General features: G+C 45.6%; 2 protein-coding genes and 1 long non-coding RNA gene across 5 annotated transcripts in view; 2 read left to right on the top strand and 1 right to left on the bottom strand.

Moving 5' to 3' along the window:
* The first annotated feature begins 9639 nt into the window (after positions 1 to 9639).
* On the top strand, positions 9640 to 68024 carry LOC111158124 (testis expressed 2). 3 transcript variants are annotated; one of them, XM_022519992.1, is made up of 11 exons: positions 9640 to 11280; positions 28370 to 28570; positions 29523 to 29862; positions 31332 to 31579; positions 42076 to 42222; positions 46886 to 46985; positions 55280 to 55412; positions 60479 to 60598; positions 62519 to 62728; positions 64674 to 64794; positions 66366 to 68024. In XM_022519992.1, the coding sequence occupies exons 1-11, from the start codon at positions 9640 to 9642 to the stop codon at positions 66486 to 66488; spliced, it is 3384 nt and encodes a 1127-aa protein (XP_022375700.1). In that variant the 3' UTR covers positions 66489 to 68024. The 3 variants fall into 3 exon arrangements, 2 of the variants coding, with proteins under 2 accessions (XP_022375700.1, XP_022375699.1); XM_022519991.1 differs by having other exon boundaries at positions 60473 to 60598; positions 66366 to 66488; XR_002641337.1 differs by lacking the exon at positions 55280 to 55412 and having other exon boundaries at positions 60473 to 60598; positions 66366 to 66434.
* An 871-nt stretch (positions 68025 to 68895) lies between these two features.
* Positions 68896 to 69420, bottom strand: LOC111158125. Its single transcript, XR_002641338.1, has 2 exons — positions 69355 to 69420; positions 68896 to 69144 (listed from the first exon to the last, which is right to left on the bottom strand). It is a non-coding gene; the product is annotated as an uncharacterized LOC111158125 (long non-coding RNA).
* Positions 69421 to 101593: 32173 nt separating this feature from the next.
* LOC111158091 (endoplasmic reticulum to nucleus signaling 1) overlaps positions 101594 to 142470 on the top strand; it is a 63724-nt gene continuing 22847 nt past the window's right edge. The window contains exons 1-8 of the mRNA XM_022519927.1: positions 101594 to 101647; positions 107694 to 107814; positions 125691 to 125724; positions 126701 to 126773; positions 130534 to 130606; positions 138875 to 138997; positions 140455 to 140556; positions 141399 to 141660. Of these exons, the coding sequence (XP_022375635.1) occupies positions 101594 to 101647; positions 107694 to 107814; positions 125691 to 125724; positions 126701 to 126773; positions 130534 to 130606; positions 138875 to 138997; positions 140455 to 140556; positions 141399 to 141660 (842 nt within the window). The remainder of the gene's footprint in view (positions 101648 to 107693; positions 107815 to 125690; positions 125725 to 126700; positions 126774 to 130533; positions 130607 to 138874; positions 138998 to 140454; positions 140557 to 141398; positions 141661 to 142470) is intronic.

Here is a 142470-nt window from a genome sequence, read left to right on the forward strand (position 1 = left end):
GAGCGACAAGCTTAGGCTCGATCTTACAGCCTTGAGATCATGACCTGAGCTGAAATCAAGAGTCGGATGCTTAACCGACTAAGCCACCCAGGTGCCCCTGGAATGAACATTATTGAGGAATGTACTGCAAAATTGGTTTCTGAAAAGTTCTTACCAATTTTGTTCCAACCATTAGTGCAATAGTGGGTTTATATCAATGTGCCCTTGACAGCCTCATACATTATATTTTAATGATGGGATGTTGGCATTTGATGACCCAAATTGTTTCACTGATTTGTTTCCCAGCTGATATTTTTAGTAAGTTGAACTTTTTTTGTTTGTGTATTGGCCATTTGAACTTTTGGGTGAATTGCCTGTTTATGTTATCTATTGATGATGTGTCAGGAATTATCTATTGATGATACCTTCCTAAACTTGATCATTTAAGACTTAAGAAAGACTATCAGGAAGTCCTTATAAGGGGAAGTTTCACTCTCAGGTAGAATGCATTTTTCTTACAAGGATGAATTGGTTAAACCTGATTTCTTAACCACTTGGGATTGATTTGACTTTAAAATTTAAGGAATGAGGGGCGCTTGGGTGGCTCAGTCGGTTAAGCATCTGCTTTTGGCTCAGGTTATGATCCTGGGGTCCTGGGATCGAGCCCCTTGGCAGGCTCCCTGCTCAGTGGGGAGTCTGCTTCTCCCTCTGCCTCTGCCCCCTCCCTGCTCTTGCTCTCATGCTCTCAAATAAATAAAATCTTAAAATAATAATAATAATAATAATAAAAATAAAATTTAAGGAATGATTGATGAAAGGTTCATGGCATTTCTTTCTACTACTTTTGCAACTTACTGCAAGCCTCTAATTATTTCAAAATAAACTTTTAAAAAGTTCAGGTTATGGTAAAAGTCAGGGTCCCTCCTGTTAGTACTTGTTGAAGGCCTTGATCATTCTGACTGGTAGAGCTGGTGGGTGTGGGAGGCAGCAACATTTGATAACAGATCCAACGCCAAACAAGGGCAAGGAACACTGCCTTGTTTTTGTTTTTTGTAACTTGAAAATAATTTCAAAATTTAAAATGGTTGCAAAAATAAAAACTGAATAAGGAGCACTATGTACTCTTTCCCAGATTTGCCTTTTGTTAACATTTGACCCCATGAACATCAGCAGTTGAAACAGTTGAACCGTGTTTACGTGGTGACCACAGCCACTAACCACTCTTCTTCTTACCCTCCTTCCAGATTTCTAACACTGGTCTCCTGGGTTCCAGGCAGGAACTCACCTGAGCAAAAACATCTACACCCAGTTTTCAGATTTCTTAAGAACCTACAGGGGTTCTGTTTCCTAAGATTTAAATATAAATCCAAACACTTTAAAAGCTTTGAACAGTTGATTCCCTGCCCCTCAACTTGGATATTAACCTTCCTCCCCTGCCCCCCGGCAGAGCCCCTCAGCTGTAGCTAACCCAGCTGTTTAGCCGCCTTCTTGTTTCCGACTTGTTCCCATCTTAGGGGCTAAGGTTTACACATCTGCAATTTTCTTTTCATGTCTAGGCCATAGACCTGACTTTTCTGCTTAAAAAAAATTCATTCCCAGACTTCTTTACTTGATTAGCACCAACTGATCTGGGCCTACCTGTTCTAAGTTTCTGTTTTACTTGAGGGTCTTTTTGCTTGCACGTAGAGGTCCTCCACGATTCCATCTGTTGTCTCCTTGAGTTCCCCTCCGTGGAGAGCACCGGCGTTATCCTCTTTCGGCCTCCATAGGCCTTGTGCGGTTGTGCTGGAGGCGTCACCTGGTTTTGAAGGAGTTATTATGAGCTGAACTTGGATTCCATTATTCGAACCAGCTAGCAGTCTATAAAGCAAAATTCTAACTGTTGCTGCATTTGAACACCGTTTTCCTCTCAGGTGGGCCTTCTCTGTGGCAGGTGAAAAGGTGCATGCATTGGCGAAGAAGGTGGACCAATAAGCCTGTGGTCGAGGCACAGGACCCTGCTGGGTTGGAAGAGACTTTGGGGTGTGCGTCTTAGAACCTGAAAACTAATGGGAAAGGCATTCTGAGTTTCTGACAGTCAGAGTGCCTTGGGAAGGCTGCCTGCGCTGAAAGTACTTTCTTTCCTCTTTCATTTCTTTTTTTAATCCACTGAGCCACCCAGGTGCCCCTCATTTCTTATTTTAGATGAAACTTAAGGCCAGAGCTAGTTCATTATCTGTAATGTCAATATTGATTTTTGTTTGCGAGGTGGAGTATTAACAGATTAGAATGGCTGGCCATTCTCAGCTGCTTTATTGAATTTCAGCGAATCAAGAGACAGCTATTCGGATGCACTTGAAATTTTTAGACTAAGTCAGACCTTCCTGTGATGGTTGGTTTGACTAGATTCAGCTGTTTTCTCTGCACCATCAAGGCAGAAAAATAGTCTTAAGGCCTCTTCCCTACTTTTTATAAAACCAAATCCTATTTTTAAAAAAGCACAGATAAGAGGTATTAAGCCATCCTCTGCCACACAATGCAGCTTGCCTCTTTTCCCCTTCCAGGAGAAGTTTTTGAATTAAAATTATTGACTGACACAGCCCGTGTTAGCAGACAGTACTCACACATCATACGTCCAAGTGCAGGCTTGTTCAGAGGCAGCAAATACCCAACAGGCTGGTTCTTACAAAGACAAAGCATTTTAATAATGATCTTGAAGGATTAGTGATGCTCCTGAAAAATGAGGCGTATTCCAGATAGGCTTGCTTCCTAAGATCTGCTCTATTACTGTGCACATGGTATCTGGAGACTAGTTGAGTTTTTAGTCAAAATTGTTCTTTTCGGGACCCCTGGGTGTCTCAGTCGGTTAAGCGTCTGCCTTCGGCTCAGGTTATGATCCCAGGGTCTGGGGATTGAGCCCCACACTGGGCTCCCTGCTCAGCAGGGAGTCTGCTTCTCCCTCTCCCTCTGCTGATCCCCTTGCTTGTGCTCTCTCTCTCTCAAATAAATAAATAAAATCTTTAAAAAAAATTTGTTCTTTTCCCTCCTTGCTTCCCTCCTCCTCTTTTTCCCTCCTCCAGTGCTTTCTCTAATTTAGTATATGATTTAGAAATTAATAGTAATGATAATAATAATGGTCACATCATTTTTTTTAGAAGATTTATTATTTTAGAGAGAGAGAGAGAGAGTGTGTGCTCGCGCGTGCGCATGTGAATGGTGGGGAGGGACACAGGGAGAGAGAGAGAGAATCCCAAGCAGACTCCTTGCTGACCTTGGGGCCTTATGGGGCTCAGTCTCAGGACCCTGAGATCATGACCTGAGCCGAAATCCAGAGTTGGACTCTCAACTGACTGAGCCACCCAGGCACCCCTCGCTATTTATTTTAATGTGGAAGGACCAAGTAGATGAATTGCTGGTGAGTGAGTGACCTGGAAGGAACTGTTTTCTCTTTTTATGGCCTTGTAGGATGCCAGGATTAAATTGTTTCAAAGACAGCTAGAGGTAAGAAGGACAATTTTTATTAGAAAATTAGCTCCCCCTCACCCCGAAAAAAAAAAATCACCAGAGTTCAGGAAGGTTATTATAACTGAGTTAATAAAGCCAACATTGAGTCTTGAAATAGCTTTTCATTTTTCATTATATAGTCTGATTTATTGTTGATTGGTTTTTCATGGCCTAATTAATGATGACAACCTTTTTGAGTGACTAGAAATAAAATAAATTTCATGGATGTTTCACATCCTAACCTTGACTGTACTGTTTGAGAGTCTCATGGACTTCACGATAGGGAGGGCAGTTGGCTCCTGGCTTCCTGTTTAAGGTCTTTGTTTTTTATGAGTTCAGGTTAGATGGGAGCTGAGCCATTGATTTATTCCTTGTTTTAGACTGGATAGAATCGAATCCAGCATAAATGCTGGGGAGAGAAGCCCTCCTTTGAGGCTTTCTCAGTCTTATTTATTTATTTATTTAGAGAGTGAGTACAAGCCCGTGCCTAAGGAGGGGGAGAGGCAGACAGAGAGGGAGAGAGAATCTTAAGCAGGCTCCTCTCTCAGTGCGGGCGGAGCCCTATCTGGGGCTCGGTCTCACAACCCTGAGATCATGACCTGAGCCAAAATCAAGTGTCAGATGCTTAATGGACTGAGGCACCCAGGCGCCCCTTATTTATTTATAGAGAGAGGAGGCTTTCTCAGTCTTAATGAGAACAGTGGCCATCTTTACAAGGCATAGGAACTTTAAAGGAGAATTGCAGTCAGGATCTTAGGAAAGACCGGTCAAACAGAACAGTTTGAAATGTCCTTTTTCCCTGAAACATAGCCAACCAAGGCTAAGGTTCAGGGAGCATTGGGCTCTAAATAGCTTTTTTTTTTTTTTTTTCTTTTACTTCCTAGAAGTATGGGAGCATAAATACAATTGCATTTGTTACCTTAGAATGTAACCACATGGCAAAGGCTAAAGAACAGTATGAACTTTGTGAGTAGAATTGTTTTCATTGGCATGATAAGGAGTTCCAAGTATTTTAGTATTTCATTGTAAAGTTTTGAATGAATATTTTTAAAAATATTTTTTAGTTCGAATTTATGCCAAAACATACACAGCGTAAAATTTACTGTCTTCACTGTTTTTGGGTGAGTGATGTTAAGTATATCCCTCTTGTTATGCAAGCAAGCTCCAGAACTTTTTTTATCATACGAAACTGAAAACCTGTACCCCCTAAACAGCAACTCCCCATTTCCCTCTCCCCCAGCCCCCAGTAACTGCCATTCTGTGTTCTTTTTATTGGAATTTCTCTACTCGAGGTACCTCAGGTAAGTGGAATCATTCGGTATTTGTCTTTCTGTGACTGGTGTACTTTGCTTAGTGTGATGTCCTCAAAGTTCTCAGAGCTAAGGGGGCCCGTTGGTCTGTCGTTCACTTGCTGCTGAGTGGATGTAGCCCTCTCGGGTTCTAGGTCATTGTGGTAAGGTCTTCAGTTAGTGCTCTACCTCGGTCAGCCCCGAACTTCGATTTCTGCTCAGGAGATCGTGAAAATGAAAGCTCCATTTTGCCAGGAATCATCCAGTGCTCTAAGGGCTAGCCTGGCTTCTCCAGAGCTCTTCTCTGGGTTCCCGTTGGCCTTAGCCTCAGTCTAGTTTTTCCTTTCCCAATTGTTAAAGCTTGAGTGCTTCTAGAAGATTTTTTTTTTCTTTTTAATAGCAAATTCAGTGTTAATTGTTTGCGGCAGAATGGTGAGCCTGATGATAGGACTCGCCTTCCTAGACACCAGACCTCTAGCTTCAGTTTATCAATGTTGCCTCTGCTACCCACCTCCGTTCTGGGGCTGGATGTGGTTAATCTTTAGCCCCATTTTGCTCACAACCAAATCAGACTTTTGTTCAAAATCACCTCTGGCAGGAAATCCTCCTCTGTGGCAACATGAGCTAGAGGCCCTCCTCTCGCAGGACTCAGGAGCCAGGGTCAGATCCCAGGGTCCTGTGATCTGCTGATGGCTTTGGAAGAAGGAGACCTGTTGGGAAAGAAATTTCCTTTCTGGCCTTTCACTTCCTGAGGGCTTGATAAGGTTGTCTCCTTTTCTGGAGCCCGGTTATGATTGAGTTGGGAGTAGAGGGCAGGAGCTAGTTATTTTTTAGGATCCTGGATTGTCAGGTGGATGATCAGATGACTTTTAATTTCTCTGCACAGCTGGTCACAAGCTGGTGGCTGCGAACTGAGCTTCTAGCTCCTGGGAGAGCTGTCGCTAAACGTCGGTGAAGGAGCGCAGAGGGCGGGTACCAAGTCCAGGACAAAGCAGTCATAAAGAACATGCGTGACATGCCGGAGGAGGCAGCCTGCTGTGGTGAAAAGGGCATCAGGACATCAGTGTCAAAAACCCGTGTCTAACTGTCTCTCCCTTCCCCCTTCTGAGTCAGTGCCGTGGCCTTGGACAAACCACGTTATCTTCCTGGGCAGCAGTCAGGTGCTCTTTCCTCTTGACCTTGGTCGTCCTGCAGGGCTGTGACTGAGAGGGTCTGTTTTGCGGGCCCCAGCAGCCAGCCTTTGGGAGGACCGAGCGGAGGCAGTGACCACTTGAAGGGTTGTCCGGAACCCAAACCATTGTCTTTGGTTCCACGACATTCCATTACCCAGCAGTGTTGGTCCTAGAAACAGCTTTTTTTCAGTCTCATCTCCTCATTTTGCAGATGAGCAAACAGGGTCCCAAGATTTTCTCGTGTTTAAATAGTAGTAGTGCTGCTGTGGACTCACAGGGCTTTTTTTATCCCTATTTTATCAGGTGAAACTGAAAAGAACTGATAAAACACAAACAGATCAAAATAAGCATTGAAAAAACCCCAAACTGGTGAAGTAGAGCAAAGGCTTTGGTCAGCAGGAATGTGGGGGAGTTTACACTGGGTCCCGGAGGCTACCACCTGAGCCCTGGAGAAAGACACTGGGGCGGTAAGCCAGATTGCCTGCCCTTAGCGCGCTTCCTGGCAGCCAGCTCTGCATGGGGTCCAGCTTGGGCCCTATTGGCTGACATAGGCCGTGAGATGGTCTGATCAGAGATGAGCAGAGGCGCTTTCAAGTGGCAAGTCAGGGGACCTGATTGTGTGGAGGAGGACTGGGCAAGTAGGCCCCTGGGGGTGGGCCTTCCTGGGCAAGTGCTTGCTCATGGTACCACAGGCTTCTGGATACACTGTTTTTTCCCTTTGGCTGCTGCCTGGCCCTGCCTTTGCCTGTGGATTCCCAGGTCATCCCACCCTCGACTACACACAGGCCTCTCTCCACTTGCCTTGCTCCCAGAGGACTGACTGACACTGGTCAGCACCCAAGTCATGCTCTGTCTTTACCTCTGTGCCCACAGTCATTTTAACATGTAGCTGTTGCTACCCGGGATGCAGACTCAGAGCAGCAGAGCCTTACAGGTCATCCTTTATGTTATTAAAGCAATTTAAAGATTTTATTTATTTATTTGAGAGAGAGAGAGAATGAGCAGGAGGAGGAGAGGGAGAGAGAATTTCAAGCAGACCCTTCACTGAGTGGGGAGCCCAACACAGAGTTCGATCTCACAACCCTGAGATCACAACCTGAGTCGAAGTGTGGGATGCTTAACCGACTGAGCCACCCAGGTGCCCCATTATTAAAGCAATTTCAGTGAAGCTTATTTTTCAGCCTACTGAGAATTATCAAGTATCAAACTTTTCAAATTACCTCTATAATTTTCTTCTTAAATTACTCTTATAAAACTAAGTGACAGTTAAATGAAAAAAACGTGTGTTGGGCTTGGTATTTTTCTCCTTACTAAGCTTACAAACTTGTTGGTTTAAAGATAACCGGAGAGGATTGTCCTGGACCTGAGGCCGTGTGTTTTCAACTTGCTATCAGCTCCTGGATTTATTTTATTTTATTTTTTTAAAGATTTTATTTATTTATTAGAGAGAAAGAGAGAAAGAGAGAGCGCATGAAAGGAGAGAGGTCAGTGGGAGAAGCAGACTCCCTGCCAAGCAGGGAGCCCAACGTGGGACTCGATCCTGGGACTCCAGGATCATGACCTGAGCCGAAGGCAGTCACTTAACCAACTGAGCCACCCAGGCGCCCCCAGCTCCTGGATTTAAATTGCTTTCTCTGTCCATAAGGATCATTCCCTTTTCCTGAATCTGTTGGGGATAGGAGAACCTGAGGGTCATGGTCATGGTAAGCATGGACAAAACTCTGTTGGAAAGTTTCTATGAATGTAATTTCTCTTAAGCATTGATGCTAAAAATGTGTAGTTTCAGATGTGTCCGTGTTGTGACTGTGCTCTTGAATGGTCATTCTTGTCATCATTGGGGTATTTTCTGTTCTCATGACACAGGATCACTTCCCCCCCACCCCCCCGCCACGGATTTACTTTTTCTCTCGTTGGTAGTATCAGGTGCCTGCATTTTGCACATGAATATTTGACAGAAGACTCAAATATAGGAGTTCTTCAAACTAAAGAAATACAACACGCAACGTGACGTTGATCGTCTATCCTAGATTATCTGTCAAAGTGTGTTATGTTGGGTTGTATGCAACCGTCTATAATCATGTAGGACTTTAGATTTGGAAAGAACTCTTGATCCTCCATTTTACAGATGAAGATTCTGAGAACCGGAGAAGTTGTGGCTTGTTCCGGGTCCCACAGTGTCAGCTGCAAAAGGAGCAGGTCCCAGGAGCCCTATTTGCGTGCCCGCATGTATATACCAGCAGCCCCCAGGGCTGCCCTTCTGCTCCCCATGATGCCGCTCTTGTGCTGCTGGTCTCCCACTGCTCCCCAGCGCCCACCCACCCTCCTGGAGGTAAAGGCCCATCTGGCAGGACACATCAAGCCCAGGCTCATCTTTACACCTTTTCGCTTCTTTCTGATCATGCTCCTTCCACCACAACCTGCCCATCCATTCATAATTTTAATTTATTAAAATTTTAAGTAGGTTCCGTGCCCCGTGTGGGGCCTGAACTCACAGCCCTGAGATTAAGAGTCACATCGTGATTAAGTCAGTAGATTAAACTCTACTGATGGAGGCAGCCAGGCGCCCCATACTCATCAGAAAAGGCTGAGCAGGTGTCCTACTTCCCACACTGCTCTTACCGTCCTCAGAACATGTGAGGTTCATTCCTCAAGTGTGTTTTAGCTCCTTTGATATGGTCTCTTTCCAGATTGTGGTGTTAATTTGCATTTTGTAGGATCTGTCATGGTGCGTGGTGTCCAGGAAATGGGCCTTTAGCGAATAGGGGGAGAGGTAATGTACTAGATAGCACAGGGTCGGCTTGGTGTCTTCTGTTGTGCCGCACAGCTTTTCATGTGTCTTTCTTCTTCCCAGCTGGCTGCTGAGCTCCAGAAGGGCAGAAAGCATAGCTCCCATGTCTCTCACCGTAGCTCTTAACAGAGTTCTTGGTTGGTGGTAGATTATAGCATTGAGTCTTAACTTTTCTGCTCTCTGAACCTTGGGTTCAGTTTAAAATATGTTTCCTTTATCCTGAAACCCCAGAATATGACCTTGTCTTCATGGCTACCCAAGTACTCTGCCATTTGGGGAACAAAGAAGCCAACAGTTGATCGCAATCCATTTAGAGATTTCCCTTTCCACCCTTGGAGACTTGGCTGCTACTTTGCCGTGACAAGATAGTATGAGTCCTGGTGGGAGAAGCAAGCCAAATAATTGTTAGGATTGCTGGGAAAATAGCAATGGAAGCAATAATCCTCCTGGGTTGGCTTTTTATAGCTAGAAAACAGTGGTGACATTTTTGTTCCAGGATCCTCAAAATCCCCAGGCTGCTTCTTTCTAGCCTGTTGGCTTTCTGAAATGACTCTGGTAACATCTATTGTGCAGGTATTTTAAGGGTTGAGATATGGAAAGGCTGGTAGAAATGAGCCAGTTAAGAGGGAGGAAACAATTACTCAGCTGTTGTGAAGTCTGACAGATCGCAGGGCCTCTGTAATACCGGTTTGTAGCTTGCTCATAAAAGAGAATGCCTAACTGGGATTTATCTGGTGAAAATTAAACCATCAAACACGCTCGAGTGAAAAACAGTGGCCATCTGCCAAGTAAAATCATAATCACCATTTGGAAGGGAGCTTCATCTGCGTTCCCGTGTGCACACGACAGCCCCTCCTTGGAGAAACGGTTCCCTGACTTCTGGTTTCCTTGCTGTTTCCACAGAGCCTGAGCCCTCGTGAAGCCGGCGATGACAAGTCTGAACGGTCACCATGCCGAGAAGACCGTTGACATGCCAAAACCATCCGCCCCCAGAGTGCACGTGCAGAGGTCCGTGTCCCGAGACACTATCGCCATTCACTTCTCGGCGTCCGGCGAGGAGGAGGAGGAAGAGGAGGAGGAGTTCAGGGAGTACCTTGAGGAGGGGCTGGACGACCAAAACATTGTGACGGCGCTCGAAGCCAAGGAAGACCTCTACTTTGAATCCCAGGGTGGCCATGACTCCACTGGCCCTGCCGGCCAGCTCATCGTGGCAGATGGCCTGTGTGTGTCCCCTGCCATTCTGCCCATCTCCGAGAACACGGTAAAGCTGTTGGAGGCCCCTCCTCCGGCAGTGCAAGTATTAAGCACAGTGCCATCGGCTCTGTCCCCAGGGTCATCTTCGTCGGGGCCCTTAGCTAGCTCTCCCAGTGTGTCTTCCCTTTCCGAGCAGAAAATCAGCTCTTCCTCTCCGTTGTCCTCTCCTTCCAAGTCTCCTAGCCTGTCCTCCAGTGCCTCGTCCTCCACCCTGTCCAGTACCAGACCCTTCTTGAGCCTTGTGAAGTCCCTGTCAACCGAGGTGGAGCCAAAAGAATCCCCACAGCCCTCGAGGCACAGGCACTTGATGAAGACTTTAGTGAAGTCTCTGTCCACAGACACCTCCCGGCAGGAGTCAGACGCCGTGTCCTATAAGCCCCCTGACTCCAAGCTCAACCTGCACCTGTTCAAGCAGTTCACACAGCCCCGAAACACAGGCGGAGACTCCAAAACCGCCCCCTCTTCCCCGTTGACTTCTCCCTCCGATACGCGCTCCTTTTTCAAAGTGCCCGAGATGGAGGCTAAAATCGAGGACACGAAGCGACGCCTTTCAGAAGTCATATATGAGCCTTTTCAGCTCCTCAGTAAAATTATAGGGGAAGAAAGTGGCAGCCACAGGCCCAAAGCCTTATCTTCAAGTGCTTCGGAACTCTCCAATCTGTCCAGCCTGAACGGTCACCTGGAAAGCAGTAACAACTACAGCATCAAGGAGGAGGACGGTGACTCAGAGGGGGACGGCTGTGGCAGTGACCCCAGCGCCCCCGCGAGTGACTACCCCAGAGCCTCCGATGAGCCCCCAAGAGAGGCGGAGCCCAAGAGTAGTTCCCAGGGGGGCGGCCTGAAGGACTTAGGCCTGAAGACGAGCTCGCTAGTTCTTGAGAAATGTTCCTTGTCTGCCTTAGTGAGCAAAGAAGATGAGGAGTTCTGCGAGCTGTACACGGAGGACTTCGATTTGGAAGTGGAGGCCGAGAGCACAGTCGACAAGCTCCCGGAGAGCCCTCTCAAGCCCGCGGTGCTGGCAGAGGATGGTCCGGCCCTTGACATTGAGTACGAGGCCCAGTCGGCCTTGCAGCACCCGGAATTACCCGTGAAGACACTGGGCTTCTTTATCATGTGCATGTATGGGTACCTCGTCCTCCCTCTGCCCCATTACGTGAGCGGACTCCTCCTGGGAATTGGTCTTGGGTTCATGACTGCGGTTTGCATGATTTGGTTTTTTACACCACCAAGTGCTCATGAATATCACAGGTTACATAAAAACCGACAACACTGGAACACAAGGTCTCTGGATATCCAAGAACCGGAAATCCTAAAGGTGAGTCCCTGCTGCGGCCAAGTGCACATTCTCCCTTCCGGACGGCCGGAGTTTAGATCCAGCTTCATTTTCCTAGTCGATGGTCATGGGTTTTCACACAAGCTGTGTGTCTTAGGCTTTGGGGTCTCTCTTCGTTCTCCGGGCACGCGAGAGACTTCTCTGGTAAACCTCATTCTAGGTCCGGTGCTAGCAGCTCAGCGAGCTTCTCAAAGATCTCTGCCGCGCTGGAGAGCAGCATTTGCATGCGATTCGTATTTTGGTCTCTCTCGAAATTTCCGGGGATTTGCGACTTGCTGAGGATTTGTTACAGCTGAGTCTACCAGGATTGCATATTCCTGACACCCTGGAGAAGGGTTCAGCACTCCTGGAATGCCAGCAAAGGAAAGGAGGAAGAGAGGCAAGTCAATGTCCGTGGTTGGCCGCTACGGGCACACCTCTTGCCTTCGTGCTCAGTGAGATGTGGGCTTGAGAAGGGACCTCGCTCTCCAGGCTGTGACGGTTTCGGGATCTGGGCCCCCCGACAGGTGCTTGGGTGATCCGTTAGGGTGCGGGAAGAAAATAGTAGAACCTCCATTCACATTTGTTTTTGTATATTTAAAAAGCTGCTGTGTTCTTGTATGTTTCAAAATATACAAGATATAAACGTACAGGTGTAGCTTACATAGCTTGTAAGTCATAGGCTCATATACACTTTTATATATATATATATATTTTTTAATTGTGGTAAGATACAAATGGCATACAATTTACCATCTTAACCATTGTATGGTGTACAGTTCAGTGGCATTAAGTACATCCACATTCTTATGGCCTCATCACCACCGTCTATCCCCGTAGCTCTTTTCATCTTGTACCACAGAAGCTCTCTACGTATTAAATGGTAACTCCTCATTTCTTCCCTCCCTCCAGACCTTAGCAACCATAGTTCCACTTGGTCCTTTAGATTGAGTATGTCATATAAGTAGAATCAGACAGTATTTGTCCCTTGGGGCCTGGCTTATTTTACTTAGCATAATCACAATTAGTCAGAATTTGCTTTTCTTTTAAGACCAAATACCATTCGGTCGTGTGCATGTACTCCCATTTTCCTTATCCATTCATCCAGCAGTGGACACCTGGATTGTTTCCACGTTTTAGTTATGCTGAATAATGCTGTGACCGTGGGTGTATAGATGGCTCTTTGAGCTCTTGTTTTCAGTTCTTTTGGGTACACACCCCAAAGTGGGACTGTTGGATCTGATGGTAATTCTGTTTCAGATTTTTCGAGGAGCTGCCGTACTGTTTTTCACAGCGGCTGTACCATTTCACCTTCCTACCAGCAGAGCGCGGGGTTCTAATTTCTCCATAGCCTTGCCAGTGCTTTTTTGGGGGGTTTGTTTGTTTGCATTATTTTGGTAGTTCAAAGCTGGTTTCATTTCTCTGTTAATAGGTTTTTTTCTCCCCTCTGTTTAAATAAGAATGCTTAAAAAATGGCAGCCTGTCTTTCTACCGCAAAAAACAAACAAACCAAAAAACAAAAACAAAAAAGCAAAACAAGGGGAGGAAGAAAGCTAAGGGTCCAAAACATTGTTTTCTAGTTTCATAAACTTTTTATCTTATTCAAAATAAATACACAGACAATATTTTAAAAACATAGGAAACCCAAAGAAAAAATTTATTTTTTTATCACACTAGTGGGAAGGGATTAACAATTTTGTTATTTATCCTGGTTTTGTTCTTTTTTTAAATTTCTGCAAGTATATATACACCACACGCGTGCATACTCACTCTTTTTGTTTTGACTTAATGAATCATGTATTTGTTTTTTTCTTTTTCTTTCTCATGGCAATATGAGACTTCCTTTTTAAGAGAAGCTGGTGCTGAGTCTTGAGGATGTGACACACATCAGCTTAGTATTAATATATGAAGTGGAGTAGGAGGGACTCATTATGGTTGCTGTGTTTTTCATAGGGTGATGCTGTGACTACCTGAGTTACATGCCCTCGAAGTCAGTTACTGTAACTTTAGCAAAGAAAATGGTACTTCTATATTCCTCCAGTGCCTAACGATGGTGACATTCACTTTAAACTGGTTCGAGCACTTGACTTGTTTAGGGGGGCTTCGTTATTGTTGAGGAAAAGTTATATTTTAGCAGGAAATCTTCTGTTTGGTATACAGGGCTGTTTTTAGAGGCGTGGTTAAATACTTAATTTTAAAAAAGTAACACTACTACAGATTAGAAGGGTAGGTTGTGTATTGTAAGGCAAAGATTTCAAATGCAAATGTTCTTTGGGCTTAATTTTACTGAGTTGGAGATCATACTCTTGGGAACCATTTAAAAAGTATGACACTCTAAAACATTTAGCAGTGTTGACATTAAATTTGGGACTCAGATGGTGCAATAAGAAAAGGAAAGGGTAGTGGGGTCTTACTTCAAGCATCTATTTTCTTACATTTTCTCATTGGACATTGTGCTTTATTTTTTGTAAGAGGTAGGATAACACTAGCTATTACAACAAATGAGAAGTTGTTTCTTGCCTGTGGAAGAGTCCTGTTTGGATATTCCTGGTGGGTGGGTGGCCATCCCTAGGTATTGATTCAGGGGCCCAAGCTCCTTCCATCTTGTGGCTCAGCTAACTTTCTTAAAAGGCCAGATAGTAAATATTTTATGCTTGTGGGTCATATAGTTTCTGTTGCAATCACTTAACTCTTCTTTTTTAAAATCACTTACCTCTTTATTGTAGCAGGAAAACAGCCACAGACAGTGTGTAAATAAATGGGTGTGGCCCTGTTCCAATAAAACTTTATAGAAACAGGCCTCAGGCTCAGTTTGTTGATCCCTGCCTAGGGTACTAGGGTTTTAGAGTTCTTTAAATCCAGCTGGCAGAAGGAGAATGAAAAAGCAAAAGAAGGCATGCCTTCTTATAATGCCTAGACCTAGAAGTGACACACAGCACTTCTACTCACATTCCATTGTGAGCTAGTCACATAGATCCTCCGAAATGTCGGGGGTCATGGGGAATCTGGGACTTGGCTCGGCAGCTTCTTCCCAGCAACAGCTATAGACTATAGAAAGGAGTACCCAAGTTTGAGGGACAGCTAGCCTTCTCTGCCTCACTTTCATAGTACTTGTGAGAGCCCTAGTTATATGTATGTTTATTGCCCATCTCCTCCAGTTCACAATGGGCTTCCTGAATGCACAGGCCACATCCATCGTTTTCATCGTTGTGTCCTCAGCATGTAGCACATATTGGGCACTTGATAGGTAATTACTGGATGAATAGGTGGGTAGATGGTTGGATGATGAATGAGTAAATGAATGAATGAGGCTTTATCAGGAAATGTAGGTGGTGAGGCAGTATTGGCCTTGTCATCTCCTAATGAAGTTGCCTTTTTTTTTTTAAAGATTTTTAAAATTTATTTGACAGAGAGATCACAAGTAGGAAGAGAGGCAGGCAGAGAGAGAGGAGGAAGCAGGCTCTCCGCTGAGCAGGGAGCCCAATGCGGGGCTTGATCCCAGGACCCTGGGATCATGACCTGAGCCGAAGGCAGAGGCTTAATCCACTGAGTCACCCAGGCGCTCCTTGAGTTGCTTTTTAAAAGAAATCCTTGATTTTTTTTTTTTTAATTTTTAAGGATTTTATTTATTTATTTACAACAGAGAGATACAGAGGGAGAGAACATGAGCAGGGGGAGAGGCAGAAGCAGAGGGAGAAGCAGACTCCCTGCTGAGCCAGGAGCCTGATGTGGGGCTCGGTCCCAGGACCCCAGGATCATGACCTGAGCCAAAGGCCAATGCTTAACCATCTGAGCCACCCAGGTGCCCAGAAATCCCTGATACTTAAAGAAAAAAAATTTAGTTGGATTGACAGGGGTGGTCTTTTAAGAAGACAAAAAATAATTACCAAAAAGTACAGATTATGAAGAGGTTTTTCTTTTCCCACAGCAGTGGAAAAGCCAAGATGGTCCATCTTTCACAGGATTTGGAACTTGATTTTTACTACGTAGAAACCTCTGGCAGCAAGTCTGCTCTTTCTTACCTACACTCCTCCAGCGCTGGCCTCCTGAATTCAAAGGGGGAGAGGACTGCTGGTGTCTGCCAAGTTGAGCATTAGAGAAATGGCGATGGTGGCAAGTTCTAGATTTCCGCTAGATCTATGACTTTAAAAGTGATGCAGGGAAAAAAATAAAATAAAATAAAATAAAACAAATAAAAGTGATGCAGGCGATGGGCCTTGGTTTCTTTATAAAGCAGATCTGTGAACCTGTTCCTAGGGCCGAAAAAGCCCCTTTTTGAAAATAGGCTTGAATTAGGGGAATTAGCTGTTGCAAATTATTTTCAATGGATCTGCTACTATTCCCTTGGTTTTTACAGAGGATGTAATGGTGCAAGTTTTGAGGGCAGGCATGGAAACTTAAAAAAAAAATTTGCAGACATGGGCTGTAAAACCTGCCTATGATAAAGATCTCTAGCATAGAGGCCCAGCATTGACAGTGATCCTCCAAGTTCGTGCCCTAAGTAGACTGTATCTTCGGGCCCCATGAACAAGACAGGCAGGAGGGTTAGTGCTCCAGGAGTATTTTAAGAGACTGTGTTTTTAAGCCTCTGACTCATGGAGGTTCTCACCTATGGGCCCAGGACTGAGAGTCTAAGTCCTAAATTGGCTCCATAAACAATTCAGAAAGCACTGCAGTTTCTCTTCAGCGAGACTTCACATGAAAGGGAGGAGAAAAGTAAAGTAAAGCTCTTTTGTACTTTCTCCCGGTGATTTTACTCTTCCATCCACACTGTGGATATTTGTATTTAAAAATGACCCTGCTACAGGGGGTGCCTAGGTGGCTCAGTCGGTTAAGCATCTTCCTTCAGGTCAGGTCATGATCCTGGGGTCCTGGGATTGAGCCCCACATCGGGCTCCCTGCTCAGTAGGGAGTCTGCTTCTCCCTCTGCCTCTGACCTCCCCCCTGTCCGTGCTCTCACTCACTTTCTCTGTCTCTCTCAAATGAATAAATAAAAAAATCTTAAAAAAAAAAATGACACTGCCACAGTGGTGAGTATATGGGATGAAGAGTCACAAAGACTGGCTAGCAGCCAAGAAGTAGCTGTTCTCAAGGACTGATATGTGCCTGATCCGGCCTCATGACCCTTCACCATGTCTCACTCAACCCTGCCAGTCAGCAGCTCTCTCATCTGGGACGGAAGCAGTCAAAACCTCTGTAAGGCCAAACAGTTGTCACCAAGTCCGTAGAACGACTCTTAGAACCTCCTTGAAAGCCTGCTTGTTCTTAATGTTGGGAATTCATACATTGTTATTTCATACAGTCATGCTGCTGATGAGAAGCAGCAAATAGGAGAAAGGCGGCTACACAGGCACCAAGTGACAAGTCGAACACGTGAGAGGAAGGGGGGCCACCAAAATGCTAGGACACACGGATGTGACTCAAAGCTTGGCAGTCTGGGTATGTTAGCTCAAGGTGGAGACTCGTGTGCTGCAGAGTCCCAAAGGCTTCATTTTGAGCAACAACCCCTGTGTAGGAACCTTCTGGGGGTTTTATTTTGGGTGACTGGCTAGATACTGTGAGCTGGGGACCCTGGGAAGGAGTGGGGTTGGGCACGGGGAGAAAGATATTCAGAGTCAGCACTGCATTTGGAATGTGTGGTTTTGCTGAGCATTCTTAAGCAATTTTGGTGAGACTTCTCTGAGAATGTACTGTCACAGGAAGCCGGGGTGGCTCTGTCGGTGAAGTGTCTGCCTCTGGGTCAGGTCATAATCTCAGGGTCCTGGGATCGAGTCCTGCATTGGGTTCCTTGGTCAGCAGGGAGCCTGCTTCTCTCTCTGCCTGCTGCTCCTCCTGCTTGTGCACGCACATGCTCTCTCTCTCACAAATGAATAAATAAAATCTTAAAAAAAAAAAAGAATGTACTTGTCACTTGACCAGGAGTGTACCTAATTCAGTGCCATTCCTGTACACTGAGGTTTCCACGTGTCTGTAATGATAAGCTTCCTGAAGATTTCATAAGGTTCTTTGATGTATGTTTGAGTGTATGGCTCATGCAGTTTTGAATTATAGTCATGGGTAAATTCTTTATCTCTGACTTACAAACCATTCGTGGAACACAACCGTAGAATGTTGGTTTCTAGAGTGATGATCTGTCGCTCTCTCTCTCTCTCTTTTTTAAAAATTTTTCTAAAATTATTTTAACATAAACATCAAAACAACTTGGCTCTTTTTAAAATATGTGGCTCACAGGGCGCCTGGGTGGCTCAATCGGTTAAGCATCTGACTTTGGCTTGGGGTCATGAATCCAGGGCCCTGAGATCAAGCCCCGCATCAGGCTCCTTTCTCGGTAAGGAGACTGCTGCTGCTCCTCTCTCTGCCATTCCCTCTCCTCCCCCGGCTTGTGCTCTCTGGCTCTCTCTATCTCTCCATAAAATAAATAAAATCTTAAAAAAAAAAAAAGAGGGACGCCTGGGTGGCTCAGTTGGTTAAGCGGCTGCCTTCGGCTCAGGTCATGATCCCAGCGTCCTGGGATCGAGTCCCACATCGGGCTCCTTGCTCGGCGGAGAGCCTGCTTCTCCCTCTGCCTCTGCCTGCCATTCTGTCTGCCTGTGCTCGCTCTCTCCCCTCTCTCTCTGACAAATAAATAAAATCTTAAAAAAAAAAAAAAAAAGATACGGCCCATAAGGTCAACTAAAATTGCATTTCCACCATCGCAAAACTAATAGAAATAAATTTTGGAGAATGGTTTTTTTTTTCCCCCTTAGGTTATATCACATTTAGGTTTTTAGTAAGGAGGATAGATTTTTTTTTTTTTTAAATCATTGCAGTCCCTAAATACAGGCTTTGGTATTGACATATAAGTATAATTTTGTAGGGAGAACTTTATAGATTTTGAGAAGAAATTCAAGCTTGTAAATTTAATCTCAATTTCATGCAATTCTTTCTTTCAAGAAATTAGAGTGTTCAGATATTAAGGAGAGAACAGCTCCATTACAACCAGAAGAGACTTGGGTTGCTTTTGTTGGTGTCTATAACTCCTAATTTAGTGAGTACAAGAAATAAAAGAGCATTTCTTTCTACATTATTCTGAACTGAAAATATCCTGCTCCCATAATGGGTCACTTGAGTTTTTATGGATGGCTTTTATAAACATGGCTATTTCCCAGTGTCCCTTGTCACTTGAGAAATACCAGGTTTCAGTGCAGGCAGCCCTCACTTAAAAGCAGCTACGCATGTTTTAAAGTTGGTTGGAAATCTAACTGTGTAGAAAATGCTTTCTGAATTCCATTGGAATAGTGTGGTTAAGGATGTCAGGTGACTCCAGAATGATTTTTTTCTTGAGCTTGTATTTTCTAACTTTTTATTGTAGAAAATGTCTAGTATACACAGAAGAGAATGGTGTAATGAAACCCCATGTACCCAATGCCCAGTCTCAACTTCAACAATTACCAACATTTTGCCAATTTCTCACTCAACTCATTAGCTTACAGCATGGCTAAATGGTAATTCTGGTTTACTTATATATGACTAAGTTTATAGCATCATTTCCTTGAGAAAATATCTTCTGGATTCTGGCTAGGTATTCCAGGACCATGCTTTTTAGTTTTGTTGCAGGTTTCATCTATGGGGTAAGGAGAGAAGCTGTGGGCATGGTGGATCTGAGAGAGTGGGTCTGTGTGATCTAAAATTTTAGAGGCTCCTAATTTATTGGCTTGCTAATCTCTTGTCTTATAATTTCAAAAGTTGTTGATAATGATTTAATGTTTATCATGTGTTAGTGTAAATCAGACCTTGATTATTTCAGTGGTTCATCTGAGATTGTGTTATTTTTCTGTCAAATTTGAATGCTCAGGAGTGCCTGGGTGGCTGAGTTGGTTAAGCGTCCAACTCATGACATGGGCTCAGGTTGTGATCTCAGAGTCATGAGATCAAGCCCCATGTTGGGCCCTGCACTGGGTTTGGAGTCTGCTTGAGATTCTATCGCCCTCTCCCTCTGTCCCTCCCCTTCCTCTTTCTCTAAAAAACATTTTTTTTTTTTGAATGCTCATTTTCTCTTCTACTATTTGCCAGTACATTCTAAAAAGTGTTCTTTGAGTAGATGCTGCCCTGAAGGTTGGGAAAAGCTGAGATAAGGGCCATTTTGCCAGGCAGAGTCTGTGGCTTTAGCTTGGACTCCACAGCTTCTAGTGACGTGGCCGTGAAGGTGACCTTGGAGTGGGCTGTTGGAGGATGTGGATGGTATTGATGTTGGTGCTTCTCTCCCCTAATAGACTTTTTTTTTCCCCTTCTTGATGGTTTCTTTGAGTAGCATCTATTTTGAATGTTGACTATTTGCTTGAGGCTGTCATTCATACTATGAAGTCTATATATCTGTTGGTTTTTTTGTCTTTTATGGGTAAAATCAAATTTGTATCTAACATTCTGTAAATTTAAGTAGACTGTTCCTGCCATAGTCTCTAAGTCCATGATCTGTGAGATCGTGTTTTAACTGATGACTTCCAGTTCTAAACCATTAATGCATCAAAAAGGGTCAAAACCTGCAAAGAGAAGACTCTTGCTTATGCTTATGCTTTAGTTCTGGGGACAAAAGAAAAGTCTTCAACCCTTTTTATCGGCTTCACAGAGGATTTCCAGCAGCCAGGGCCTCGGGCTGTGGCTCTGTCCTTATGTTTAGGATTTGTTCCTCTCCCGATAGGCTGGGTGAAGGAATGATGCAGGGGAGCTGAATGACAGGCAGCCTCAAATGCCAGCCCAGCCATGTGACAGCAGGATGTCAGCCCACGCGACACCCAAGATAGAGAGAGAAAGCCCCATCGCTTCCTCGGGCGCATCGCTCTGGTCAGCACCGCATCAAGCTGACCAAGAGAGAGCGTTGGTCTTGACCTCCTGACTAGCACTGTAACTGAAAGTGAACACATAGTAGTTCTCCCAGACTTCATTCTTTTGCAAAAGGTTAATTGCCGCCTTTAATCTTTCTGAGTGTTAAATGAGTCCCTTTATAGATTGTGGTTTGTACTTTCAGCCAGATACGGCTTCTAAATCCAGTGGAGAATTGAATAGAAACCCCTGACCTTTTACAGACAGGATCACAGGACCAGTCTGTGGGCCAGACAGCTGTGGGCCAGCTGACTGTGGTCATTGTCCCCCAGTGCGTGCAACTGTCTCCATTTTAACAGTTCCAGCCTCCGAAAGAAACGAGGCTTGTCTGAGCTGCTTTAGTGTGGGTTGGGAGCACCTCTGAGGTTTTTAGTTGAGCTGTTGAAATGGAATGAGTTGCTAACTGTATACTAAGCCTCTTTATACTCCCTCCTATGTCTCATAACAAAGTAAAACTGGAGAAATCCTTTTTTGTTTTTAAAGATTTTATTTATTTATTTGACAGAGATCACAAGTAGGCGGAGAGGCAGGAAGAGTGGGGGAAGCAGGCTCCTTGCCAAGCAGAGAGCCTGAAGTGGGACTCGATCCCAGGACCCTGAGATCATGACCTGAGCCGAAGGCAGAGGCTTAACCCACTGAGCCACCCAGGCACCCCAAACTGGAGAAATATCTTACTTGTTAAGAAGTGGAGGGTTAAGAATTGTAGAACAGCTAAGCAATAGACAGCTGGGTACTATATGGGGAACTGGGGGAAGGCCTTGAAGTTGCTGCACTGCTCGCTAGATTTGACATTTGACTGCTTAGGTCTGGAAGTTCCATTTGCAGCTTTATCTAAGGAGTTGGTCAAACTGCAGGAAGAATTTGGCCAGTTGAAGGTATCAAAAGCCAGCGGGGTTTGCATTGGGAGATCACTTTCTGCAAGGGTAGCCTGCGCGGTTTGGGGACAGTAAGGCGCATTAGGGGACAGAAGCAGGAGAATCATGCCTGGCCACCTCTTGCCTGGAGCCTTCCAATGGCCATCAGCATCCTGGATGCCTGACTGATGCAGGTCAAGTAGCAGCCTTGTGACTCAAGGTTTCCTATCAAAGCTCATAATGTTCTGGAAGGAGCCCTGCATGGGAATCAAGAAACCTGACCACCAGTCACAGCACCTACCTCTCTGTGTTATAGAGAAGTAGCTAATTCAGTTTCTGTCCTGAAAAGCTTGAACACCTTTTACTCTTAAGATTCTTCCTGAGGTTACTTATTCTCTGGTTCTATTTTGTGCAATTATAACTTGGTTCTCTCCTTGGGAGCAGTGACCAAGCCTTCTGCTTCAAAATAACCTCTGCCGGCCTCTGCGCTCTCCACTCCTTCTGTGCTTCTCTCCACTTCTGCGAGTAGAACAATACTTCCAGGCTGTGAAGGGCACACCAGCTTGTCCTGCTCACTCGTGCTCGATGTACAGATCCCCTGTAACCCTCACGGGGGCCGTCTAAATCAGGACACATTCAGGTACTCAGTCAGTGAACCTGTGCTACGACTCTGATTGTCTTCCCGCGTTTGTATGCAAAGTAGACCAGGCAGTTAACAGATACAGTGATAGGAGGAAGGCAGTAGACAACAGGTGATCAGAGAGGTTCCCTGGGAAAAGTGTCACCTTCGCCATGACCTGCGGGATGGCTAGCCAGACAGAAGGTGGGCAGTGCTATGGAGGGAAGGTAGGAGCCTGGGCCTCGAAGTCAGGTAAATTTGGCTTAAGTCCTGGATTTGCCACTCGCTGGGCCACGTTTTTTTGTTTTTGTTTTTGTTTTTGTTTTTTTAACCTCTTTAGGCAAGTCACTTAACCCCGCTCACCATCTTGCTCACTTAGATCTTAAGTAATCTGCAGAAGGAGCTAGTGCAGCTGAAGTGCCTGGATTATAATGTGAGCTCAGATGTCAGCTATTATTACAAACCTTAATATCTTAAAATCTCATGGGTAAGATTTGTTCCTTTACTGTATATGCAGATTGTACCTCACTTAAAGTACTGATAGTGTGGAGGAATTCATTACAGCTGGAGCAAGAGGGTGAGGTGGGGACGGGGGAGGCACGAAGCTGGGTTAGACCCCCTCACAGGCAAGAAGACCAAGCATCTAAGGATAAGTACCACCCAACTTGGCAGTTAGCAGGTGGTGAAGCCAGGATTGGAACACAGGTGTGTCAGGCCCGGCAGTTCTGCTAATGTTTGTGGGCAGGTTGCAATGCATGGGTTTTGACCAGCAGTCTGTCATGTATGGCCAAGGGTCCGGTCTCACTGAAGCTAACAAATGATTGTTGGCAATAGACATGCAGTTGAAATCCTGATTCGTGAGTTGTATTTATCTGTTGGCAGCTTTGGGCTTTAGCCTCGGATAGCTCCTGAACACAAAGAAAAGCAAATGGTAGTGTAGGGAACAGGCACTGTGAAGATAAAAAGGAAAGAGGAGCCACAGGGCCCTTTGTGTTGGAACGCAGCCAGTGGTGATTGCGAAAGGAGCAGGTGATGGGGAGGAGGCTCAAGCCAGCCCTGAACCAGAAGAAGGCAGCTTGGAGCCTCCTGGACCTTTCCTGAGGAAAGGCATCTCCTAGATTCTCTTCTTAGGCCTACTCCTGCCTCTACCCAGTGTCCCCTGGTCGGGCAGGTGTGGGGTTATGTTCCCGAACTGGTTAGGACTTGAAACTCTCTTTTCTCCTCCACATGCCTCTAAATCAGGTTGTTCTAGTATTTCTGCAACTTGGCAAATGGTAGACGGTGATCTGTTTGTTTTCTGTCAGAGCAGTGAGCAAAGACGACCACGTATCATCTTGGAACTGTGGCCATGGTGGTGGGGGGTCACAGGCTGCAGCCCAGCAAGAACTCCGGAGGGCTGGCTCTCTGAGTTGGGTAGGAACTCAGGCTGCTGGGTCAGGAGCAAATCCCCAAAGCACTGAAGTGTTTGCCCTTGTTAACCAGATACAGGAATAGTAGCTGTGCAGCAGTTTGTTAAATGAGTACGGAGTGATGGCTTTTCACCAGGTAATCGTGTAAACAGATGAGCTGAAGCAGTGTGACCTAACACATGTGCCTCTGTAGCCTGTCTTCTTTTCTGCTAAAAAACAGAAGAATAAGCTAAAAACTTAATGTAAGTTTGTTTGCAAATTGAGTGTCTTAATGACCTTATAGAACTGTAACAGTTTTCAAAAACTTTAGCCTTTTACTTAGATTACTTTTACTCTTATTCCTTAGTTTTTAAGATTGCATGTTAGCTTTTCTTTAAAGTTTATTTTTTTTAGTAATCTCTATACCCAATATGGAGCTCAAAGTCACGACCCCAATCAAGAGTCACATTCTCTTCTGACTGAGCCTGCCAGGTGCCCCACATGTTAGCTTTTTAAAGTGGTTTTGAATTTCTGAGATTGAATGTTGCATCTGGAGATTACTTAGACCATCTTCTCTCATGTAAGTTGGTAGAGCACCTAGTAAAACACAGCATAAAACTGCTTATGTTGGAAGTGTCAGCAAGAGGGGCACCTGGCTGGCTCAGTCAGCAGCGTTTATGACTCTTGATCTCGGGGTCATGACTTTGAGTTCCATATTGGACGGACATAGAGATGACCTAATGTAAAATAAAATTTAGAATCCTGGAAGTGTCAGCAGAGAAGAGAGGGGAATTTTGATCATCCTGCTTGAGCTAGGTGTCTAGGTTCGAAAAGGCAAAACCCACGAGTCGGCTGTGTGCTAATATAGTAGCCACTGACCACGTGGGGCCATTGAGCGCTTGAAGTGCAGCTAGTTTGAACCAAGCCGTGCTCTAAGTGTGAAATATGTGCTGGATTTTGAAGACTTAGTACAAAACAAAGAATGTAAAATATAATCAATAATGTTAATGTTATGTGTTTACATGATAATATTTGGATACACAGTTGACCGCTGAACAGTGTGGGAGATGGGGCACCGACCCCCTGTGCAATTGAAAATCCTTGTATAACTTTCGACTCCCCCAAAACTTAACTACTAATAGCCTATGGTTGACCAGGAAGCCTTACCACTAACAGAGGTGATTAACACGTATTTTGTGCAGTATATGTATTGTATACCATATTCTTAAAATAAGCTAAAGAAAATATTAAGAATGTCATAAGGAAGATAAAGTAAATGTACAGTAGTATACTGTATGTACTGAAAAAATTCTGTGCATAAGTGGACCTGCACAGTTCAAACCCATGTTGTTCAAGGGTTGACTGTATTGAGTTAAATAACATAGTTTAAATTAATTTCACCTGCTTTTTTTTTTTATTATGGTTACTAGACAATTTAAAATTATGTATTTTCATGGTGCGTATTTATGGTTCATGTTATATTTCCATTGGACAGTGCTTCCCTGCACAGTTCTGCATTTTCTGACTTATTAGGAAAGGCAAAATGAAAGCAATTGGAGAGAAACAGCCTTTTATTCCCAAATGTCTCGTATTCATAGATCAGTTAACCTGTGCAGTCTTAGAGTTTCAAAAGGGGAGACTCTCTACAGCTCACATTACTTTATTTCTCAGAGACTCTCCTGTTATTTGAGAATAACTTCATAATATGCCTAACTTTTTTTGTTTCCTGCCTTTCTAGTCTGGTGATGATGACAACTATAATGCTGGGTATTTCGTCCAAAATTCCAGTGCCGTGTTACTTCTATTGACTTTTTTACATGTCCATATACTTAGCGAAATAAACCTCCCCGATTTCACATAGCTAGAAACAAATGAAAAATCTTTTATATGGAGATATTATTGTAGAAATGTTTGACATATATCAAATTATGATTATCATAACTCAAGAATCAGAGGAAAAAAAGGTTTAACATCTCAGGTAAGATGTAATTATGGACCCCAGAGAGGCTATCTCACATGCCGTGTATCCTCAAAAACCTCTATTCTAGGCAGGAGATGTACACTCAGAGTGGAATAATTCAAGAAGAGCCATCCCCGGTGGGGACTGTATGGCTAAATGGCTTGTAAGTGACACTGATAGAAGTGGCTATTTTAATCTCATTGTCATTCCCTGGCCCTAAGAAATTCTTCAGCACCAGCCCTTTCATCCTTCCCTCCACGGATTCTTCTTTGTTTTAGTAGCTCTGCAAGTAAATACAGCCTGACCTTTGAGCATGGCTCTGAAGCAGGCCAGAAAAATCAGATCTGCTTCAAGTTCTTTATTAATCTAGTTGCCTTTAGAACTTTCGGCCTAGTATAAACCCATTTAGGTAAGAAAGTACTTTCTGCAACCAAAGTGGATAAAAAGAAAACTGGATTATATGCCAGGAGATCTTTAGCAAAAATGTTGTTTGAAACATTTTAGACAAACACTTTTTAAAAAGACAAATATATTTATAGAAAATGCATATTTTTTATAGTATACATGGAACATTCACCAGATATACCATATACTGGGCCATAAAAACTTAACGAATTTAAAAGAACTGAAATTATAAAAAGCATGTTCTCTGACCATCATGAAATGGAACTAAAAATCAGTAACAAAAAGATATCTGGAAAATTCCCACACACTTGGAAATTAAATAGCATACTTCTCATAAGCCTGTTGGTCCAAAGATAGTCACAGGGGAAAGTAGAAAACATTTTAATCAAATGATATTGAAAATACAACATATGAAAAATTGCAGCTGATGCAGTGCTTAGAGGGAAAGTAATAGCATTAAGTGTTTATTTTAGAAGTACAAATTACCAATATTAGGACTAAAAGAATATTACTAGACTCTACAGATTTAAAAAGCATAATAGGGAAATATTACAAACAACATTATGCCCACAAGTTGGGCAACCTATATAAAATAAACAAATTCTTTATAAGACACAAGCTACCAAAGCTCACTCAAGAAGAAATAGATAGCCTAATTTCCAGTAGAAATTAAATAAATTGAATTCATAGTTTCAAACCTTTCTATAAAGAAAACTCCCGGCCCAGATGGCTTCCTTGGCAAATTTACTTAACCTTTTAGGAAGAAATATTTTATACAAACTCTTCCAGAGCATAGGAGAAGGAACACTTCCCAACTCATTTTATGAGGCTAGCTAATATTGAAAGATATTGCAAGAAAACTGTAGACCAATTTCCCTTATGAATTTAGGGGGACAAATGAACATAGTATTAGCAAGCCAAATTCTGCAATGTAAAAAAGGATAATATTAGTACTGTGCTGATAAAATGGCTCTCTGGATCAAAGGGAAGCCCTGTTTGTACTTTTCACTGATTTCCATGATATAAAAACTTCCACCAAAAAACAAACAAAAAAACAAACAAAACTCCCACCGTGGCCAGCTGTAAGCTACCAATGTGAGGTCCCTGACAACGGAATCAGGAAGAAGCATGTAGAATTAGCTCTCATGAGCTGGTGGAACCCGGCTTCAGCACATCATGACCAATACCTAATTTTCCCAAGAATGCAAGACTGGTTCAACATTCAAAAATCAATGAATATACTTTACCATAATAACAGACTAAGGAAAAAGACAAAAAACTATGAACCAAAGAATGTCCTTAGCTCTATATTTAGCGAAATAAACCTTCCCAAACTGATGCTCCAACTGTACAGTCCACTGCAGGCCCCACTGTCTTGCTTGTCCCTCTTTTCATTTCATTGCTCAGATCATTGAAACATCTAGATTACACCCTCTCCCTGTCGCCACGCTCTTGGTCATTCAACACTTTAATAGATGCAGCAACGCATTGGGAGGAGGGAGAGCTACTCCTAACTCATGCAAAATGGAAAAAAAAAAAAATATATATATATATATAAAACTATGTAATTGTCTCATAAATTGCACAGGTCAAAACTTAAGTGTGAGACCCAAGTACTCACTGTGGAAATGGCCATTCTTTGAAAAGAAGGACATTCCCAATTGCATTGTGATTTTTGGTACCTCTCTGCTCGGTTCAAAAACATTTCTAAAATGAGGGGAGTAGAGGGGTGCCTGGGTGGCTCCTCAGTTGATTGAGTGTCAGACTCTTGATTTCTGCTCAGGCCATGATCTCAGGGTCGTGAGATTGACCTCATTCAGTGGGGAGTCTGCTTGAGAGTCTCTCTCTCCCTTTCCTTCTGCCCCCCGCTACCATGTGCACATGCTCTCTCTCTCTCTCAAATAAATAAATCTTTTTAAAAAGGAGAAGAAAATGAAGAGTATGGAAGAGAATCAATTAAAATTCCCTAGAGAGCTTCTTTTAAAAAGATCTGGGCCACTGTATCATCTGAAAAAGGACAGTGGGACAGGTAGAGTATTAAATGATGAATATTGATCATCCCTCTGAGAGGAGCTTTACCATAATTTTATGGTGTGTCAGTCCTTACACTTTCATACGTGTGCTGTATGTGAAGATCAGTGTATACGTTCATTTATGTTGACTGGGGTTGGGGGGAGACGTGGGGCACAATTTTACTTATTTAAGTTACTATATCTCTTTGGATTGTGACATACTATTGATCATATCTATAATTTTTTTTAAGACTTTATTTATTTGACAGAGAGAGAGGGAACACAAGCAGGGGGAGTGGGAGAGGGAGAAGCAGGCTTCCCGCCGAGCAGGGAGCCCGATGTGGGGCTCGATCCCAGGACCCTGGGATCCTGACCTGAGTCGAAGGCAGACGCTTAACGACTGAGCCACCCAGGCGCCCCTGATCATATCTGTAATTCTTAATGCCTAATTTCTGATCATCTGCCTTACTGTGTGATTTCAGTGAGCTAGAAATAGAGTGGAAGGTCTCAGTCCTGGAATGTTAGCATTAGTTAGTATGATCTGTGAAATTCCAAAGATGGTTTGCAGGTGAGTGAGAAGAGGATGAGTTTGGCTAATTTAAGAAGATCAGACTGGGTAGTAGTGTTCACCCCGAGAGGAGGTTAGGCTGAAAGACTTGCTCTATTTACATGAATAAAACTTTTGAGTTTCCTGATTCGCTTGTTACCTTTTAAAAAAAGAAAGAAAAGAACCTTTTATTTAGAGAAATGGGCATTATCATTCGTCCCCCATATCCACATTTTTAGTTATCAGAAACCTAGCAGTTTACAGCTCTACACTGATTATCCTTCAAATTTTGCACCTGTCTGAGTAACTCCCAGTCACCAATGAATCGATGTTTGCGTCGCAGTCAGGTTTGGTTTCAGTGGCCCATCGACTTCAGTGATCTTCATTTTTGTATCAAATAGGATTTCTGTTTACTCTAATTTTACTAATGGAAGTTTTTCTCCATCAGGGATGGATGAATGAGATTTACAACTATGATCCAGAAACTTACCATGCAACTTTGACACATTCAGTCTTTGTTCGACTTGAGGGTGGGACCTTAAGACTTTCAAAGCCCAATAAAAATATATCCAGGAGGGCAAGCTACAATGAAACAAAGCCAGAGGTTACCTACATCAGCCAGAAAATCTACGACCTTTCAGACAGCAAGGTGAGCCTGGCCAATTTGAGAAACCGAAATGAAAACAGCATTTGGAATCTTGTTTTACTGCATTTTTCCTCCTCAAAAGGGCATGTGTGTGTAGTATGTGTGTGTGTAATTTCATGCAAATCACCCAAGCATCTTTTTCAATGTAGATTCTATTTCAGCAACTCTGAGTGGGGGCCTGAGAGTGCATTTTTATGAGCTCCCAAGTGATACCCTTGCTGCTGGTGGTCCATGGACCACACTTTGAGGACCGAAGGCATAACACAGTCATCTGACTGAGTTAACTTTTAAGTTTTTCAGTCCAACAAAAAGCCAAGTGTGGTGGTACTAGGGTAATAATGAGTGAGGACTCTGTATATGTGAAAATTATGGAGATGCAAAATAACTACATTTGGTAAGTGTTACATACTACTGTTGTTGAGAAATGTAAATTGTCTGTTATTCCAAAAAGCTGTAGGTTTTCTCTTGTTATAACTCATGTGAATGATCTTTAAATTTACCTCAAATGACAGAAGTACTTAAAATAGTTTTTGTATAAATTCACTCTTAACTTGAGAATGATAGACTTGAGAATGATAAACTTGAGCTTCATCTAGATCTAGTTTGATAAACTTTTTTTTTTTTTTTTCAAATGTATGGTTGGTCCAGGTCATGAAACTTAGTTGATGATCACCTCCTAAATAATTTTTGTGCCACCATTACCTGAAAATTATAGATGCTTGTAACTCTTGCAGAATTGTTAAACATCTACTTCTGGAATGAGTTCGAAGAATAACAAGTCACTTCTAAAACTCTATCCCAGTTTCTATACTCACGTTGTAGACAGGTGGTAGCTTACACTCATTGTCTTAGTCAAAAAGGCTATAAAGTTTGCATTTGTGTTCTGCGTAGTATTAATGCACAGTGTGGCCAGTTCTTAATTTTGTATGTCAACCATCATTTCCCTTTCCCATAGATTTATCTTGTACCCAAAAGTTTGGCTCGAAAACGAATTTGGAATAAAAAGTACCCCATTGGTATTGAGCTTGGTCGACAAGATGACTTTATGTCTAAGGCCCAGACTGATAAAGAACCTTCTGAAGAAAAGCCTCCAGCTGAGCGAGAGCTGGGAAGCGAGGACCCCAAGAAGCCACCCCATCCTCAGGAGGGAACCCGATCTGGCCAGCGAGACCAGATACTCTATCTCTTTGGGAGAACTGGCCGAGAGAAGGAGGAGTGGTTCAGGCGGTTTGTTCTGGCGTCTAAACTGAAGTCGGAAATCAAGAAGGCCCCTGGTGTCTCTGCAAGTAAACCAGGTAATGACATGTGTGGTAGATGCTCCGGTGATTTTAAAGGGTCCATAGGAGAACGGACAGAGATTTCCAGGTAGGAAGGAAGGAAGCCCACCCCGAACCGATGACCCTGTGCCACCTGAGGAGTGTTCTCAGGACCCATTCACCTTTTAGGCCGATCGTTGTAACCCTTTATACTGGATCATTTAACCCGTGAGGGAACAGCTTGCAGATGTATGGGGTTTTTTGCCATCACTGTTTCCTTAGGGTTATATTTATTTGCACATACTGTGACTCCTCTGAGAGAAACATCAGGAGAACCCTGGTGAGGATAAGCAGGCGGGTGAGTCAGGACAGCATATCAGGCTAGTGTTCTCAAGCTCCTGGCCCCGAACAAGGTTCTCCAAGCCCCAGATCACCACAGAAATGCAGAGTCCTCTGGTCTCCTGACTCCCAAAATTTGTACTGATGAATGAGCCTCTGCTCATTTCCTGTCCCTTCTGCCCCATGTAGCCCACTTGGGCCTTCACTGAACCAGATATCCAGTGTTCCCCTGTCATCGCTTTTTGCATATGTTCCTCCCTCTACCTAGAATGTTCTTCCCCCACCTGCACCAGGAAAATGCCAGCTGTTTCTCTGAGAGGCAGCCCGGAGGACACAACCTGTGGAAGTCAGTCCTGGGGCTCTCTTGGGCAGAGAGAGCACCTCCTCCTTTCGGCCCTGAAAGCCCTTCAGTCACGCTTCAGTTACAATGGTTGTTTTACAGAGCTGTGATTTATTTGCCTAGGTGCCCAAATTCAAGGGCAGGGATTATGTCTCATTCTTCTTTTCATGTGGAATTGGCCCAGAGAAAGTGCTTGATAAAAATGTTTTTTGAATGAAAGATGACAGGTCTGGAATTGCTGTGAGCTGTGGGTGAACAGTTAGCTTTCTGCCTGCTTTCCATTTGTCTGGGGGTGTGGCAGCTCCGTATTTGACCCTAAGTGATCACCAGGAAAAAAAAAAAGGTACTTACCACACGAACTTCATGGCTTTCAGTTCCTCTGAATTGTCTTAGAGAAGACTAAAAACTATTCTAAAAAAAGAGCTATTATTAGAAGGGAAGGTATTTTTCAGGATAGGAAGTACCTTTATAATATAACCTTATTTTCTCTTTCTTTTTTTTTTTTTAATTTTTTTTTAAAAAGATTTTTATTTATTTATTTGACAGACAGAGATCACAAGTAGGCAGAGAGGCAGGCAGAGAGAGAGGAGGAAGCAGGCTCCCCGTCGAGCAGAGAGCCCAATGCGGGGCTTGATCCCAGGACGCTGGGACCATGACGCGAGCCGAAGGCGGAAGCTTTAACCCACTGAGCCACCCAGGAGCCCCTATAACCTTATTTTCTTAAACAATCGTTTGTCAGCATTTTCGTTGGTTGTCGACTTAGCCTGCTGAAGTTTGTTCGGTGTTCCATTGACTTTGCGTCCTAACAGCTGGCCCCTTTCCGCTGTAGGGGTCCTGCCCTCGCACAGCAGGCACAGCAGCCCCTCGGGGCACCTGACCCACAGCCGCAGCAGCAGCAAAGGCAGCGTGGAGGAGATCATGTCCCAGCCGAAGCAGAAGGAGCTGGTGGGCGGCGTGCGGCAGAAGATGCTTCTGGACTACAATGTGTACATGGCCAGGTGTGTCCCCCAAGAAAACCGAAGCCCCCAAAGGAGCCCAGTGCAGAGTGCGGAGAGCAGCCCCACGACTGGGAAGAAGGTAAAGCTGGCTGCCTGGGCTGCGGCTTTTCTGCTTTTCTACTCAAACTTGTTTCTGCCTACAGAAGCACTTCGAGTGCTTCCTGTGTACCAGGCCCTGCCTTAGGCACTGGGGACACAGTAATGAACAAAACAGACAAGGGGCCTTGCCCTCAGGGAGCTTGTGCTCTCAACAGGGAGACAGAAAGAAACAAAACAGCTGGTGGTGGCAAGGATTAAAGCCAAGTAAGAGAGGGTGAAAGGTGGCCAGACTGCTGTTTTAGAGTGGTGGTCAAGGAGGACCTCCTTGAGGAGGTGACGTTTGCACAGAGATTTGACCAAAGTGAGGAAGTGAGCCGTAGGGGGTGTGGGGGTGTGAGAGGAGCCTTCCAGGTGAGGGGACCAGCAAGTGCCAAGGCCCCAAGGCAGGGATGTGGTTGGAGTATACAAGGAACCATGATGAGGCCGGTGTGGTGACAGTGAGCGGGGGACAGAGATCGGGGCCTCATGGGTCAGTTCTGAGGAAGAGGGGAAGCACTGGGAGGGTTTTGAGCAGGGAGTCACGTTGATCTATTTAAGTCTAAAAGTGACTGTCTATGGAGAGTGGGCAGGAGGAAGAGGGGGTGGGGGGCGCTTCCGGCCGTGGGCGATGGGGCTGTGATGAGGGTCAGCAGCAGGTGGTGAGAACGGCTCGGGATCTGTGTCGGAGGGGAGCGGCTGGATCTGCTGGTGAATTATGTGTGGGGCGGGAGAGAGCCAGAGGGGCCAGAGAGCACTCCTAACCTTTGACCTGAGCAAGTGGGCAGTCAGTGGGAAAGTTCTCAGAATCATTAGTAATAGAGGCCTGATTCCCGAGTTACCTTTGTATTCTCCAATTCTCAGACTCATTAGCAATGCCCAGGGCTTTTGAAGATTTGCCACGAGCCTTCTTCCCACAGCGTAACCAGCTGGCCGTGGACTCAGCATCATCTGCAGTGAGATAACTAAGCTGCCATGTGCCAGCCTCCGTGAGGCCCTGTAACAGAATGCCCCTGCCCCCTTCAGCAGCCTTGCAGACGAGATGCTCTTCTCTCCACTCTGTCAGTGGAGAAGCAGGTTCACACGGGTTGAGTAGCTTAATTTCACAGTTGCCAAGTGGTGGCATGTGTAAAGCCAGATGACACTCGCAGGCCCCCAGCTGCCACCACAGACATTTTGGTGGGCATTCGGAAGCTGTGCTGGCCGTCAGGCTGCCTGCCGCTACCGCACTCGTCCTCTTAGCACCCGGCCAGCCCATGCATACAAAGCCAGTTCCCTACTGGAGTGTCTGGCCTCTTCCAGTGGCCGTACCTCTGCTCTTAATGGGAAGCCCTGGGTTTCTTCCTTGTGCTATTAACCCGTTGTGGGCTTTGATTCATTCCGTTGATCCTCTCCAGTGGGGAGGAGGTCCCGAACCCTCATCCAGCAGACTTGGTCAGGCCCAAAGAGACCCTCTGGCTCTGCTGGCCCCTCCCCCACTGCCTCCACCTTCTGACCTAAGTTACCAACTAGGGTGGGAAGTAGGCCTTCCTCTAGGCTGGAGTTGGGTAATACCAAACTATTCTGGGAATGTCCTGTTTACCACCCGTGAACCCCCCTACCCCTAACCCCTTTTCTCCCTGGGTTGTCAGCTGTCTGGACTCTCATCACATTGAGGGAAGTCAGGAGGAGCTGTGTAGACCAGTGTATTTCATGAAATGCTTGCTCTTTAAAAGAGTTCCTTAAGTTAAAAATATGAAAACAAAACCATGTTTTAGAACATCATGTCCTCAGTGTGTGTTGCATGTGCTTGTCGTGTCAACGCTGGAGTTTCTGGAAGCCCCAGGAGGCGCTCGGAGGCCCCAGTGGCCCATAACCCAGCCCCTCGACCCAGCATTCCTGTCACCCCGGGGGCTTCTCTAGTGCAAACGTCCTTTCTGAGTCCTTGGCATTTACCTCTTTAAGCACCAAAACATGTTTTTCCTTTTCTAAGTCTGATGAAAATCTTTAAAAACCACATTGCATTTCCTGACCCCCTTAGGCAGAGTAGACAGAGAGGATTTAATCTTGATAATTTAAGGACTTAACAAAACAAACAGAAATTCAGGCTGTCGGTCATGCAGGCCTGCTTGAGGTCAGAGGCCTTTCACCCCAGGCTGCAGATTCTGCATAGTTTCTCTCCGTTGTCAGCTGGCTGCTGTTGCTATATGTCCTTCTAGTTGCTTCTCCTTGAGTGCTTATCCCCCTCCCCCACCCCTACCCTAAACGTAACCATTCTAGTCTGTGTGGGCTAGGAAACCAGAAAGCCAGAACCCTGTGCTTCGAAAGGGGGCTTCGGAAGAAGGTGCCTGAGGTCTGGTGCTGGGCTCCTTCATCCACGTGGCCTGAAGCATGTGTAGGCCGTGTCCTGGCTCTCAGGGGTGGTCTGCTTCTTGAGACGGTCTTGACTAAGGTACGGGCATTTATTGTAGTTTACTATTACTGCATAACAGCCCCAGAAGTGGTGGCCTAAAACCCTACCAGCTACTCATTTTGCTTACCCGTTTGTAACTTGACCAGGCTTGGCAGTAAAGGCTTCTGTCTGCTCCATACAGTGTCAGCTGAGGTGGCTCCGTGGGGTGGGGTTGGGGGGGCTGGAGGAGCTGCTCCCACGATGCCTCACTCCCGTGGCCGGCACACAGATAGATGCTGGTTGCTGGCTGGGAGCTCACTTCTCCATGTGGCCTGGGCTTCCTTCGGCAAAGTCTCCCTCGAGAAAGGGCCAGGCGGCCACCGTAGCACCTTTTATGACCTAGTCTCGGAAGTAAAGTGACGTCACTTCCGTCAGGCTCTATTGGAGCAGTCAGCATACCTTCCCAGGTTCGGGGAGGGGCAGAGGTTCTCCTTGCTGAAAAAGTAGCAAATTCTTGGAAGAGCATTTGGGGTGGGAAATATCGTGGCACTGTTTTTGGAATGGAATATCTGCTACAGTTTCCTCCGCTACTTTGATTACTCTTCACGCTTTAAGGCAGTTTTTAATTAATTTTATTTCTTATTAACTTTGCTGTTTGAACACACGAGGACATTCTCCCTCCATTTTTAACTTGTTATGTTTTGTGCATGTGAAACATTAATGTGGTTGCAGAGATCAAAGCTGGACAAAGACGTTCTCAGAAAAGGGCTGTCTCTCCCGCCCTATTTCTTCTATTCTTCCATGCCATTCCCACTCACGCCTCTGAAGTAAGCCAGTCTCCTTAGTCTCTGGTTTATCCTTTCTGCCTTTATTTTCCCTTCTGCCTCAGTCAAATGATAGCATATTATGGATCCTCTTTTGAACATTACTTTTTTCGCTTCCTAGTACATTCTGGAAATCACTCCACATCAGTTCATAGAGGCCTCTCCCTCCTCTTGTTTTTAAACAGCTGCCAAACTTGCTCCATTGTACAGATGTTTCATAGTATAGTAATTCTCCTTTCATATGGACATATAGGTTTCCAGTATTTTGCAATTACAAATAATGCTGCAGTGAATAATTTGTGAACTTGTATTTTTGTGCCATTGGCAGTATATCTTCAAGGTTAGGTATTTGTTAGGTATTATCACATTCCCTTCTGTAAGGGTTGCACCAGTGTTCATTCCCACCAGTAGTAAGAGTGTCTGTTTCCCCACAGGGTCACCAAATGTGGACCCTTTGGATGTGGTCAGTAGTGTTCATCCTTCCTGCCAAAGACTAGGCCAGGTTATTTCTTAGAGTCCATATCACCTCTGATATCATAAGTCCAAGAGAAACTCAAAGGGCTCAGAGACACAAATGAACCTCTGACATCTCTTCAAGTGACACTGTCCCACCGTCAGTGTCGGCCACCAGCCAGAGCTCCCCCAGAGGGAGCTTGGGACACAGCTCTAGCCTTTGTCTCAGCTTCTCCTCTCCCCTCTCTCCCCCTGCTGCTGCCTCTTGTAGGCCATGGTCAAAGCATCGCTTACCCTGAGGGCTCCAAGTCTAATGGCAACTTCTGCCCACTGGGCCTCCTTTCTCGCATGTCACCCAGTGCTAAACTAGGTTTGGACGAGAATGGGGCTACTGGTGCACAGGAGCCAAACGGATGTTAAAAACACCCAGGATGTAATTAGTAAATGCAGATGAGGTTTGTGTTAAACAATGCTGAAGTAATTTTGGTGATTATTCTTACTTATAATAATTAAAAACATATTCAGGGGATTCTGCATATTGAAAGCACTTTTGGAGCTCAAAATTGGAATTATAAAATCAATATTTTGGAGGAAGGGCCTGATTCTCCAGATGTTTAGTGCTCAGTGACCAGTCACTGAGCCCTGACTTGCCCTTGTGCCTGCTTTGTCCCACCGCCACGGGCTGTGCAAGCCTCCGAATCACCAAACCCCTATGGTATTGGCACCATTTTCTCACCCTTCAGAATAGTTGAGAGACCGTGAGGCTGGCGGAAGAGACCAGAGCTTTATTGTCTTGTCAAGGTAGTCTTCTTGGTTAGAAGAGGAGATTTTAATAGTAATTTAGAAAATAAGAAAATAAGGAGACTCTCTTTTGAAACTATAAGTTTCAAACATATATGTTCGAAAGTTTAAAACACTCTAAGTTTCAAACACTATATGTTAACTAATTGAATTTAAATAAAATAAATTTTTTTTAAAAGAGGAGACTCTCTTTTTAAAAATGTCTAAAGGTGGCATAGTATTACCCCTAGTGTGGTCACCTCAGGAAGGGAGACCGCACAGGCTGCCTGCAGATTTGCTCAGGAGTATGAGGCCAGGGAGGTTGCTAGTTCCGAAGTGGCCTGGCTAGGAGAGAGGACCATCGGTGGGGCTGGGCTGTGTCTGTGCCCCAGGCAGGTGCAAGACCCTGATACTCAGATTGTGCCACACACTTCCCATGCTCTTTATCCAGCGAAGATCCTAAATGTTTAGAGATTATGTAGGCTTCCCAGGTTTGGAGAGTTCTGTCTTCATTATTTCTAGTTGTACTAATTATCTTGTTAGCCATAAACTGGATCATGAGATATTACTCCCTGTTTGCTGTTATCAGAACATGAGAACCCTAAGAAAGCAAATAGGAATCAAATAGAAACCAGGAAATCTTAATGGGCGGAGTGGTTTTCCAAGGCTTCCCCTTTCCTGAGCAAAGTCACCTTTTCAAACATTTAAAAGTAGACTTGGAAAGTGCTCCTCGTACAGTGAGTAAAAAATATGAAGCCATAGAGCCAATTTAAGCTAACATTTTAGAAAGGATCCAGAATAGAGTGCCAAGGCAATTCAAGGAGCAGGGAGTGGGAGGGAGAGAATAGTCTTCAACAAGTGGTGCTGGAACAACTGGTATCCACATGGCAAAAGAATGAAGTTGGACCCCTACCTCATACTATACACAAAAATTAACTCAAAAGGATCATAGACCTCAGTGTAGGAGCTAAAACTATAAAACTCTTAGAAGAAAATGTAGGTTTGAGCTTAGGTAAAGCTTTCTTAGTTAAGACACCCAAAAGTACATGCAACCAAAAAAATTAAAAAAAGATAAAATAGGGGAGCCTGGGTGGCTCAGTGGGTTAAAGCCTCTGCCTTCGGCTCAGGTCGTGGTCCCAGGGTCCTGGGATCGAGCCCCACGTCGGGCTCTCTGCTCGGCAGGGAGCCTGCTTCTCCCTCTCTCTCTCTCTCTGCCTGCCTCTCTGCCTACTTGTGATCTCTCTCTGTCAAATAAATGAATAAAATCTTAAAAAAAAAAAAGATAAAATAGATTTCATCAAAATGAAAAACTTTTGTACTACATACAATACCATTAAGATAGTGAAAAGACAACCCGCAAAATGGGAGAAAATTTCTGCAAATCATTTATCTTATATACTAGTACTTAGAATAAACAAAGGATTCTTAAAACTGAATAACAAAAAGGTAAATGACCCAATTAAGAAATGGGCAAAGGGGAGCACCTGTGTGGCTCAGTCCGTTAAGTGTCTGCCTTCAGCTCTAGTCACGATCCCAGGACCCTAGGATCAAGCCCGTCATTGGGCTCCCTGCTTAGCGGGGAGCCTGCTTCCCTCCCTCTGAGCGCCACTCCCCCTGCTTATGCACGCACTCTCTCTCTCTCCCTCTGTGTCAAATAAATAAATAAAATCTTAAAAAAAAAAAAAAAAAAAGAAATGGACAAAGGATTTGAACAGACATTTCTCCAAAGAAGACCTACAGATGGTCAGTCCATAAGCCTAGAAAAGATACTCAGTCGTTACTCATCCAGGAAATGCAATCAAAACTGTAATGAGATACCACTTCACAACTACTAGGATGGCTAGAATAAAAGAGGTAATAGCAAGTATTAGGATGTGGAGAAAGCTTTGTGTGTTGGTGGTGGGAAGGCAGAATGATGCCGCTGCCGTGGAGAACAGTTTGGTTGTTCCTCAAAGTAAACACAGCTATACGATCTAGCAGCTCCCCCTGTAGGTGTCCGGCCAAGAGAAGTGAAAACCTACTTCTGCCCAAAAATTTGTACACAAATGTTCATGGCGGCATTATTCATACAGTAGTCAAAAGTGGAAGCTACTGAAACGTCCGTCATGAGTGGATAAAGTGTGGTATATCCACACGATAGAATGTTATTCTGCGATGAAAAGGAATAGTGTGCCAACACCTGCTACAGCACGGCTAAATCTTGAGAACATTATGCTTATGAGAGAAGTCAGTCCCAAAAGAATACATATGGTATGATTCCATTTTTTTAAAAAGATTTTATTTATTTATTTGACAGAGAGAGAGATCACAAGTAGGCAGAGAGGCAGGCAGAGAGAGGGAGAAGCAGGCTCCATGCTGAGCAGAAAGCCTGATTCGGGGCTCGATCCCAGGACCCTGAGATCATGACCTGAGCTGAAGGCAGAGGCCCACTGAGCCACCCAGGCGCCCTGTATGATTCCATTTATATGAAATGTCTAGAATAGGTGCATTTTCAGAGATAAATTAGTTTGCCTGGGGCTGGTAGGCACCTGGTGGTGGGGGTGGTGGGGACGGTGGTGGCAGGGACGGAGTTGGGGAAGAATGGCAGGTAACTGCTAAGGGATACAAGGTTTCTTTGGGGGGGGTAATTCAAATGTTCTAAAGTTGATGATGGCGGCTTCACAACTCTGTGAATATGATAAAAACCATAGATTATACTCTTTAAATGGGTGAATTGTGTGTTATATGAACTATATTTCCATAAAGCTGTAAAAAAAATACAAAACTATGTTAATGTGATCCAATTTTATTTTTTTTCAAGTTCTGTATGTATACATTGAAAAAAGACTGATGTAAATAGAGGAAAATGTTTTATGTATTATATTTGGATAGTGGGATTATGGGTATTTCTTGCAATAAATATGTACTGTTTTTATAATTGGGGAAACAGGTAACAGACCTGGGGGAAGGGTCTTCCGTTGTGCCTTCTCCTGGACCCAGCAGTCCTTTTGTGGAACCCTGGTACCACATTTGTTGCAGGAAAGATTACACCAAAAAATTAAGTAAATTTGTACTTTCCTCTGGAGGTTAGCTTTTCCTAAACTATATCCCAAGAGCTACTCAGACAGTCATAATAGTCTCCTTCAGCTTCAGGCTGTCAGACTCTCTACACCTTTTTTTGGAAGTCATTTTGAGAAAGGTACCCTATCTAAACGGATCTATATAGTTGAAATGATGAAATGAATATTCTTCTCACATTCCTTCCTGCAGGCAAATGGCAGTGTTAGGAAACACAGGCATATTTATTCTTTAAGCTCTCAAATTTTTATGACACTCATTGGAAGTGAGTTCTTTCTAGTAGCCCAGTGAATCCAGATTTTATTCATAAAGCTGCTTTGATGCATTGTCAGTGTTCTGCTGCTCTTGGGTTTTTCTTTGTTCCCAACGAGTCTGTGGAGAGAAGCCTGTAGAAGGAACTGTTGAAAAGAAAAAACAACCTGCTTGTCAGTTATTTCAGAAATGTGTTTCCACATCATATGTCTTTGGCTTGGACATAAATTGTGAAATAGCCTTTGTTTCTTGCTATTTTGTGCTCAGCCTGCTTGCTGTGAATATCTGGGTTTGTAAAGAAAGGTTAATAGAGGGTAGACTCTTGAGAGGGGAAAGTGACCGATTTTCTTGGGTTACCTCCAGATCAAAGCAAGACACACGCTGCTTTGTGTGGCCACAGCTTGGCACTACTGAACTACCTGGGGGAGGAGAGCATTGTCCTTGGATGGGTGTTTACTCAGAAGATTGTGTAGACCATCAGATGTGACTCAAAGACTATAACCTCAGAAACGCTAGACCACATCCCCTCGGAGGGTGGGGCGCAGATGTTCAGGCAGAGAGAAAAGTGAGTCTGAGAAACACGTACTGCCTGTGGCATGACCAAGTGCCCAATGATCCCAGACATCTGCTCTTGCATCCGGGACCTGGTGGTAGAAGCGTTTGGGTGAGGGGCGCCTGGCGGGCTGCATCGGGGGGAAGCATGTGACTCTTGATCTCAGGGTTGTGACTTTGAGCTGCACGTTGGGTGTAGACATTGCTTAAAAATAAAATCTTAAAAGTCTTGGTTAATATCAAAAGATAGTACAGCACTAGGGAGCACAGAGGTGCTGTATAGCCATTGAAATGAGTGAGGGAGAGCCATGTCTTCTGAAATGGAATGACCAACATGTATTGTTTTTTAAACCGGAGTTTAATTTTTTTTTTAAAGAGACTCCCCAACATTCATAAGGGAGACCTGTGAAAATACCTGAACTTGAAGGACTCCTAGAACATAAAATATCTCCTCTTACACGGGGTAACGTTAGATTAAAAGCCACAGGCAAACTCCCAGACCCCCAAAGGGAGAGACGGCGCATGCTCTGAGAAGACTAGTGGACAGGTGGGTGCTGGGCAGTCCAGGAGCCTCGGTGCAAGCTCAGCGACCACTTCCGACCCCCAAACTCCAGGCTTCAGAAAAATCACACACGGGAGTGTGCCATAGACCTTTGGGGTACTCGGAAGTCATCAAATCTCCGAGGGTCAAGTCCATGAGCACCAGGCCACCTGGGTACAGTTCCCCTGGCCTGGGCACATGGCTGCCCACCAGAGATCGCGCAGGCATGAGCACACGCTTACAAAGTGTGGAGATGACAAGGGTGTCTGATATGTGTTACAGCTGCAGGCAGCCCATGAGGGCAGGGTAGATGCATTTGTACGAACCACAGAAGGAAGAGAAAGGGTAAACAGTTCGTTGATTTCTGCTTTTCTGGGTTTGTTGGGTTTTTTGGTTTTTTGGGGTTGTTTTTTTTTTTGGGGTCCTTGCTTTCCAAGGCTAATTGTTTCTGTGAGGACTAAGTCTAATTAGAGACCTCAGCATAAGGAAAGGTCTGTCACACCAGGTGCCTATCCCACCGCCACCTCCTTCCTCCCTCAGGACAGAGCAGGTGGAGATCAGGGAGAAGGAGGCTCTGAGTCAGGCTGTGCTGATGAACCAGGGGCCTCAGGCAGGACACTGCATGGTTCCAAGTCCCATTTCCTCATCCCTAAAATAGAAGTCACGGTTCCGTCTTTCTGGGGGTATCATAAGATGGAAACCAGCAGCCTGGGAAGCGGTGTTCTCGCAGGGCCTGGCACGGGGTCAGCGGCGGCAGCAGTGACCCACGGTGGCGGTCAGCAAGCATTCCCCGAGCCGCCAGCTGGCTTGCCCCACCCTCAGCGGCCATCACTGCCCACTCCTGTCTCCTGCTTCACCCCTTGGGGCCCTCTCCAGGCAAGAATCCCTCATCTGATGAGTAACCTGGGAAATCAGAGACTAACGTAGGTTTGCTCACACTGGCCGTGCTAGATGTTTAAGACAGATTGTCCCCGGTGGAGGGGAGGCCCCGGGGGATGTCACCGGGCTGGGACTGGGGAGAACAGCTACAGGAATTTTCACAGAATTCCTGTGAACAGGTTCTCTCTAATCCGAGGCTGCAGTTCTCAGCCTCACCTGTTCATTGCATCTGTGAGAGCGCTTCTGGGAATTTTGATACCCACTTAAATGAGTGTCTCTGGGTGTAGGGCCCAGGCACCTGTATTTTTGAGTAGCCCCTGCCCCTTGCCCCGGAGGGCTGTGAGTTCACAGCCGACCGTAAGAGTCCTGGCCACAGGAGACTTTGGGGCTGCCCCGGGAGGACCAGCCTGACACTTGATGTCCAGGGACTGTCAGCTGGAAGAAAGAGAGGCAGACTTTTGATCAGAGGTGCCATGAATCAGAAGTGGGTACCACGCTCATTTGGGAGGCAGGGCAATCTGATTGAGCTAATCGTGTGAAATACTAGCTCCATCACAGGACGATTGGCAAGAAAAGAAAACAAAGAGGAGTTTTTATCTGGGGTGATGGCTTTTGTTTCTCCCTTTTTCTATCACTGACATAACATGAGACTGGTAATTTGTAGGGAAGGAATACAACTGCCGTGGGCGCCCCTCTCTGTGGGGAGGGACCTTCAGTGACTTTGTAAAAATAAGCACCTGTCTTGTTCTCCAGTTGCTTTCCAGCTAATTTTGGTTCCTTTCTTCTGCCAGTTGCCAGAGGCCTCGCCCTCTGAGGAGGAAGAACGGGAAGCCTGGGTGAATGCCTTGCTGGGAAGAATGTTTTGGGACTTCTTAGGAGAGAAATATTGGTCTGATCTGGTGTCTAAGAAAATCCAAATGAAACTCAGCAAAATAAAGGTATCGTTTTCCACATAAGAGGTTTCCGGTTCCTCACATGTCTTGATTTAGAAGTTTTGTATCATTATATCCTAAGTGAAAAATAACTTGGTTTAAAGCATATAACATGAGAACAATAACATACCTGAGCTGTGACCTTGGCCGTATGACTCACCGTACCTGGGGACTCAGTGAGTGTTCCTGTTTACTTTTTCCTTGGTGTTGCCCTCGTTGTTAGCCGGTTGTTAGCCATTCTCGGTGATAATCCAGAAACTGGTTTGGGACAATGTGAGCTCTTGTAGCTGGTTTGTCATGTAAACCTCTATTATCTTGAAATGAGTAAGGAACTTAAAGTGTACTTCAGGAGCCCACCCAGCCTCACAGTCTGGGGGCCACAATATCTCTGCTGAGTAAAGTGCCAGACTCCAGACCTCTTTCCCAAGTCGTGCTCCCTCTCAAAGCCAGGAAAGTTAGCACGGCTCTCTAAATGTGTCTGGGCCTGACCTTTACTTCTGGCCAGATGGTATTTTATTTTGGGCTCTGTCTTTGCTGAAAAACAGCAGTCCTGGTGCTGATCAAGCCCACTCGGAAGTAAGTTTAAACTGCATAAATATTCCTCACGATTGCCACTAAATGACACATTTAGTACCACCTCTGCCAACCCAGAGACCTCAGGTAGGTTACGTAGAAGTAAGTTTTTGACCCGGGAAAGACCCAGCCAAGGAAGAGTTCCTTTGGTCCCCAGATGAAGTTGCACAGTCAGCAGCTTAAATCCACGGATCTTTCTGGGTCATAGATACCTTTGAGACACAGAAACAAATGGATCCTTTCCCTAGAAAAATTCACAGTGATGCAGAATTTTGCCCATGACTTCAGAGGGTTCAAGGTCTCCAGGTTAGGAAACTGTGAGCTAAGGGAAAATTATATTAGAAGGAAAATATGGGCATGAAGGAGCTTCGATGTGGCTTTGTCATTCCTTTGGGTGACAAATCAAGCCCCTTAGGGCTCAGTCAAGCTCTGGCAAGCTCTATCTGCCAGCTGCAGGCCGGTGTCATCTTTTTCCTAACCCCTGATGAAGAGGAGAGTCTGCGCTCTGAGCTGGTAGAGCAGATTTTGAGGCAGAATTTGGGGCAAAGATTTGGGAGGGTTCTGTTGACATGATTCAGCCTGTTGTTTTCAGGTAGATCAAGGGTAGAATGCACTCTGCTAGCCAGGTCTGGCGGGGGCGGGGGGGTCAGGAAGCGGCAGTGACCCTCCCCTGTTCACAGACAGGTAGCTGAGCTGGGGCGCACTCCACCGCCTCCCCCTTTCTGGAAAAAGATGGAGAGCTTGATGAATTCCTGGGTCAAAACACACAAGCGGGGTTGGCACTCCTCTCTTCCCAAAGACTGCTGCAGACCCTTTCCTGAGCTTGAGGGCTGGGGGGCCCAGCAGGGGGAGGCAGAAGGCAGGGCACACCTCAACTCCAGACGGGACACTCCTGTTCCTGTTACACACATTCCAAAACAGACAGGGGTAGGGCAGCGTGTCGTGCTTCCCTCGGGTGCTGGAAGCCCATGGAACCTCTGCCATCTTGGAGAACGGTGGCTTCTTTCATCCCAAAGGAAGCTGAGGGAAAGTCTTTTATTTTCTTCTTCTCCCCCTTTGCTGGCCATGGGAGCTTTTCAGTTTGCAGACTTAAAACAGAGGTCAGAAGTGCTAGAAGGTGGGGATGGAGACAAGTGGCCTGGATCCAGGAGTGGGCTGTGCTCCCTCTGTCACCACCCTCACACCTCCACCCTGACCTCAGTGCCCTGCGAGACCAGAGGAGACCCTGGATGTAATGGAATGGAGAGATAGGTAGCAGGCTGTTACTCTAGTTCTCAACCCACCGCCACCCCTGCCAAAAGGACTCTTATTATCACTAAGAGCCAAGTATTCTGGGAAGAAGGAAACCTAGTCGTGAGTGTTTGCTAATGGCCAGTGCAAGAGCCAGAGTGGCCGGAGGAGCCTGAGCTGTCCGCTCTGACAAAGATCTCCCCTGTCTCCTGGTTTCCCCTGAAGGCCTGACATACGGAGAACTCTTTGCTGGCCTTGCCCTGCAGTCTCAGATTGTCACCCTCACATGTGACAGTGACTCATGGTGTGAAAGAGCAGAGCTGTGTGTGTATCTGATGCCCAGGGATGGTTTAAAACAAGCTGAGTTTCTGCCCCCACAGCAAGTACATTCCTGGCCTCAGCCAGCCCCTCCCAACACCGCCTTGGGGCTATCAGTCGTCGGGGCCTCTTGTGCCCTGTGTTAGCAAATGTTACTACTGCAGACAGCTTCCAGCAGTTCCTCCCACCAACCTGAGAATGTTCTATACACCTGAGTGTCCAGCTGGGTTCACTCAGGAGGTTAAAGAACATGCAGTGGGTTCTTGTCTTACTGTGGTGCCTTTGGATGGGAAGAAGAGAATTTCTGGTTGAAAAGAGCAGGAGTGACCTTTCGTTGCTTTTCCCTGCAGAGTAGGAAGGAGACTGACCAGACTAGGGCCTGGTCCTGAGAGTTTTGATTCAAATCAGTTGTGATTTGGAGGGGAAGGGTGCTTAGAGGTATCCCAGAATTTTGGAATTGGGCACCCAGGGGAAGAAGTAGGAAGCAGGCCCTTGTTCTACCTACTGGTGATTAGAGCTCAGCCCAGCCCTGCTGAGTCTGTCCCAGTCCCGGGTTCCTCAGTCTCTTCTTTGTCTCGGGTCCCTCCTCTGCCCTGGTAGGGACCACAGGGTGCAGGATGGGAGGGCTGGGAGGTGGCACAGGGCTCCGGGAATGCCATCACTGCATTCACCCCCTTTGCTCAGTGTCACGCTCCTGTTCCCACAGGAACTCAGCAGGCCCCTGACTCACTGGGTATTCAAGTGATACTAATAGACAGTCTGGGGCAAGGGTGCAAGAATTTGGCTACATTCTTGACCAAGTAACATTCTGTGGGCTGATTGGGAGGCCAGTCACCATGTAACATTGATGCCTTAGAAAAAGGTTTTCCAAACCCAGCAACTACCAATTCACAATGTGCATTTGAGTACTCTCTTTGGTCACATTCTGTTCATCACAGACATTGTAACTGACCGACCCACCCCTGCAGAAAAGCAAAGAGGGAGTTCTCTGGTGAATCGTCAAAGTGTATGTCTTTGACAACCGAAGAGCTCCAGCCAAAATAGGCATTAAATCCATGCCTGGCTAAATGCTGCCTCGTTTTATGGGAAATGTTCAGCGTATATTTATTAAAAAAAAAAAAAAAAAAACAACAGTTTGATGCTGGTAGAAAAACAGGGTGCTCATTACAGGTGCCAGTGTCGTGGGAATCTCACATTTAAGGACACTGCTGCAGGTTAGTAGGGAAAGTATTGGGTGTTCAGTAAGACGCCTGACAAGCCATTGGGGGAAAAAAAATTAAGGTGGATCTGTAATTATATCTTACACTGAAATGGGGAATGGACCACAGGTTTAAAAAAAATAACAATATATACACATACCTAAATTCAGGTGAAAGAAACAGATGAATTAATTCTGTAGTCTTGAGGCAAAGTAGAAATTTCTAAGCATGATATAAATACTCAAGTTATTTCCTTTAGAGCAGTTCCTACGACACTGTATTAGTTGGGGTCGCAGCAAGAAACAGATGGCACTCTCAAGTAGCGTCACCTGAGAGGAGAGTTCATTAAGGAAAGATTTATAAATGTGTGGGCCAATGTAGAGAAACTGAAAGGGCTGGGGTAGGACCAAAGCTGGCAGCAGTGGGAGCTGTTAGTACTCCCTGTAGGGGCAAAAGTGGGAAGGAGTTACCAGACCTTGGGGCAGCATGGCCGTGTGGAGGTTGGTAGCCTGTCTGACAGGAGCCATGGCCTTCAAGAGAGGGAGGGGACAACTACCTGACAACACTCTTCCGCATTACCTCCCATCTTCCCTGCCAATTGGTGTTTCCCATTGGCCAAGCAACCAGAAGCCAGAGGGCGGGAGAGCCCATCCATGTGGTTTGCACAAACTAGCCTCTCAGGGGAACTCAGATCTAGGCCGGGGGCAAACAGAAAATGTCCAGCACTGGGTCAAGGGATGTGATTCTCTTTTTTCCCAAGGATTTAAATAAATATTGTGAGTTTGCCTGTCAGACATGCTGTAGCAATTTCTGAACTCCTCACTCGTCGTCTAAGAGGGACCCACTGCTCCACATACTCTGGCCAGCTCCAGGCATTGTTAACCTGACCAGCATGGCTGGCTCTACCTCCTCGGTCAGGTCCTCCGGCAACGGCATTCTTCACCAAAGCCTTCACCGACTTCCTTGGCCAAAATAGCCACCCCGCCCTACACCCCGGCTCCCTCTGTCCCACCACTTGCCTTATTCTCTGGAACACTAATCACTCTCTCAACTTATCTATCTATCTTATTTATTTATTTACTTGTTTATAATAAATAAGATTACAAATTTATCCGTTTATTTATCCGTTTCTGCCTCTCCAACAAAAACCCCGTGAGAGCAAGGACCTTGCCTGATTGCCCACAGTTCTCTCTGTAGGATGATGCCTAATATGCGATACATGCTCAGTAAGTTTCAGTTAAGTGAATGTGTCCCCAAAACCTTGACCTTGACTCTTACTGAGCGGATGCTGAATTCTAACATTGACCAGGTTACTAACGTCTCATTCATTGTTTCCTTCTCTCCTCCAGCTCCCCTACTTTATGAATGAACTAACTCTGACGGAACTTGACATGGGGGTGGCTGTGCCAAAAATCCTTCAGGCCTTCAAGCCTTACGTTGATCACCAAGGTAACTCGAGCAGAGAACTGACCATTTGTGCGCAGGTCGAAATGTCTCCATCACTGCAGATGGATCACCGAAGCTTTGTGTTGGGAGGGGTTCGGGGACAATTTAAGCATCTGTCTTATGGTGATTATCTTTTGTTGGGAACAGTCACAGCCTTCAACTGATGAGCAACAGATCAGGAATAGATCCCCCTCCTAATTCTTCTAGTCTCTCAGATCCCTGCCAGTCTTGCCCCAGCCCAAACATGCTCATGTACCTGTTGACAGGGCTGGGCTCTTGTGTGATTCAGAAAATAGCCCCCGTCCCTCATGGCCTCGCGTGTGTGCCCCCAACAGCCCTCATCTCTCACCAGGAGCTGCTGCTGCTCCATCTGCGTTCATGCCTTTGCCTTGCCCCAACTTCTAGGTTGCAGGTTCTTTGACCTTCATGTTTTACATCTTACCTTCCTTCCCACACCTAGTAGGTGCTCAGGACATGTTTAAGAAATGAAGACAGATGTTGTCAGCAATATTTTGAGAGTAGAGCTCTCTGCTGGGGGAAGGTGCTCAGGTTTGATTTTGAAGACACTCTCCTGACACAGTATTTATACCTACTCTGGTGGGTTGGGGCAAGAAGAGTTGATTAGGATGTATAGAGTTTAAGTAAATTATGACGTGAAGATTTACATGTATTTTGTGGCATGTGGTTTTAAAAGGACCATGATGGAAAATTTCATACAGAGGAGTGGGGTGAAAAGAGGCGTGGGCCAGACAGGCCAGAATAGTCCGTGAACAGGCAGGAAAATCTCCCCACCCGTGGAAGCGGTCGACTTCTTTTCTAGAGTATTCCTTTCCCCGTGTACCTCTTTCCGCCTAAACTGGAACGTCATTCCTCAAAAGGTATGGGAGGAAATACTTACAACTTTCCAAGAGTGACGTTTGTTTTGAAGTAAGTGTTCTTTATAAATTTATAGACTGCAGTGTCTACTTTTGTCTCTGTATGGCTGCATTGGATAGCTCTTAAATCATACTTGGTGAAATCATTTTCTGTGTTTGATGTAAATACAGAGATTTTTTCCTAGCCCTACAATTAGCAGCTCTGATTATCTCCTTAGCGATATATCAGCTGACAGCAAGCCCCTATTTCCGTGTTTTTAGCATTCTGTGGATTTCAGAGATAGACCAGAGTGTTATTTACAAATCCAAAAGTCCAATATCCGCATGTTGAGGTCACCTGTAACCCCTGGATCCTGTCTACACTTTGATAAATCTGTGAGCTCCTGGATTTGGCGAATTTCTGGTGCACTGAGGGTAAAACTAGAAAAGATAATCTGCAAATGGTTTAGCTAGAGTTCTTTTAACCACATGTGAAATTTTAAAAGATGCATTATTTATGTGTTGAGTACCTGGCTAGGATCTCCACCTCATCTGTATGCGAGGGGCTGCCTGCCTTTCTTCCTCTGGCTCTGGCGGGCTCTGGGCTCCCCTTTGTTCTTTGCCTCTTTAGGGATTGACTTGTAACGAGCTGGTAAATGATCAGCTAACATGCACCTCCACAGAGTCAGGCTTAAGGAAAGTAAATAACATGTGGACATGCTCTATTTCCTAATGTGTTAGCAGTTTCTTATCTCTGTCCTTTGTTGAATTAGTAGAAATTTCCAGCAAGAAAGAAGCCACAGTTGGGCTTTGCCGCATCTCACAAGTGTCCCCTGTAGCTTTGAACTCTGCGGACTCCCAGGGCAGCTTTGTCAGGCTTTGAGGGAAATTCACCAAATGCCTAAGTCTCTTTCCTCTTCCTCTGGAGCAAGACATTTCACTACGCAGATCAAAGCTTTGCCAGTTTTTAATCCATTTGAGGCTTATTTCACTCCTTTCAGGGCAAGTTTTAGACATCTGCCTGCTTATGTAACAAGGGAAGAAATGTTATGAAAGGAGTGATAAAAGACATAAAGCCTGTGGGTTTTAAAAGTTTGATCAAATTTTGTTTCTCCAAGTCAACAAAGGATGCATGTGGTAGTTAAAACAGAAATAAACGTAAAGGAAATGCTCTGTTTTGGATTCCATTGCTCTAAGGTAAACTTTTCTTTGAAGGAAATGAAAATCAACAGTGATTGGCTAAAACTGATGCTGAGAAGCAGAGCTTACCTTGCGGGGGAAATGCAGGCCCGTAGAATAAGGCTCCCACAGCACTAGGAGGAGGCACCTCCTGGGGGAATCCCTCCCCACCATGCACACGCACACATACCCCTTTCTTTTCTTTCTTAAGTGTTTCCTAACTTGTGCGGTTTTTTTGGAGGCACATGGCTGGGGAAATGGAGGAGGGTGGCTATTCGGGCGAGCTGGTTGGATCACTCCATCCTCGGGATGAGGAATGAGCTGTGGTTCTGAGCATAGCTCTAGGGCCAGGCTTTGGGATTCAGGGCTCTGGGGCCTGGGGCAGGTTCTGTCCACCCCACTAACCTCTCTCTCCAGGGAGGAGACTAGGACTCTGTAGACTAGGCTGGTCTGAGGACTGAGTGAGTGAGTGTGTGGAGGCTCCTAGAAGCCCAGTGTGATAAGTGCTGGCTTCTGTTACTTTTACCACCCGTTGTGGCCCCTGCGCTGCTGCCCCTGGAGACTTTAGAATGTGGGCGGGTATGGTGCCCATTTGACCCATTTTACAGGAATAAATGGAAAGAAAAAGGCCATTCTCAGGTGTTGAGGCCTTGCCACTAAAAGGAGCAATTTCTATAGTTCTGAAATCACCTGTTGGCCACCATGGGCCTGTCTGAGTCCCAGGACACACAGCTGGTGTCTCAGGTTGAATGACCGCCTTTCCCAGGGTCGTCTTCACTCCCCACCAGAGGCAGGTGGCTGGGAGATAGAGAAGATCTGTCCCTTGGGAACTGGCTGCGCGCCTCGTGCCTCATCTCTGAGCCCTGCTCGCTCCCATGCGCACCTCTGACTGAGGCCGTGTGTGGGGGCACAGTGGGCGCAGACGCCCAGGGGAGTACGAGCAGTGCGTGCAGCATGTCAGCCAATGTCAAGATGAACCACAGGTGTGCTCTGTGGCCCCTCTGGTTCAGATCAGTTCGTTTAGTCTTCACGACGTTTGGCGCACGGTTGTAGGTCTGCAGATAGACACTGAGCGCCCCCCACAGACAGAGTGCTGTGCTGATTATACCCTGTTTCAAGATACCCAAGTAACAGCCTGAGTTTTGAGGAAGGTGTTGGCTTCTGTGGCAGGAGTACCATGTCCCACAGGAACGGGAACCTGGTCCACTTTCAGAGATGCGCTTGGCCGTGACTGATGGTGTCCCCCATCAGCGACTTGTCTTCTGGACCTTAACTTTTAGTGCCTCGTGCCTTTATCCAGTGCTGAGACTGAAGGGACTTTGCCACTGAGTATTGCAGAAAACTGGAACCACTGGGACCTGCCCATTCCTTCCACTGGGCCCTTTTGAAGAGCAAATAGGAGAGCAGCAGCCCAGGGCTGAGCACCGTGACAGGGCCAGACCGTGGGGCTCAGTGCTGACAGAGCGGGCCCACACAGTCTAACCAGATCACGTTGCAGAAAGGAAAAGGACTTTTTTCGCGGAAAAGGAGAAAAATGCTGTTTTGGGGGAACTTGGTTGGGGTGTAAGAGAGGGGACTCTGATTTGCGACCAAATCAGTCTTGAGACGTGGAGCTGTTTCTGAGAACAGTTCAGGCAGACAGAATGGCGTCTGTCCTAAAAGACACACTGACATACAAGGATTGCTAGTTTTCTGTGGTACATGAGCGAGCAGTATGGCACCAGGAACAGAACAATCACTGGTATGCTTTTCCCAGAACCTCTAACTCCCAACATCTGTTCTTGGTCATATATTATTAAATGTTCCATTTTAAGAAGTTTGTTCTTTAGATGCCAAATGTTGCCTCTCAAAGTGAAAAATCAACCAGTAATAGTTACAATGAGAGAGAAATGGAGGAGCAGATAAGGGCCCAGCTCAGACAGGCAAGGCTTTGGGTTCTCTTACCCCTTCTAAGCGGCAGGTACCCTGTTAAGCCCACTCCAGTGAGACGGATGCCTTTTTGCTATTTTAGTGGTAATAAAACAGTGGGCTCCTGAGTGAAATTATTAGGTTTGTGGGGCCACAGTTGGACTGTTCCTGAGGCCGTGGCATCTATCAAATAGAACACCAGGGAAGGCTGAGGGACCCTTAGTCTAGTTGTCCCTGGTGACACACACTAAGGCATGCTCATCTCTCCTGGCGCCATGGCCAGTCTGCCCCAGGTGGTCCCCGCCATCTTTATTCATCTTCAAGCATCAGGTGCCTGAGGGTGGGGGTTTTATCTCAGGGTTTGCTCGGACTTCTTGCCCTGAGATCTCGAGGAACATTTTGGGTGGAGCAGGCTGTAACTTCTGCTGCAGTCTCCCTCTGAGTGGCGATGATGGTAACCAATCCTGCCCTCAGCTGAAGAGTGGAAAAACCACCATCTGAGCTCCTCACAGCTCCTGGCATGAAAATCGACTGAAGTTGTCTTTGTCAGTGTGTTCCCCATGTTGCCAAATGATGTGCTGGTTTCATAGAGTCTTGGTGGTAATCAGCTGCCACTCTTCACCTCGTGTGTGTGTGTGTGTGTGTGTGTGTGTGTGTGTGTGTGTGTGTGGTGGGGGAAGATCTGTTAGGGACTCAACATCCCTCCGTCCCCCTACCTGAACTCAGATGTTGAAGCCCTAACCTATAACATGGTGGTACCTGGGCTTCAAGGGGTGACTAGGTTTAGATGAGTTCATGAGGGAGGGGTCGTGATGATAGGTTTTAGGAGCAGACGTCAGGAGGCCATGTGAGGACGACACAGTGAGAAGGTGACCTTCTGTAAGCCAGGAAGAGAGCTCTCACTAGGAACTGAAATGGCCAGCACCCTGATCTTGGACTTCCAGCCTCCAGAGCTGGGAGAAAAAAAATGCCTGTTGTATAAGCTGTTATGGCAGCCCCAGCAGACTCACTGAGACCCTCTGTCTTCATGGTCTTTCTGGAGAACCTCTGCGTGCACTGACGGCCTTCCTCCTGTTGAGCTGCTTAAAAAATTATCCCTCTCAACTTCTGGTTTTTGTCCTTGAGCGCTACCAAGAGCAGATGGTTACAGAAAGCAGCATTTCAAATGAAATGCCTCATAAAAGAGTCTTAACATTTGTCAGGAGCATAAAAGAAAAACCTCTGGGACCACATTCCCATAGACAAGCCGCAGTCAGCTCAGTCCGAGCTCGGACGCCACCCGTGGAGCCGCGTGTGTCCCCGTCCTCACACTGTTGACGTGCTTGTCTGCAATGGGAAGACAGCCTCCCCAGGAGCTGTGAATCTCATCTTTCGGTCCCACAGGCAGGTGCCTCCTGACTCACCCGTTACATAACCGCTCGGTCTCAGCGCCAGGTTGTGTGTGCTGCAGGGTTTTCGGGGTGCTCTTTGGCTCGCTGAATCATTGTCACAGAAGCAAGTTTTTCTTTGCACCTAATGCTAAAATAGTCTCCTTACCCTCATCTAAATGCAGGCGTGTCATAGTAAAGTAATTTGTTGGAATGGTTGCAGTTGAGATCTGTTTTCAAAAGTTGTCAAGCCATTCTTGATTTCTTCCGATTCTTCCTGAGAACGGGGGCTGAACAAGGCCATGGGGGTGGGTCTGTTGGGACGCATACAATGATGTAAATCAGACCCCGTTCCTCACCCAGAGACTTGGTCACAGGGTGCATGCTTCGTGCCCTCCCCAGCCCAGACAGGGCTCTCTGCCTGCCCGGTGCCCCCTTGGCCCAGCGGCCTCCTGTGGTCTGGTCCCCCTCTGCTATGGCAACGGCAGGAAGCTAGGTGGGCACAGAGAGTCCTGAAGGCAAGGAAGTGGGCTGGTGACAGCAGAGAGAGGGAAGAGCCTTGGCTGGAAGGACCCAGCCTTCCCCATGAAGAGGCAGTGCAGTCCCTCTTGTGCTCATGAGGAGGCTGGTGAACAGAGGTCTAGAAACTTCCAGTGGAGCTCAAGCACTGGTCCGAGTGACAGCGCTCCACATGCCCCTTCCCTCTGCCTGCCTCCCCTCAGCTCCTGGCAGAGGGGGCGCTGGCCCACAATTCCCGGGGGGGGGGTGTCACAGTTACCGGGGTGTAAGCCAGCAGCGCCCTAAGCCATAGCCTTGTCCCTTCATTTAAAAAACAGACAAACAAAACCACCTACTTGACAAGAAGTAAAATTCTGGTTCCTTTATTAGAACAATCCTCAAAGGCACTACATACTATTAATATTTATTAGAAACCTGACCAGGATTTTCAGAAGTTATTTCTGAATACAGACAGCAGCCAGGTAGTCGGAGCCCATCGATTCTCAAGTTAAAAAAAGGTGGAGATATTCTACAGTAATAAGTATCTTCTTTTTTTTTTTTTAAGATTTTATTTTTTTATTTGACAGAGATAAAGAGATCACAAGTAGGCGGGGGGTGGGGAGGCAGGCTCCCCACTGAGCAGAGGGCCCACTGTGGGGTTTGATCCCAGGACCCTGAGACCATGACCTGAGCTGAAGGCAGAGGCTTAACCCACTGAGCCACCCAGGCGCCCCTACTTATTATTTTTTAATAATCTCTACTAAATGTGAGGCTCAAACTCATGACCCTGAGATCAGCAGTCTCCTACTCTTCCAACTGAGCCACCCAGGCACCCCGATAAGTATCTTCTTTACTGATGTTCTATCTATATTGAGTTTAAAGCCTGTTCGTATCTAGCCTTTGCCCTGTTCCCTTTCCACCAGAAGTGATTGGTGACTGTCTTCATTAAAGCCGATGTACCCTTTGTTTCCAGTAACAATACCTTTGAAGAGCAAGTTAATTGATGACTTTTTATTAATTTAAGCAAGCAATAAAACAGATTTGTGAGCTGCTACAAACAAGACAGTCGCATTGAGCTGCATATCACTTAATATCATTTGTGGAAAACAATTACCTTCAATTATGATAAAAAGAATTTTGTTGAAAACAAAATGGGACTCATTCCACCTTTAGTGAGGAATTACACCATTAGTGCCTCTTGAGGTGAAGCAGAGCTTTCATCTGAAACGGTGGCCAAATGGGGGATTGGTTATTTACTGTAATTGCTTGAAAATCCTGCTGTGTGTCAACGATGGTTTTAAATTAGTTTCCTGCTTCCTTTTCGATGTTGTCATGCATCTTATGAGGATCTATAAAGTTGATAAACATTTAAATACCCACTTGAGGGATCCCACGTTGACTGAAAGTCCGTGAAGTGTTATGGAACCCTGAGTCTGAACACTCAAGGCATAGCATGTTCTACCCCCAAACCCCAGAGTCCTGGTGTGGAAGGTCAGGAGATGGTCCCTGATGGCATTGTGGCCTTCTGGTCAGTGGCCACTTCTGTCGGTGGCCCATCCCAGTGCAATTCCACAAGGCTGAGAGCCTCTTACATACGAGCTTACTGACACTGGTGTCTTTTGTAAAGAACAGCGTTTTTGGTTTTGTTTTGTTTTTTAAGGATTTTATTTATTTATTAGAGAGAGAGAGAGCACACAAGTAGGCAGAGAGTCAGGCAGAGAGAGAGGGGGAAGCAGGCTCCCTGCTGAGCAGAGAGCCTGACTCCGGGCTCAATCCCAGGACCCTGAGATCATGACCTGAGCCAAAGGCAGAGGCTTAACCCACTGAGCCACCCAGGCACCCCAAGAACAGAGTTTTAAACTAAGTTACCAAGAGGTTACCCTACCTTATCCAGGTAATTCTGGGGCTTGAATGTGAATTCTTTTGTGCATTACTAAGCAATTTCCAGAAAGAAAAGGGTGCTAACAACAATGTTAGTCCCTCTCCTTATCATCCTGAGCTCAGTCTGAAGCATTTCCTGTGCCCCATTCCCCCACCATGAGATCATTTGAAGGCAGTGGTTCTCACACGCGTCTTTAAAGAATAGCCCAGCATTCAGTGAGGTCTCTGCACCTCTCTTCTGCCTCATAACTGGCTGGGAATCAGCAGGCCTTGTCCTGGCTTCGCCCTGGGTCAAGCCATCCTCCTGGTGGGATTGTATTTTCCTACTACATGTGAGAATGAACTCAGAGAACAGGACGCCTCCAGCACTCACAGGTGCACTGAGCTCCCCGTTTTAATGGATACTCATGTGTTGGCAAGTTGACAATCGCTTGAACCCTTTCCAGGAGGACCTCCTCTTGCACGCATGGGTAGTCAGGCAATATAAATCTACAGATTTTCAATGTGATACCTACTTCGATACTTTAAAATACATATTTTTATACTGTCATCTATAGTCATGTTTTTCTGGGGTGAAAAAAAAACTTCTGCTTTTTCACCATTTCTCCAGGACTCTGGATCGATTTGGAAATGTCCTACAATGGGTCCTTTCTGATGACTCTCGAGACCAAAATGAATTTGACCAAACTAGGTAAAGAGCCTCTTGTTGAAGCCCTGAAGGTTGGAGAAATTGGCAAAGAAGGGTAAGGGGCCGTATGAATTTACTAATCCAACCCTGGGGAACCAACCTCTCCCTCTAGTCTTTGAGAAACAGCTTAGATGTGTTGTAGCCTTAGATGTTGAGTGAGTTTCCAGGCAAGTGCTTCCGGACCAGAGAGGATTTCAGGGGATTATTCCCTGTTTTCATCCCCACCTCTGCTCAGCGCCTTGTGACCTCGGTGTTGCCGGTGGGGTGCACAGCATCAATTACCCAGAAAGCATCACTGACCCAGACCTGTAGGGCAGGCTCATCTGCACAGTAAAATGCTCTGTGAAGAGAATCATCATCCAGAAACTTCTCCTTCAACTTGCAACCCCAGACAGCATTGTGTGGGCAACACTAAGGGCCCTAGGGGGTCTATCTGCTTTAATCACAGAGTCTGAATTATTTCTAATAAGACAATTAATTTTGCAGCTGACACGGTGCTCCTAAAGTGTTTTGAGATGTATTTTCCTTAAATAATATGATATTGATTTGCCTAGTAGTGAATTCTTCTCTTTGTAGAAGATCTTGCTTCCGATGCCCAGAGTTTGTCTGATTTGGTAAATATTTCAAATTCGTGAGATAGTTAATGAAGGTTAGTTTTTTCCCCCTTAGATGCCTAGAATGGGTAAGCTGGGACTTTTCATTCCCATGTACCTTAAAATGACTGCCTCTGATCACAAATTTAAATTACGGTATTGTTTTGACCAAACTGAAAATGCTGAGTAGGATCTGCTTCTCACATTTTTATCCCTTTGGCATGGAATTAACAGTACGTTGACAGGAAAACCCCACAAGGAGCCACCTTCTCAAGGTCTAGATAAAAGACACACACACTCTTAGATTTTTGCTTAGTTACGATGCTGACTAATGCATATATTCATACATGCGGTCACAGCAGATGGGTGGGCTCATACATTTGAGAATGTGCTTTTACTTAGATTATTCTGATTTAATGAAATAATAAGAGAATTTCCCCACCTGTATGCAATCTAACCTGTATCTGTGCTATTTTCCTTTCGTTTTTCTGCTATTTGTTAAAATGTGTTTGGATTCGGCAATCTGTGGATTGTATTTTCTGGTGAGTGATGTTTATCAACTCTCCGTGTAGCATTTCATACCCTGTAGGTGCTGAGTCTTGTTTTGGTCCCATGTGACGCCACTAGGAAGCTTGTCCTTTCATCATGTTCCTGGACAGAAAGGCTTAGTGTGTAGACCTAAGAGGATTGAGGTCAGAGTCTATAAGAGGCTTTCCTGGGAGGGAAAGTCTTGCCAACTTCCCTGATCTGAGTTGCTGGGGTTTTGATCTAGGTCTCTAATCAGACTCAGTTTCCTGTGTCTGGATGCCCCCACTGCACTGCCAGGGACAGAGCACACTTCAGTCAGAAGGAGTCCATTCTGGAAACAGCCCTGTGCCAGCACCATTGGTAAGGGGCGTCTTGGGCAGCAGGTGGGGCCCCGACACAGCTAGGTCCCTGAGATCCTGGCCGTGTAGGCGTTCCATGTTCACCCTTACTCACATGGCTCTCTTGGCATAATTTCAAGTTCATAAACCCTGGCTGATTAGAGGAGAAATAGGTTTCTGAGCCAGCAGTGTTTCTCCAGACTGCATGGGAAAAAAAAAATCCTCTGCTTTGGGAATATGGTAGTATGATTTTTGTAGTATACTTCTGAAGTACCATTTTTTTTTTTCTGGTGGAGTCTGGTATAAAATATCTTGCTTCTTCCTATGAGGGTGTTACCTTATATGTTAATGGGTAATCGGCTGTCATTTAATTTTAAAAGCAAGGAAAAAGAGCCATTCCAAAAGTACTTCATTTGGGAAAAAAAGGCCTGGAAAAATTGACCGTTAATTTTGTTGTTGTTGTTGTTGTTGTTTTTTTAACGTAAAGGACCCCTTTGGGAATCCGATAGCTCCTTCTCCCTAAAAATGCCTGTGCATATACCTTTTGGGTTCACAATGTCTGGGAGTATTGAGAGCCTCTGAAAGCCCATCCATGACTAAGAATCCAATAATCCCAGAAGTGATTCTAGAATCCACGCCTTCACTTCCTCAGTCCTGAGCGTATTGGAACGCCCTGAGTCTAAATACCAGGGAGAGAGCAACGTACCACATTTTCCTTAACAATGTATCTCTCTGAAGAGTAGCCTGTGCCAGGGCCTCTGCTTTGTCTCACGGCTTTTTCTCAGTCCCCCTTCAAGTGTCCCAAGTGATTGTGCCCTGGGGGCAGGGGTGTTTCTCTAGAAGATGCTGCTCACCCTGCGGGAAGCCCCGCTGGACTGGTTCCAGCGAGCCAGTCCCCACAGGGGTGCCCCTGCCACCTCCATATTGGGTCACTAGTCCACAGCATACCCCAAACCACCACTATCCCGAAGCTCCTGGTTTTGGGGAGCCAGGTGCCTACAGCCCACCCCGTGACCCGGCCTTTCTCTGTGGGTGTGCACACGTGCGTGCCTGGGCCACATGTATGGTGGCCACCTCGCTGGGCTGTCTCATCCTTCACTTACAATATTTTTTGGAGCTGCCTTTTAGAACTGTCTCTCGAGTCTGTGACATTCTTTTAACTATTTTGAGCATCAGCAAATCATCCTGCTTTGGATCCTGGAGAAATTGCTAGTTGTTCAGAGGCAATGGTAATTATGAGACCAAGAAATAAAATGGTCTGTCCAAGATAGAGCATCAGTGATACAATAATTCACTTTTTCTTATGTGTCTGATTCTAAGCACATGTCCAAAAAGATTTTTAGCAGCGGCAGCAAAACTAGAATTAGCCCTTTAAGGTGGCTTTTTGAAAGGATATCATACTCATCTGGATTCTGAGATGCATATTAAAAAATGAGGCTTATTACGTTCTAGCGTTCTTATACAGGAACGTGCAGTGTATCTTTCTCTGAAGCTCATGTTGCCATCATGAGATCATTAAATGCACATTCAGTTACAAAACTATCTGTCAAACACAGTGACACATTTAATTAGCTAGTGCCATGCAGAGGTACCGTTTAAGGATTTAAGTATCTGGTGCCATGTAGAGGTACCGTTTGTTCAAAATCACAATTTGATGTCATCCGGTCTACTTTAACTGATAGGGTGTTGTCTCAGTGACTAACTTCAAGCCACAGAATGTTTCCTGTTCTCTGGCCTGCGGAGGGTTAATTTGGGAACCTGAGAGCTCTTTGCAGTGCTCAGCCTTTGGCATCTTCTGCTTCAGGCCTGGGGGCTGCCAGATGACAAGTACCAGTGGGGACAGGAGGGGCTGGGGGCTCAGAGGGTCTCACCGCAGCCCCAGATCGCAAGGCAGCTTTCTGTGCTGCGCGGCTGAGGAACCAGCTTCCTGAGCCGTGAGGACACAGACGCCTCGCCTGCTAGCGCTGGGTCTGTGAGCCAGGGAGCCCGGGCGCTGTGCTGCTGGCCGAGCAAAACAGACGTCTCAGGTGCCCGTGTGACCTTCGGGGATTTGCCTCCCTGACTTTCCTCAGGCCAACCCCCAGCTTGGGCTTTCTTGGGAATACTATTTTGCTGTACACATTTTATATAAAAGAAGATCTCTGTGAGGGCCGCCTGACCATGGGAAGCTCTGCCATGGCTTTGCGAGCAACGGGTGCCCATAAGCGTTCCCGGACTAGCCCAGATGCTGATGGAAGGAGGCGGAGACAGTCCGGTCCTGTCCGCTTGGCCAGGGACAGGAGGCTTTCGTATCTGCAGGGGGAGCTTCCCTTTAACTGTACGCTCAAGCCTGTTGGCTGAAACAGCTGGCTCTCGTGTTTCCGAGCTGGGCTTGGGGAGGAGCCGGGTGTCCTGCCAGGGAGGACACTTGAGAGGTCTTCTTACAGCCCGGCTCCTGTTCAGGGGTGGGGATTTCAGCCCCACCCTTCCAGGGCTGGGGCCTCTGCTGGCCCTTCAGGTCTGCACTCATGTGTGTACTCTGCCCTTGGGTGCCCTTGGCCCCCATTGGCCAAGAGATGGCTGCCTCCCCCCGCCCCCCCGCCACGAGCATCAGAGGAAGACCCCAAAAGGGATTGCACCTGTAGGGATAGGATCTAAGCCCCACTGCCTTCTCCTATCCTGGTAATTTTGTTCTGATCAAAAATAAGAGGCCTTGCCTCTGCTTTGTGACCATTTGGTTGCTTAGTAGTGTTCAAAGACTGATCTGTCCCTTGTTCGCTTCATCCCAGTTAAGTGTCTGAGCCTCAGAGATGGACCCGGCCTCTCTGCTTCTCTGAAGCAAAGCCGCCATCCAGGGAGGGAACTGCCTTTCATGGGGCCGAAGCTCAGCCAGGAACCCCGCCCTGTGCCATAGAGGGGCACTTGCCCCTGCTGGGGGTCTAGTAACTCCCCTGCCTCTGGACGCTGAGTATCCAACCTGGAAGGATTAATGAAGGACTTTGCTCCTTGATGAGGCTTCGTATTACTTTATTTTTAAAATGGTTTTTTAATTTGTATTTCTCCAGGAAACTTCCTGGGTTCTCCCATTAGTTGCTTCCCAGAGTCCCTTGAGATTTGTCTCTTGTGATTGTTGAGATTTGTCACTTTTTCTATGGGCTTTAGGAGCTAAGGCAGGTATGGGGTAGGCTACGTAGTTTCACTAGAAAGGAGTCTTGAGTCAAAACGAATCTGGAGGCGATGAAGGAAGCATCATAGTTATGGAGCTGAGCCAGAGTCAAGGGACTTGCCTGAACATCCCTGTCATGGGTGAGAGGAGGTCATGTCACCAACATAAGCTGTCACCTCCCCACTGCAACCATCGTTCTTTCCATTCTCTCTCCCACTTGGCTCCTGCGCGCGGCTGATGAGGTCACTGCATTCTGTGTCACACCCCCCCACCTGTCCTGACGCATGCGCAAGATGGAACTCCTGAGGCCCAAGTCCTCCGTGCTGCTCTCGGGGACTTGGTGCTGAAGAGTCTCCCGGGTAGCCTGACCAATCCCAGGGCTCTTGGATTGGGCCTCGTCTTTTCTGGGTGGGGTGGGGAGAGTGAGGCCACGTTTGCGGTGGGGCATGTGTGTTCTCTGTCGAAGCAGAGCCCCACGGGCAGGCTACGGTGGTGACTCTGCCCTCATCAGTTGCAGGCCCAGGGCGTACTGTCTGGCGGACAGCGAGGAGGAGTCCTCCAGTGCTGGCTCCTCAGAGGAAGACGACGCTCCAGAGCCCAGCTCAGGAGACAAACCCCTTCTCCCAGGGGCCGAAGGGTGAGTGGATCCAGTTTCCAGGGTCTCCACGGGTCAAGGTGCCAAGTCAGGAGTGAGCTTTTCCCCCTCTTCGCAGTAATCTTTCCTACTCCTTCACGTTGAGCGAACGGTTTTTGCATTAAGAACCCAAAGTGGCTTCCAACCCCGGGCCCTACAGCAAAAACACCCAAATAGCTTTCCTGAGCTGAAAAGGTTCCCCATCAGAACCAATGGCTTTCTCAGGCCATTGAAGAAAACTAGTATTTTCTGAAGATTTTACTTAAATTCAAGTTAGCAAAAATTGTATTATTAGCTAATTACAATAATTAGCATATATTGTATTATTAGCACATATTGTATTATAATTAATATATTAGCATATACTGTATCATTAGAATTGAGTAATTCATCCCTTGCATGTAAGAAAATTATGAGTACAGAATTGAGAGGCCTGCTCGCGGCCACGGGCACAGCTTACGCAACACCTCCCCCTGGTGTCGGCAGAGGGCACTGCGCCCCCTTGGTCTGGTCGCGTTTCTGTTGGCGCTGCCGGCGTCTTCCTGCAAGACCGGAACACTGGGGGGGTTTCTTTGGTGTAGTTCGAAGATGTGGGTCACTTAGCTGATCTTTTGGATCATGAACTTCATTGCCTGTTACTTGGATTATGGAATAATTGGAGCGCTTACACAGCTTCTCCATAAGGAGCTTTTTGTTATTTAAAGTGAGTTGAAGAAACGAAGATTATAAAGACACCAGAGATTGAGAAGCACTTAGTAAGAAAAGAGCAGCCTGTTCACTTTTGAAATCCGACAGAAGATGGAGAGAGTGTGGACATTTGAGGAGTTGATACTAAAGTTTGTATATGTTATTTAAAACCTACCCTCTTCACCTTCCTAAGAATGACTGCTTTTCCCTATACGCACATACTGTGCCTGACACTCTGAAACTCTGGAGGATTGTTAAAAGCAAATATCCTCTCTTCTGAAGGAAGTCGTATGTAGCTAGGACCTGATAGAAAAGCTTGCTTTCTTGGCCTGCTGGCGTGCCAGCTTGATGGGTAGTTTTCTTTAGAAAGGAGTTCTAAGCCCTTTGAAAAGTAGTTGCCACTTAGAGTTGATAATAACATCACCTAAAAGGCAGTCAAGGGGTGCCTGGGTGGCTCAGTGGGTTAAGCCTCTGCCTTCGGCTCAGGTCATGATCACAGGGTCCTGGGATTGAGCCCCGCATCAGGCTCTCTGCTCGGCAGGAAGCCTACTCCCCCCCTCTCTCTGTCTGCCTCTCTGCCTACTTGGGATCTCTGTCTGTCAAATAAATAAGTAAATAAATAAAATATTTAAAAAATAATAATAATTAAATAAATAAATAAAAGGCAGTCAGTTAACTGCCGGATTTTATGTCCCTATCGTTGCAGCATAATTTCTTATTTGATGTGTAGAGATGGGGCGGTTTCTCTAACAGGACGCGGGATTTATAATCAGTCATAGTAGGTGTAGTAGTAAGAGGAGGAGGTAGTAGGAGGAGAAGGAAGAGGAGGTAGTAGGAGTACAGGTGAGATGCCTTCTCTGCGCTGGGAGAACTCTGTCTCTCCGTTGGTCATGACGTGGACTCTGTCCACTCTCTGCGGCTTCTCTAATGTAGTAGTTCCTCAGCTGGAGGTTATTTTGCCCCCAGTGGACCTCAAGCGATGTCTGGAGACATTTCTTACTATCATGACTAGGGAAGCATGCTGTTGAGGTTTAGAAGGTTGAGGCCAGGGATGTGGCTAAGCCACTTACAGTGCCCGGAACAGCCCCGAGAACAAAGACTTAGCCAGTCCAAAATGTGGGTGACGCTTCGGTTGAGAAACTCCTGTCTGAAGTGAGGTGAATGCAGAGCCACAGGGTTGCGGGGGGAGAGAGGGCAAAGTTTATTCTAACACCTGTCTGTGTCCCTCATTTAAAGGTATGTTGGAGGTCATCGAACAAGTAAGATCATGAGGTTTGTCGATAAAATTACCAAGTCAAAATACTTCCAAAAAGCAACAGAGACAGAGTTCATTAAGAAGAAGATTGAAGAAGTCTCCAACACACCGCTGCTGCTAACCGTGGAAGTGCAGGAATGCAGAGGAACCCTGGCAGTCAACATTCCACCTCCTCCGACTGACCGAATATGGTGCGTACTGCCGGTCACATGACCCTACATATCCCGCCTGCCTCCCCTCACCCCAAAATGATGGAAAGCACCCACTCCTGGGCAGAAGCACTCTCAAATGTTCATCATGGAACCTTAATGTCCATTGCAAATCCAGTTCTGCTTTCTTCTGTGAATGGTTGATTCCCATTGAAAGCTTCCCTTCACATGTTTCTCTTCTTGGTCTTCCTCCCCTTGGAAGCCAGCTCTTTCCACCAGTTAGAACAGCCGCCATCTGTAGAGCTCTTATTCTCTGCCTGGCCTGGGGTGTCGCTGCTTCGCCGTCAGTCCTCACAGCATCCCGCAGAGATGGGTACCACTGTTAACCGCTTATGCATTCAGTAGAGCCCGAGATGCTTAGGGAAGACTCCCTGCGTTAGACCTCCGTGTTAAGGAGGCAGAGCCTCTGCACTTGGTAATTGTGGCAGGCGGTCTAACCAAGGAGTTGTCATCGAATGAACCAGTGGTTCTCAACCCTATCTGTACATCACAGTCAACTGCAGACTTGTTAAAAACAAAGATTTACCCAGCCCCCAGGATCCAGGGCATGCGGCACTAAGCCAGGATTGAGAACCACTGAAATAACCTATTATTCATGGGTCCAGCAGAAGAAAATCCCTATCTGTGAACTGCAGTTTAAAATTGACATTCGAGATCCTTTAAAATGTATATAATAAATGTATACAGTGATTGCAGGAGACTTCGTTGTACCAGAAACTATGTTGGCATAAAAAAGATAGCTCTGTTCTATCCTAGAGTTGAAACTGTCATGCTGGTACATATCCCTGGCATTCAGAAGGGTTTATGAGAATGATCAGAAGACAGTTTTTCAGTCGACTAACCATTTGAAGATGATACCAGTGCTTCCCAGTAAAAACTTTAAAATGCCTTTTTAGATTTTATTTTTCGAGGGTAGTATTTTCATTGGAAAAAAAAAATGATTGGGAACAAATGAAAAAAGTGGAGGGGAAAAAAAGCCTCTCATCTTACCACCCACAAATAACCATTATTAATATCTTACTGTACAGTCTTCCAAACCTAACAAAAAATATTTTTTTAATAGTAAGAGTTGACACATTTCTTCACTTTCGTGCTTTAAGATGTATTTAGTTACAGGTGCCACTGCTTAGTGGAAGACAAAATTAAAGGCTTCTGGGGTCCTACTACCCAGTGCCTTTATTATGGATCCATAAAGTTAAGTATAGATCTTGGGAGTGTTTAGAAATGCTTGTAGCAATTTGACATTTTTATTTTTTAGAACAATTTTTAGAACATTGATCCATGACAAATGGAAGTTTTTAGGTAGTTTGATAGCACACAGTCTCGTGTCTGGATCCTTTGCCAACAGTTCTGAATGCCAGTCTGCTCTACTGGGAAGCCTTAATAAGCATGCTGTGGGGGATGGGATGAAAAAGCAGGTTACAGAATGTTCTCTGTTTACATATGCATGTTAGGAGTGTGGGGGAAGTTGACCCTGGTCCTGTCTTGGGGGTGAGATTCAGAGAGAGGCAGTATCTTTCACATTCTCCTTTGTACACATGTATATTTTGGGGTTTGCAATGTATATATACTACCTTTATTAAAATAGAAACAAAGATCTTTGCTGTTTCAGGAAAAACAACAACAACAACAAAAAAAAAAAACAGAAAATAGTGCCCAGGTCAGACTTTTCCAGTAGCGCTTCCTAAATTTCCCAGCTTGTCAGAACTGTTCTCGAATCATCACAGCCTCACACATGGTCAAGGGATGTGGGAGCTCACGATTCCTGTTTGCTGCCTTGAATCATTTCAGAGGGGATTTTCACAGCAAGAGAACATTTAGATAGGCAGATAGCCCTGGGTAAATGAACAGTGTTTGGGGTCGGTACTTGTCTACTTCCTCTCTTTGAATCTAAATGTAGTTGTTTACTACTTGTCTTCTTCAAAAGGTACGGTTTCCGGAAGCCACCATATGTAGAGCTGAAAGCTCGGCCGAAACTTGGAGAGAGAGAAGTGACTTTAGTTCATGTGACAGACTGGATAGAGAAGAAACTGGAACAAGAGTTTCAGGTAAACGTGTGGTGTCACCTGGTGTGCGTGTCACCAGAGTCTCAAAGCTCAGGGCAGAACAGAGGTTCTGAGGTCCATCCGGGTCAGGATCTGCTTTTGAGAATCTAATGAAAGCTATGGGCCCTCATCCCAGGCAAGTACCCGTCATGATCAAACTGGCATACCACTTCAGGTACAGTCTCAGAAACCCCGAGCCCTAGCCATAGAACCCCGTTAAGTTGTTCAGAGGAAGCCCCAAAGGTGGGTTCGCTAAGCCAGAGCTCATTCTCCAAGCCTGGTTTCCGCTTTCTGCCGCTCAAGCAAATAGTGGTGTAGCCGAGGCCCTGGGATCAACTATCAGGAATTCGAGGCACGGTTGTCTTTTAAGGTGTCATGAATTGGCAAACAATTTACTTTGTAAATGAGTTTCACCTTTTGAAGGAGACCCCTAATTTTGCAGGGGTATATCTTGAGCTCTTGCCTTTAAAAACTTATATTCATATTTAAAAGATATGGACGAATGTTAACCAAAAACCAGTTTCTGGAAAGCTTAGCAATATCACCAAGTGGAAAAGTACTTTGAACCTAGTGAGGGGAAAGACAACCTTTAGTTTTTTTCCTTTTCCCTAGATCCTACAATAGGCATTAGAGTGGGTCATCTCTTTCAGGGATATTGGGGTACAAGGAGCACAAAGAAAGGACAAGGGGTGGAGGTTGGCACCTGGGTGTTGTGTTTTGTTTTGTTTTGAATATTTATTTATTTTAGAGAGAGAGTGTGAGGAGGTGCAAAGGGAGAGGGAGAGAATCTCAACCAGACTCCCTCCAGAGTGCAAAGCCCATTGCAAAGCCCAGCTCGAGGCTCTATCTCATGACTGTGAGATCATGACCTCAGTTGAAATCAAGAGTCAGACCCTCAATTGACTGAGCCACCCAGGCACCCTGGCATCTGGTATTTTTGAGGCAAGGTGGGAAGTTGATGGGTAATTGCTACAACCTCCCATAGCCATCTTTTTTTTGCTTTGTGTATGCTTTTGTAGGAGGGGTGTTACTGGAGACGGAACGTATTGCCAAAATTCACTTGCATAAAATTAGTTTATAAACAGGGTAGGCAAAACACCATTACTATCAATCACTGCTTGTTTTTCTTATGTTCATTATAAAGTAGGATTTCTTTCATTTATAGCTTTGTCTGGTTCTGGGTGAAAAAAATGATCTTACATTTTGTTGCTAAGATTTAAATGAACAAATTCACTTGGGATTTGTGTTCTGGACATAGCAATTTGGAAATACTAAAAGTCCCTGAAGCCGATTCTCTTAAAGTAATGGTGTTGATTATTTATGAATTCATGAGTAATTTTATCGTATGTACATGAAATCAAAGGCTGCTTCTGCCCCAGAACTGAGTTCTTGAGTTCACGTGCTGATGTGATTCGACTCTTTAAATGTGGCAGAGAAACTAGTTTAGAATGTGCACGAACAGTTGTTTCATGTGTACTTCTAAAACTTCTCCAAATCCTAAAATGATCAGAACAGAATAGGGTGACACCCTGAGAAAAGCAAGCATTCTTCCACGTGGCTATTTCTTTCTACAGAAAGTTTTTGTCATGCCAAACATGGATGATGTCTATATCCCTATAATGCACTCGGCCATGGACCCTCGCTCCGCTTCCTGCCTCCTCAAGGACCCACTTGTGGAGGCTGCTGATCAGCTGTGATGGGTGAAGATCTGACCTTCCCAGTATTAGGAGACCTAGCTCAAGGTGTGGGGTTCTCGGCTGCCATCCGTGCTGTAGCACTGGCCTCTCCTCGTGCCACAGCTTCTGCCCTCTGCCTGCTGGTGCCCATTCCACTGCGAGGTATCATTCCACGCATCTGGGAACTGGTGTCCGGGTTGCCGGCTGCAAAGCTTAGACTCAGCCAAGGGGACTGTGGGACAATCACCACAGTGGACCCAGAGGCTACAGATGACTCAATCCATGGCTTTTTTGAGTCTACCAGTTTTTGTGGCAGCCAGAGCACAGTAAAAGCAAAGCTGTACAACTGGAAGGCTTTCCCTTTGCCTCAACTCCAAAGCTTTTCCTCAGGCAGCCAGTGCACAATGGAACGTTTTCTCACTTCTGCATCTTGTGGGTGATGTAGCCCTCCACGCTCCCAGAGAATGTCAATTCAGGAACATGTGGAGCGTGGGGAGTGGAATTTTGTGAACCATTTCGTTGATGATAAAGAGATACGCATAGCAACTTAACTTTTTTTCATATTGTGCATTTTGGAAGCAAGTAGCCATAGAACACATACACACTAACATACGATCGACAGGGGTGGGGACAGTGGGATTTATGTGAACATTAGGCAAAGCCATGAGATCAAACCATCCCAAGCCTTCTACCAATGAGATACAATCACCTGGTTTTAACTAATCTCAAATGTTTTCCTGAGACATGAGCATATGTGAAAATGTCAAATACTGCACATAATGAGTGGATTGGGGTCGAGGTAGAGCCAGATCCACATCTTTCTATCAGGCACCTCCTATGTGCTCTGTGCTTTATATAGGCATCTACATGCTTTGTTAATCTGACTGGTTTAGGGTATTTTGAGGTTGTGGGCAGTTTCCTCTTCTGACAGCCAAAACTGTCACCTTTGAGAGTCAAGACCAAGTTTGCTCAACATTAAACACTACATTATCTAAAAACCCATGTGACCTTTCTTTAATGTTGCCAACCTTATTTGGTGCATTTGTGTCAGAATCTTTAGTTTACAAGTTTGGGGGCTCCCTAGTTGTATAATTTGCTTTGAGAAGTACTCTTAAAACACAATTTTTTATTGTTTAAAAAGCTGCATTCAACATCAAAACTACCGTGGGTAACTTTTGATAACTTTCATCTGTGGACAAAGCTAATAGTGGTTTTTTAAACAGCACCTTGCCTGAACATGACTTTAAAGAAATTAATATATTGAAATAATATATTTGAATCCTTGATTACTTTAATTGCACCATTAAAACATTTGACTTAAATTATTTGATCATTCCAGTTGGTGTACTGTTCTAATTTCTCAGTGTGTAGGCCGATTTGCCTGTCAGTCCGCATGTCTTGTTCACTGGTCTATAATTCTTGTGCAATAACTAAAGGCAGAGGACTAGATGCACTACTGTGTAAAGAGATTACACGACTACCCTATTGCACTTAAATAGTATGTGGGGATTTACAATCGCTTGCATTGTTTCACAAAATAAATATCTCAATGTCAAACACTAGATAAGCATCCAAGTTTTTTCTACTCAATCCATTTTGGATAATAGGGAGAATAAACAGCGTGTACAAGTCACTTGGGCACTCAGCTGCCCAAGTAGCTTCCATTTCCTGGGTGACCACCAGATGGGCTAATATTGCAAGGTGGTCCTCACCACACCCTGACGTCGTGGATTTTAGGAACCCAAGAGACAGTCTGTTTCTGCGCTCATCTTAACACCCTCAATTGCCTAGTTAATCCTGTTAAAGCACCCTGCACTTAGGATACGCCAAAGTAGTTTAAACACTGCCCTCGTGCATCCTTGCCCTTCAACAGTGCTGCCTTGTGCTCAGAATAGACCTTTCACCTAAACCCGGGTGAGAGATGGCACATCACCATCAATCTGTATTGGGAAGGAGTGTGCATTGCATTTACTTTGGTGCTTGATGTGCCCAGTAATGCATGAAATATATCTTTACAACGACCTTGTTTAGGCTAACTGGGCTAATTTGCCCAAAGCCTTTATCCCATGCTCAGCACAGTATACAAATACGCAGTTGGCCCTAAATGATAGTTTTCCTAAGTGTGTTGCTGCTACACCTTAGCCAGGCTAGTTTCCAAATTCATGCCGCATCAAGACTGAAACCAGTTCCTGTGAAGTATACCGGGGCTCTTATACTGCTTATTTAGCAACCCCCGCCTTTCAGAGGCCATCCACGCCACGGTTAATCGGGTCTCCAGGATCACGGTCAGGAACATGCGGGGCACTGAGTAGCAAATTGTACAGGATCCCCGACGTCTCTCCAGGGCGTTTCATCCTCGGCTACGAGACTGAGGCTGGAGACGTCGCAACGCCCCGCGGAAAACCTCCCAGCTCCCTGCAGCCGAGTGCCGCTCTGTAGCTCGCGGTTAAAAGGGCCGCAGGCGGGGAAACCAGGCGGCCCCAGTTATGCGCAAGCGCAGTACTCTGGCGCTGCAGCCTGACCCCCGGCGCCACGCGCAGGCGCAGCGGGGGCTCAAAGGCAGCGCGTCGCGACAAGAACACCCAACGCCCGCGCTGGCATCATATTTTATTGAGGAGCTGTGGGGAGAGGTCGAAGGGGAGGACAGGGAGATCCGACGCCTCGGCCCGGCCAGAACCTGCAAGAACGAGAGGGGTGGGTTAGTGGGGCTGCGTCCGCAAGCCCGGTCCCCGCCCGCCGCAATCCCGGAGGCCCGGCTCAGATTGTTGTTCGCATCACCCGCATCAGCAGTCTAACACGTGCTTTTTTTGGGAATGTCATCACTGCAGGACCCCCAGCGACCCACCCGGCTCCCGCACCAACCCGCTAGAGCCCATCACAAACACACCTCAACCTTCCAGCGTCACAGTCCCCGAAAGAACGAATCGCCGCTTCTAGCTTCTACTTAAAGGAGCTGACAGGCGGTTGGGCGGGCCTTGCCAGCAGTAACCAATAGCAAGTGAAACATCCGGTCACGTGCCGAACGTAGTCTAAGGAGCGGCTGTGCTCGTTGAGTCCTCCAGAGTGTAGAGTGGTCACATGCCAACCATAGAGATGGGAGTCAAACAAAGACTGCCAGTCTGCATTTCTTTCTCCTTGTTTGATTGCAGGCTTGTAATTAGCCCGTTTCTCTGCAGTTTACAGGAAAGTTTACAAATAGACCCAACTGAGTCACTTGTTTGTGATGTTCTGTGCCAGGAGGTAGGCTAGGAGCTGAGCACATAAAGGTGATAATCTAACCTTGTCCTTTTTTTTTAAAGTAACCTGTTCGGTTAAGAAGAGCCTGTCTTGGGACGCCTGGGTGGCTCAGTTGGTTAAGCAGCTGCCTTCGGCTCAGGTTATGATCCCAGCGTCCTAGGATCGAGTCCCACATCGGGCTCCTTGCTCATCAGGGAGCCTGCTTCTCCCTCTGCCTCTGCCTGCCATTCTGTCTGCCTGTGCTTGCTCTCCTCTCTCTCTCTCTCTGACAAATAAATAAATAAAATAATCTTAAAAAAAAAAAAAAGAAGAGCCTATCTTTGGGGCTGCCTAGGTGGCTCAGTGGATTAAGCCTCTGCCTTCAGTTCAGGTCATGATCTCAGAGTCTTGGGGTCGAGTCCCGCATCGAACTCTCTGCTGGGCGGGGAGCCTGCTTCCTTCTCTTTCTTTCTCTGCTTGCCTCTCTGCCTAATTGTGGTCTCTCTCTGTCAAATAAATAAAAATCTTAAAAAAAAAAAAAAAAAAGTCTGTCTTTGAATGTAGAGGATGTGCAACCAGTTCCTGACTTTGTGACGAATTTGTTGTATGAACCTCATTGGGGATTAGGAATATCCAAAAAAGTTGTTGTGAACATTAAATGAAATGATGTCAGTTGCCCAGCACATTCTGAGTGGTAAACAAATAATTGTTTTTAAAGGGCTGCTGTGATGTGGAAAACTTATGTGAGGGCAGTGCTTCAATAAATGCTGAAACAGAGCTATGAGCAAGGACAGAATGCCCAACTTTGGGCAAGTTAAAAGTACTTCTAAGTACTGAACTCTTACTGTAACCCAGGCACCCTCTTCATTACAGGTGACCCTCGAACAAGGAAGGGAGTGAGGGAGGCGTTGGGGCACCCACCACCCAGCGGTGGAAAATTCCCTACTCTATTATGACCCCCACCACCACCAAGGGGTGGTGCCTGGGTAGCTCAGCAGGTTAAGCTCCTGATTCTTGATTTCACCTCAGGTCATGATCTCTGGGTTGTGAGATACGCCTCAGGTGAGGCTCTGGCAGGCGTGGATCCTGCTTGAGATTCTCTTCTCCCTCTGCGCCTCGCCCTGCTCCTGCACACTCTCGCCCTCTCCCTATTTCTTTCTCTCTTAAAAAAAAAAAAAAAAATTCAGGGGCGCCTGGGTGGCTCAGTTGGTTAAGCGACTGCCTTCAGCTCAGGTCATGATCCCAGGATCCTGGGATCGAGCCCCACGTTGGGCTCTCTGCTCAGCGGAGAGCCTGTTTCTCCCTCTCCCTCTGCCTGGCTCTCTGCCTACTTGTGTTCTGTTTGTCAAATAAATAAATAAAATCTTTTTTAAAAATTCGTAAAGAGGAAATACATTTACAGTGCTGTATGGTATCTGTTAAAAAAAAAAAAAAAAAAAAGAAGACCCACGCAGTTCAAACCCATGTTGTTCAAGGGTGAACTGTAATGGAGAAAAATAAGGCACTGTCCCATGAGAGCGTAATTTACCTGGAGGGAGAACAGCAACCAGTCACAATTTCTGGTTTTCTTTATTTTTTTTATTTTTTATTTTTTTTTATTTTTTTTTTTTAAAGATTTTATTTATTTATTTGAGAGAGAGACAGTGAGAGAGAGCATGAGCAAGGAGAAGGTCAGAGGGAGAAGCAGACTCCCCATGGAGCTGGGAGCCTGATGCGGGACTCGATCCCGGGACTCCGGGATCATGACCTGAGCCGAAGGCAGTCGTCCAACCAACTGAGCCACCCAGGCGTCCCTGGTTTTCTTTATTTCCTCAATGTTCTCTTGGGGAAATCTTTTCCTTTTTCCCTCCTAACCAAAAACAAGAAAATCATTTCAACCTGAGCTTATAGTTACATTGTACTTATTTTCATTATTTTCTACACAGTCTTTAGTTAAATTTAATTTAAATTTAGCTACAGTTTGCACTGTTGCAAAGGAAGCCAATCCGAATATTCTTGTGGGTGTGCCAAGAAGTTCCTTTGGGGTATGTAGATGGAGGCACAATTGCTGGGCAGTAGGGTAGGCACATTTCCAATTTTCTAGATAATAGGGAATAACTTTCAAAGTGGATGCTCTCCTTTGCACTCCCGCATTGGCCTACACCCTCACCAATTCTTAATATTGTCAGACTTTTCATATGTGAGTATACAATGGTATCTCAGTGCAGTTAAATTTTTAAAGCATTTAGTAATTTTTATACGATCATTGAGCAATCAGCTGACAATCGGGTTTTCTCTTCTGCAGTTGCTTTTTTAAAATTAAACTATAAAAAATTCAACTTTATATACAGTAAAAGGTACCCATATTAAGTGTCCATTTCCCTGGGTTTTGTATGTTTGTTTTTACAAATAGATACATTTGGGGGCACCTGGGTGGCTCAGTTGGTTAAGTGTCCGCCTTCGGCTCCATCATGATCCCAGGGTCCTGGGATTGAGCCCCACGGCTGGCTCCCTGCTCAGCGTGGGGCCTGCTTCTACTTCTCCCTCTGCCTGCTGTTCCCCCTGTTTGTCAAGTAAATAAATAAAATATACTTTTTTAAAATGTCTTTTAAAAACACCAAAAACCAAAACCCAAATAGGTACATTTGTGTGACCTCCCCCATACTCTCAAGACACAGAAAATTCTCACTGATCCAAAATGCTTCTCTCTTGCCTCTTTGTAATCAGTGCCCCCCCCCCGCCCCCGCCTTCGCCTTCAATCACCAACTCAGGCAGCCACTGACCCATGTTCTGTTATTACAGAATGGTTTTGTCTGTTTTAGATTTTCTTATAAATGGATTCACGCAGTTTGTACTCTTTTGTGTCTGGCTCCTGTCCCTTAAACGAATGTTTTTGAGATTCGTCCATATTATTGTATCAGTGATCGATGCTGTTTTGTTGCTGAGTAGGATTTCATTATATGAATATGCCGCAGTTTGTTTTTCCATCTGCATGTTTACAGAATTTGGGTCGTTTCCAGTCTGGGGCTATGATGAATAAAGCTGTTATGAACATTAGTGTAGAAGTCTTTTTATGGACATTTGTTTGCATTCCTTCTAGGAATGGAATTTCTAGATCATGTGATAAGCATATATCTTTAACTTTATAAGAAACAGCCTATTTTTCCAAAGTGATTACACCATTTTACACTCCCACCAGCAATGTATGAGAGGTCTGGTTATTTCAAATCCTGGTCAGCACTTGGCATTGTCACTCATTCTAATGGGGCTCATTGCGGTTTTAATTTACATTTTTCTGATGTCCAAAGATGTTGACCCTCTTTTCATATGACCATGACTATATCTATTTTTGTAACGTGTTCAGATCTTTTGCCCACTTTTAAAATTGTTTTCTTAGTAACGAGTTATATGAGTTCTTTAGATCCTTTTTCACATCTAAGTATTGGGAATATTTGCCTTTTTATTTTCCTAATAGTGTCTTTCAAAGAGGAGGCATTTTTAATTTTGATGAAATCCAATTTATCATTGATGGGTTCTAAACAAGAGAGTGACCATGTGGTGGAGTTCAAGCTCCCTGTGACATTCCACAGCCCAGATTTATAACCCCCCTCCCCCCGAGAATAACATGAGCTACTAATATGGGAGTGCCTACCCATATTAGTAGCTCATGTTATTACCCAAGAGGCAAGGCACTTGACATATTTTAGTTCTAATTCTTGGGATAGTCCTGAAAGGTAGGGAATGCTATTTCTGTTTTTTAGCTCTAAGTTCCAGAACAATCAGAACCAGGACTCAGAGAGATTAAGTAATTCGATTACATTTGCAGAAGTAACAGATGGCCAAGCACAGCTGGGATTTGAATTCATAACAATTTGATTTTAAAGCTTATGCTCTTTGATCACTATTCCATGCAACCTCCTAAGGAACACCCATTTAGTCAAAACTATTCCTCGTTATCTGAGAAGGTGGAGCTCATCCAACATACAGACCTACACACCTCACTTTTGAGGAAGGCTTACTAACTTCCCACCCCAGGAACTACCCAGTGAACCAAGGGACCAGGAGCAGAAGGGATGGTGGGGAGTCCCAACTCAGAACACTAGATGGACCCAGAAGTTATACAGAAGATCTAAGACCTGGGGCACCTGGGTGGCTCAGTGGGTTAAAGCCTGTGCCTTCTGCTCAGGTCATGGTCTCAGGGTCCTGGGATCGAGCCCCACATTGGGCTCTCTGCTCAGCAGTGAGCCTGCATCCTCCTCTCTCTCTGCCTGCCTCTTTGACTACTTGTGATCTCTGTCTGTCAAATAAATAAATACAATATTAAAAAAAAAAAAAAAAGAAGAAGAAGAAGATCTAAGACCTGAGTCCCTGGGAGGAGAGTCAAGAAGGGCACTGAGTCTGGAGGGGCCTGAGGTGAGTGTGGAACAGGGCTCCTGGGAAGCGAGAGGGACACCTGCATGTGGGGATGAAAGATGGAGAAGGGGCGCCTGGGTGGCTCAGGGGGTTAAAGCCTCTGCCTTTGGCTCAGGTCATGATCCCAGGATGCTGGGATTGAGCCCCACATCAGGCTCCCTGCTCGGTGTGGAGCCTGCCTCTCTGCCTACTTGTGATCTCTGTCCAATAAATAAAATCTTTAAAAAAATGAAAGAAAGGAAGATAGAGAAGACAGAGAACATTGTCTAGAACAATCATCCAGCCAGTGTTGTGACTTGCTCCTATGGCTACCATGGGTGTATGTGTGGAGGGAGGTAATGTGTGGAAGCCAAAAGGGACCCAAATCATCCCATTGTAACTTCCCTCAACTTTCCTCTTCTCTACCTCAACCTAACACAACCCTTGAGACCCTTCTCTCTGGTCTTAGAAGATGTGGCCTCTCATTCACTTTCTCTTTCAGGAAACACTTTAAAAGTCCTTCCATGCTTCATCCTATTTTGGGCACAAGAAATACAAACGTGAAGCAGAGTATCTTCAAGCAGCCCACAGTGTAGATGAGGGTAAAAAGAAAACCCTTACATTTTATGTACTTCATGTCCCTTTTTCAATCTCTTTTGACCAGAGTCATCTTCAGAGTGCTGGTATAGGTGGGGAAGAGAAAAGGAGAAAGAAAACTCTGCTTTACTAAAGATCAGCTGTGGGCCACGTGTGGTCAAACCCATTGTTGAATTAGTCCTTCTAGAAATGCTAAGCCAGCATTTTAATCAGGGTTTATTGGCTTTGAATGATGAACCCAACTTGAGCTAGCTGAGGTAAATGGGGGAAGGTCTTCTGGTTCCATAGAGGAGGCATGACGGGCTGGGCAGGCCAATCTCAAGCCAAATCAAATCAGAACGTACGCTTGTCCTGGGCACCTTGACTCCCATCTGTGCATTTTTTGTCAGCTTCTTTCTTTTCTGTTGGCTTTCTACTGGATGGAGGCAGTTCCTGGGCCTCCTACCTCCTGGCTCGGCCACTAGAAAGGAAATGAGTTTCTTTTTCTGACTCTAGGTGGAGTAGGGTCAAGTGAAGGTGGCCAGATGGGTGGCTGTTTTGCTTGTGTAATACTGCATATCCAAACCATGCCATGAGTCAGAGCTAAAAACATCAGCCATTTTAGTATCTTTTGCAAGTGTGAGAGTTCACTAGGCTCAGCTGAGAAGTTCTTCAGCTCCATGTGGCGTCCGATGATGACACGTAGGGGCTTGACTGGGCTGGAACATCCAAGGAGGCTCTCCCAGATGGCTGACTGCTGGGGCTGGCTGGCCACTGGGGGCTCAGCTGGAGCTGTTAATTAGGACAACTCCCTTGTCCTCCAGGTGGCCTGTGGGTGGCTTGGGCTTCTCCCAACACAGCCACCAGGTTCCAAGAAGGAGTATCCACAAAGTGAGAATTCTAAGAGGAAGGAAATGGAAGCTGCCAGGCCTCTTAAACCTGGCCTGGTAAGTCCCTGAACGTCACTTCTGGTCAAGACCAGTCCTGGAGCCCATTTAGATTCAAAGGAGGAAAAACAGCTCTATCTTTTTATTTTTAACTTTTATTTATTTACTTAATTTTTAATTTGTACTCCCCACTGGCCCATCTGGCTGCCTTCCCCACCTCATCTCCCACCGGTCCCCAGTGTGGACGTCAAGCACGGGCTCACCGAGGAGTCAGCTCGGGTTTCCATGAAGCCACACAGGGTCACCCCTTCCTCCTGTCTTTGTTCTGGCCCTCCTCTTCCCCTGCCAAATCTGAAAGGACCCAGTGCAGAAACCACTTCTTCCATGAAGCCCCCACTGCACGCCTCTGCCCTGCTCCTGCTCCATCCATCCCATCCCTTTCCTTCCACTGGATCCATCTCTCTCTTGAGCACCATAATTCTGTTTCTGAGTTTACTCCTGCTTTCTCAAACTTTTCACAGTCGCCCTTGCATGGTGCTTATTTCGGGGCACGTCCTAACACTTTTGCCAGCCTGCAAACTCTGTCATATTCCCTCACGGCACTTTGTTTTCAGAAGCCCTCGGCAATATTTGCTAAAAGAATGAATGAATGAGTAGTCATCATCTGTGGAAAAGTCAGAGATGAAGTCATCTGCAAAAGGAAGCTCACTAGATTAAAACTAAGTTTGCCTTCTGCTCTGAAATCCGGTTATGTCTGTGAATGAGTTCTAGGGAGAAAGGAGAGAAAGTAAGGTCTACATATTAAGCTGTGAGAAACACAGTCAGGAAGGAGGAGAAAGAGCCAGAAAAAGGTAACACCCAGAGAGGAAAAGTTCAGAAAGAAGAACTATTAACACGTCTGAAGGGAGGCTCAGGAAAAACTAGACGAACCATGGCCACTGGGATTTCACAAGAGGAAGAATGTTTATGAGCTGCCTGAAGGAAGTTTCCAGAGAGTTCTGTGGAAATAAGCCAGACCCCAGGGGAGTAGGAGGGACTGGCCAGTGAGGAAGTGGAGGCATTTTGAGAGGACAGCCATTTTCACACTGGTGCTGAGTTGGCTCTTGGAGAACATACATTTCTGATAAACGGTGATACCGTGGACGCTTCCCCATGGTGGCACACAGACTTGGTACAACTGAGTGTGAAATACGGCAGCTCACAGGCAAGTGAACAAATAATCAGTCAGGATTAGACTGGATTATCTCACAGGGCAGAACTGCCAGGAGAAAGCTCACTCTTCTCTCCCAGATGGCTGCTCTATTATTCGCATTCTTTTGCACACTCCCCCGATGAGGCTAGGAGTCTTACACGTTATTTGAGGCAATGCCCCTCATCACCACACATTTGTATGCATTTCTGGTTGTTATCGATACTCGAGGGAAACGCCAAGCTGGGCTCCTAACTATGTTTACACATCACATAATGGTACCTTGTCATCACACTGGGGGAGGAGCAAGAATAACAAGCAGCTAATGGGGGAGCGTGTCATAGCATCTGGGGTTGACCAGATGAACTCTGATGTCATGTACTTAGCTGGGTCCTAATCTAGGTCGTGCCCCTTCTAGCTACGTGTTACCCCCACCAGACTGTGGACCTTTTAACATTTCAGCGTGTCACGTGTAAAACAGGGCAAACAACACCCACCTCTGGAACTGCTCAGGTAACGTGAGGTGACCCTACGAAGCGTGTACTCGCACATTCCCAAATAATAGCCAATAGCCAATAACCCTTCACTGTGATAATGAGGAACACTTCCCCTTTGCAACACAAGGAAGTGTACAGTAGGTTGGATTCTGTGGTAAAGAGTTCTTCAGAGTGTCACTGTCTTTCCAGATCTGGTCATTCCGAAACAGGACGAGCCAAAGTTTTGTTTACCTAAACACACTGCTCACAGTGACAGCAGCTTTTCTTGAATTTCCCTTCAGTGGTGGAACCTGAAGGAGGTAAAGATTTCACTTGCTACCAGAGACTCTCGCCTCATTGTTTGACTGATCTCGTAACTACCCTAGACGTGCTGGAAGGTCAAATCCGTTTGGAAGCAGCAGCAGTAGCATCGACATCACAAAAAAGTCAGTCACCTCATTCTGATAAAGACACTGTTCCTTTGAGACGGTCCTGGAACTGTCAACCATGACCTCTCTTTTTGGTTTTACCAGCTTCTTTTCCTTTCAAGATTCCTTCATGAGGAAGACAAATATGATTTTCCTCATATACAGAACTTAAGAATGAACATAGGGGAAGGGAAGAAAAATAAAATAAGATGAAATCAGAGAGGGAGACAAACCATAAGGGACCCTTAACTGTAGGAAATAAACTGAGGGTTGCTGGAGGGGAGGTGAGTGGGGGGCTGGGATAACTGGGTGATGGGCATTAAGAAGGCATTTAATGTAATGAGCCCTGCATGTTACACGCAACTGATGAATCACTGAATTCTACCTCTGAAACGAATAATACGCCATATGATCATTAAATTGATTTTAAAATAAAAAAAAAGTCCTTCAAAGGCAGCTACCCTCTCACTGAATAGCTATCTGCAAGCCAACCTCTTAATCATTTTTAAATGAAATTTTTGGGGTGCCTGGGTGGCTCAGTGGGTTAAAGCCTCTGCCTTCGGTTCAGGTCATGATCTCAGGGTCTTGGGATCGAGCCCCACATCCAGCTCTCTGCTCAGCGGGGAGCTTGCTTCCCCCTCTCTCTCTGCCTGCCTCTCTGCCTACTTGTGATCTCTGTCTGTCAAATAAATAAATTAAATTTAAAAAAAATAAATGAAATTTTGAAGGGTTTTAAACAGAAATGAAGAGGCTGAGTCATAATTTATCCCACCAGAGGGCGACATTTGCTAAAATAAACAAAAGGGATTAGCGGCTGCAGGAATTAACACCGGACATTATGAGAGAGCCGAGGCGGAGGCTCTTGGCTACCCTCAGTCACCTGCGGAAACTGGAAAACATACAGGCCTCTGGGGTCCATCCCTGGAGATGCTAGTGGGGGAAGAGGACAGGAAAAGGTGTCAGAAATCTGTTTTTTAAACATTCTCCAAGTTTGGGAATCACTGGTTCAGAGAGAAGTGAAAATAAGATTTTGTGAACTTACTTTCTCCCAACCCCCAGCTCCTCAGACATATTCCGGTCCTCAGACATATTCCAGACATAGTGCTGAATCCCATACACAAATTTTTCTTTCCTTGGTGAAAAGAGAGGGCTTATCTTCACACAAAGATCATGACCTTGGCCTTGTTTAGAGCATGCTATTTAATGCAACTTCCAGAAAGGTCATTTACTGCCTGCTCATTTTCAGGTCTTTTCTACAGGTCCAATTCAAAGGCACCCTACAAAAATATTTCCATTTCTGTTTCTATTTATCAGTGATGCCAGCTTTTGCTTTATCATAAGCAAAAAGCTGTCAAAACAGTACGTAATTACGGAACAGACTTATGGGCAAGGCTATCATAAATAAAACCAGAGCTTATCATAGGAGTTGCCAGTTAAGTGGAGAAGCGCATAAAACATGGGAATTGATTAAGTGTAAGAACAGTCTAAGTGTTGCGTAAGAAATTCTGAGAAATTCTGACGATCTGTAATAGCACAGTTAAGGCCTGGGGATTTGGTCCAACTGAGTACAAGATACAAAATATACCTACCTGGCCTAGACTCCTTGGAACAGATTTCTTTTTTTTTTTCTTTGTTGGATCTTTAAAGCTAATTTATGAGTCAGATGAGTCAGATTCCCTTTTGTGTTTCATCTACTGTGCTTACAGGGTCACAGTGACATTTTGAATTGTCAAAAGGCTGCCAGAGTTCCAGGCCAGAAAGTTCCCCTCCTAGACTTACACTGTTTGAGAAAAAGCACCAGAGAAGGATGTGAAAGCAGTATTTTCTAGTCAAGCTCCTCTTTTAACTCAAACTTGTGGTTTTGCAGATCCTGTCTTCAGCTGGCAAGCGGACAGGTAAAAAGCCCCTCCCAGTCTCTGGATTGTAGGCTCCTCCCTGGACCCGGGCCTATTCTGCCTAGGAGTGATGGACCCCCTGCTTCCACCCATCTCTCCGTCAATCCCAAACCTCTCTACACTGAAATGTGCGGATACCACTCTTCAAAATATGTCTACCTCTTTCACAGTTGCCAAGATTCATCACACTCTTAAAAATTGGTGTTAGGTGGTCACCTGGGTGGCTCAGTGGGTTAAAGTCTCTGCCTTCGGCTCAGGTCATGATCCCAGGGTTCGAGCCCCACATTGGGCTCCCTGCTCGGCGCGGAGCCTGCTTCCCCCTCTCTCTCTCTGCCTGCCTCTCTGCCTACTTGTGATCTCTCTGTCAAATAAACAAATAAAATATTTTTTAAAAAATTGGTGTTAGGCTCTCCAGGAGTGGTAGAGATAGGTCCCTTGACTTCCATCCAGGCGTTGGGGGCTGGGAATAGGGAACTCTGTTTATGGATTTTGGCTTCCAGCGAGCATCTATCTATTTTATATTTGAATAGGGTTGATCCAGACATTTGGGCTGTCCCTTGCTACTTCTTTGCTGTTTTCTCTAGCATTGCCTACTCCTTTCCCCCAAAACCCTGAAAAATCTTAGGCTGTCATGTGAGCAAGTCAGGAAAAATTAGAGAAGTTGCTATCCCTTATTTCTTTTTCTCCAAGGATATGCAAATGCGATGCTTTGAGTCTTAGTTTCTCCTGTTACAAACAATATGTCTTCTCTCTCCACTTCCATCCAAGTGGAGAGCAGCTGGGGACCCTGTGACCTGGGTGCCAGACTTTTAAGTTCAGGTTGATAGGCTACAATCCTCAAATAGATCTTGTATGAGTCCTCAACATACCCACTCCCTCCAACCAGTTGTGACCCATGTCATCTCCAGCTCCACGAAGTCACATCTACGAAATGCCACATTAACACACAACGCAAGCCGCTGAAATGGATTCTTTCTTTGCTTATAATTTTTGGAGAATGCCTTGGCTGTAGTTTATTCCAAAGGGAAGAGATGGCTGTTGGACAAGATTTGAGGGGAATTCCTGAGGGCAAACGGAAGAAAGGGCCTTGGGGCTCGCTGAGAAACAGTCGGAGCACCCTAGAGCTGTGGACTTGCGCGCATGGCAGAAATGTCGTGTTTGCTGGAGTCTCTGCCAGCTGCTGACCCTGGCTCCGGAGGTCGTCCATGATTCCACCACGACGGAAAGACGAAGCGGGGTCTCTGGACAGCCGGCACCAACAGTCTCCTGGACTTTCCCCTGAGTCTTGACACAGCTGGTCTCTCCGTGGGGCTGGTGGGACCGCCTGGGGACCGCGTGGGGAAGGGGTGCACCCGCGGGGCGGGACTGCCAGCCTCCCTCAGCCCTCGGCAGAGCTCCCTGCCTCAAACGCTCAGCGCCCCTAGACGCCGGACACCCAGGTCTGGTCCTTCTCCGGGGGAGCCGCGGCCGCGTGACTCCCCGAAGGCAGGAGGCCAGCGCCGCCCCGGCCCCGCCCCTCCAGAACAGCCCCGCCCCAGGCTCCGCCTTCGGGCCCGGTCCCCGCCCAGTTTCGGGGCCGCCCCTCGGTCGGCCCCGCCCCCGCCCCCGCCCCGACCGGAAGAAGCGCCGGCACCCGGCGCTTAAAGGGCTGGGCATGGGGGTGCCGCCACCGCCTAGTCAGTTCTGCGTCCGCTGAAGTCCCGCCGCCGCGGCGCTGTTGTCGCGGCGCCCCCGCCCCGTCCTCAGCCCGCCCTCCCGCACCGCCCCCCGGAGCCGGCCGGCCGGGCCGGGAGCCAGGCCCGAGTCCTCGCCATGCCGGTCCGGCTGCTGCTGGTGCTGCTGGCGCTGCTGCTGCCTGGCCCCGGGGTGAGTGACCCGGAGAGCGTGGGGTGGGGGACAGCGCGGGGCGGACTGGGGTCCGAGCCGGGATCGCGGCGGTGGTGGCGGCCCGGGCTCCCGAGCGCCCCAGCGGAGGCTCGGGCAGGACGTAGGAGACGGCGCCGGGCGGGGAGCGAGCACCTCGGGGCCGGCCTGAGTGGCGGCCGCGGTCGGCCGGGCCGAGGCTCACGCCACCCGAGGGGCCTCGCCGGCCAGCGCGGCTGTCACGGGCAGCGTCTCCCGGGGCCCCGTGCGCTCCCGCACAACTTTGCGTCGTCCCGGCGGCACCTTGGGGCCTCTCGAAGGCGCTTGGAAGGCGGCCCCACCTGCCAGACCCTTCCCACAGGTGGGCGCCGGGTCTGTCTGGAGGTGGCCGCGGGGCAAGGATAGAAGGGGCCCTATAATCGAGGGGGAGGGGAATGTCTTGCGCTTATAATCCTTGTTTGAACTTTTAAAAATTCGAGAACTTCGGGAAACGAATGCCCTTGGGAGCGGGTAAGCATTTTTACCTGCGAGTATGATTCTGCTTACCTGCCTTGCAGGTTTCTAAGTGTGCAGAGGCAGGAGGCATCCTTTTGGGCACCAAGACTTCGTTAAGCAAGTTAAGCTGTGGGATTTACACTCTTTTTAAAGATCCCATGTGAGACAGCGGTGAAGCCTCTTCAAAACTTTAAATGGAGACTGTCTCCTCATGTCAGAGCACTGTGGAGCGGTCCGAAGGGTCTTTTCATCTTTTCCTGGAGAGAAATGGCTGGATTACATTTATTTAACTATTTTAAGACCTTCACTAGGGCTGTAGATTTGGGCCCCGCGGCCGGGGAGGACATTTTGTGGACAGACTTGGCTTTTTTCCTTCTAGTTGAAAAAAACCCAAATTAGTAGTTTAAAAAAAAAAAAAAACACCTCATTGTTCAGGATGTGGGTATGGTACATTGGTTCAGGTTCTTGTTTAATGACTTCCACTATGTACCTTTTAATATGGTATATCATGTACCAGGTGTCCAGGTGGAGAATTGATGTGTGTGTATCTGAGTGCCACAGTGTGAAGTCTTCAGAGGTCATGCATGTTTGGTAAAAGTCTGTGCTCTTGGAGTAACAAGACCTTGAAAATAGATGAAGTAAAATATAAGATCACCTTTTTCAAATTTGGGGGTGTTTTAAGGGGAAAATTTGTATACATTTCATGATAGAACTCATGTAAGTTTTTTTTTTTTAAAGATTGTATTTATTTTAGAGAGAGAACACAAGCGGGGGGCAGGGGAGAAGGTGGGGGAGCCGAGGGAGAGGGAAAAACAAACTCTGGGCTGAGCAGGAAGCCCCACTGGGGTTTGATCCCAGGACCTTGGAATCATAGCCTGAGCCCAAGGCAGATGCTTAACAGACTGAGCCACCCCGGTGCCCCAAGTTTTTCTTCTAATTAAAAAAAAGAATCCACTTTTACAACTAGGGTCACATTTGAATGTGAACACTTCACCCTGGATTGCTTAACTGTTCCTCGGCATTTGTTCATGTGACATAATGATCAAACAAATGATATGGAAATTGATCATTTCCTATCAGGGTCTAGGTATATATGGTTTTTTTTTGCCACATCTTTCCATTGGCTGTTATTTCGCAGGATTCTAGTATTTTAGTTATTCAGTAACGTAGAGCCAAAAATAACTATTTAGCTTTAGTTGGGACTATAGTTTCAGTTTGTGTAAATATTTCCAAATTGTATTTAGAAATCCAAACTTCTCAAAGTTCATGGTACAATATTCCAGACCCTTATCAAAAAGTTACCTTTTAGTGTAACTGCTTTGTAAGTAAAATGTCAGAATTTTACTCCCGGAATTATCTACCGGTAAAAATTTTGATCCCCAAACATAGAATTATTATTTTAAATTTTAAATGGAACCCATTGCAGAGTTTGCAGTTAAACTAGGCAGGAGTGATATCCCGCAAAACCTTTTGGGTGTAAAATTGGACAAACCTGAGTTCAAACTGGTCACTTGCTGGGCACAGCTATGTGCCCTCAGACAGATTATTTTACTTTTTAGAGAGTCTGTTTACTGATACGTGAAATGGGGATAACTAGCACATGTGAAGGCACCTTGCATATCATAGGTAATAAATGTAACCCCCCATGTTTTTTACTGTCATTATTTTTTTAATGTTATACATTCGCCAAAGAATATTTTCTTTCCTTTTTTTTTTTTTAATATTTTATTTATTTATTTGACAGAGCACAAGTAGGCAGAGAGGTAGGCAGAGAGAGAGAGGAGGAAGCAGGCTCCCTGCTGAGGAGAGAGCCCCATGTGGGGCTCTATCCCAGGACCCTGAGATCATGACCTGAGCCGAAGGCAGAGGCTTAACCCACTGAGCCACCCAGGTGCCCCTCCAAAGAATATTTTCAGTGCTCTTTTTTTAAGTTTTAAATTTATTTTAAGTAATCTCTACACCCATTGTGGAACTCGCACTCATGACCCTGAGATCAAGAGTCGCATGCTCTACCGGACTGAGCCAGCCAGATAGATGCCCCAATGCTGTTTCTTTTTGATTGATGAAATAACTTGTGCGTTGGAAGCAAAACTGTGAGTTTCTTTCAAGAGCGTGTCTGATTGAGCTAGACATTGACTCATCCTAGGCTGAGACTCTAGGCTATCATATCCAAAAATGCAATAACATTGGTGTTACTAACTTCAGGCTTCCTCTTGTTAATCCAAATTGTGCTTATTTAGTGAGTGTTTTCCGTCCTCCCTGAACCTGGATCTTGTACCCAGTGTTGGTTTGTATTACATCATCACTGTCCTTTAGTCCTTATTTAATGGTGTTTATGTACCATTTCTGTCAGGTACCAAACAGATCTGAAGCATGGGAGGCAAAATGCTATCTTCAGCTACAATATATACGATTTCTTTTATTCAGCCAGTGTTTTGGTTTTAGAGGAGAGTAAACAATGTCATTGAGAACCGAGGCCCATGTGTGTACAAAAACACACTGAGGATACCATCTGAGACAAGAGGCTTAACTAGAAATGTCCTTGCTTATCATTTGCTCTGATAGTTATCACCTCCACGAATGATCTTACTAGGCGATATCAAGAATTTATACTGAGGCCATGAGGAGAATGTTTCATTAAGCTCGTATCAGAGCTTCTGATCATGAAATTGGACTGTAGTTCACATGTGTGTGTTTTGTTTCATGCCTGGCCTCTGGGCTTTCCACAGTAGTTTAGTCTCTCAGAGCAGGAGAGAGGTGTGTATGAGAGTTCCTTTTGAGAGTGTTCAAGAGTAGGCCGTATTCCTGAACGTAAAACTAGTGAGCTATGTAAAGGTTTCTTCTTGTCTGGACAGAATCGTGCCACCTGCATGGTCCTGGGGGAGAGAGTTCTTTGCCTGCGTCAGATTTTGACTACATTTTTCAGGTTGAGGAATTTTTGGATAATGATTTCATTTTCACTGGAAACCTCTCTGGTTTGGGGATCCAAAGTACTCTTTAGGTTCAAGATTATCTATGTTTTATAATGATCAAATGTTCTCCCTGAAGAGATGATATAGGCAAGAAAAATGTAATGTATCATTTTAATGGATTCAGTTTTTATCATGCACAAATAACTAGGGGCCTGTAACCTAGCAATATGATTAGAGTGTGATGCTGGCTTGAAAAAATAGGGACAGTGAATCATAGTTTGTGAATAATAAACATGCTGGTTGGCTGTATTTCCTAGGGGTTGGGGATTTTTTTTTCTATCTTTATCTTCACCTATATCCCCTGTTTGGTTTCAGACTTCCTTGTGTCAGAGCAACACATTCTTAGTGATATTTAAGTGAGTGCCACAGACAATATATGGGCTAGGAAAAGTAGAACTTTTAAAAGGAATCATAAGCTCCCTCCTTGCATTCTTTTTTTTTTTTTTTTTAAGTTATTTTTAGTCTCTACATTTAAAAAATTTTTTTTATTTTTTGGACTATGCCCAATGTGGGGCTCGAACTCACGACCCTGAGATCAAGAGTCACATGCTCTACTGACTGAGCCAGCCAGGCGCCCCTCTAGATCACTTCTGATTATCATATGATCTTTGTTCATGTACAACCACACAGCAAATACAGCAGCATAAAAATACGTGTTCTATATTTATGTTTAGTTTCACAGAAGCTTTCTATAACTGGTAGGAAATTTTCTGAGTATGTTACTGAATTTGTCACTTCGACTAGCACCTTGGTAAACCATCATCCATGCCAAAAGCATTTGAGCCTTCTATGTCCAGCCTGAGTTTGGAGACTGGGGTTGCACTGACCAAGATCGATATGGTAATAAACCATGCTTTGCCTAGTGGCCACCCTGCTGGGTCATATAGATTGTTTCCAGTTTTCCCACTATGATAAGGAAAGGTGTATTTCCCTTTCTTCAAATCTCTGTGTTTGGTGCTTTTTTTCCCTTTTCTTTTTAAAAGATTTTATGTATTTATTTATTTGACAGAGAAAGACACAGCGAGTGAGGGAACCCAAGCAGGGGGAGTGGGAGAGGGAGAAGCAGGCTTCCCGCTGAGCAGGGAGCCCTACAAGGGGCTCAATCCCATGACCTGAGCCAAAGGCAGATGCTTACTGACTGAGCCACCTAGGCACCCCCTAATGTCTTGATATATATCCTTCCAAACATTTTTTCTGTGCACATATTTGTGTAGATATTTTTCTTACCCAAACTGGAACATATCCTGGATCTTTCTGTGCCAATAAATTTAATTCTGCAGCATTATTCTCACTGTCGCATACTACTTCTCTCATTGGATGAACCATAATTTGGGGGGTTTTTTTGGATACCATAATTTGGCCAGTAAGCCATTTAGCTATTAAAGCTGTTTTTAATTTTAATTACTACAGACTGGGGCGCCTGGGTGGCTCAGTGAGTTAAGCCTCTGCTTTCGGCTCAGGTCATGATCTCAGGGTCCTGGGATTGAGCCCCGCATTGGGCTCTCTGCTCAGCAGGGAGCCTGCTTCCCCCTCTCTCTCTCCCTGCCTCTCTGCCTACTTGTGATCTCTGCCTGTCATATAAATAAATAAAATCTTTAAAAAAAAATTTAAAAAAATAAAAAAAAAAAGATTAAAAAAAATTACTACAAACAGTGTGGTGGGGTGCCTGGGTGGCTCAGTCGGTTAAGTGTCTGCCTTTGGCTGAGGTCATAATCTCAGGGTCCTAGGATAGAGCCCCGTATCAGCTCCCAGCTCAGCAGGGAGTCTGCTTCTCCCTCTCCCTCTGCTCCTCCCACTGCTCATTTTCTCTCTCTTCCTTCCTCTCTCTCTCTTTCTCAAATAAATAAATACAATCTTTCTGAAGAACAAAAAACAAAAATGTGATAAACCCTCTTGTTGCTAAGCATATCTCAACTGCCTAATTATTTCCTTGGAATAAATTCTCAGAATCAGAATTTGCTAATCTTATTTACTCTTGCCCTCTTCCCCAGCCTCCAGGGAATGCTGGATGTTTTAAAAAGCACAAAACTAACCTTTAAATTGGTTTTATAGCAACCATTTTAAAGTAACCTGTTTTCTTTTAGCAGTGTGGATTTTAGGTCAAGCGAAAATGGAACGTCTAGATCTTGTTTTGTTTATGTTTTGAAGATGTAAATGCCTGTAGCAGTGTCTTGCTGACAACTTATATACATAAAAGCTGCTGAGAAATGTTTTATTCTAATTTGTTAAGTAACTTGGTCTGCAGTGGTTTCAGATCAGCTTTCTAACAGATGTGACTCCCACGAGCGCCCTGAAATACCTCGGGATAATTCTGCGAGTTTGGTTTTGAGGGTAGCCGACCTTCTGCAGACAAGATTCTTCCTGTAGTTTGTCATGAGGCCATTTAAAGTCTTGCCTCAAGACTCTTAATAAATCAAGAGTTGGAGCATTGACTGACCCTTGTGGAGACCATAATTCTTAATAGTTTGTCTGTACAGGTGTTTTTCCTGGGAAGATTCAGGTACCACTTGACAATGGAATTATGCCTTTGGTGATGTTTTGTCTTTTCCACAAACATACCTAAACTTACTTGTCCAAAAGAATGTTGTGTCTTTCCAAATAATCACCCCTTTAGAGGTCAGGGTTCATGCCATACAAATCAGTTAAAAATTTTTTTTTCTTTTCAGTATTTCATTTAGGAATTCATTTAACCCATTTAATAATTCAGGAACCCTAAAAAAGCAAATATTTACTCTTAAGCCAATGATACTTACACAATTTAAAACCTTTCCCAATTCCTTCCGGTGTTTGCTTGAATATAACTTCTCCGTGGTTCACACTGAATTTTTGATCAAAACTGTTGCTCAGCTTGATTGCATAATTTATTGAGGACACTTGGATTTGATTTTTGATTGTTTTTAAAAACCAACTAAACACGAATTATCACTTAGGGGATACAAAAGTATATTCTTTGAAGGGGATTTCCAAAAAACTCCAGAAATATTGTGAGCAGTGGGAGCACATACGAATAAATGGATAGCCTCCCAAGTAACTAGAGTCAGGGTAGCAGGAGTCTTGTTGATCTAGCCCAATGGGTCTCAGTATTTTCCCCACCCCAAGTGAGGAATAAGAGAGTGCATATCCATCAGTAACAGTGGGAGCACCTTGGAGGGTGATATTTGGAGCATATACCATGCCCTCCCCTCCCAAGTTGAACAATAGCTATTCTGCTGTTCCCTAGAGCAGACAGATGAGGACGCCGAGGCCAGAGAGGGCTGGGGACCTGTCCAAGGTCATGCTTCAGTGGCGGAACTGAACTTTGAATCTAATCCTCCCGCTTCCATTTGAAGAGCGGCTCCTACAGTGCTTGTGTCCTGGTGGCTTTGTTAGAACCCATCAGTTTACCCAGTCACACCCTTAGCAGGTGACCGACCATGCTGCAAGGAAAGATTGGCTCTAGAGAAGGAGTGGGCAGAGAGGAAAGCAGACTTTCTTGGAAGCTTCAGGAATGTGTGCAGATGATGCTCTTGTTCCTCCCAAGAAAGTCCTGGCCTCTTACGCTTTGTTCCAGTAGTAGAAAGATGCAGCTTTGAGGTGGAAACACTGCCTTCACCTGAGACTGTCCATCAGCGAGAAGGATCATTGTCAACTCTGGAGCCAAGTCCAGTGAAGGTGAATAGAGTGGAGATTCAGAGGCCCTTAAAACCAGGTCATAGTTGAAGCTCAGTTCTTTGCTTAGGTCTAATAATATCCAAGCAGGTGCATGTTTTTTTCAGTAAGATCTTGCCCAGAAATGTTTCTGAAATAGCAAAACTGAAAGTTCACGTCTTAGAAGCCTTTACCCAGAGTTGCATGGTGCAGTCAGTCTTTGGTATGGGATCCTGAAAAGCTAGAACCTCTAATCATCAGGCTGGGCCTGGAGTGTTGGCCTTTGCAGGGGCCGCTACCTCCCAAGCGGTTCCGGCACCAGGAAGTGGGTCTGTGGTGACAGGAGAGAGAGTGGCCTTGCCCCTTGGACCACAGTGGAGGGACGAAGGTTAGTTTAGGTGGGTCTCAGGAGAGTATAATGAGGGAGAGAGGAGGCCACCAAGAAGGTGCCCTGGTTGGGGGAGAGGGCTGTCAGTTTTCTTGCTGGTTTGCCCTAGAAGGAAAGGCCCCTGTTTTACTTATCTGTATCCTCTATGGCATTTAGCATGGGAGTTGGCCATACCCACTGCGGTGAGCACTCAGCAGGTAAGGATTGGATATTCCTTTTTGAAGCTCTTTAAGACCAATAGAACAAGAAGCTGTTTCATGGTCAGGCGTGTGGGTTGTGGATTTCTTAGGGGGGAGTAGGAGGGAGGAAGATGTAGCTGTACTCTTTAATGGGAATCTCATCAGTAGTGTTTCTACAGAGTGAGAGGGGTTCCAGGATACTTGGTTGGGTGGGCATCAACCATAGTGTCTGGGACACTCTTCATGGTCTCCTCACCTCGGTAATGAGATTAATTTGTCCATTGCCAAACCCTACGAGCTAAATGGTTTGTGATTATGCCAAGTCAGTTTCATTTTTCACTCAGCATGATGTTTCATTGTTAAAAAAAATGAACCTTGATCTAGGGTTGTCCTCTTATGTATGAAACATGATTTCCCTAGTTAGTAGATTAATTTATCATTATCATTCAAAATCACCCCTTTCTCCAGTGGATTACTCCCCTCTTCCCCCCATTTCAGATGAGGGAATAAATGTTTGTCTGGGCTGCAGGAGTGTTTGTCATGGAAACCAAGTTTTCTCATACGTTTTCTGAACAAACGGTGTTGTCAGAATCCCTAGATATTGTCATTGATCTACAGTAGGGTCATGGGAGTTTGTTGACGAAACTGAATCAGATCTCTCTTCTCTTAAACAGCCCCTCACTCCTGAGGGCCTCTGGGAGTGAAAGAAACACCTGCCCAGAGGGCCACAGCTGCAACTAGCAATGTGTTACTTGAGGCAGTGCCTCTCAGCCCTGGCTGAATTAGCCACCTAAAGGCACCTGGGGAGCTCTTTAAATACCCTCTGTTGAGGTACCACCCAAAGTGACTGAAATCAGAATCTCTAGGAATGGAGCCCAGCACCCGTCTTTTAAAAAAAAAAAAAAAAAAATTTTTTTTTTTTTCTTCTTCCCAAGCCCCCAGATGATGCTGATATGCTGTCAGGTAATTCCTGTACCTTCGTTGTAGACAGAGCAAATGTGTCTCTCTCCTGTGTCCCGTCACATCACAGAGCGCTAGACCAAACTGGAGACAGGCTTGGCTCATTTTGTAGAGAAATTGGGATTGATATTAAGCTGAGCTGGGAGGGAGCCTGAGGTGGGCTGGTGGGGGTGGGGAGGGGACTCCATCCTAGGACCTAGAGCTCATGACCTGAGCTGAAGGTAGATGCTCAACCGTCTGAGCCACCCAGGTGCCCCCAAACTGGCTTTGTATTAAATAAACTTAGTCATTGAATTATAAGGTGTTTGGAATTCTTTAAAGTTCTACTGCATGCTTACTTAGTATTTTTGCCTTCTCCATATGTTAAGAGGCCTAATGAATCAGAATAATACTGGCTTCCAGGTTCCTTTGCAGTACCCTCTCTGAGTTGTTTGTTTGTTTTTTAAGGATTTATTTATTTTTGAGAGAGAGAGCGTGCACGTGCATGCACAAGTAGGGGGAGGGGCAGAGGGAGAAGCAGACTCCCCCACTGAGCAGGGAGCCTGATGTGGGGCTCCATCCCAGGAGCCTGGAGTCATGACCCGAGTCAAAGGTGGACGCTTCACCGACTGAGCCATCCACGCGCCCCCCTCTCTGAGTTAAAAGAGCCTGTTGGAGCCAGAGTGAGGCAGCTAAGGGGAGTAGGTGTGGAAGAAATGTGTGAAAGAAAAAAAAAAAAGAAATGTGTGAAAGGAGTAGGTTCGATAAAGTATAAGAATGAAGCATATAAACAAAAAGGGCCTTTCTTATCAGGGTGAGAATGTGGGTTGGAAGCCAATCATGGGAGGGTATGGTTTGTGATACTCGCCTTCCCTTCTCCTGGGAGGCCTGGATATCCAGATTATTCATCAGCCCGTGGAGCTCTGCAGCAGGTGCACCATTGAAGGGCCTGACTGTAGAACGCAGGCAGGAGCTGGCCAGCCCGTTGTCTCAGCAACTGGATGAGCCTTGGATGTTACCCTAGGAGTCTGAATAGTGGCTTAGAAGCAAGGGGACCTCACTTTAAGTGTTATGTTGACTGGGCTTGACCACATCTAATGCCCTACTGGAACAATGGGGGACAGAGGTCAGTAGGATTGGGAGGTTACTCTTTGATGACAGCCTCTACCTGGGCCTGGGCATCTGACCTGACAGAGTGGGGTGAACTTGAGGACAGGGGCCTCCTTCAGTAGACAGAGAGGCATAGTTTGTCATTTTAGCTGTTCTGAAATGTAGTTTATAGGCACAGTCTTCTGTTTTCATGTGTATTTTGACCCATATGATACACAGGTGTTTTTTCAGTGAGTGGGAGGTGGGAGACGAGGGGTTGGGTGCTAGCCAGCTAGAAGACTTTGGACAAATGAATTATTTCCTCTCTGTTTCCTCATCCATAAAATAGAGGCTTGAAATTAGAAAATCTAGGCCAGCCAATTCTTTTTTTTTTTTTTTTAATTTTATTTTTCATAAACATATAATATCTTTTTATCCCCAGGGGTACAGGTCTGTGAATCGCCAGGTTTACACACTTCACAGCACTCACCATAGCACATACCCTCCCCAATTTCCATAATCCCAACCCCCCACACCCCCCCATTAACCCTCAGTTTGTTTTGTGAGATTAAGAGTCACTTATGGTTTGTCTCCCTCCCAATCCCATCTTGTTTCATTTACTCTTCCCCTACCCCCTTAACCCACCATGTTGCATCTCCTCTCCCTCATATCAGGGAGATCATATGATAGTTGTCTTTCTCCAATTGACTTATTTCGCTAAGCATGATACCCTCTAGTTCCATCCATGTCGTCGCAAAAGGCAAGATTTCATTTCTTTTGATGGCTGCATAGTATTCCATTGTGTATATATACCACATCTTCTTTATCCATTCGTCTGTTGATGGACATCTAGGTTCTTTCCATAGTTTGGCTATTGTAGACATTGCTGCTATAAACATTCGGGTGCACGTGCCCCTTTGGATCACTACGTTTGTATCTTTAGGGTAAATACCCAGCAGTGCAATTGCTGGGTCATAGGGTAGCTCTATTTTCAACATTTTGAGGAACCTCCATGCTGTTTTCCAGAGTGGCTGCACCAGCCTGCATTCCCACCAACAGTGTAGGAGGGTTCCCCTTTCTCCGCATCCTCGCCAGCATCTGTCATCTCCTGACTTGTTAATTTTAGCCATTCTGACTGGTGTGAGGTGGTATCTCATTGTGGTTTTGATTTGTATTTCCCTGATGCCGAGTGATGTGGAGCACTTTTTCATGTGTCTGTTGGCCATCTGGATGTCTTCCTTGCAGAAATGTCTGTTCATGTCTTCTGCCCATTTCTTGATTGGATTATTTGTTCTTTGGGTGTTGAGTTTGCTAAGTTCTTTATAGATTCTGGACACTAGCCCTTTATCCGATATGTCATTTGCAAATATCTTCTCCCATTCTGTCAGTTGTCTTTTGGTTTTGTTAACTGTTTCCTTTGCTGTGCAAAAGCTTTTGATCTTGATGAAATCCCAATAGTTCATTTTTGCCCTTGCTTCCCTTGCCTTTTAGGCCAGCCAATTCTTAAATTTCTTCCCAAATTGGGAAAACCATTTAGGTTAAAATGACTAGTTACCCCACCTCTCACCTCCCCTCAACAGCTTTACATCCACTCTTACCTGGGTGGTCAAAGATAGGAAGGCTGCTTTGGGCCGCCCCCCGCCTAGCTTCGCTAGCTCTCGAATGTGGTGGATTCCCTCTGTTCATCCATTCATTCACCTGTCTTATTGGATATATATTCTATGCCAAGCACTGTTTGAGGGGCTTGGGGCCCATTGAAGAACACAGCAAAGACCTGTGCCCTCATGAAGACTTCTACTTGGTGGAGAGCATCAAGCCACAACAGCATGATAAATACATAAACGTATTTGTGAGAAAGTGATACAGTTCTATGGAAAGAGAAAACCTAGAGCAGAGCAAGGGAGGTGAGGGCCCCGGGAGTTGCCACAATGATGGGCCGTGGTTTCATCTCGTGTCACTCACCTGTTGTGTAAGGCACAGCCAAAGCGTGGGGCCTTCCCTGACCACTGTCCTCTCCTAGACAAGAGCCCCTCTCTAACTCTGAGTGACATCACATTGCACAGTGTTGGGGTTAATATATGAGTTTGTACCTGAGTTTGTTTCTCGTCTCCTGAAGGGCTGGTATTGACAACTCAAGTATGTTTGAAAGCACTGGAGCAAATATGAGGTATTGAGTGTAACTGTTGCCAGTTTTTGATGACAGCATAGCAAGAGAAAGTTTAAAATTCTATCAAAGAAATCTCAGAAACCCCCACAATCCAAGAAACAGAGCCAGCAATTCTTTGATTTTTGTGATGGCTCTGCTCCCAAATGCGCATGTGGTATGTATATATTTTTTACAAACAAAATTAGTTTTTTTTCCATTGTAGAAGTATCTGTAAGCACTCCAGATAAATTCAGATACTGCAACAAAGATGTAAAGCCGGGTTCGGGGAATCTCTGACTTCAAAGGCACCACCTCTCTCTGGACAATCCAGTGACCTGATCCTATAGTTGAGTTAGGGTTCATTTTCCACTTGCTGTGGTCCGGTTTTGCAAAGAAGAAAACGGTTTCCTTTACGCACAGAGATGAAGAACAAGTTTATCTGTAGTTTTGGCACTCAGCTGATTGGGAACCAGACCACAGTTGCCAATCCCAAGTCCTCTTGGTCTGTTAGATCAGTATTTGGAAATCTTTAGGGCTTTTGGTGCGTGGGTAAAGTTCAATCACTTAATCTGAATTGTGGTTTGGAGAAGACCGAGGTCTCCCTTTCAGTTTAGGTGGTTGGTTTTTAGTATCTATAGCAAGAGTGTACACATGGGAGTCACCCACTTCCTCCCACATAACATTAGTTGATTTCTATGGTATTTCTTTTCTCCACCCTGAACCTTAAGTGAATCAGATTATTACTAATTTCCAACGTTGAAATATTCCAAGATAAGCAGAAATGGTGGGAATTTGAAAGACCAGGACTGGGAATGACTCTGCTTAGAGGCATTAAGACTTTTTAAATTCTCGAATTCTTATGCAGGTTTTGGGCATGTGTTGATTGGTTGGGGCTAGAAGAATCTGCAGTAAAGCCTGAGGAGGGGTGAGGGCCTGGTAAATCATCGATGATCACATCTCTGAGCTAACAGGCAGATTCAGCCCAGTCATCGTACTTTGTAGAATCAGAAACTGATAACCAGAGATATTTTAATGACTTGCCCAGAGCCCAAACCCCAACTCATAGCCCCATGCTCCATCTGCTTTCCTTTCAGCTTGCTTCACCCAGAAGCATATGTTGACCGTGTACCAGGCTCACCTAAGGAACTTTGGGGCATTTTAACTTGGAATGTTGAGAGTATGATTAATGGGCTTTGGAGTTACATGAACACAGGTTAGGCCACAGAATGAGAAAAAGGCCTGAACAGGGAAGTGTGGGTTCAGAATCTTAGGGAATTGCTCCAGACATGGATTTGGAACCTGCCATCGTTTCCCTTGGATTGTACTACTGCTCTGCCAGATGGTAAACTCCTTGAAGGCAGGAGTTTATAGACCTTGGAGCTCCAGTGCCTTATGAATGACAGGACCCCTCTTCTGTGTTTCTGTAGGATAAAAGACTGGGGGTGGGGTTGAAATGAGTGAACTAGTAGATGGGCCATGGAAGAGTCAGCCAACAGGAAGAGGTGTGAATCAGGGAGTGCCTGGGAGAGATTGATAAATCCTTCATATCTGTGCCAACCTTCTTGAGTAATGTGGGACGGTGATCCAGTGACTTACCGCATTTTATAAGGTTAGTACCCTCAAGATTTCTGCCTGCAGGGCACGAATGGCCCTGGCACTGACCACAGGTACTGGGGGGATGGAGCACCCCAGAAGTTTAAAGAGAGAGCTTCAGAGGGGTGGCCAGTCAGAGGTCCCTCGGGTGAGAGGTCTTGGAAAGCAAAAGCCCTTGTACTGGGGTGTGTTCTATAGCCATATTTCACCACAAGTGATTTACTAAACCTGCCCATGAAGTTTGGGTGTGTTCTGCTCATACTCGGCTCTAAACCAGCTAAGAAGCACTAGTCTAACATCAGTTTAAGTTAAAACACCGAAGACGACTCACCTGGGGTATGAACACAGATAGTCTCTGTTTGGTGTATCAAATATTTCACGTTGGGGGAGGGTTGTTTTCCCTTCTAGATGAGCTTTACACCAATCGGAATAGCACACCTTCCTATTCTTTCTGTAAGCTGCAAGGGTAACAAACAAGCACATGAAGAAGGTTCTGGTTTTGTGGTTCACTGTGCATGAATGTGCCCTTGGGCTTCTCTCTGCTGCCTCAGCCCCACTGTGGCCCATTCCCCGACTCTGCTTTCTCCGGCAGCATGGGCCAATAGGTCTTCAAGCACCGCAAATTATCTTTAGTCTCAGGACCTTTGCATAGGCTATTTCCTCTGCCCAGGCTATTCTTCCCTTCCTTCCCCTCCTTCCTATAGATCTTAGTTCAAATATCACTCCTTTCGGAAGATCTTCGCCACTGTAATCCCGTGCACCCCCAGCATGAGACCAGAGCAGCTTCTGCTAGGCTCTCATGGTTCCCTCGTGTGCCCTTTTCACAGCACGTCCTGCAGCTTGTCATTCTGCTTGTGTGATTATTTGACTACTGTGGCCCCGTATTAGACTGTAAAGTCCGCCAGGGCAGGCATAGATCTGTTGTGATTAGATGCTGTTGCCTTACGTAGTTCTTGATTAGTTGTAATAATAACGGACCCTCAGCCGGTGCTCGCTGCATACTAGACCCTGTTCTAAGAACTTGGGGTATGCTGGACCTCCCAACAGCCCTCTGAAGTAGGTATTATTACCGTCCCCATTTCCGGATGAGAAAACCGAGGCACAGAGAGCTGCCTGGGGACGATCTGGCTCTGGAGTCTGCCCTTCTAACAGCCACACCGCCAGGCACTACATGGAAGAGTAACAAATGGAAGTTGAATTCTCAAGCATCATCAGGGAACAGAGGTTACTACATGAGTGAGTTTGCAGGTAATTCAAATACAGTCCCTGAACTTGAAATGTACAGTTTGGTGAAAGTCTCTTCAGCAGTTATATTCTCCCCCCTGCTTAAATACCACCAGCCAAACATATTTTAACCTTTTCTTAATTATTCAGATTATCAGCACCAGCTCATGTCTACTTGCTGTCTGCCCATGAGGATAAATGCGGAGCAGTTGAGCTTTGAGACAGAGTGGGTAGTCAGGTTTTTGAGTGTGTTTACTTTCCGATGTGATCTTTGGCCACCACCAGTTTCTTTAATACAGCGATCTTCCCTAGTGTTTACATAACTCTTGCCTTTAACATCCTTAACATTTATTTTGCTTTCTTAGCATTTAAAGAGATGTTGCTGTTCCTCAGTTTTCAAAAGAAAGAACAGATTTGGGAGCTTTGCCACCTTGTCCCACAATGCGGATGCCCTCATGAGCCACTTTATTGACCCAAGAAATCGGCAGTAAGATTGGATGACCTCCCGACGAGGCAGAAGCCTGACCAGCATGATGACTTTGGGAGGAGAGGCCTCTGGGAAAACAGAGCCTGATGGCAGATGAGCGGCTCTGTCCTCCCATCCCCACACCAGACGGTCATATTTCCTTTCTCAGGAGGGAGTTTTAGTCTCCTTAGTGTCTGGTAGGTTTTCTACCTTGACCCCAAAGGCCTGGTTAACTTCCTATCGGCAATGCTCTCCTGCTTCTGTTCTCTGCCCACCACTCCATAAACTGGAGAAAGCAGCCCTGTTCCATCGGGCCAGTCCCGTTGCTTTGCTCTGGTTTCTCAGCCCTGGGTTTTTGAATCACAGCTCTGTAGACTTGGTTGTGCTAACAGTCTTCCATCAGTCTCCTTTGCTTTCCTAACTCTGTCCACATGTGTGAGAATTGCATGGGGTAGTATACATTTGCCTCTCAGAGGAGCCTGGAACATAGAGACCTCGGCTGAAATTACGGAAATCTGGTGGCATCAGATTTTTTTTTTTTTTCCACATGAAAAAGTCAATATTTCAGATCTGCATTTCCTTCCCTTTTCTGTGAGCCTCTTGTTCCTGCTAAGTGCAGCAGTCATGGCTTACTGCCTGAGGCCCGTCAGTGTATGTTTGGTCATTAAAATGGTTCTCGCTGTTCAAAGGAGTTGTCCCATGCTGATCGGTAATGTGTGTTTCCTTGGCACTGGCATTAAAAGAAACGACTCGCTTCATCAAAGGATTTGGCAGTGGCCACTGTGTCATCATCATCATCACGTTCAAAGAGTTTTTTTTCTTTAAACCATTGGAACTGGGTCGGATAAATGTGTATCGCAGGAATTTTTTTATGGTGGCCGAGGCTGTGGCCTTTCACTTTTTTGGTGTTATTCTCATCCACTTAGATCTACAGTGGGATCTCGGGAATTTTTATCCAGAACATTTTCTACAGACCCCACCCACCCTGTCTAATTTGCAGTGCCTTTTGCTATGTTGGGTGTCTGTGTAGAATCCACAAATTACATTTTGGTCTCCTCCAAGAGCTCCTGCACCCCCTATCAGAGCAGGATGCTTGCTGATCTTCCTCTGCCCCGGCCAAATTCAAAGGGGAGCTCCAGGCCTGAAGTAATTTAGGCTTATGGTTGTCAGAGAGCCGTGATTTTAAAGTAGTGAAATTATAGTGTAGTATAGTGAGCCAAGGCCCAGACGGAGAGGCAGAGGCCTTGTTTCCAGTCCTACATCTACGGTTAACCATCTGCTGGTGCCTTGGGCAAGTCACTTCACTTCTCCAGGCCTTGACTTCCTCTCTCTTTTTCATCTCCAAAATGGCCTGTCCCAGAAGCGGGAAATAGTCCCTGCTGTTTGATCTGTGTCATACGGAGCCATATGGCTTCAATGCCTGTCAGGCTAATTGGAGAGAAGAACGGGGTGTGGCTCACTGGGCGGGTAGGGAAGTTGTATTCCCCACTGTTGCAACAGTGGGGATTCTGTCTAGGGGAGGACAGACTGGCCAGGTATCTCTCTCAACTAGAGGTGGCGTTTCATAGTATTTAACTTCTATTATAAAGCTTAGCAACATCTGGCAAGCTTAGGTAGCAATTAGGTCATAAATATAGTTGTTTGTAGATCATTTTTATTCCACTAGAGCACTTACCCACTTTTTGCTTGGCCCCAGTTGTTCCCCTCCCCCAAAAGAAATCTCTAGCCAATGTAAAGGGTGAAATTGACAGTTTGAAATCAGTTGCAGTTATTAGGAGTGAAAAATTTGGTATCTAATGGAGTCCTGCCCCCCGCCCCCTCTTGGGGTTTTTGAAGGGGGACTTCTTCACAATATGTTTAACTGCACCTGAGTATGCAGACTCCAATAGATGGGATCAGGCTTTCTGTGAGGCTGGTAGTTCCCCACTGCGCTGACGGTTGACAGCAGACTGTTCGTAGTGTAGTTCGTTTCCCATGCTGTTCCATTAAGGTAAGTGAGCCTCACAGGGCTCTCAGTTTTTGTTTTTGTTTTTTTTTTTTAAGATTTTATTTATTTGACAGAGAGAGATCACAAGTGGACAGAGAGGCAAGCAGAGAGAGAGAGAGAGGAGGAAGCAGGCTCCCTTCGGAGCAGAGAGCCCGATGTGGGACTCAATCCCAGGACCCTGAGATCATGACCTGAGCTGAAGGCAGAGGCTTTAACCCACTGAGCCACCCAGGTGCCCCCAGGGCTCTCAGTTTTTACAAGATCCCAATTGCTGCTGTTTCCCTTTGGCGAAGGCAACTAAATAATAGTGGCAACACCTGTATTCTGAATCTCAGCCACTAAATGGTTGTGAAACCTTGGGTTTTAGTTTTCATGTCCATAAAATGCTTCGGGGGCCGTGGGGATTTGATAGCACCCGAAACAATGAGGGCTTGTTCCCTCGGCCATGGTGTGCCACAAGGTTTCCCGTAGCACCCTTCATGCCCAAATGTATTTCCCCCTCCCGTGGTGTCAGTATAAGCGGACGGCAGAGCGACCATGAGGACAAACAGAAGTGCCAGCTCCTGGAACTCAGGCACTTGGCCTGGGGCCCCAGAACCAGTTTGGGGGGAATATATTTACCTGTTGTAAAAGTAACCTGTCTTTGGGCTCGGGAACAAGCGGACTTGGGAGGAACCTTTTATGACAACCATTAGGAGAGTAGCCTAAACTAAAGAATTGTAACTGTCTCGGGTGGTGGTTAATTACACCACACACAAGAATTGCCACAAATGCAGCCTTAACTCTCTTAGCCGCTCAGTTTGGAAACCACACAGGGCTGTTCGGTTAGGCCTTGCCCTTTTCTGCATCCCAACCAGATACTTGACTCCCATCCAAAGCAAATGTCATGGTTACCTTTATTGACTTAGTATCAGGAAACATAACAGTCAGTAGTCCGGTTAGAAGGAACTATCAAGTTGATGGGTTATTACTGACCTACCTGCAGCTCAACAAAGTAGAACAGGGTGAGGAATGATTCTGCAGTAGACAGAGGTCACTAAAACCAGACATAGTTAAACCGGCAAATCTCTTAATATCCCTAATGTCTCAATTCTGTTCTTCATCTTTATCCCAAGGCAGCAGACAGGAGACTAAACACAGTGAGTTTTTTGTGTCACTTGGTACCCTTGGCTATATATGGAAGTCTCCATGTTTGGAAAGGGGCACTTTACTGTTGGATCAGAAATGTAAGTGAGATGGGGGTTGGAGAGCAGAGTATGATTCGAATAAAAATCTTTGTCTGTCTCTCTGATCAGGCTTTTACATAAGATACCTTCACAGTTAGGCCTTTGGGATCTGCTAGTTTAGCCCCCTCTTCCTGATTAATAAGACGCTTAAACTCCTGTGGACTTTTTTTTTTTTTTTTTTTGGTCAATAAGAGATCTTTTTATGTAATGGGCGTGTGCTGGCAATAACTGGTTACTGATTTCAGTCTTCTGCTGCTTTGATGAATTCTTGATAGTTTTTTTGGCAGTCATCTGCATGGTCTTCTATGATGTGATCAGTGGCTCTGTTAGGTACTTTTATAAAGCAACCAGAACTGCAAATAGCCAGGCTTTGTTAAAGTTTATAGTCTGAAGTAAATGATATTGCTGTAAACAGAATTATAGATACAGATGCCCTTTTTCTTGAATATTGTTCAGTGCCTGCCAGGGGACCATGTTACAGAATACTATTTTAAGGTACTTTGTGCTGGGGGCGCCTGGGTGGTTCGGTGGGTTAAGCCTCTGCCTTCAGCTCAGGTCATGGTCTCAGGGTCCTGGGATCAAGCCCTGCTTTGGGCTCTCTGCTGAGCAGGGAGCCTACTTTCCGCCCACCCTCCTGCCTGCCTCTCTGCCTACTTGTGATCTCTCTCTCTGTCAGAGAAATAAATAAAATCTTTAAAAAAATACTTTGTGCTGAATTGACCTATTACCACATAGGTTGGCGTGTGTGTGTATACGTGTGCATGCACGTGTGCATGAGTAAAGCCCCTAAGGGTGATGTCTTATTATGGCATGCCAGAAAATGTCTTATTGATCTCTCTTAAAATCAGTTCATCCATCCTGTAGCTTTCAGCTAATTATGACCAGCAGAATAATCCGGTCTGTTAGCCATTACCCCTCTCCTCTGCCTTCTTAACCATCAGAGGCCACCTCCTGTACTCCATCCACACAAGCAGTCTCTCTTCCCTCCTTTGGCATTGTACATCCCCCACAGAGAAGGCCCTCCTCATCTCTGAGCATTGTTGCTAAGATTAATAATTGTAAGCTCTGATTCCGTAGCACATTCTAATCCATTTGAAATCCATTATTCTGCATCTGGGGACATGCAGTTTTAACTGTTCTCAAGATCGCATGTATCCTTAAGTAGTAAGACAAAACACTGCGGAAATCTTTCTTATCCAATCCTTCCCACGCTTGGAGACTTGTTTTACATCTTACCTGTAAAACTGTAATGTGTATATGTTATCCCAACCAAAATGAACTTGTAAGTCACTTTACCTTCACTTTGCCTCTGTTGCCAGTGCCCGGTGGGTTTGAGGCCTGGCAAGGAGCCACTGCTCTGCATAAGGCAGACCCGGTTGTAGATGGGAGGTTGTAGGTTCCAGGAATTTAGGTACATGCTATCTTGTGTAATAATATTTTATTGGCAGCATGCCAGTATCCTTGCTCGAGTAACGCAAGTATTGTACTTTTAGTTTGGAGGAATGATTTTCTTAGCCTGAAATAAAGAAACTAAAGCTGGGATTATGCAATGTAAGAGTAATCCAATGAAGATGGAGGAAAAATTAGTTAAAAAAACCCCCAAAACAACAAAATAAAAAAAACTGTCTCTCAACAGTTTGTTGGTTTATCTCAATGGTGTATCCTGGAAATTGGTGTGGTACTTCTAAAAGAAAAAAAAAATCATGATGTTATTAGCCTGATTATTATGTTCTAATATTATTGTACAGACTGTGGTCTGCTGGAGCACAGGTAGGAAGTAGAGAAGATTCAGAGAAAAGATTGTAACTATTTTTACTGTTTTTGCTTACCTGACTAAGCTACTGCTACAGTGTTGTCATATAGATCGAACTTGGGCTTGACTTGATTGATGGGCATGCCAGCTGAGAAGGATGTGGCTTCCTTGTTCATAGTGGTGGGTCTTCTGGGTGTATGTGTACACCTCTTTTTCGGGGGGGTGGGTCATCACCAGTGTTGTAAACAGAACCAGCACTACCACACTTACCAAGCATAGATGACTTTGGAAAGCTGGTAGGAGACACGTGTGCGTGGCACCACTCCTTCCCACTGACTTCAAGATGAAAAGTCTGTGCTATTTTTATTAACTTATTTCTGACCCTTGTTGTTAGGTAGTCAGTGTGTGTGTGGCCTGTTTCTTGAAATGTGTGTCTGAAACTTAAGCACTGTATTTCTTTGGAAAATGCAGCATTTCTGCAAACCCTGGTGGCAACCACTGGTTCCCCCGTTCTAAATCTTGGAGGAGCTGGCGTGTGCTTCCTCGCTTTTCTTCCTTGGCGGGGGGCAGAGGGTGAGTGAAAAGGAGTAGCCACCTCAGTGGTAGACACAGCGCCCAAAATGAAACCAAGCCCTGGGCTTTACTGGTTGCTTTCCAGGCACTGGTGAACAGCCTCTTTGCCTGACCAGTCCCAAGTACTAGTTCAAAAATGGGGGTGGGGCAGGTTTGGGAGAAGTGGTTTCCTCTGTTTTTGTGCTGCTTTAACAGATCCAATCTCTGGTGTCCAATTCTCTTTATTGAAGATTTTTTTTCTTTCCCTTTTTTTTTTTTTTTTAAGATTTTATTTATTTGAGAGAGAGAGCGTGTGTACATGCCCAAGTGGGATGGGCAGGGCACAGAGGGAGAAGCAGACTCCCCGCTAAGCAGGGAGCCCAATGTCGGGCTCCAGCCCAGGACTCTGGGATCATGATCTGAGCCAAAGACACACACCGAACCAACTGGGCCACCCAGGCGCCCCTGAAGACATTTTCTAAACAAAGTTATTTCAGAACTCATTTTAGGAAAGATTTTTTTTCTTACCTGAAATATAAGGTGTTGAATTAATTAATGCAAGAGCAACTAACAGTCAGCTGAGTTTAGAATATCAGAATGAAATTCTCATTTTAATCATCTCTAAGCTGTTGGTAGTTGCTTCCACGTCTTGGCAGAAAGGCAGAATGAGTGGTGTGTTTTATGAAGTGGTGTAGATGCTGAGCTTTGCTTTACCATCAGAACCTTAAACATGAGGATGCAGTTCCAGTACTGCCTTTGTTTTCCCAGGAGAAAGGCTCTTGTTGAAGTCCTGGCCGAGCATGGCTGCCATGAGGGCAGTTCTACCATCACGGAATGAACTTACGTGAAATAAGTGGGTTGTACTAGTGACCCTTTGCTCAGCATCCTCTGCCCTGAACTGCCCGGCTTTGTTCATTTTTCACAGCATTGTTATGTCGGGGTCCCCTCCTGGGAGAGAGCGAGCGGGGTCAGACTTGCGTGAGGACCAGCTGGCTCATGGGTGTTTAGTGTTAGGTTAGACTCGGTTACCCGCCACCTGTGTCTCCCCTCCACGATGTCACTGTGATTACTTCTTAGAAGCAGCCATCAAAGCCGGGAGTACATATCCCGCTCGCTGGAAAAATGAGTCAGATTCCAGGTGGTCAGCTTGAAGCCGATCTGCAGAATCAGCATTTTGTTTACGTTTTCAGGCTCTCCAGAAATGAGCGTGTGTAACCATAGGGCCTCCGGTCATTTCTTCCATCGTAGAGAGAAGGGAACCCTGGCGGCTACAATGGCTGGGTGAGCTAACGTGCAAGGTCATTATTGTAAAGCAGCATTTTTAGCTGTCCAGGTACAAAAGGTTCTCAGCTGTGCTCAGTATCCCAAAAGGCATCTGGACGCTTATTTAATTCACCTTAGTAATAGCAACTGCCTCCGAAGGCAGGCATTTTCACGCTTTCAAAAATGTTGGGGGAGAAAAGCCAGCAATGTTGTCATGTTAATTTGCCATGTGAGAGAATAACACTGTTCACAGTGGCTCCCCGAACATTCTAATTGGAAACCATCAGCAGCCTCCAAAGAAGAGAGAAGCCTGTTGTGACAGGGTTTGTGACGTCAGTGTGGACACTGTGATTAACCGTCAGTGCTCTCAGTTGCTAAATTCAACTTCTAGCCAAACCTGGTATTTCTGAGATTTTCAGAGGACTCTGTTAGTTATGTGATTAGTGTTTTATTTCGATTCACCAACCAACCATAGATAATTGCTCTTCCTGTGGTTTCCAAGATGCTCAGACAAGGCAGGTGTCTTTTGTTTCCACACTAGTAATGAAGCAGCACTGATAGGTTTTAGTAAATATTGACCCATTTGAATATTAATACTGTGATAAGATATATTTGGGGGCATTCAGTTCATCAAAATTGTACTGTAGGCTTTTTTTTTTTTTTTAAGATTTTTTTTATTTATTTGACAGAGAGAGATCACAAGCAGACAGAGAGGCAGGCAGAGAGAGAGAGAGAGAGAGAGAGAGAGAGGGAAGCAGGCTCCCCGCCGAGCAGAGAGCCTGACGCGGGACTCGATCCCAGGACCCTGAGATCACGACCCGAGCCAAAGGCAGCGGCTCAACCCACTGAGCCACCCAGGCGCCCCTGTACTGTAGGCTTTAATAACAATGACAGAACTCATCCGTTCCTGGATACGAACTGTCTTTTTTTTTTTTTTTGTAAGATTTTATTTCTTTATTTGACAGAGAGAGAGAGAGAGAGAGAAATCACAAGGAGGCAGAGAGGCAGGCAGAGAGAGAGGAGGAAGCAGGCTCCCTGCTGAGCAGAGAGCCCGATGTGGGGCTGGATCCCGGGACCCTGGGATCATGACCTGAGCCGAAGGCAGAGGCTTTAACCCACTGAGCCACCCAGGCAAACTGTCTTACCGAGAGACCTCTTTGTTTCTAAACTTTTGTTTCTGTCTTGTGGACGTTAATGATCAAAGGTGGCCGAGTTGTCTGAGAATCCTAATATGGAAAGCGCTTCATCTGGAACTTACAGGCTTGCTCAAGCTCCTTTAAATGTGAGCTTCTCTCCCACCTGCTCACTGGGCTATCTCCTTTCTATTTTACGAAAAATTCATTGCTGATTACACAATTGTATTATAGAAAATTTAAGAAAATCCAGGAGAAAAAAGTGTTTCTATAATTTTGTAATATTTCCTTCATCTTCATATGTATAATTTTTTTTTTCATAGGGGCGTGTGTGTTTGTCTTGGGTTGCGAGGGACAGAAATCTAGTTCCAAGAAATGTCAGCAAAGGGGAATTTCTCATGAGGTTCTGTGAGCCCAAGGACAGGAAGTTGGCCTGAGGAAGGGTAGAAGCCAGGGCACTCACTCTGTCTGTCAGCTGTGTTTCTTCTCAGGCTTCTTTCCCCATTTCAGTCTTTGTCTCTCTCCCACCCAGCAAACATTGACAGAAATCGCCCGAGTTTAGTTTTTTACCAAGCTCAACACAATTCTTGTGTCATCCCGAGACCTACTTACAAAATGCCTGCTCTTGAGGGAACTTTTGACAGGTGGAGGGGGGCTCAGCAGGCCTTTCCACCTGTTGGTCCCCAGATCTGCACACATTCTTTCCTTTTGATTTATTCAGTCTCTAGACTGCCCGCACCTGACATGACCCTGCTGTCCCCCATCAGCTGCAAAGCCATTCTACCTTCTCCGTGGGAGACTGCCTTCAGTCTCGCTGAGTGACAGCCCGCAGTGGTCTTGTCCTCCGGCCACTGTTCTGCAAGCCCGTGTGCTCTGGGCGATGTGCGTTTCGGGTGTGAGCGGGTGCAGATGAAGCTTCTCACCGTCTATATCCTGTAGGCTAAAAGGATTTCATCCCCAAAACACTGGACTCCCTGCTAGGGCAGGACCACCCTTGCTGAGGCTTCTGTTTTCCCAGCCAGGTAAAAAGCAGACTTCTCTTCCTTGGGTTGAGGCTTCACACCGAGGATAGACTGAGCCAGCAGTGGGGAAGGTTGCTCTCGGTTCTCCCGTTCTAGGTGAGAGGCCCTGGCTCTGCTCGAAGGAAAGGGTAGAGCCTCTTCACCTCTAGGCCAGGAGCCGGCAAGGGAGGACAGTGTAGCAGCTGCTTTGCCCCCTCTGCCGGTGGGGTCTCCACCGTGGAGAAGGAGTGCAGGGACCCGGTGTTTGTCCTGCCATCTCGGGCTGTTTTGGAGACAGACATGGGGCTTTCCTTCTTTTTTTTTTTTTTTTTTTTTTTTTTTAAGATTTTATTTATTTATTTGACAGAGAGAGAGAGAGAGAGAGAAATCACAAGGAGGCAGAGAGGCAGGCAGAGAGAGAGGAGGAAGCAGGCTCCCTGCTGAGCAGAGAGCCCGATGTGGGGCTCGATCCCAGGATCCTGGGATCATGACCTGAGCTGAAGGCAGAGGCCCTAACCCACTGAGCCACCCAGGTGCCCCGCATGGGGCTTTCCTTCTTAAGCGACTAAGTGCCATCCTGGTTCTTACCAAGAGTGGGCAGGTGTTTTGGGGTCAGGCTGCTGTGCACAAGTAAGCCCCCCAGACTTGTTGTTTAGTGCTAAAAGCCAGCCATACTCCTGTATTTTAAAATTTTTGTGCCCAAATCCAAACTCTCACAGTATAAGCAAGTTGTGTCGGCCCATTTTTAATTGAAGATCACCAGGAACCGGATAATTTGTGGGACAGTGTGCTGACGAAGAGAAAATCTTACTACAAGGTGGCATGGCTGAATGGGCCCAGACCTCAAAGGGGTGTTGTCCCAGGAAAACTTACCAGCCATCCCCTGTACATGCGTGCATTGCACGTGTGTACATGCGTGTGTGTTCACACACAGCTGCTTTTGTGGAGACTGCGTGGGGGAGGGTACAGTTCTTAGCCAAGCTAGAGGACCAGCAGACCAAAAAAATCTGCCCAGTATAATTGTCACCACAGTGTACATTAAATCTTGGATTCTATATTTTTCACATGAAGACTGATAGAAGCATTTTTCTGCGTTGCTGTAAATTTTCCCGAAGTGCTATTTTAATGATTGCATAATATTCCATTGAGTGGGGGCACCTGGGTGGCTCAGTGGGTTAAAGTCTCTGCCTTCGGCTCAGGTCATGATCCCAGGGTCCTGGGATCGAGCCCCGCATCGGGCTTTCTGCTCAGCGGGGAGTCTGCTTCCCTTCCTCTCTCTTTGCCTGCCTTTCTGCCTGCTTGTGATCTCTGTCTTTCAAATAAATAAATTTTAAAAATCTTAAAAAAAAATTCCATTGAGTGTATGTGTCATAATTTATTTCAGCCATTAAGATCTTGGAAATTCAGATCTTTCCAGTTTTTGTGTTTGTAAATGGGATACAACGAACGCCGTTGGGCACACAGCTTTTTCTGTATATGAAACTATTCAGGATGTAGAAGTAGAATTATAGGATCAAAAATGTGAGCACTTTTGTGCTTTCCAGAAAGAGTGCACCAACTTCTAATTTTCATTGCCACCAACGATGGATGAGAAAGTAAATTTCACCACCTTTGGCTCTTTTCTGTAAAGAGAGTGCGGGTTTTAACTCATTAAGCATAAAAGGTACATTTTTATTTATATTTTGATTATAAGTGAAGAACAATTTGGGTTATGTTTTTCATACATTTTATAACCTTTTTTGAAATCTTGTTTTTTTGTTACATAAATTTTTTATAAAATGAGAGCTGTTTTTTCCTATTTTGCTTTAAACACTTTCCCCTAATATTTCACCTTTTTATAATTCTGTAAGTGCATGCGGGTATATGTGGTATGTTGGCATTTTTCTCTACCATGGAGATTTGCAAGATGACCAGGTTTTAGAAGGTGAAGTATAACCAAGAGAAGGAAGTCCATTAGAAAGCTGAGCATACTTTCTTCCCGTTTCAGTGGGGGCTACCTGTGGATTATTTCAGAATCCTTGTCTTTGTCATATCAGGTTATAAGCCTGTCTGTCTGCAGGAAGGATTGCTGCTGAGATAGCATAAAGCGACCTGGGGTCTAGTGCTGACTTGGCTGTTGTCTAGACATGTGTCCTTGGACGTAGGCTCTGTAACCGCAACGTCTTCGTCTGTGAGGTGGCGGATTTTAGAAGGAAAACTTCTGGGGTGTCCCCGGGGGTTCTGTGTGTGGTTACGCATGCCCAAGACGAAGAATCCTATTGAACACAAAGATTTTTCCACATCTCATTGCAGATTTTTGGAAGTCCCAGCACAGTGACGCTTCCTGAAACCTTGTTGTTTGTGTCAACTCTGGATGGAAGTTTGCATGCTGTCAGCAAGAGGACAGGCTCGATCAAATGGACTTTAAAAGAAGGTAATTTTGGCTTTGGACCTTGGGCGACATGGGCATTTGCTCAGCTGCTTTCTGAGGAAACCTATTCCAGAAAAAGAGAAAAACTGTTACACATCTTTAATAAAATTAAAAAGGATAGTGGCATCAAGGAGAAGAGAGGAAATTATACTCAGAGGGTCCATTTACAGCTTAAATGGGGATCATTCACCAAATGCATCAATTAAAGAGGCAAGCTTTATCTTTTTTTTTTCCTTTCCAGATTTCATGTTTAAGTAGCTCTAGGCTTTTCTATTAATAGTTCTGGCTGGTAGGTCTTTCACAAAGGCATACTACATTAAATTTTTTTAAGTTCTATCTAATGATTAGAATCTTGTAATCATAATTACAAGAACTATCTTCTGTAACTTCATATTACTCATTTGTTTTTATAGAGGCTGAAATCCTCGAGGGCTGTAAAATTTGACATTCATCCAAGCTAGCCACTTTATTGGGTCTTTACGTTGAGGGAAGTGAAAGACTGAGCTTGTTTCTCATTTAATCTGCCATGCCTCCTTTTTTTATGATCTTGTCTTCCTGGTGATAGTTAGCAGAGTGGAGTCCTACAGCTGGGAAATGGTATTTGATTTCCAAAGTAATCTTCCTGGATAAAGCCATGCAAATCCAAGGATTTGGGGCTTTCAGAGTCTTCTCTATTATTCTGTCCAGTAATAATTCTGATTTGGCTGTAGATTAGGGTCTGACCAGCGTGCTCTCTTTCGTCACTGCTCTGTGACATGACTCATTATTTTCATGAGCACAGCGAGTGTTTTTCCTTTGATAATAAAATGTTCCAAAACAGTGTTTTAAATGGACAAAAATTGGCATATGTCAGAAGGTCACACACCATTTTACCAGTTCGACAGCAAACCTAGTTGCCTCCCAGAGATGATGGCAGCTGGGGTACCACAGAGCACCTGCCTCACCTGTCTGTCTCCTGCTGGGCTCAGCAGGAACCCTAGGCAGCTGAAAGGACCAGAGCTCTCAGGAGAGGGTGGCCACGGGGAGACTATAGAGCCGGCTTTTGGCGTTGCATTACAGGCTCCCAGAATGTTATCTGTACTTTCTCTCCTTCCTATTTCAGCCTTTTAATGTTTTTAGTTTTTATTTTTATTAAAATAATTTTTTTAAAACTTATTCATTTGAGAGTGAGCATGTGCGAGAGCATGAGCAGGGAGGGTGAGAAGCAGACCCCTGCTGAGCAGGGAGCCCGCCTTGGGGCTCCATCCCAGAACCCCAGGATCATGATCTGAGCGGAAGGTGGGTGCTTCACCGCTAAACCAACTGAGCCTCCCCGGTGGCCCACCTTTTAACATTTTTAAAACAAAAGGACCGTTCTTTAAATTTTCACAATTTCTGATTTTGTCCAAAGGCGAATTCAACAAATCCTCAACAGAAGGATTGAGATAAACATTTTTACTGTTGAATATTAGGGCTGGGTCCTCAGTCTCAGCGTTCCCAGGCAGGGCATTTTTGGCCCAAGCTACTTCATTCTTGTGCTTTGTTTCTCCCTGCATGTATTGTTTTAAATTGATCTTGTCGAAGTCTTCATTTCTACAAATAGCCTTGGCTGTATCTGGCAAAACTGTGTCTCACCTTGTTTGTTACTTAGTCAAACATCAAAATCCATCTCTTCTTTCCTATACTTTATTTTTAATTTTTTAAAAGGTTTTATTTATTTATTTGACAGAGAGCACAAGCAAGGGGAGCAGCAGGGAGCCCAGTGTGGGGCTCGATCCCAGGACCCCAGGACCCCAGGACCATGACCTGAGCTAAAGGCAGCCGCTTAACCAACTGTGCCACCCAGGCACCTCTCTTCTCTCCCATACTGTAGAACTTAAAGAATTGTTCTCTCTTTTACTTAATTAACGAGTGTTTAGAGAATCTAATCTGTGAAGGATACTTTGTAGGGCACTGAGAATAAGCAGCCCGTCCTTGTCCTCAAGGAGCCCACAGCCTGATAGGGAGAAATGACAGGTGCCACAGCTCCAGCACAGACCCAGGGTTTCTAAGGGAGGTGGTAGGGACTTCGAGGCCTGCAAAAGGGGCAGCAGGTCTGGGGTGTAGGAACAGGTCCTGTCTGAGAGGAGCTTAAGTACAGAGGTGGTGGGAGAGAAGCCCGGAGGGGATGTTGACCCCTATGGTAGCATCGAGGCTTTTGTATTTGAATGAGCAGGAAGCTGGGTCCATTAATGTGACAGCAAGTGAGTGACTCAACAGGTTTAAACCTTTAATCCTGCAGTGGAGTGTGGGAGTGTGGGCTGGCGACAGGGAGGCCAGGCTGTGCAAAGGGGGCAGGGGGAAGGGGAAAGGTGGGACAGAAATAAAATCAGTAGAATCCAGTAACATTAGGGAAGCAGAGCAGGGAGGTGTTAAAAGACACTTAAAGGGAGAATTTGAGAAATCTCAGCAAGGTCTAGTAATTTCAAGTAATATTTAAGATGTTCTAAGTCTCATTTTTCCGAGAATAGGTTGCCTTTTTTTTAGTTAAATTCAGTCCTGGATTCCAGTAGCTGTATAAAATATATAATATGTATTTCTACAGATCTGTGTACTATGTCTATTACAGTATACACACACACACACACACACACACATATATTTTTTTAATCTTGCAATTTTTAAAGTATTTTTTTTAAAGATTTTTTTTTTTATTTGACAGAGAGAGATCACAAGCAGGCAGAGAGGCAGAGAGAGAGAGGGGGAAGCAGGCTCCCCGCTGAGCAGAGAGCCCGATGCAGGGCTCTATCCCAGGACCCTGAGATCATGACCTGAGCTAAAGGCAGAGGCTTAACCCACTGAGCCACCCAGGCACCCCTTAATCTTGCAATTGTAACTAAAGTTTTCAGAATTGGTATTTTTAAACCATTAATCTGTAAATTACCTTTAAAGGTATCCCCACATTGTTCTAGGCCCTGAGGATACAGCAGTTGAACGAAACAGACAAAATCCTGCCCTCCTAGGGCTTTCATTCTAGTGGAAAATGGACAAGGAAATAAATTAGCAGACTTTATAGAGGAAAAGTAAAGCAGGACAGTGGAATTAGGGAGTACCGGGTGTTGCGGGGGTGGGGAGCTGCAATTTTAAGCAGGAATGATGCCCCTGGGAAGGTGTCATTTGAGCAAGAACTCAAGGCAGCAGGGGAGTGTTTAGGCAGAACGTAGCAGGGACAGAGGTGGGAGAGTCCTTGGGCCAGTGGAGGAACCGTGTTGGTGTGGCTGGAGGGAGAGTCGGGGGTAAAGGAGAAGATGGGTAGCAGGAGGTGAGATCAGAGCACCGGTCACGTGAGGACACATAGACTGTCTTCATAGACTATTTATTATAAAAATGCCCCTGCTAATGTCCTGGAATGAAATGTGTAAGACCGTAAGCTACACACATGCACACACACAATTTCAGAAAGAAATGCATGTATTACCCGGCTGGTAATCTAACACTGGAATAATGGAAAAGTAACTTTTACTCACGTGTATGTGATTTAACACGTAATGCTCTGACACACCGTGATGCTCCACCTCCGAGTGAACACGGTGCCCGCTACCACGGACCAAGCGAAACACCGGGATCCTGATGGGGATGGGTTTCCAAGACGATGAATAATTCTCGGTAACACCCCAAACCAAAGCAGTGTGACCTCAACGGATTTATACAATAGTTACATTCTGCGAAGATGAGCTGTATAAAATTATGCGAAAAGTGCCTTTGTGCTTTTACACAAGTGAGGTTGTGGGCTCGGGGAGCTATTAAAGGCTTTTGGCCTGTGGGAGAGTCTGACAGACATGAGAGCATGTATAGATTTGGGATGGGCTTTGGCTCTGCAGTGCTCTCTGCCCCACACCTAGTGCTTGTGTTCCCCCCTCACCTCCCATACACCCTCCACCAGTCCCTGGGACCACTAAGAAATGCCCTCACAGATTTCCCGAGTACCAGCAAGCTGTGCCCTCCCCATAGAGCCATAGGGCTTGGTGGCTGGTGTGAGGAGGTTGGCCTTTTTGAAGTCACCATTGGAGATAGCTGAGCAGAGGGTGACATGCCATGGTATTATGGACTGATGTTTGTGTCCCTCCAAAATTCACATGGTGAAGCCTTACCCCACTGTGTGATAGTATTTGGAGGTGGAGCTTGGGGGATTTAGCTTAGATGAGGTCATGAAGGAGCCCCCGCTCCACCCCATGATGGGATTAGTGCCCTTTTGAGAAAAGGAAAGGCCCAGAGCCTTGCTCTCCCTCACCATAAGAGAACATGGCAAGAAGGCTGCCATCAGCAAGCCAGGAACAGGACTCTCCCCAGAACCCAACCACGCTGACACCCTGATCTTGGACTTAAAGCCTCTGGAACTGTGAGAAAGAAGTGTCTGTTGTTGAAGCCACTAAAGCTGTGGTATTTTGTTGAGGCAACCCGCGATGACTAAGACACCTGGCCTCCACTTCACAGGGTCAGCATGTGCTGTGTTGAGACTGAGCTGAGGAGGCCAGGAGGAAGCTGCAGACTAGGTGGAGGCTACTGCACCAGTCCAGGCAAGGGAGGCCACAGGTTTGGGCCTGAGTCGCAGTGGGGAATCAGAGTCAAATAGAAGAGACTGCTGATGGAAATAGACACCCCTGTGACTCCTCAAACTGAGGTTAGACAGACTATATATACCTGTTATTCCATTTCATGGTTTCCTGATTTGTTTACTCATTTCAGGGGCCAACAAGCTGGGAGAGTTTTGTTTTCTTTTTTTCTTTCCACAGATTAGTTTTGGCAGGTGCTTTTGTTCTTCACCCAAACATGTGTTGCTGTTCCCAGAAGTGGAGATTTCTTACACCGCAGCAGCAAACTGCACCTAGTACAGAAAATGAGTTTTGTTTTCAGAAACTAACTTGAGTTGTGACATACCAAGTGAGGTGCGATCTTTCTAGGCTATGATTTTGTGACTGTAGCCACACCAGAACTGTCTTTGTCTGAAATTTCAGCAGTGAAGACAGGGTGTTTGCTTTCTGTACTTTCAGCCCAGACGCAAAGAGAAAGCTTTGCTGCTGTGTGTGGCATTCGGTCCATTTTCTAAAGCCTGCTTTGGCTTGGTGAGGCTGAAAAGCTTTTCTTTGGTATCTCCAGGGCTGGTTTCAGGCTTCTTGCATTCACCTTGAAAATACTCGTTATTAAAATGAACTAGAATTATTTAAAAGACTAAACTAGACAACATAGAGTAAGAGAAACACTAGAGTTATAGGGGAAGATTTTCTTCAGGTGTCACGTGTGTTTGCCTTTCTTACCACATGCCTCTTCCCTTGGTTCCTGCTGGTGCCGACCACTGCTGCGGCTCCCCGAGTTGCATAAGTGTAGCATGATGCTTTGCCACTCGCTCACTGAGTTCTGTTATGGTGACCGAAGTAGTGTCTCTCAAATCTGACTCCTCGCCGCCCTCCTTGCCAGTGCCTTAGCCAGGCTCTCAGCATCCGTTCCTACATCAGTACAGGAGCTTCCGGCTGTCCTTCGGCCATCACGCTGCTGTCAGACCTGACCTCTAATGACACCACGGGACCATGCCACACCCCTGCTGAGCTAGTCTTGTGCCCGCCAAGCAGCACTCCAGGTGTGGTCTGCCCAGCTGTCTTCGAGAAGTCCAGGAGGGATCCCAGGCGTCATCCACGATGGGCTGGAATTTTCAATAGCTGGTCCTTCTCCACAGTTAGAGAAGCACCGGTTTACAGGGTCGCGTCTGACCTCCTTGGTGTACAGGCAAGGCCCTTCACCATCTGGCCCTCACCCACCCCTCCAGGCCTCAGAGACATGGGGCTTTGGCTTGTGTTCCCTCCCCATCAGCAGCCTGCAGTGTTGGACAGGCTCCTAGTCATCCTTCAGGAGCCCCTTCGGAGGCCACCTGCTTGACCCCTCCACCTGGGTGAGCCCCTTCCTCATGTGGATTCAGGGGTACTTGTGTTGTGCATTTTAGTTTATGTTTGTCTTCCCACTGAATTCTGACTTCTTTTTTTAAAATTTATTTTTAAATTTATTTTTGAGAAAGAGCATGAGGGTGGGCGGGAGGAGAGAGGAGGAGAGAATCGTAAGCGGGCTGCTCACTCAGCACAGAGCCTGACACGGGGCTTGATGTCATGACCCTGAGATCATGACCTGAGCTGGTATCAAGAGTCGGACAGTTAACTGACCGAACCTCCCAGCTGCCTCCTAAATTTTAACTTCCTGAGGCTGGGCTCTCTAGACGGCCGGGGACGCTCCGTAAATGTCTCAGGCACCTAATGCTGACTTGGGTCCCAGAACCCTTCCCACTAAGATGTCTTTTGGAAGCCTGAGAACAGATGAGACTAGACTCTGCCCCCGTGGGATGTGTCATCTGTCACTTGGACCATTGTCACAGCAGGTTCCAGTTCCTGACCTTGAGTTTCATGCGGCTTTCATGACTTTTTGCAGTTGGTTTTCTCTCCTATCCCTAAATAGCATGCCTGTTCCTCTGGAAGAGCCTGAGGTCTGCCTTTAGAGGTGTGACGGAAACAGAAGAAGGGAATTGTAAGAAGGAACATTTGTTAGCAGTTCTAATTGGTCTCCTCTTTTGGAATTTTCTAGGCTTAAAACAGCAGTTTCCACACAGAATGGCACAGATTTCAACTCTGGGGGTCCTCGCAGCATTACTAGGTCTGTTTGGGGATAAGATTGTGAATGTTGAAGGCTGTGACTTTGTTACTTGTGCCAGGTTTGAGGGCACCCCCATTGCCCACGAATGAGTTCTGTGCCGTTCTGCGTCGTGAGAGGTGTTTGGGCGCAGGCCGTAGCACTGAGTTGTCTTGTTCTCCTTGAATTCTTTTCACTGTTGATTATAGTGATCAATGTGCACTTTGAGGTCTGGGTTACTTCTGCCGGGGGAGGGTGAGCAAGAACACAGTAGAATCAGACTGCCTGTGGAAAGGGGGGTTTTTCAGATGACTTTGGTCCCGCCACATGCTTGTCTCCGTCCGACATGACATTTGGTGACTTGTAGAGCTTCACCTGCAAGAAACCTTGTCATGTCCTTTTCCAGTTCTGGTGAGATCTGGAATTTGAGGATCAGCTCTTGGTTGGATGCCTGCATGAAAAGGCTCTCCTTGGGGTGCCTGGGGGACTCAGTCAGTTAAGCGTCTGCCTTCAGCTCAGGTCATGATCCTGGAGTCCTGGGATCGAGCCCTGCATCCGGCTTGCTGTTCAGAGGGAAGTCTGCTTCTCCCCCTCTCTCTGCTCCTCCCCCAACCTTGTGTACTTTCTCTCTCAAATACATAAATAAAATCTTAAAAAATAAAATAAAATGCTCTCCTACGAAAGCTGAACTTTGAAGAACATTTGAGACTTGTTGCCGTACACGTTGGATCTTACAAATTAATGGGAACTTGAGGTTTAGATTACGGGAGTACTTTCCTTTGGGGACGGAAATGAGCTGCCGCTGGGGAGAAGTTCCTAACTGGTTTACTGGAGTGCATTGAACATATGTGGGAGACTTACCTTTGGAGTTAGGAAGGGTGAATGACCTTGTTTTTACTAATAATTTTTATAAGAAAGTAGAACCTTCAGCATTTTCTTGAGGAGATGCCAGTGGTTTATTGCCTTCAGACCAGCCAGTCTAGCTTCACTATCTGAGGATTAAATCTCCATGTCCTCTTTGCATCCTTTTTCCACTGCATTTTTTGAACAGGAGATTTTGCTGCTACGTTTCCCCCTCCTGTTTGGTTCCTAACCAGCCCTCCTGCCACCCTTCCAGCCGTCCTTCCTCCTGCCCCCACACCGGTGCAGGTACAGGCCATCGGACTGGGGTTACCGGGCCGCCTTCCTCACTGTCCTTTGTGACTCCTTCCCTTTCTCCTTCACTTCATGCCCTGATGCCCGCCTGTCTAACCTTCCTTCAACAGACATGGAGCGTCTTTTGCTCAGAAGCCTCCAGTCAGCCCCTGGTTAGCGCCCACTGTACCACATCAGAGTTTTCACAACTTTCTGCTCCATGGCCTTGCTGCCTACTGTCTGGCCTTACTTTCGTGGCTCCTCAGAAGGAACACCTGCCGCTTGCCAAGCCTGTCTTCATTCCCACAAATGGGGGTGATGGTTCTTCACTTATGCTGTCTGGTCATCCCCGTCCTCTGAGTCCTCCTTCTTTATGAAGTCTGTCTTCCCCGAGTACACTAGCCCTCAGTGACTTCCGTCACCCAGGAAATCCTGTGGTACGTACTATAGGTTTCAGCAGTTCATTATTCACTGTTCATGTACGTCGGCTTTATAAACTCCTTTTATATCCCACACAGTTGGCACATGCCCAGCATTTGCTTTTGAGATGCTTGTGGTAAATCTCAACAGATGATTACCAGTAGTTGGGTTGTCACACTCTTTCTCAGAAAGGGAGGGAGGGAAGGACAAGGCTCTTGAATATTTGGTATATGAGGAGCCTTCATTTCTGGCTTTTTTGGTCCATAAATACCTTTCAGAAGGACCAACCCAGAAGAGTTAAAATCATTGCTAGAGATAGAAGGAGCTGGTTTGGAGAATTTCAGATGTGCTGTGACATCTTAGTTTTACCTAGAGAAGTCATCTAGTACCTAGAGAAGTTTCTAGTCCGAGAGTAAGCCAGTTTTAAATGCCAGGTACAATGTAGGGGTCAGCTAGGTGGTTGTGCTTTGGAAAGAATGTGGTGAGGCAGGGCAGAAAAACCAGGGCTCATCTAGATCTCACCAGAGAAGCAGTGTGTTCCAGAAATATCAATGCTCATCTGAGAAAGAGAAGAGAATGATCTTGTAAGGTTGCTTAAGCTCCAGTCAAATGGGCAACCTGTTCTTGTGGCTTCCGTAATCAAAGGAATCCATTCCTTCCTACATGGAAGAAAGTCTGCCCAGAACTACCTCTAGGGAGAGGCTGGCGGACCTGAGGTCTGGTTTGAGACACTTATGTAAATTTTGGTTGACTTCATCAGAGACATTTTTCGGTTTTGCTGACTAATCACCCCCTCTGTGTTCCCACACCCTCACCAGTTCTGCTAGGCGTGTGTTAGGGAAGTATGCTGTGCTGCTAACCGGGTCCTCCTTGCCCTTCGAGCCTGGTTCCCTCCAGTGCCTTCAAACCCTGGGGGATCAGGCTTCACTTTAGAAAGAGAAGGTTTAGGGCCCCTGGCTGGCTAAGTCAGTAGGGATCTCAGGATCATGAGTTCGAGCCCCATGTTGAGTATAGATATTACTCTATATCTATATATATAGATATATCTATATATATGGATATATATTACTATATAGATACAGTAATATCTATATTTATTTATACAAAGGTTTGTATTATAGGTGAATGCAGGAAAAACAGATGTTTCTTCTGAACATATCAGAAAGGCTTTCCTTAGGGCGCCTGGGTGGCTCAGTGGGTTAAGCCTCTGCCTTCGGCTCAGGTCATGATCTCAGGGTCCTGCGATCGAGCCCCGCATCGGGCTCCCTGCTCAGCAGGAAGCCTGCTTCTCCCTCTCCCACTCCCCCTGCTTGTGCTCCCTCTCTCGCTGTCTCTCTCTCTCTGTCAAATGAATAAATAAAATCTTTAAAAAAAAAAAAAGAAAAGAAAGGCTTTCCTTAAATGGCTTCTTTTTTAAAGTTTGTCTTTTTAAAAATTTTTTTCATTTTATAAAAACTTCAACACACACAAAAGTGTAGACTGGTATGAAATCCTCGTGCAGCCAGTGCCCACCACCAGGGGCTGTCCCCACATGGTGGGCCTCACTTCCTTCCTTTTGTAGCAAATATCAGATCATTTTTTTCCCCATACATTTAAATAATTTTTAAATGTGAGTGAACATGGGGCACCTAGGTGGCTCAGTCAGTTAAGCGCCTTTGGCTCAGGTCATGATCCCAGGCTCCTGGGCTCAAGCCCCACATTGGGCTCCGTGTTGGGCTCCTTGCTCAGTGGGGAGCCTGCTTCTCCCTCTCCCTGCTGCTCGCCCTGATTGTGCGCGCTCTCTCTCTCTCTCTCTCTGTCCAATAAGTAAAATCTCAATTGTGAGTGAACAAACAATGGTGTGTGGCAGCTCTCTTTAGCTTTTATCTCATGGGTTTCTGTGTGGAAAAGTCCTTTTCATTTGGAAAAGTGAAATTGGAATGACTCTATCCTACATACAGTATTGAGTATCCTAAATTCCTGACTTCCTTTCATTCTGCAAACAGCATCGTTTACTAAGTACGAGGGAACCGAGGCCCCCTTGGCAGTTACCTTGGACGTCACCCTGATTACTCATTAAACTGTACATAAGGTTTATGTACTTTTCCAGGTATATTTCACAGAATGCAACATAGATGGGCTCTGTCCTTCAACCTGCTGAAAATTCAATCCAGCCTCGCGATATCTGAGACCCAGAAGGGTCGCCTATGCCTGGGGTGGGGGGATGATCTGTGCCTCCTAAGAAGATACCAAGTGCAGTGGGTGGTCATTTTCTGGTTTCCTGGAGCACAGAGACCAACGCAAAAGCATGGGGGCATTCAGGAAAGAGACGTGATTGAAAGAGAAGCCCGGAGAAGAATTGGGCCCAGGTTTTGCAGAACCCTGAATGCCTAGGCCTCTGGTTCCCAAGCTGTGCTGAGGGGCCCCGGGTGCCACAGTATATTCACAAAAGGCATTGCACCTTGTTCTAAATTTTTTGTTTTTGAAGATTTTATTTATTTATTTGACAGAGACAGCCAAAGAGGGAACACAAGCAGAGGGAGTAGCAGGCAGAGGGAGAAGCAGGCTCCCTGCTGAGTAGGATGCCCAATGCGGGGCTCCATTCCAGGACTGTGGGACCATGACCTGAGCCGGAGGCAGACACTTAACTGACTGAGCCACCCAGGCGCCCCTTGTTTTAAATATTTGAGAGAAGCCTAGCAGTACTCAACAAGTGTCAGATACCACACTCAAGGTAGTTTCTAGTTTCAACATTAGGTTGTGCTCCTTTCCTTTCAACAGTGTATCTTTGCAAAGCTCAATTTTTGGTGGTTGCCATGACAAAATTAAAATACCACATGATAATCAACGTGGAATGGTAACGAGGGGGGCCAGTGTCTAATCCGATTATAAGGTTTGGGATATTGTATGCACCCAGCAGGCGCACCTCCCATTAGTAAGTAATTATGGTTAAGAATGAAATAAATGGTTTTCTTTCCATTTATGTGTTTTCCTTTTTTTCACGTGGCTTTTGAGTTGCTAGTCCCTATATACCTAGGTTGTGTAGAACTAACTGTTTAATAAATGGAATTGTAAAGTATGGCCTAGGGCCCTCTGAAGAAATTACTGAGACACAAAGGGCACCGCGAACCAAGAAAGTTTGGGATCTTCTGACTTGAGCCACAGAGATGGAAAGTATTCACTAGGCAGAGGGGGTTAGCCATCATAGGGTTTTTTGTGGAGGAAAGACATGAACAAATTTGCCTTTGTCAAGCCCTTGCAGGCGGTAGGTAGAATGCACCTAGAGACCCCAGATAGGGGGCTGGTTAGGAGACTGCTGGGGAGACCCAGTGAGAAATGGTGGCTGCTGAGTTTGGCAGACCTTGAGAAATGTTTATGGGCTGAATCTTACACAACTCAGGATCTAATTGAATGGGAGTGGGTTAGAATTAAGGGGAGAGTCAAGTATACAGACACTTACACTCTGCTGGTGGGAACCTAAAGTAGCATAACCACTTTGAAGAGCTGTCTGACAGCTCCTTGTCAAGTCAGATGTAAACCGGCATGGCTCCACATTCCAGGTATTTTCCCAACAGAAGTGAAAACCCAACAAACACTTGCACACGGATGCTCATAACAGCTTTAGTCATGTTTTTCCAGCCCCAAACTGGAAAACCCAGTGTCCCTCGGCAGATCAGTAAACAAATTGTGGCACATCCATGCAGTGGGACAGTACTTAGCAATATAAAAGCACTGTGATAACGTGCAACAGCATAGCTGAATTTCAAAAACAGATGCAGAGAGAAGGAACCCAGACACTCAAGAGAACCTAATGGGGGAACTGCATTCGTACAATTTTAGAATAAACACGACGAATCCATTGGTGATTATGGAGTGGGAGTTGGGGATTTTGAAGGTGGGGATATTGAAGCGTGAGAAAATGCTTTGGGGAGACGGAAACGTCATAGGGTGTGAGGGTGGTTACATGGATGTGTGGGTTTCTCAAGACTTCTCGAATTGTACACCTAGAAGGAGAGAAAGGAGTAAGGAGAGAAAGGAGAGACCAGAGGTTGGGTGTGTTGTGGGCTGGGGAGGAAGAAGTTAGCCAGCCAGAGGAGGACTAGAAGATCCTTGGAGACATGGTACCACCTGGGGGCTAGAAGGAAAGAATGAAATTGGGCAAACTTGAGGAGAAGGGTAGGAAGTTTGGGAGAGCTCACTCTGCCCTCTTTTACTCCCCCTGTGCCACAGAAGGCAGAATCAGGTGCGGAGAGGAGGAGAACTTGAGGCAAGGAGTGAAGGTTTGAAATATTAGCTGTGAGGAAGAGGGAACAGAGGCCAACCAGGAAGTAGATAAGCGTATCTCTTATGACTTAGGGCCCAGCTGGAGAATGCTTTCTCCGAGTGATTTAGTGTTTTCTTCAGCAGCACTCAGAGCCTGGGTATGGAGGAAAGGGGATGGCTAGGTAGATTTTGGGTTGAGGAGTGGTAGAACCTAGTTACTGGATTATTAAAAGTCATTAATGATGGATGTTCAGACTGGGCAGGAAGAGAGGTAGGAAGGAAACGAACCTGAACTGATTGTTCCAATCAGTCCTCTGTGCCAGGCACTGTTTTAGGTGTTGGGGATATGGCAGACAACAAAAGGTAAATCAGTGGCTAGAGTCAATGTTTCTTAAAAAATAAGTTAAATATGCTATACTTCAGAGGTGGTTTAAGTGTCATGGAGAAAAATCAAGTAGGGAAGAGGTATAGAGGATCCCTGAGGGATAGGAGGTGGTCAAGGAAGACACCACTGAGATGGTGATATTTGATCAAAGATGTGGGCAGAGGGGGCAGCAAATGCAAAGTCCCTGAGGCAGGAGCAGGCTAGACAGTATTTGAAGGCTATGAAGAGCTCCGCTGGAATAAGCAAGGAGGAAATGGCGAGAGAGCATTAGAGGGTGGGAGGGTGGGATTGTGTGGAATTTGTAGGCCACTGGGTGACCACTGGCCCTTATGATTGAAATGGAAACCACCAAAAGATTTTGAGTGGTAGAGAAGGATAATCTGACTTCTGTCCTTACAAGCATCACCATTCTCAAGGCACAGACTTTAAGTCTTAACAAACATTCCGTCCTTATTTAATCCACAGAGAGATGCCTCATGGGTTATTGGTGTTATTATATATTTTTTTCTTTATTGATGAGGAAATTCAGGCCCAAAGAGATTAAGTAATTCTGCGGAGGTCACTCAGCTGGTAATTGGCAGAGTTAGGACTTCAGCATAGACTCATCTGGTTCCAAAGGCCACATAGACCAGAAAAAAGGGAGCACTTAAAAGGGAAGGAGTTCTGATGACGGAAGGATACTGGGCATAGGAAACAAAACGATGATTGTTACAGATATAGACCTTAGAGTTTGGCAGCTGACAGGATGTGTTGGGGAGAAATGAGAGTCAACAGTGTCACTTGGAGCCCGCCTGTCTTCTAAGAGAATAGTGGTACTGTTAACGAAATAGGGGGATCAAGAGTAGAAGTAGGTTTGAATTAAAAGATGGAGGGCATGACTTTGGGCAGGTGGTGGCTGAGGTGCTGGTAGGAAATAGTGGAAATGTCCAGTTGATCCAGAAAGAAGAGCTCAGAAGATGATGGGGACCTGAAATCTCCCGTTGTGGTTATGGTTGAAGCTTCGGGAAAGCATGTACTCCCTGAGATAACTCAAGGGACAACCTGGAAATGTCCATTCCTGTGAGAGGGAGCCAAAGAGGGGGGCAGAAGTCAGGCTGTGCTGAGAGGTACGAGACTCAAGGGGCAGGGCAAGCCATAGAACGAGAAGTGGCCGTGGAGGGGCTGCTTCCTAGTGGGTGGTCGGAGCAGCAGGTACATGTGGTGGCCAGAATGGTCGAGAAGCTGCAGAAATGGTAGAGCTGTTGGTGCTCCTGCATGGAGCCGCAAAGACCCATAGCTCAGAAGGGGAGCAAAGTCAAGAGTGCACATGTGGCCCAGGACAGAGGGAGAGGGCATGAGGCTCCAGAGAGGACGGGATGGAGAATGAAACCAGAAAAACTATTCATGGAAATATAAAAATCCATGTCTTGTGGAGATAAAAATGTTTCCGTTTTTACCTTTGTGAACTTGGGCAAAGGAAGGGTGTGACCATCTGTTATGAGGCATTTCTGTCCCTGGTTAAAAAGGAGGCTTCAGTGAGCACAACAGTAGCAGTGAGGTCACCCAACCTCATCCGGGTCTCTGGGTGTAAAGATTATGTCATGTCAAGGAACGGGACCCCCTAGGGAAGGGGGTCCCGTCCCGTGGCTGCTCCCTGGGGAGCAGGGAGCAAGTTCGTGTCTGCCCCTGTCAGTCCCTCCTCCAGCCTTACCTGTACCTCGATTAACACCTGTTTTCATACTTGCACAGGAACCTACCACCCTCCCCGCCACCACCCCTTTTTTCCCTTCTGAAAGTAAAACAGCTTTGTGAGATGCCTTTTATCCTTATCAGTCTCCATATAGATAGTGGCTTATTTTGTAGCAGTGTTTGTTTATTGCTTATAGTTAGGCCAGCTTTCTTTTCACATGGCTGAATTCTTTTTTTTTTTTTTTTTTTTTTAAACAAGAATCTTGCCTGATACCAGTTCTCATTATTAAATAAAAACAACCACTTTTCTACCTTGGGCTTTCATTGCACATTTTCAGATGATGCTGTTTGCTTTTATTTTGCTGGCTTTCCAAGTATTTTTTTTTTTTTTTTTTTAATCTCTAACCTGTTATGTTAGGGAGAATTTCAAGCATATGGAGAAGGAATAGCAAAATAACTCCCCAGTGTTGCCATGGTCGTCTTTAACATTTTTTAAAAAAGATTATTTATTTATTTATTTGACAGACAGAGATCACAAGTAGGCAGAGAGGCAGGCAGAGAGAGAGAGAGGAGGAAGCAGGCTCCCAGCTGAGCAGAGAGCCCGATGTGGGGCTCAATCCCAGGACCCTGGGATCATGACCTGAGCCGAAGGCAGAGGCTTTAACCCACTGAGCCACCCAGGCACCCCTCGTCTTTAACATTTATCAGTAGGCTTCCATTTTTTCGTTTTATCTGCCCTTGCATATTTTTTTTTTCCTGTAGCATTTAAAGATTTTTATTTATGTATTTGAGAGAGAGAGAGAGCACGTGCACACAGGTTGGGGGGGTGGACTCCGCACTGAGCACAGCGATTGTTCTCATGATCCTGAGTTTAAGACCTAAGCTGAAATCAAGTGTTGGACGCCTAACCGACTGAGCCACCCCAGCACCCCTTTTTTTCCTGTAGTATTTTAATATTCACAGATGCAAATGATTCTTTAAGAAAACAAAAATCTAGGGTGTAGGTCAGGGCTGGCCCTCAGAAGCCAAGCAGCACTTTTTTCACCTGTGGGAGTTGACTTAATGGGGGTGCCATGACCTGGCTTCCAGCTCTGCCCATGTTCACTCCAGGGACTGCATTTTATGTGGATGGGAACGCTAAGATGACCAGAAGCTCCTCCTACTGGAATTCCTCTCCTCCTAAGCCTACCATTCTAGAAGCACAGTTCTTAACACCCGGTGAGCTGTCCCACTGCTCCTTCCCTGGCTCCTGCCAGTGGCCTGTGTCTTCCCTGGAACCTGTCGGGTACAGGACTCGTTTTGGGACTTCAGGCCTCAGTGTCAGGAGGCCAGTGGATGAGCTCTAGAAAACTGGGGAGATCTGCCCCCGAGGACAGGTCCCCGAGCATGAGCAAGCGTGGTCCCGCAAAGATAACCCCGTGACCAGGACTCAAGATCCTGTCAGTCTCCGGGTCTTGTTTCTGGGAAAGTGCAGAATTTGGCCGCATCCTCTTCAGCTGTGTTTTTCTGTGGTACCTTGAAGCAGCCCAAATGGACAACCCAAAAAGCTATCCTCTGGCCGCTGTGTTCCTTGGCGCCGCGGCATTGTCGCCCCCCCCTCCCCGGTTTGGATGGGGGGCGCGGGGCTGTGGCTGCACCTCCCCTCTGTCGGGGGCGGCCGGGGGGGGGGGGGTGACCTGTCTCTTGTTTCCTGTGTCTTGCGTCAGTCTGTTTGCGAGCATGTGCCCGCAGGTGATTAATGGGGACGGTAAACAGACGCTTCCTAACTGAAAGTTCCTCCTGTTTCCTAAGATGTTTCTGGTGTAATGAATTGTTTGTTTGCAGCCCACAGACCACATGTGCTGTGTGTGCTTCTGTCCCTGCGAACACCGTATGTGCTTTCATGTGGGAGCTGGGCTTGTAAAGTCAACAGATGATAAGACTTGAAAGAGTTTTCTTCATCTGAGAATGCCAGGGGGGCTGGGGAATCAGCGGCGCAGCCTGGGGAGCCTGGCACTCTGCGTCCAAAACCCTGTGACAATATGTGCCATCCTAACCGCCCCCCCCCCCCCCCCCCCCCTTTGAGGTTGTGGATGGTGTGGCTGTGTAGCCCGGGGTAGGGAAGCAAGATTTTTTAACGGGAAAGCATTTTTTTTTTATTTTTTGCCTTTCCATCATTTTTTTTCCTATGAGCATTGAAGATTTTCTCCTCAGCTGCATTACTACTCTGTATACATTATTTTTTCTCCTGAACATCACAATATAAAGATTTATACGTTTTTAAAATTATACAAGCCCTTTTAGAAGCCTTTATTTTCTGCCAAGTGGACATTCCCTAATTGAACCATATTATTGAATAGTTAATTCATTTGTAATGCTGCTGTGAGCATCTTTGTACACAAAGCATTTTCTGTGTTTTATATAACATTTAAACTAGATTTTGTAGAAATGAAATTTATGGATCAAAGGGAATCGAGGGGAACAAGCACTTGGAGGCTCTAAGATTGCCATATTGATCCCCCAGTGGGGTGTATCCATTTGCCACCAACCAGATTCTCATCAACAGGAAAATTTATTCTTAAGCCACAGGTTTGTTTTTCTGAATGGGAGTTCCTAGTACCACTACAGGAATCTGTGACAAGGTAATGGTTTAGGTTTTAAAAGGCCTTGGTGTGTCAGAGAGTGACACTGTGACTCATTGTCCACTGTGGGTTGTGACTGGTTCTTCCTTCACTGTCCATCTCTCAAGTTATGTGCACATTTTTTTTAAGATTTATTTATTTTAGAGAGTGGGGGAAGGGCAGAGGGAGAGAGAGAGAGAGAGAATCCTCAAGTAGACTCTGTATTGAGTGTGGAACCTGATGTAGAGCTTGATCTCATCACCCTGAGGTCATGTCCTGAGCAGAAATTAAGACTTGGGTGCTCAACCGACTAAGCCACCCAGGTGCCCCCATGTACACATTTCTTGACATCAGTTCCATTCTGCTATGTTCTCTGTCCAGTCTCGGGGACAATCTGTGTCTTTGGGTGTGTGCTTTCTTTTCTTTTCTTTTTCTTTCTTTCTTTCTTTCTTTCTTTCTTTCTTTCTTTCTTTCTTTCTTTCTCTTTTTTAAGATTTATTTATTTGAGAGAGAGAGCAAGTACAAGAGGGGGGTTAGGAGCAGAGGGAGAGAGGCCGACTCCCTGATGAGCAGGGAGCCTGACATGGGGCTCAATTCCAGGATGCTGGGATCATGACCTGAGCCAAAAGCAGATGCTTAACACGGAGCCACCCATGTGCCCCTGGGTGTGTGTTTTCTAAAGTGCCTTCATGTACATATCTGATAAATTTAAGGTTTTGATACCATTTGTGAATCTTTCCTGGGGACCTCTTGGAATCTGGTATTTTAGAGTCTGATGATGCCTTTGTTGTTGTTTTGCACAGATCCAGTTCTGCAAGTTCCAACACATGTGGAAGAGTAAGTCTTCTGATTTGCTTCAGTACTTCCCCTTTAATGCATTTTAAAAAAACTATTCCATCAATATTTAGGAAGCTAGCCGCTGGGAGTGCGTATATGCATACACTTGAGGTATAACGAGAATGATGGGGACAGGAAGTCTTACAGGTGCTATGGTCTCTGTTGGGTGGTCCATTCCTTGGGGGAAGGAGATAGTGATATTAAAAAGGCTTCCCTGAGATGAAACTCAAGTTGAGTTGAGCTTAAGCTACCAAAGTCCTGCCAAAGGGTTTAGATCTCTCCCTCTTCACTGTCATACCATGGAGAGGAAACACGAACGTGACCTGCTACTAGAGTGTGTGCTGTGGCACCTGTCAGAGCTCAAATGTTGGGGGCATCCTAAGCACAGAAAAGATTCAGCAAGGGGTTTCTGAGTGCCTAGTCCTAGTTCAGACTTCACTAGGTTAACCTTACCAAAGACCATGGAAAGCCACGGACTGGAGACTGTCATCCCTCTCCTTGGCAGGTTCTCTCTGATGTCAAGCTTTCCGAGTCTGCTCTTATTGCCTCCAGTTTAAAAATAAATGTCTGTTGAACACTAAGGTAGATTTGTCCTACCTGTTTACATACTGTTCCATGCTATTAAATATTAATTGTTGACGTTCTATACACAATTGACTTAGAAACTGAAAAGCAGACTTAATGGGTTCTTTTTCACTTCATCATCGTCACCCGGAGTGCTTTGACCAAATGATGATTTACTCTTCTATGGTTTTTTACTTTTTTTCTTTCTTGCAGGTTGCTTTTTTTCTGCTCAAGTATAGCCTATCACCATAGGGATATTTTATTTGTGGCTAAAAGTGAAAGAGCGGTGGGTGGAATTGTCTTAGACACACACATGTCCCCCTTCCCCCAATCATGACTTTGCATGGCTTTGGGATGTTGTTCTGTGCCCTGGGCTATAATTTATCACTGATACTTACTGCTCAATCTCTAGGCCTGCCTTCCTCCCAGATCCCAATGACGGCAGCCTGTATACGCTTGGGGGCAAGAATAATGAAGGCCTGACGGTGAGTGTATTTAGTTTCTTTGTGTACTTCGAGGTTCCGGACCAGTGGTCCTCAACTGTTGCCCATTGAGATCACCTGAGAGCTTAAACAAAATCCCTGGAGATTGTGATTTGTGTGGTCTGGGGTGAGATGTGGGCATCAGTATCTTTTTATGGTGAGATGTGGGCATCAGTATCTTTTTATTTTTTAAAGCTTCCTAAATGAACTTTTAATTTTTTATTCTTAAAATAAGATTTTATCTATTTATTTGAGAGAGAGCAGGAGCAGGATGGAAGAGCAGATGGAGAGGGAGAAGCAGGCTCCCCACTGAGCAGGGAGCCCAATGGGGGGCTTGATGTGGGGCTCCATCCCAGGACTCTAGGATCATGACCCGAGCCGAAGGCAGACACTTAACCACTGAGCCACCCAGGTGCCCCCCTAAATGAGCTTTTACATGGCAGCCAGAATTCAGAAACACTGACCTGGACCAGCAGGTTCCCATGGGCCAGCCAGCATGCTGGAGAGGTATGAGACTCCCTCTAGCAGCAGGATTTGCTCTAACTAGCGATTCTCAAATTGGAGGTTTAAAGCATTGTTTACCCCCTCCCACCCCAGCGAATGTCCCCTTCCGGCACAGGGAGCTGGTGAGATTCCATTCCCATCCCATCTTCATTTGAGAATCTAGACCAGTGGTTCTTAACCTTAGCTACACATTGTAATAACCTGGAGCACTCTTTAAAAAAAAAAAAATCTATACCCCAATCCCAAAAGTTTCTGTTTAATTGATCTAGGTCATCAGCAAGTTTTAAAAGCTCCCTGGATAAGAGAATTTAGAAACAGGCCCACACATATGGTCACCTGATTTATGAAAAGGGTCATGCTGCAGGGCAGTAGGGGAAAGGTAGTCTTTGAATAAATGGCATGAGTCAGCTGGGATGTCCGTGAAAAAGTATCTTAACTCCTGCCTCATGCCGGACATACGAGACTCAGTTTCAGAGAGATGGCGTAACTAAGTGTGAAATGTGGAATAAAACTTTAAGAAAAAAATGTAGCAGAACATCTTCACAACCTTAAAGTAGGAAAAGATTTCTTTCTTTCTTTCTTTTTTTTCAGTTGGCTCCGTGCCAAATGTGGGGTTCAGTGCAGGGTTTGAACTCAAAACTGTGAGATCAAGATCTGAGCCAACACTAAGAGTTGGACACTTAACCAACTGAGCCACCCAGGTGCACCAGAAAAGATTTCTTAAATAGAATGAGATAAACAAAACAGAATCACCCCACACTAACCATAAAGGCCAAAAAAAAAAATTGTATATATATATATGTATATATATATAATTATATTAAAATTAAGAGTTTTTCTTCCTTAAGAGAGACTATTAAGAGAGGCAGGCCACGCTGTACCCGGCAATACACATATGACTCCAACAAAGGATTCATATTCAGAATATGTAAAGAACTATGGATTATTAAAAAGAGAACCTAATAGAGAAATAGCAGAAGAGGTTATCCAAATGGTCATTTAAACATATGAAAAGATACTCATCTTCATTAATCATTAGGGAAATGCAAATAAAAATCACAATGTCCTACTACTAAAATGAGAGAAATAGACAAAACGGGTGTTGGGGGTGGGATAGTGAAACAACCAGAGCTCCTGGGCACTGCTGGAGAAGGGCCACTTGGTATATCCAGTTTGGAAACTGTTTGGCAGAATCTGTAAAGCCTTATGACCCAGTCCTCCTTCCCACGTTATTGTGTACCCAACAGAAACACCTGTGAGCATTCGCCAAACAGGTACCCAGAGTTACCGCAGCGTTTCTGAAAATAACCAAGAGGTGAAAACTGCCCAGACAGCATCACTAGTAGACAGGATAAAGAAATCACAGAACAGCGATACAATGAAATAGTTCTGCATCAGCGAAAACCAACAGTCTGTGAGTCTACACAGCAGCGTGGAGGGACCTCACCGATCTGAGGTTGGACAAAAGATGACAAACAAGAAAGGTTGCACACTGAGTGATTCATTTATATAAAGCTCAAAGACAGGAAAAACTAGTCTATGCTGTTTTGAAGTTAGGATAATGATTACCCTGGAAGATTAGAATTGGAAGAGAAGGCAAGAAGAGGAATTTCGGAGCTCTGGAAATGTTCTGCTGCTTCATGTACATTCTGGCTACGTGGGTTGGTTCACTTTGTGCCATTGCACTGAGCTGAGGTGTACAATTCCGGGTGCCATTTGTGTCCTGCTTCAATAGAAAGTTTTTTTCTAAGAAAGTCTCCAAGTGATTCTAATGTGCAGGTTGAAAACCAGTGTTCTAGACTGTAAGTGGCTGTGAGCTCTAATCGGGGTATTTTAACCTCATCTTCTGAATAGCCAGGACTGGAACGAATGAGAGGAAGGCAAGACTTGCATCCAGGTGTGTGTGTTCTATCATCAGCATTTCCCTTCACATCCCCAGAGCCTGTTTCTGAGTGCTCTGTTCGCTAGACACCGTGTACAGTGATTTGTGGAAGTTGTCTCATGTTTCAGCAGCCCTCTGGGATACAGATGTTATCCTACATAAGAGGAGTGGAAACTTCGCCCACAGAGGTGAAGAAGTGTGTCCAAGGCCAAAGCATCAAGTGTTGTAACTTGGGACTTGAGCTCGAACTTCCAAAAGATGCTCTGACCACCAGCCCTCACGTCTTCCTGTGTTGTGGGTTAACAGTTCCGCAAGCTGTGTGTTTCCCAGCTTGGGCCTTAAATAGGGGGGCCTGTAGAAATGCTCAGCAGACTATAGGCTCCAGACTGGAAGCCTTGCAATGACTTTGTGATTCTCCAAAACATCTGGCAAAACCCAGTCAGCCATGACGGCCTTTCTGTGGCATTTCTCCTTTTCTAAGGCTCAATTTAAATGTGGGGATAATGAGGGAAATCCAAATGATTGATTATTTCAAGTTCTGTTTATTAAAACTAGAGAGAAATCTTTTCTTTTTTGGAGAAAAAGATGACGGTGTAGTAGAAATAGAATAGTTTCAAGAACACAGAATGTTCCAAAAATAAAGTATACCGAAACAAACACTAACCAAAGGAACTCATCAGATGTCAGCTGTAGACTCAGTTGTATGATGAAATGCTGTTGAAACACATGGATTCTTTGAGTTTGAGTTTCTTTTCCTGGCACCTACCATTATTTCTTTCTAATACCAAGACTTAATTTTCTTGTTTTTTCAATAAGAGCATTATTTAATGAAGAAACCATCAAAATGACTTTTTCCACCTCAAACTCCTGGGTCACCCACATAATGATGATGTCTCCTTTCCCTTAAAGCTTCAGCTGGGTGCTGAAGTTTCTTCTCTTCAGAATTAATCTCATGGCTCACCCACACTCTGAAAACCATGCCATTCCACTCAGCCTAGCTGGTCCTGGGTCAATTTTCAAAGACAAGAGAATTCTTTCTGCCTCCCCGCCCCCCAATTTCAAAGATTGTGTAACTTCTCTATATTTGTATAAGTCTTTTCAGAAAAGGTTTGTGTCTTCCCCAGAAGTGCTCTGTACAAGATACTATAAGGGGCTCCTAGAGGGGACCTGGGAGCTCGAAGCTTGTTCAAAGTGGATATGGAAGCCTGGGGCAGCCCTTCTCCTTGGTTTCCAGTAAGGAAGACTCCCATCAACCATCCGCACTGCCTCTCTCTTATTAGCAGAATTGGGTAACAGAAACAGATTGTGCAGTAAAATTATAATAATTGCACAAGACTTGGTTAACTTATTTTTTCCTTTTCCTTTTTTTTTTTTAAGAAACTTCCTTTTACCATCCCAGAGTTGGTACAGGCATCCCCATGCCGAAGTTCAGAAGGAATTCTCTACATGGGTAAGAGTTCCTGTTTTCGACATTGAAACTTTGATCTCTTTGGAAATGAGTCCTGGGAAATGAATCTGGGAAAGTAGGGCGTCAGAGAGAGAGGTGTGCAGTGACTCCCCATGAGCCCTTCTGGGAAAGGTCTTTCTTACCTCGGTTGTGCTTATTCACACCAGGATCAGCTGACCAATTAAGAAAGGGTTCCCTCCACTTGGGAGCAGACTTGACACCATTAATATGGTTACTCATTTAACAAGCTTTTTAGCTGCCGTGTTGACTTACCCCAGTGATTTAAAGATTGCAACATACCCAGAAGCAATTGGATGAAATTTAAAGTGAACACAATAGTCTGAGCCAAGAAAGGGAAGCCAGCTTCTGCCTATTAATTATAGGACTTTCTTAGTATTTCCTGCTATCAGAATATTGGATAAAACAGCACTTAACAGCTTGGCCAGATAAGCGACCTTCTTACCTATGGGGTCACCTCTTTGAAAGCATCAGATCACCTGCTTTTCTTTTACCGTGTTGCTGCCAAAATGTCAATAAAAATGCATTTGTAATACAAAGGAGAGCTGTGTTTATCTTGAAATCATGGTAGTAATAATATCCTATATTTACATAGCAGCTTTCCTTCTGAGGAACTGAAAGCACTTGCTCCCTATTCGTGCCTCAGGAGCTTTATGTCTTTTTTAAGATTTATTTATTTGAGAGAGAGAGCAAGTACAAGAGGGGGGTTAGGAGCAGAGGGAGAGAGGCCGACTCCCTGATGAGCAGGGAGCCTGACATGGGGCTCAATTCCAGGATGCTGGGATCATGACCTGAGCCAAAAGCAGATGCTTAACACGGAGCCACCCATGTGCCCCTGGGTGTGTGTTTTCTAAAGTGCCTTCATGTACATATCTGATAAATTTAAGGTTTTGATACCATTTGTGAATCTTTCCTGGGGACCTCTTGGAATCTGGTATTTTAGAGTCTGATGATGCCTTTGTTGTTGTTTTGCACAGATCCAGTTCTGCAAGTTCCAACACATGTGGAAGAGTAAGTCTTCTGATTTGCTTCAGTACTTCCCCTTTAATGCATTTTAAAAAAACTATTCCATCAATATTTAGGAAGCTAGCCGCTGGGAGTGCGTATATGCATACACTTGAGGTATAACGAGAATGATGGGGACAGGAAGTCTTACAGGTGCTATGGTCTCTGTTGGGTGGTCCATTCCTTGGGGGAAGGAGATAGTGATATTAAAAAGGCTTCCCTGAGATGAAACTCAAGTTGAGTTGAGCTTAAGCTACCAAAGTCCTGCCAAAGGGTTTAGATCTCTCCCTCTTCACTGTCATACCATGGAGAGGAAACACGAACGTGACCTGCTACTAGAGTGTGTGCTGTGGCACCTGTCAGAGCTCAAATGTTGGGGGCATCCTAAGCACAGAAAAGATTCAGCAAGGGGTTTCTGAGTGCCTAGTCCTAGTTCAGACTTCACTAGGTTAACCTTACCAAAGACCATGGAAAGCCACGGACTGGAGACTGTCATCCCTCTCCTTGGCAGGTTCTCTCTGATGTCAAGCTTTCCGAGTCTGCTCTTATTGCCTCCAGTTTAAAAATAAATGTCTGTTGAACACTAAGGTAGATTTGTCCTACCTGTTTACATACTGTTCCATGCTATTAAATATTAATTGTTGACGTTCTATACACAATTGACTTAGAAACTGAAAAGCAGACTTAATGGGTTCTTTTTCACTTCATCATCGTCACCCGGAGTGCTTTGACCAAATGATGATTTACTCTTCTATGGTTTTTTACTTTTTTTCTTTCTTGCAGGTTGCTTTTTTTCTGCTCAAGTATAGCCTATCACCATAGGGATATTTTATTTGTGGCTAAAAGTGAAAGAGCGGTGGGTGGAATTGTCTTAGACACACACATGTCCCCCTTCCCCCAATCATGACTTTGCATGGCTTTGGGATGTTGTTCTGTGCCCTGGGCTATAATTTATCACTGATACTTACTGCTCAATCTCTAGGCCTGCCTTCCTCCCAGATCCCAATGACGGCAGCCTGTATACGCTTGGGGGCAAGAATAATGAAGGCCTGACGGTGAGTGTATTTAGTTTCTTTGTGTACTTCGAGGTTCCGGACCAGTGGTCCTCAACTGTTGCCCATTGAGATCACCTGAGAGCTTAAACAAAATCCCTGGAGATTGTGATTTGTGTGGTCTGGGGTGAGATGTGGGCATCAGTATCTTTTTATGGTGAGATGTGGGCATCAGTATCTTTTTATTTTTTAAAGCTTCCTAAATGAACTTTTAATTTTTTATTCTTAAAATAAGATTTTATCTATTTATTTGAGAGAGAGCAGGAGCAGGATGGAAGAGCAGATGGAGAGGGAGAAGCAGGCTCCCCACTGAGCAGGGAGCCCAATGGGGGGCTTGATGTGGGGCTCCATCCCAGGACTCTAGGATCATGACCCGAGCCGAAGGCAGACACTTAACCACTGAGCCACCCAGGTGCCCCCCTAAATGAGCTTTTACATGGCAGCCAGAATTCAGAAACACTGACCTGGACCAGCAGGTTCCCATGGGCCAGCCAGCATGCTGGAGAGGTATGAGACTCCCTCTAGCAGCAGGATTTGCTCTAACTAGCGATTCTCAAATTGGAGGTTTAAAGCATTGTTTACCCCCTCCCACCCCAGCGAATGTCCCCTTCCGGCACAGGGAGCTGGTGAGATTCCATTCCCATCCCATCTTCATTTGAGAATCTAGACCAGTGGTTCTTAACCTTAGCTACACATTGTAATAACCTGGAGCACTCTTTAAAAAAAAAAAAATCTATACCCCAATCCCAAAAGTTTCTGTTTAATTGATCTAGGTCATCAGCAAGTTTTAAAAGCTCCCTGGATAAGAGAATTTAGAAACAGGCCCACACATATGGTCACCTGATTTATGAAAAGGGTCATGCTGCAGGGCAGTAGGGGAAAGGTAGTCTTTGAATAAATGGCATGAGTCAGCTGGGATGTCCGTGAAAAAGTATCTTAACTCCTGCCTCATGCCGGACATACGAGACTCAGTTTCAGAGAGATGGCGTAACTAAGTGTGAAATGTGGAATAAAACTTTAAGAAAAAAATGTAGCAGAACATCTTCACAACCTTAAAGTAGGAAAAGATTTCTTTCTTTCTTTCTTTTTTTTCAGTTGGCTCCGTGCCAAATGTGGGGTTCAGTGCAGGGTTTGAACTCAAAACTGTGAGATCAAGATCTGAGCCAACACTAAGAGTTGGACACTTAACCAACTGAGCCACCCAGGTGCACCAGAAAAGATTTCTTAAATAGAATGAGATAAACAAAACAGAATCACCCCACACTAACCATAAAGGCCAAAAAAAAAAATTGTATATATATATATGTATATATATATAATTATATTAAAATTAAGAGTTTTTCTTCCTTAAGAGAGACTATTAAGAGAGGCAGGCCACGCTGTACCCGGCAATACACATATGACTCCAACAAAGGATTCATATTCAGAATATGTAAAGAACTATGGATTATTAAAAAGAGAACCTAATAGAGAAATAGCAGAAGAGGTTATCCAAATGGTCATTTAAACATATGAAAAGATACTCATCTTCATTAATCATTAGGGAAATGCAAATAAAAATCACAATGTCCTACTACTAAAATGAGAGAAATAGACAAAACGGGTGTTGGGGGTGGGATAGTGAAACAACCAGAGCTCCTGGGCACTGCTGGAGAAGGGCCACTTGGTATATCCAGTTTGGAAACTGTTTGGCAGAATCTGTAAAGCCTTATGACCCAGTCCTCCTTCCCACGTTATTGTGTACCCAACAGAAACACCTGTGAGCATTCGCCAAACAGGTACCCAGAGTTACCGCAGCGTTTCTGAAAATAACCAAGAGGTGAAAACTGCCCAGACAGCATCACTAGTAGACAGGATAAAGAAATCACAGAACAGCGATACAATGAAATAGTTCTGCATCAGCGAAAACCAACAGTCTGTGAGTCTACACAGCAGCGTGGAGGGACCTCACCGATCTGAGGTTGGACAAAAGATGACAAACAAGAAAGGTTGCACACTGAGTGATTCATTTATATAAAGCTCAAAGACAGGAAAAACTAGTCTATGCTGTTTTGAAGTTAGGATAATGATTACCCTGGAAGATTAGAATTGGAAGAGAAGGCAAGAAGAGGAATTTCGGAGCTCTGGAAATGTTCTGCTGCTTCATGTACATTCTGGCTACGTGGGTTGGTTCACTTTGTGCCATTGCACTGAGCTGAGGTGTACAATTCCGGGTGCCATTTGTGTCCTGCTTCAATAGAAAGTTTTTTTCTAAGAAAGTCTCCAAGTGATTCTAATGTGCAGGTTGAAAACCAGTGTTCTAGACTGTAAGTGGCTGTGAGCTCTAATCGGGGTATTTTAACCTCATCTTCTGAATAGCCAGGACTGGAACGAATGAGAGGAAGGCAAGACTTGCATCCAGGTGTGTGTGTTCTATCATCAGCATTTCCCTTCACATCCCCAGAGCCTGTTTCTGAGTGCTCTGTTCGCTAGACACCGTGTACAGTGATTTGTGGAAGTTGTCTCATGTTTCAGCAGCCCTCTGGGATACAGATGTTATCCTACATAAGAGGAGTGGAAACTTCGCCCACAGAGGTGAAGAAGTGTGTCCAAGGCCAAAGCATCAAGTGTTGTAACTTGGGACTTGAGCTCGAACTTCCAAAAGATGCTCTGACCACCAGCCCTCACGTCTTCCTGTGTTGTGGGTTAACAGTTCCGCAAGCTGTGTGTTTCCCAGCTTGGGCCTTAAATAGGGGGGCCTGTAGAAATGCTCAGCAGACTATAGGCTCCAGACTGGAAGCCTTGCAATGACTTTGTGATTCTCCAAAACATCTGGCAAAACCCAGTCAGCCATGACGGCCTTTCTGTGGCATTTCTCCTTTTCTAAGGCTCAATTTAAATGTGGGGATAATGAGGGAAATCCAAATGATTGATTATTTCAAGTTCTGTTTATTAAAACTAGAGAGAAATCTTTTCTTTTTTGGAGAAAAAGATGACGGTGTAGTAGAAATAGAATAGTTTCAAGAACACAGAATGTTCCAAAAATAAAGTATACCGAAACAAACACTAACCAAAGGAACTCATCAGATGTCAGCTGTAGACTCAGTTGTATGATGAAATGCTGTTGAAACACATGGATTCTTTGAGTTTGAGTTTCTTTTCCTGGCACCTACCATTATTTCTTTCTAATACCAAGACTTAATTTTCTTGTTTTTTCAATAAGAGCATTATTTAATGAAGAAACCATCAAAATGACTTTTTCCACCTCAAACTCCTGGGTCACCCACATAATGATGATGTCTCCTTTCCCTTAAAGCTTCAGCTGGGTGCTGAAGTTTCTTCTCTTCAGAATTAATCTCATGGCTCACCCACACTCTGAAAACCATGCCATTCCACTCAGCCTAGCTGGTCCTGGGTCAATTTTCAAAGACAAGAGAATTCTTTCTGCCTCCCCGCCCCCCAATTTCAAAGATTGTGTAACTTCTCTATATTTGTATAAGTCTTTTCAGAAAAGGTTTGTGTCTTCCCCAGAAGTGCTCTGTACAAGATACTATAAGGGGCTCCTAGAGGGGACCTGGGAGCTCGAAGCTTGTTCAAAGTGGATATGGAAGCCTGGGGCAGCCCTTCTCCTTGGTTTCCAGTAAGGAAGACTCCCATCAACCATCCGCACTGCCTCTCTCTTATTAGCAGAATTGGGTAACAGAAACAGATTGTGCAGTAAAATTATAATAATTGCACAAGACTTGGTTAACTTATTTTTTCCTTTTCCTTTTTTTTTTTTAAGAAACTTCCTTTTACCATCCCAGAGTTGGTACAGGCATCCCCATGCCGAAGTTCAGAAGGAATTCTCTACATGGGTAAGAGTTCCTGTTTTCGACATTGAAACTTTGATCTCTTTGGAAATGAGTCCTGGAAAATGAATCTGGGAAAGTAGGGCGTCAGAGAGAGAGGTGTGCAGTGACTCCCCATGAGCCCTTCTGGGAAAGGTCTTTCTTACCTCGGTTGTGCTTATTCACACCAGGATCAGCTGACCAATTAAGAAAGGGTTCCCTCCACTTGGGAGCAGACTTGACACCATTAATATGGTTACTCATTTAACAAGCTTTTTAGCTGCCGTGTTGACTTACCCCAGTGATTTAAAGATTGCAACATACCCAGAAGCAATTGGATGAAATTTAAAGTGAACACAATAGTCTGAGCCAAGAAAGGGAAGCCAGCTTCTGCCTATTAATTATAGGACTTTCTTAGTATTTCCTGCTATCAGAATATTGGATAAAACAGCACTTAACAGCTTGGCCAGATAAGCGACCTTCTTACCTATGGGGTCACCTCTTTGAAAGCATCAGATCACCTGCTTTTCTTTTACCGTGTTGCTGCCAAAATGTCAATAAAAATGCATTTGTAATACAAAGGAGAGCTGTGTTTATCTTGAAATCATGGTAGTAATAATATCCTATATTTACATAGCAGCTTTCCTTCTGAGGAACTGAAAGCACTTGCTCCCTATTCGTGCCTCAGGAGCTTTATGTGCATTTCTGGGCCTTGCGTACAGGCTGGATTTTAAGTTTTTGCTTGGGACTCGGGAGCTGTTGCTTTCTTCCACACCTTCAGGATGAGGCAGCCCCAAGCCTCGAGATTCAGAGGAAGTGATCAACACAAGCTTTCTCTTCTCTCTCCTGGGCCATGCTCCAGGCCCTCCTGACCATCTTCTTTTTTAAGATTTTATTTATTATTTGAGAGAGAGTGTGAGCACAACCCAGGGGAGGAACAGAGGGAGAAGCAGGCTCCCTGTTGAACAGGGAGCCCGATGCGGGCCTCAATCCCAGGACCCTAGGATCATGACCCGAGCCGAAGGCAGGTGCTTAACTAACTGAGCCACCCAGGCGCCCCATCCTGACCATCTTCTGACCATCTGCATAACTGTTGTCTGTCTGGGTTTCTAGCTTTTGGCAGTGGTTCATTACTTAAGATGCATTTAGGCTAGTGTGTTTCTATCATCCTTGTGTGGTGTCCTCTTAAGTGAGTTCATTAAGCATATTTAAAACTGTGGCAATTGCCTGATCCATCCTTTAAGTGGTCGCTGAGTTACCCAGATGGTAATGGTCCTCAAAGTAACCAGAAGGGTGTCATGCCAGATGGGAAGGGATCATGAGCATGGCTATTTGGTGATGTTCTCACTCTATCTGCAGACCTTTTTCATACTAAGATTTTGTCGTTGAGAATAGAACGTTATCCGTGGACAAGTTTCACATATGTAGACTAGGCATGTATGTTCCATCTGTTAGAACTAAGTGTAGCTCCAGCAAATTCTGATGCCCTGTTCTGTGATCTGTGGTCACAGACATGGGATCTTCTCAACATCTCTGTACTCTGCTTCCAAGAGTCCCTTGAAGTAGGACCCTTGTCCAATAAGTTAGAAAGATCCCAGTAACCAGAGGCCATGCCTTACAGAACAGAAATGCATATCTTATGGTGACTGTGTTGACTTTCAGATGGGAGGCCCGTGCTACCGACCCACCATTATTAGCGGGATGCTCTGGAGTGTGTACCGCAAAGGCATATGCTTTGAGTTTTCCCAGTGGTGTTGTCTGGCTGTGCTGTCCACCTGTTCATACCTTTTAACCAGCCAACCAAGGTGTGGGGGTGTAGTGTGTATGCTGGGGTCCACGGCTGAGATGAGCTTGGTCTCGTTAACACCAAGTTGCTACCAACTCTACTACCCAGTCCCAGGTATCAGCTAAGTAGAGTTATAAACAGTAACTGTGGATCCTCTTTACATGTGGGCTCCTTAGGGAGGGGTGTGGAGGTCTGTGAATGACGGTTACCATAGAAGTCAACCCTGGGCGAATTTCTCTATTTATATAGAGCTTGGTCTGCGGGAAGAGATTTATCCTTCGGAGGCCAGGCTTTTCAGATTTAAGGCCACTCATCAAAGCAATGAAGTCTGTGAGTTTTATTAGGTTGTTAGGTTTGAAGGCATTTTCAAACCATCATTAGGTTATTAAGTTATTAGAAGACCCAGTGGGCCAAGAAGTTTTATTCTCTCTGCTGTAGCATTCACCTTGTCACCCTCAGAGCATGAGAGAAATGTCTTCAACATCACGAGAACTCCCGGCCTCTCAGCACGGGAAACATCTTGGCCTTCTAGTTTGGCAGGGATACATTTTTTTCCATATGGGGTGAGTATAAACCACAGTGTTTCCTTGTGACTTTTCAGGTAAAAAGCAGGACATTTGGTATGTCATTGACCTTCTGACCGGGGAGAAGCAGCAGACTCTGTCGTCAGCCTTTGCAGACAGTCTCTGCCCATCAACCTCTTTGCTGTATCTTGGGCGAACGGGTAAGAAGGGACCTTCTCTTGTGTACAACCTGTCTGTCCCGCCCCCCCCCCCCAAAAAGACATTAAGTGGCCTCCCCCTGGTTCTCTGCTGCTCTGGGCTTCATTCTCTAGAAGGTGGCTGGAGAGGTCTTCTCCAAACACAGACTTTACCATGTTGGTTCCCCCTTTAAAAGCCTTCCCTGTCCCCCTACCAGGACTCCCGTGGCCGGAGGGATTAGCCCGAAGCACCACGGCCTGCAGAACCTCCGTGATGGGGCCACGGCCTCTATTGCCTCCTCCCCAACTGTATTTCCCAGACTTAAATGTTTTCCAGTCAGTTTCCAGAATAAGCATTGCTGGTTTTATTTTATTTTTTTTTTAATATTTTATTTATTTATTTGACAGAGAGAGAGAGAGAGAGAGATCACAAGTAGGCAGAGAAGCAGGCAGAGAGAGGGGAGAAAGCAGGCTCCCCGCTGAGCAGAGAGCCCGACTCGGGGCACGATCCCAGGACCCTGAGATCACGACCTGAGCTGAAGGCAGAGGCCCAACCCACTGAGCCACCCAGGTGCCCCAGCATTGCTGTTTTTAAAGACATTCAGCAGTGGGTTCATCCCTCTCCACCAGCTACGTACCTGTTTGCCTTGATTTGATCTTGACCCTGAGGCCGTTTTTTATATTGAGGCTCTTCCAGCTGGAGTGTTTGTCCTGGCCCCTCTATATTTTCTTTGTATTCAGCTTAAAAACTGAATGGTTTCTTCTTCAGCCTCTCCATCTCACAATACATCACATGCAGTTAGGAGAGCCTGCTTGGCACTTTGTGAGTTCTGCCTGGAGATCCCTGCAGCCAAACCCGCAAGATCGCCAGGTGCTTTCTTGCGCTTTTCTAAGTTACTGCAAGCTGTGGTCTGTGCTAATGTCACTGCGCGATAGCCTGGGCCACCCCTTGGCAGCTTCCAGGAGCAGTTTCCTTCCTGCTCCTTCAGTCTTCACGTTGGCCTGCCAGCCTCCCCCTGCCACCTTGTCCCAGCCAATGCCACACGTTTCCTTGTGTTGCCATAGCCCTATCCCATGTCTGGGTACCAGTTTATAACATCAGCTATCTATTGCTATATACTAAACCACCCCATCACTTAGGTGGTTTTAAATGATACTGTGATTAAAAAAAAAAAAAATCGGGTTGAAAAAAAAAAAAAAAAAAAAAAAAAGTAAATAAACACAGTGATATTGATTCTGTGAGTCATGAGTCCAAGGGCACAGCGTGAGTGGCTCGTCCCTGTTCCACACGCTGTTGGCCAGGTTCACCCGTGTGTCTGGGACTTCAGTTCCCACCCACGTGGCCTTTCTCTTTCCCTACGGATGGCCTGGACACTTTACAGACACGTAGAGAGGGTCTGTCCGTTGTCATGTAGGTCAGGTCGGCCCCTCAGCAGGCGCTGGGGACCCCTGCAGGTAACAGGCCGGTGTGTGTTCTCCAGAATACACCATCACCATGTACGACACCAAAACCCGCGAGCTCCGGTGGAACGCCACCTACTTTGACTATGCAGCCTCGCTGCCTGAGGACGACGGGGACTACAGTAAGTGCTCCCGGGAGGCTCCACAAGGCTGGCGGGGTACGTGTGACCACTGAGGACGCTGTCACTCCCAAATGCCAGGTGTTCTTTTAAGGCGCTCTTGGCCACCAGCTTCTGGAGTTGCCAAGGCTTTGACAGTCGGTATTCAAGGGCCCTGGGAGAGAAGCGTGGAAGGTAACCTTAATAGAGTGGGTGGGGAGTTAGCCTGAGAGGAGGATCAAGCGCCATATTGAGTCTCTCTGTGTCCCAGAAGGAACACACCACAAGCCCCTGGGAAGTGGAACTAAGTATGTTGTGACATGAACAGTCCATCCCCTAAATGTGACTCATCTCCCTAGTTTATTTCTCTCGTAAACGTTCCCCCAACTCAAACGAAAAATGAAAGCCAATTTTGCCATCTGAACACTGATACCTGAACGTCTGACAGAAATCTCCTCTCTGGGCAGATGGGGGCAGTGTCAGTGGTCAGCTTTGACCTTCCACTCCATCGGATGGTTTGAAATGATTGCTATAAAATATCCGAATCCTGGGCCTCTCCCCTGGCCCTTTCCTCCTCACTGTCGACGCCGGCTAATTGTGTAGAGCGCGGGAGAGTCTCACCAGGTAAACCGCCGTCCACAGAGTGGTCCTAGCTTACGTTTGTGAAGCAGGCAGCTCTCACTGTCCTGATGTAGAGCCTGCGCCGGGTTCACTGGAAACAAGTGACATCGTTGGGAGGCTATCTGAGAATGCTCCAGAAATCTTGTTTCCTGTAGCTGAGTGACTGTTTCTTGCCAGGAGAGAGAGGATGTGGTCGGTTGCGAGATGGGGTGAGACTGCATGCTTTGTTTATTTGATCTGTGCAGAGATGTCCCACTTTGTGTCTAATGGCGACGGGCTGGTGGTGACCGTGGACAGTGAATCCGGCGATGTCCTGTGGATCCAAAACTACGCTTCCCCCGTGGTGGCCTTTTACGTCTGGCAGCGGGAGGGTCTGAAGAAGGTGCTGCACATCAACGTCGCCGTGGAGACCCTGCGCTACCTGACCTTCATGTCCGGGGAGGTGGGCCGCATCACCAAGTGGAAGTACCCCTTCCCCAAGGAGACAGAGGCCAAGAGCAAGCTGACGTGAGTCAGGGGACCCAGGGCAGAAGAGGGCAGCCGTGACCCAGACCGTCCGCAGGACGCCATGGCATAGGGTGGCTAAAGAGCCAGGACTGGCTCCGTCGGAAAGTTCGAGATGCGTCTATGCCTGGGGCATGCCTTGATGTTTCAGAGTTCTCGAATATTACAAAAATCAAAATTCTGGACAGGGATAAGAGACCGCTGATACAGAACCCCAGCACAGTTTGCATCTGTCTCAGCTGGTGGGAGGACAAGAGATATCTTTACCTTTCAGCTTTCTGGATTTTCTAAATTCTCACTGTAAGTCATATTCATTTCCAAAATGAAGGCAAGAGTATTACCGTGTGTAAGCCTGAGCCTCAGCAGGCTTGTGTTTGCCATCCCCACCTGTTAGCAGCTGGCACCGTGGTCCCGTGGCCTTGCCGAATCCCCGTTTCCCGCTCCGTAGGGTGCAGGGAGAGCAGGTGGGACCGAGAGCGCTCTCCGAGTTGCACAGCACCTCTCACACGGCAGGTGTCTGTCGAGCGAGGTTTCAAGAGTTTAGTGGACGACCACCCCACGCTGGCTATTGCTGGTAACCGCAAGGGTCTGGAGGTGCAGCCCTGCCTCTTCACGCCAACCCCACAGACAAAGCCGGACCCTCCCCCCGCCGCCCCTCGCTGCCCACCAGCCGGGGGAGCAGCACCCTCACCTGGTTTGGAACTTCTTGTGTATCCCTTTGCTGCAGTCATCCAGCTGAGAGCAGCGAGTGTGTCGCAGGGTTTCTGTAGAACCTCTAGACTCCCAACGAGTCACGAGACAGAATGGCAGCTC

The sequence above is a fragment of the Enhydra lutris genome, unplaced genomic scaffold (assembly GCF_002288905.1).
Source record: "Enhydra lutris kenyoni isolate GAN:26980312 unplaced genomic scaffold, ASM228890v2 scaffoldscaffold57, whole genome shotgun sequence".
Lineage (NCBI taxonomy): Eukaryota > Metazoa > Chordata > Mammalia > Carnivora > Mustelidae > Enhydra > Enhydra lutris.

Bases quoted from the DNA above. Each gene is read 5' to 3' on its own strand.
- LOC111158124 (XM_022519991.1), top strand. From the start codon at position 9,640: ATGACAAGTCTGAACGGTCACCATGCCGAGAAGACCGTTGACATGCCA. The intron at 28,571-29,522 runs GTGAGCCTGGCC...CCTTTCCCATAG, and splicing joins ACGACCTTTCAGACAGCAAG to ATTTATCTTGTACCCAAAAG. The intron at 42,223-46,885 runs GTATCGTTTTCC...TCTCTCCTCCAG, and splicing joins TGAAACTCAGCAAAATAAAG to CTCCCCTACTTTATGAATGA.